General features: G+C 48.0%; 1 protein-coding gene across 1 annotated transcript; it reads right to left on the reverse strand.

Annotated features, from left to right (window-relative positions):
- Window positions 1-11,338: 11,338 nt before the first annotated feature.
- fto (FTO alpha-ketoglutarate dependent dioxygenase) lies at window positions 11,339-116,611 on the reverse strand. The gene is made up of 10 exons (XM_037485853.2): window positions 116,294-116,611; window positions 97,510-97,587; window positions 96,392-97,349; window positions 94,060-94,185; window positions 90,824-90,903; window positions 90,415-90,558; window positions 85,122-85,241; window positions 67,726-67,856; window positions 13,103-13,243; window positions 11,339-12,776 (listed from the first exon to the last, which is right to left on the reverse strand). Exons 1-10 carry the CDS (start codon window positions 116,333-116,335, stop codon window positions 12,770-12,772), a joined length of 1,827 nt encoding a protein of 608 aa, XP_037341750.2. The 5' UTR covers window positions 116,336-116,611; the 3' UTR covers window positions 11,339-12,769.
- Window positions 116,612-144,179: the final 27,568 nt, after the last annotated feature.

A 144,179-nucleotide genomic window follows, 5' to 3' on the forward strand; every position in this document is an offset into this window, starting at 1 on the left:
TCTCCCCCCGACCCCTCTTCAATTCCGCTCTCTTATTCTCTCGTGTTTCTTTCTCTGTCTCTCGCTCCCTCTCCTTTTGAGATTCAATAACAGCCCTGGAGGCTGTAGAGAGAAAACAGGGGGGGGTGTAAAAACATCTATAGCTTTATTTACAAAGGGTCCAGGTATTGCCCGGCGTTAAATCCGGGGGAAATGATTTATTTTCCGCCCATGTGTGGCACTGATCCCCTAGGCGTATAACTCAGCAGTGGACCGGCATCGTGCTCGCAATTTACGGTGGCTGCAGTGGCTCATAAAGGAAGAATGGATTAATCTGGAACACGACATAAACAATATGAGCCTGACAGCCCTATTAAAACCAGTGCTACTCAGCATCAATTTTCCTTCTCGCTCCCTTTCCGTCCGTGGGTCTCCTCAGAAAGCCCACTGGTAGCTCTGGAGAACTGACCAGAGCTCACAGCCTTGTTATTGTGATTCCCAGAGTATCGGATTCAGAACTGGGGGTGTTGCGCATCTACATATAGCAACCGGACCTTTTAACTGTTTAGCCTTTGGACATCATCGGGGGTATCGGATGTACCCGGGTCCAGAGTGGAGGCTCCCACAGTGCTAGTGTAAGACCCGGGCCCGGGAAGGCTTCCTGTCCCAGCGCCTGTGGCCTCTCGTTTTCCATGAGCTGAGCTCCTTTTGGGAATGTGCTGCGCTCACTTCTGCTTTTGGATGTGCGCACAAGTTTTGTGGGGAAAACATGTGGTGCATGTGATACATGATACGGATCGGTAGGGGATGCACATGTGGTCACGTATACACATACGCACTCAGTTGTCAGCTGCTGCCTGCACCCCCCAACCCCCCCCCATGGGAAGAGGTCACTCAGCATCTTCAACGACCCCCCCCCCCCCCCCCCCCCCCAATGGCCGCTGAGACACAAACACGCGGACAGCTTGTGATTTCCTGAGCTCCATCTCTGTCAGGGACAGGTGTACGCTAAGCCACAAAGAGCATCCATCGAACCACAGAAGCTTTTAACACATTTAAAAACAGCATTTCCAAGATAGCAACCTGCCTCCGAGAGACAGGCGTAGCGAGCAATTGGGGGGGGGGGATGAGCAAAAGCAAAAAGTCCCCAAACAAGAGACAGAGTTACTAATTTATATCCAGAAATGGATGAAAGCTTCAGCGGCGTCAGGCGGGGGAGAAAACCGCCCTGAGATTGAAATCAATAAGTTCATTAGACTGCAAAGCCTGGTTGTGCTGCACCCTCCACTTCCCCTGCAGACAAACACAACAACACCCTGAAAAAAAGCTGGGGCGAAACAAGGCTTGACCTATGTCCACTAGCCAAGCATTCCATTTATTTAGCCCTTTATCGCAGGCCTGATCTGAAGAGGCAGCTACACACTGATAACGCCCCAGGATAATAGCAAGACCAGACAGCGTCTGACCAAAGAGAGACAGCCCAAAAAGGGAAAGCAGAATAAAGAAAAATGCATTTGGGATCTCCTTGACATTCTTTTTTTCTTTGTGTATACACACACACACACACACAATGTTGAAATATGAGGGGCTAAAAAGTTTTACAATGGTTGTTGTTCTTTTTTTTTTTTTTTTTTTTTTTTGCAGGCGCCTCTCTTGTTTGCGCCTGTAATTTAGTGGATCCCCCCCCCATCAATAAGTGAGAGAATAGCTTTGTGGATCCTTTTGGCCTGACGGCTAACAAGACCCATGCACTATCTGCAACGGACAGAAGAGCAAGCGCTGTTGTCCGCATGCGCACGTTGAACAAACCATGAATACAGCTCATTGGTCACGCGGCGCTACACTACTGTCGAGGAGCATATTGTACGGAAGCGATTGTGTGCGTGGCAAAGGCACGCTTTGGAAAAAGTTTTTAACCTTCTGAGTAATCTGAATAGTGTTTCTTCTGGTACATTGGTAATCTCCAGAGCCCTGCAGGGTAGTAAAGATCTGTGCTGCTGATGTCTTCTTCAAACTGAAACGGGGCCCATTATAAGCTCCAGTCCATATCAGCGAGGCCCCGGAGCCCAGGTCGCACCACTTCCTATTGCTGATTTATGGCTACAGGGCTCCCGGGTGTTAGCATACTGCATATTCTTACGGTGGCACACGCGCAAAAATCGACGTGGCACAAATTGTTCTTGACCTGAGCTCCACTTGCTGCACAAGAGGAAGCCAAACCTGTCTTCAAGGGTGCCTTTATCACACTCCGGTCCCCCCTTTTTCACCTGCAGATTAGCACCCAGGGCTAAATGGCCTGGCTAGACCAAGACCATATCTCCATTCACTCAAATGAAATACAAATGGACTTCTATGTATCTACAAAAGAAAATCTTCATTTCAATCCCTCTTATCCTAATACCTATGCAAGTCTGTATGGAATTTCTTTTCTTTTTTTTTTTCTTCTTCTTTCAATCAAAGAGAGAAAGTGTTCGCCCTCCATCCGGAGGCTGAGGGAGTCACAATCCCAGGGGGTTTCTGGGAACCCAAACACACTGCTACTGTTGGCAAGCCACTGCTCACTAAAGGGTTCAACAGAAGCCAAAACATTTGTTAGACTCATTTCATTTCCTGGTTGGAATGTCCAACACTGCAAGGCAAATGTGAGAACACGCATTTACATAGGAAAGCTCAAAGGAAACCAAGCGTCGAGCTTCTCCCTTAACAGAAACAAGAGCAGCTTTGGGGCTTTTGAGGAAAAGGTTTGGTGGGGGGGTAAATGGTCAGCTAACACTGTTGGAATGCAAAGCCCAGCATATGGCGACCCAGTTAACTGGTGGTTAGGCCCGAGTGGCGTCTAAATAAACTTCATTTCTCTTGACCATTTATTTATGAAGTCAAAGCTCCGTGGCAACACGCTAGCCACTCTGAAATGACTTAAAGCGCTTATACCTTGGCTGAATATTTCATCTTTGGATCTCAACTCCCTTTTTTTTGAGTCCCTTTCAAGGTAGGCAAGCGGGTTGAAGACACAGGGTGAGTAAGAGCATAGAAAGAAAGATACTGCAGGTGATGCAAGAGCCCTCTCTAACCCAGTCAAAGTAAACAGGTGGGGCTGGAAAAGCAAGCGGAGGAGGGAGGGGGAAGGAGAGTGGGGGGGGGGGGGGGGCTGCTTACAGGCCTCGTCAAGGTCAGAAGAAGGAGAAGCTTAGTATTCTCCCCCCTGTGTCTTGAGCTTGCACCGCCTCGTTCTCCTATCTACCTGCTTTCCCAACCATCTCAAAAACGGCAGAACCAGTCCCTTTTTTTATGTGCAGGGAAAAGGATGAAAAGGTGCTTTGGGGTGGGGAGGGGAGAAAGGGCCTTTTAGAAAAACAAAATGTTAGGCACAAATTTGACAACACCCAGGGATTCTTTTCTATCTATTGAAAGGACTCGATCTGTTGTGGAGCCAGGATACAGAGCAGAGACCCCCAGCTCTCTGAAAATGTAAATGCACACCAGGCAGGCAGAGAGGGAGCAGTCAACTACTCCTTTTCTTCTCATTCCTCCTCCTCCTCATCCTCTACCTTCACTTTGCTCTCTTTTCATTTTTGATCCGTCTTTCCATGGTCTGTGTGCGAGAGGAGAGGCGGATGGCAGGTGGCTGTGTGCAAAGGTTTTGAGGCCTATGAAATATTTACCAAAGCAATAATGACTCCCTGGACAGAGCGAGTGGAGGAGGAAGGTGTGGAGCGGGGGCAAAATAGGACAGGTGAAGAGTGCCTGTCTTTTTCTTTCTTTTTTTTTCTGTTAGCAGCCGGCATGAACAAAGATGAAAGAAGCAGACCTGAGAGCACCAAACTTAAGTTGTTCTGTGGATGGAGACTGAAGATTAGTAGTGTCACACAGAAGTGCTTTAATAGTGCAGAGAGCAGTGATAACTCTATATTTGTCCCTTCTTTGACAAAAAAAATACTCTAGCCAAATACTGTGATAATCATTGGTTCAGGCGTTGTGTTTTTAATAAGCTATCGTTGCTGTGATGTTTTTATACCAATAAAGGAATTTTCTAGTAAAGTTTGACTAGTTTTCTTCTGCTTACTGTCCAGATCTTCTCATGCGTCCTGGAGGGAACAAGCATGCAAATTCATCTCCTAGGATCTCATCCAGGAAACACCTGGACCTGAGAAAAAGTACTTCTGTAACTTTGGTTTATCATCTCCGGAATGAGTATTGGACAAAAAAATAATTTATATATATATATTTGTTCAAAAGCTGTTCTTCAAAAGGAAATTAGACGTTTGTGTGTGCTCCTCAGGGTGTGCTTCACAAACTCTTTTTGTAACATTACCCTCTCTAGGACTGCTGCAGAGTCAAACTTCTAGGACGAGTGGCCCCGTGGTGAGTCTTTAATGCATGGGCCTCCTCTTGTTTGCAGACAGGACTCAGCACCACACTGCGGGCCAGTTTGATCCGGACAGCCAGCAGAGCACTGCTTAAGATGAGACGGAGGAAGGAAACGCCACTGCGGTGCTGCTGTTTTCCCTTCATAGCACCACCAGGATGCAGTAGGGGGGGGGGGGGGGGGCGCGCAGTACAACAGTGAGCTCTCTAACCCAAGTCTTGGGGTTAAGGATGGAAGGACGGACTGCCTCGGTTGTGGCGGAGGCAGGGGGTCCGTTTGGACGTGTCTACAATGGGAGTGAGCCGCAGACTGAGAGCAAGGGTTGGGACAAACAAACATCAACCTTTTTGGAATTGTCCGACTCCGTAGAGGACAGCCTTTAGAAAGAAGAACACTTGAGTTGAGATTATCCGACAAGATCTAGTCATTAACTTGATAGAACACAAAAAAATACAACAAATAAGGTTGGATTTGTTTAATTCCGAGCATTTGACACCAATCAGTAGTTGTTACTGGCCTCCTCCCACCACTTTCCTGCAGCACACTGACACTGCATGGAAGACCTGAGCATGTGTCCAAAACATGACACTCCCTGTGTACTCCCCGAAGCGAGGGGCTACACTTCCTGATCAGCAAGCTTGACACACTGGACAGCTGACCTTCGACCACTCATTTCACCTGAGTTGCACAGCGACCCCCGCGGCCCATTCTTTGGCTCCTGCGGGGTCGCCGGGGGTCACGGTTGACACAGCAGTACTGTGTTATGCTGAGCTATGAGACACACGTCACCAACACCCCTTCACTCAGGAAATAAGTGTCAAACCATGTTTACTGTACAGCTGTGTGTGGAAATGGGACCAGGCTTCCTTTTCTTGTTCTTCTTCAAAGAATAATAACTATTCTAGTAATGTTAATGCATTTCTCTGATTCACCCTTGTATCAAACCTTTCTTGCTTTCGCCTTGACGACGATCCTTTTAATCCAAGCATTTGTTTTTCTTCCTCCTCGTCGCATCTTCATCGACGCAAACATTCATTTCTCCCCATGCAGATATTGCAGCACTGAGACGAGTGGTTGGAGGGGAGGTGGGTAGGAAAGATCGAGCGTTTCTTCGAACAAATGCGTCATGGGGGGGGGGCATTCCAAGCACCCGTCTGTCTGTATGATCCATAATTGATCAGCGGGACTCGTGGGCCACATCTGACAAACAACTAGAAACGACCTTAAGAGCTGACCTACGTACAACAAGAAGAAGCACGGGGGGGGGGGGGGGGAAATGAAAGTACAAGAAGGCCTAGGGGAAAAAAAATCCATGCAGCTGCAGTCAAACCGTATTTCGTCTGATGAGCGATGTTAAACAACAACTGGACCGGCGGGCAATTACCATGATTGGAGTGCTGCTTCGCCTCGTGAGAGCCATCGACACAGAGACGGAGTTAGTGGAGAGCCATGCACCACCTTCTGCCTCCTCCATTGGTCACAGAGCTCCAGTGCTCATTAGCATGCAAGCTTTTACAGGCTAAAGTAGTCAATGCTCTCCACTTTATTTATTAGTAAATAGAGACAGATGGCGATGAGGAGGTGGTATCGATTACCCATAGCCTTTAAACAAGAATCAATGGCAGGGGTGGAGCACCGAGATGGGGGGGGGGGGGGGGGGGCAATAATTCGCTAATATAGCCTTATGAAACGAGCTGGAGTCGTGTTGTGGCTTCTGAGGCTGGATTCTGCAGCTTTTATTTTTTTCCTAATGTCAGGGGAAAAGGATGACTTTACCGTTGACTTACAGGACCTGACAGCTGTCGCCATATTCGTAAGAGGATACAATGACATCAATCAGACGAGCAGTCGCGTTGCAGGTTTTTTTTTTTTTTTTTTTTTTTAAAGTGGCAGAAAAGCATTTGGACGAAGCAGGGCTTGGATCCCGGGTTTGGAGGCACGCATTCGATGTGACATGGGGAGAGGGCCTTGTAGCCGCCAGGCCCACCGATGCAGGAACTGTTGCCGTTTGTCCGGATACGGCGGAGCAGACGTACACTGCAGATGTCCACATTTACATTTACAGCATGTCCGGTTTAAATGAATCCCACCGGACGGTATTGATTGTGGGCGTGTGGCTGCAGTAAATGTAGCAGTGTTTTAAGGAACGGAGCGAGAAAGTGCAGTAAAAGGAATAATGGAGGGCTTGTAATGTTCGTGGGGGACAGAGACAAAGATGGAGACAGAGGTGTTGGGCTCATGTCCCATCTTTTTGAGATGCTCCCGAATAGCCTTATAGCTGATGTCAGAGGTCATCTCCATCATCTATATTAATAAGTCTTTATCATCTCCCAGCAATGTCTGCCAGCGCGCACACCGGCCCGCAATCCAACACGGTACAACTCACCCTCCCCAATAACCCCGCAGCCCCCCCCACCCCCCCCGTGCACGGGGACCGGCTGAGCTGCAGTGAGCCAGCGCCTCACACCACCCACCGCCGAAGCAATTAAGAGTTTAACCTGGATGCAGCCCGGGGACTCCAGAGAGAGAGAGAGCAGGGCTCTGCAGAAAGAGAGGCAGAGAAAAGTCAGGTGAGAGGGATGTGTGGAGAAGGGGGGGGGAAGGAGGATGATGCAGGAAGGGTATGAGCGGATGGGAAGTGACAGTAGAGCAGGGGAAAAAGAGGGCAGGAAACACGCCTGAGTACATAAATAGACGGAAGAAAGGCAGAGGCTGGTAGAGAGAGAGTGAATCTGAGCGCAGTGTACACAACCCTCTCCTCCATGAGAAGAAGGTCACCGGCTCTCTCTGAGGACTCCCTTTAAATAAAGTCCCCTAACCTGCACTTCTCTGGGCAAACAACCTCCTCTGCTCTTTATTAACTAAATATAAATGGACTTTGACCGGGGGACAAAAATTCAATATTTTTCCCCCCACCAAATATTTAAACCAAGCAAATAAACAGACAAATAAATAGATCTCCTCTGCCAGGGGAGAGCGGGGCCAGTCGGTCCCCAGGATGTAATTTGACGGCCCACTTACTTGGAGGGGCCAGAGCCCAGTGCTACTCAGACACTCATTTGAAGAGCTGTCAATCAAGGGGCAGCAGAGTTGGCGTTGGGGATATGTATATATATGTGTGTGTGTGTGTGTGTGTGTGTGTGTGTGTGTGTGTGTGTGTGTGTGTGTGTGTGTGTGTGTGTGTGTGTGTGTGTGTGTGTGTGTGTGTGTGTGTTTGGGAGGACTGGCCAGCAAATCATCCTGAAGGTTGGAGCAGATAAGGTGAGCGTCTCTTCTGATGAACACATCAGTCGTTCCTGCTCTCCATACTACTCATTTAAAGCTATCCCTCCGCGCTGCTCGCATCCATCCCTCACCGCATCAGATCGACTAATACTCACCATTTTGTCTTGTCTGTCTCCCGGTGATGCATTAAACATGGCGGCGGTCGGAGAGATGAAGCCGTTTTGCGTCCCGCTAATCCCGGGCAAACGGTTCAGATTAAAGCTGCTGATTGAGGGACTGTGAGCTAAATCTAATGTTTGAACCTGCTCCCTCTGTTTACCCCCTTTTAGAAATATATCCATTCTACTGTATTTTTTACCTTAAGTCATCTTGATCTTCAATCCTGTCATTGTTTGGACATTGAGCACTGTTCGATCTAGATTAGTCTTTGGTTGTAGTTTTTAGGTCAATCTTGTGTTACATGCAATGCATCATATTGAGTGAAGATATTAAAATGCACTTTGGTGCTACCAAACGAAATAAGCCGTCTTCTCTAACAGCTTAAAATGACTTATGTTACAGTCTGGCTAGATTAGGAACCAGTGGAATGTTCTTTGTGGTGCAGAATAAAATCCTGTACTGATCTTTTTTTCCCTTTGTTGCTACCGGTTAATCTTGTGCGCTGTTGTTCCACAAGTAACGAAACCGCTCATTGTGTTTGACTTCATCTTCTCCTGGGTCACTCTTTTCTAGAAATGATAGTGATGCTAGCCTAAGACAACCACTTCTGGGTTAAGAGTGGTGGTGGTTTCGGGGGGAGCAATATAAAGAAACCCTTTCATCCATTTTTGATGAGATGCAGATGACTCAATTATGCTCGGCTGGACATCAAGAGACCACTTGACGAACGAGCCGCTAACGCTGGAAAACGACCCATTTAATCCCACTGATGGGAACGGGCAGGAGCGCTAACAGGTCTCGCAACAGTGAGGGATCAAGGCAGGTGTGAGTGAAGATGCATCAGCGGCCCTCTGGAGACACAGCGCTCAGTGTACGTGAGGATAGGAGGTAAGAGAAGGACTGCAGTGTAGATAACTAGTGTCAATTAAAAAAACCTGTTTTAGACAAATTTGGCAGTTCAATGTTCGATCCGTTCAGAAATTTAGTACAAAAAGGAAAGGAAGCGTGGAACATTTGACTAGAAGTGAACCAAAAAACGGGTCAGCCACTTCAGATTGGAAATAAACGAGGAATGTCCTGCAGGGCCCCTGGTCACCGGAGCCAGGGCCACAGCGCCGACCCACAAACATGCTCTACATCTGATCAGACAGCTGCTTGATGTGCGAGGCCTCGCTCCCCTCGAGAGCTCCTCTCCTCCCGCAACCGCACACACCCCCGCCCCGAAAACCCTCTGCTCGGCCGCCGGGCTCCCTGACAGCATCACTCTTAACACGTGGTGAACAGGGGGGCCGTGAGCGGTGATCAGAGAGGGCCGTGGGTTCGCAGGAAAAAGAGACGCTTCGGGTTTTTAGAAAGCGCCCCACAAAAATGTGTATTTCAATGACGACACCTTTTTTCGTCAAAACACCGTCACCAATGACTCGTGGACAGTAGGATTTGAGAGGAGGAAAACGTGCCTTTTTTTTAAAGGAGGGGAAAAAATAAATCTAGCTTTTGAGTTGTTCCCAGCCGTGCTGCCTGTGTGACCTCACGTGTCAACGAAGTCACTCACTGCTGCCTTTTTTTTTTTTTTTTTTTATTTACACCGACACGAGCCCCCCCGCGGTCTGCCTTTTTTACGACCTTTGGCGCAATTAACGGTCGCAAAGCATCAGGGCTGGTGTTGCTTCACATGTAGTCAATCAAGCCGGCGTTTTGTGGGTGCCGAGTGCCGTTTGTCTGCGTCGGTGACAAATGAGCCGCGGCCCGTCCCACTGCTGACAGCCGGCCCGGAGCGCCGATGCTATCTTCAGCTCTTCAGCCTGCTTCTACAATTACTGCCGCCCCTCTGGCCCTCGGGGGCCGCCAACACTACACTGCACTTTGTAACCTGGGACAGACACACACGCTCACACCTGTATATTCATTTGTTACAAAATTAAAAAAAAAAAAAAAAAAAAAAAAAACATTCTCAGGAGTGCTTTTACACGTGTGTTCTTTCTAGTGGACACAAATCGTGTGGAGAGTGTATCGTACCAGGTCAGATTTCCTTCCCCCCAAACATAAAATAAGTCTTTTGTTGACATTGTTGGTCACCTTTCACCTGAATAACACAATAGATATGTTGTGTTTCCTGATCCTTCCATTTGAATTCAGATCCATTTCCTGATTTCATTTAAGTGCGCTACAATCAACTCAGGCCTTTAAAGCCACACACCGGAGCATTTGACTCGGATGTGACCCCCCCCCCCCCCAAACCGATACCTTTCCCCACCACGCACCTGGTTATTTTATCTCTCCCTGCACCCATTGTTGGCCTAATTTAGGGTGGCTTGGCTGGCGGCTGACCCCGGTCAGAACAATGCATACCTGTGGCTCTCACCAGCGCTGTGTAATTGTCTCTTCAAGTGGGGGCCTTTTTTTCCCCCCAGTGTGCCCCCCGAGGGGAGAGCGCTCCGCGCTCATCCATCACTCAGTCACTCAGCCACTACAGGAAGTGGTTAACATGGGTGACCTCTGGGACGGCGGTCCACTGTTGGAAAGGGGCGTGGAGCCACATACAGAACATTAGCCATCCCTTCAACACCGACAGTGACGTCAATCAATCAATCGATCGATCCATCCATCCATCCATCAACGCTGTTTGGTCTGCTGGTCAGTTTTCCTTTTGAAGTTGAGAGAAAACAGAAAGCCGGCAGCTAGCCGTAAAAAAAAACAATAAGGCGTCCATGTTTTGTATTGGACAGATGTGTCGTTATTTAACAAAGTCTTGTCTTTAATGTCCACATTTCAGGCAGCAGTGTTTTTTTACTTTGTTTGCATTTAAATGAGTGCTCAGCAATGCTTTTATGCCAACATACTCACAACAACATGTGAGTATTTATCCATTTACCAAAATAGATCCTTGATGTAATGAATGGGGCTGAATGGGACGGCCCTCTAGGAACTGTCACCTGTTTCGGGTGCCAACAGTCTTCTGGGAATTAGAGGTGGGCGTGGCTGAGGTTGATCAATTATCAGCACTGTCAACGTTCATCCTTTCTGGGACAAACTTGTGTACCAGATATTATAACAAGACTTTTTCTAGTTTTAGATGAAACCACAAATGTGAGTCGTGTTTTGGGGAAATTTAAATTTTTTAAAGAATATCGTAGTTATAAATCTAGAGAAACTTTGGCCTGGTTAATCCTCAGGGAACCATGCATGCTAAGATAAGAAGCCCCAGAAAATAAAAATAAAAACATGAATGCAATACATTTTAAGCGGTTTCAAATATGGATGGATGGATCTATGTATTTAAAAGTTCAGAACACATGTCTGCGATTGGCACTATGGGCACTCAAAACAACTTCATTCAAATGATGGGGATTATTTTTAGGCATTTCCTTTCATGAAATCTGCACGATTTGTCTTTATCTTGAGGGATACAGAGGAGTACAGGCTGGTAACTCAATAAAACAGCTGGGTTTGTCTAGGTTTAAGGTCGGTTCAAAAACATTAGAAAATAAAAACCCATCAACGTCCAAACTGAAACATGCACGTCAGAAGAAACTTTTGTACCTGTGTGTTATCCACGAGGAATTAAAATAATGACGGACAAAAGCACCGAATTAAAGGAGCGATGCGGGTTATTGGATAAAACATTTTCTCTTTATTTACTGCCATTCCTATTGCTTCAGACAGACAAGCCGTGGCACAGAGAGCACCGAGTCAACGCTGCTTCCCATCTACAAACACATCTCTGACAACAACAAGCCAGGGAGGCGCAGCAAAAGAACAAGCAAGAAGAACGCCGTTTGGCAACCATTAACGTCTTGGAAAACTTCAGAAGTAAAAAAAAAAAATGAGTGCGTTCTGCATTTTGAATAGTAAAAAGCGTCTTGAACTAGATAGAGGAAAGGAATCCGGTGGGGCTGCTGCGATGCTCTGACGTCAACCCCCCCCCGTTTTTCCGTCCCCCTTTTTAGCTGTTTTCAAAGTGGATTTTGTCAGAAGCGCCGGATCCTTCTCTCTTTCTCGGGTGGCCCCGCAGCATTACAGGGGAACGTGGTGCTCTACACACTTTTTAAGAGTAATTAAAAGCGACTGAACAGCTGTAATTATGAGAAACGGCGGTTGTGTTCCGGGGTCATTTTTTATCAGTGTTGCCTTTCATCAGAGCCGAGGAGCAGGGGGCCCCCGCTGCTAGCCTCGGTCTCCCCATGTGCATATCTTCCCAGAACAAACAACTGGCAGGCTGCCTGCAGGCTCTCTCTCACTCACACACACACACACACACACACACACACATACACACTATCGCATTCATACACTCGCGCCGTCGCGCATGTGGGAGAGGAAGCGTGCAACGGGCCAACCGCCGATCACACGGTCACATGGTCACCTGGCTAAATGCAAGAATACAATCACAACGTAACACATTCTTCTTCGGGTCCATGGGTGCATTTGTGATAGAACTTTCTTCGAATTGTCTTTCCTCGGTCACATCCCGTTTCTGAACACAACATGAGGGAGTTACACTACACACAGGTGAAGAACATATATGTGAGCCAAGTGAGTTTTTTTATAAACTATTCTATAACACTGTGTGACAAATCTAACGTATAATCTGCTTGTACTGCACTGTGAATACTGAAAATCTATGGCTAAAAAGCATTTCTTGGTTACATGAGATTAAGTAACAGAATACACTGAAATAATACATAGTTACACAATGTATGCTACCACTCAAACGCTGTTTGGTCTGACCGTGGCGACCCGATGGGCTAGTTGCTAAGCTTGCGTTGTTGGCACGTTACTGAAGCGCTATTGTGGTTCTATTGTGGTTGTCCTTTGTTTCCTTCCAGCCAGCTCCAGGCTGAGGTGGCCGACACATGCCGGGGTCAGTGGAGTGAGGGAAGGGGTGGATGTGGGGTGGTAGATGAACCAATCAAAACAAAATCAATCTTGGTGGGATCAACAACAAAAGTCATCTGTCCTCTCAGCTGATGTGTGTGTGTGTGTTGGGGGGGGGGGGGGGGCTTGTGGGTTCTTCCTTGTCTTCCTTCATCAATCCATCCTTCACATCCTGTTAAAAAAGACAAAAGAAACATGTTTCTTGTCTTTGCATTAGGGTGGTGGCAACAAGCGGTTGAAATGCCTAAACGGAGGTCTAGTGGGGCCTGGGGTTTTATGATTGATCAAATGTGAAGGCCAACATTGTTATTTCTTTAAGTGCAATGTATTGGCCACTGAACACGTCTTCCATTGGAGCGACATGACTTAAATAATATATAAATAGTTACACCATCATCCATGTGTCTGAACATCAATAAAAAAACAACATTAAATCAGCGTAATAAATAAAGGAGATGTATGTATACGACTCGGATTTCCACGCTTCTCGGGCCCCACCTCCAGAGCAGCGACTCCACTCTGTTGATGATGTCGGCCAGATCAAAGGGCAGCGGCATGTTGGGGTCATCGGCACCCCAGAAGGGCCAGTCCACTGGGGCCTCCTCGGCGGGCAACGTCTGCGCCAGACTCGAGTGGCACCTGAGGCGACAGGAAGCAAGCAGCAGCCGTTAACCTCCTCCCACCCATCAAAACCAACTGGCCGACGCTCATGGGTACAGCGCCACACGCCTCGCTCGACTTTCCACCGGAAAAACACTGTAACAAGTCAAATCCACACCAAGGTATTAAAGTATTCTCAAATCATGAAGAGTCAGGTTTCTTCATCGTTCTTTAATGGCGACTTGATTTACTCTAAAGGTCGCAGCATAAGTTGACAACGGGAGGGATTGTAGGAGGCGAAGATAAACGGGAATCTTTCTCCCTGGGTCTTCTGTATTGACTGATGGGGGTCTTTCAAGGGGTCAACCCCAGAAATGTCAAGTTGTTAAGTCAATGCAATGTGTGTGTGTGTGTGTTAACTCCTCCCTAAACACACAGTGGATAATGTGTGTTTGACCAGGAAGCAGTCAGCTCGTGTGTTTCCTCTTCTTTTTATGGCCGCTAATAATAACGGCCTTAATTAGAGCCCCCAGGATATGAGAGGGTAAGCGTGTCTGTGTGATTGGTCGGCACAAAGGACGCTGGAATTTCTTTGAATAAAAGCGTCTCTCACGTTTTTTTTTTTTTTTTGCTAATGATATTTAAACTATTGCTTTTTATGCAACGTGCCCCCTTTTTTTTTTTTTTTTTGGCATTTCCGTTTTTAAATCCGTCAAGCCGGCGCTTTAAATGGAGCTGAGCAACAGGGAGACACTGATGAAAGTGTTTCTAAAGCCATAAATCTCAGCATGAGTATCAAGCTGGACGAGAAATGTGGACATGAGTGTATTGTGACTAATGCCCACGCACACAGCAGGGCGCTTTGAGAGGGACGTGGCCGAGCTGTGAGGAATCCAAGGCCCTTTTCACATCGCTGCGCCATTTTCATACGATTAATAATTTGGGCGTAGTTGTCATTTCTACAGCGCTTGAAACCCCCACGGACTTCAGCCACATCTTTTGTCAGACCAGTGTAAATATTTACTGCGGCGACTCGCGGTGTTGCTCTCCGCTGTCATTGTAAATCTGCCCTCCCTCTGCCTCTTGACAGATGAGAGTGACCTCTGACCTGGAGGTGAAAGAGGGAGAGGAGGAGGATGGCATTTGTGCGTGTGTGTGTGTGTGTGTGTGCGCTGGCCTAAGATTTCCTTCTAGAGTCACGAGGCCTGATTTCTGCTCCCCACTCAGTCATGATACCAGGTTCTGTCATATCATATTCCACGCACAACGTCACACCCCCCCCCCCCTCAACCAACATCCCCACACACACACACACACACACAAGACCACCACCACCTTGTGGCCAGTGACTAAAGAAGGGGATAGGGAGGACACGGAGAGCCGGGGAGGATGCTATGATGGCCGGTTATGGATGGATGAGGGGGGGGGGTGGATGTTAAAGTTGTCAGGGGACAGCCGGGGGCTGCCGCAATTTGTGGTTATATATTTTCACCGGAGCCACTTAATGTTCGACTGGCTCTCGGCCTAAGTGCAGCATTTTGGTGCGGTTAGCCCTTTTAAAGAGCTGCCGCATTACAGTGGCGAGGAGCGGCATTAACATCCACTGTTCCAATATATCTTCTGCGCTCTGGATCAGGGCCTGATAATAGCATCTGTTAACATGCACTAAGTACCATTATGTAGCACATCACTTCATAAATAATACGATTAGGCGACCTTGGGGCTTTGCGACGAGCCGTGTGTTTAAATGTTCTCATAATTTATTTAGGGTGCGAATTAAAGGAAGCGCCACTTCAAAAGAGGAGGAGGAGGAGGAGGACATGGCTGGCATACATATCTACAGCGTGAAGGAGAGAGAGAGAGAGAAACTGACCCAGACAACACCCGGTCACACTCTGTGGTGCTGCTGACATCAGCTCGAGGACACCGCAGGCCTCGGGAAACCCGGACCTTTTTGATTTGGTCTGATTAAGTGTATTCATGCAGCGGAGCCATGAGAGGAACCACTCTCCTCTTTTCTGCTGCCCTGACTCGTTCCGAAAAGGCCACATGCCTTCGACTGATCTGCTGCAATTATCTGACAAGGGATCTCGCGACATTAACTAACTAGGAAATAGAAGGCTCCCGGGTTACCAAAGATATGAAAGATATCAAGACTGCAAGACTATCAAAGATAATATAGTGTAGGTAATTCAGCACACACACTTTTACATGGTTCACAGAGTGCCGTCCCTCGGCTGCTAAGATGGAACCAAACAAAAAGTCAATACCAAGCGAGGTGCCTTAAGCTCTCCGGGGCTCCCGCTAGAAATTCAGTGTAAAGCCACAGTGGCGTACAAACGAGACTTTTCCCATGGCAGAGCGGCCCGCCTTAAAGTTAAGGTCAAAGACAAAAGGTTTTTGGGAGGGAGGGAGGGGGGGGGGGGGTGTGTCGGGAGGCAGCGAACGTGTTTGTGAGTCCAGGCTGCTCCAATGGATTAACCCCAGACAGATACGGGCCTAACTATCCCATCTGGCGCTCGGTCAGGAGAGATTGGCAACACAATCACTCATTTCAATTCGCCCTGAAACCTTAGAGCCTGGACGCCCCCCCCCCGCTCAAATGGTATGCTAATGTGAAAGGTATCTGGGATTCTATCGCCTCTATTCCACAGAGGCCTTTCCCTCCACGCAGCGCAGTGCACTTGAACTGCGGCTGGGGCGGGAGCTCCGTGGCCCCCCCGCTGCAATAAGGTCCGGAGCGCCACCCCCCCCCCCCCCCGCTTTGCGCTCAAACTAACCACTTTAGCTAAAGTGAGTGTTAATTATGGACAGGCAAAGCAGTCAATAAAAGGTTAATGCAAAAGTCAAAGGATAAATTCCTTTAAGCATTGCATCATTCCACCATCTCCGCGACCAACACACTGCTCGCAGGTCTCCTAATCAATACGTTTTACTGTAATGCGCTCCCCATCGATTTCTGCCCCCACCCCCCCCCCAAGCCCCTCTCCTCCTTGACGGTCCGGGGCCCCATCACTTGGTTAAAGGAGAGGAGGAGGAAAGCGAGGGAGTGAATAAAATGATTAACCTCGGTTTCACTTTGTTGTTTCACTGTTCGTCTCTCTCTGAAAGGCTTGAACGAAGAGTGCAGGGTGGTCCAGTATCACCGTTGCCATCAGCGCCATGGCGACCCGTCACAATCGTCGGCATCATCAGCAGGGTCGGCTCCGCTCAATCTCGGCCCCGGTGTGTAATTGTGTAGCAGCTCACTCAAGCGGGGGCCATACATTAAAAGGCCCTCTGCTCTTAACAGGATGGAAATCCGCCTAATAGACAACATCAGTGCTTTCAACTCTCGCAATTACACTGATAAATGCACAACTGTGTCAAGCCAAGTCAAAAAGAACCCAGAGAACAGAGATAGGAGACAACGCTTATTGCATTATTGCTACAGGGGGTCATTTGTAACCACATGGGATTAGACGGCTTGGCCTGCTTGACTCTGGACCTCATTTTAGCGAAAGGGTGGAGTTCCGCCACGCTAATGGAAAGCTTTCGGAAAAGAACATGGAGGATCAGATATCCTTTCTAAACTTCATGTTTAATGCAAGAGCTATGAAAGTTTTGTATGGAATTTCGCAATAGTGCAGCAAGATAAAAACAGATACAAGATTAGTTAAACATGGCATTGCAACATGTGCCAAGCTAAACAGGACGCAATAATAAAGCCTGTGTAAAACGGCACAAAACACCAATCAATCATCCCTGTTTATGTGGAGCTAAAGTATCCGCCTGTGCTCACCAAGGAGAGCAGAAGACCTCAGGTCACCTGCTTCCCCATGCATGCGCTCCGTCTAACTCTGAAGCAAACCTGTGCAGGTGTGAAGTTTTATGGTCTTGGCAACCCGAGTGCCCGATAGCTCAGAATGCAATCAAACAAGTCATGAAAAAACAGGCATGTTTCTCATAAATCAGCCTTTCCCTGAAGGTAAGGCATGCAGTCATGTTGCAAGAGGAGAAAGGAAAGAACACTTATCCATGTACGTTTTTGTGTCTGTGCAGTGTTGAGTGAGAAGTGAGTGATTGAGCACATCTCTCTTTGTATATCATGCCGTTCTGTATGAGAAAGAGTGAGACAGGCAGATAGCATTTATCTACATACTTATCTTCCAACTGTCTTGTGCAAGATATTAGTGATGTCATGCAGAGGGCAATGTTACAGGGAGACATTGAGAACAAGCCCCAGCCTGTGACGCGTCGAGCTTCGGATCTCCACCTACACCGCCCATGACTCCAAAAAGGTCCTGTGAACTCTCAGGGTTCTCCTCATTAGAGCCTGAACAGAGCCTCAGATCCCCACCCACCATCCCAAACTCCCATTATCCCAATCGCTGCCATGCTCAGCGTTAAATGTAAAGTGGTGCAGAATGTGAGCGTGGGCAGCGTCGCGTCTTAACCGTTTCCTCAGGATCAATCAAATGCTATTGTGTCTGCAGACGGCTGCTGACTGTACACTCTGCGAGTGTGTGAGGTGGGCAACTGTGGAGAGAGAGAGAGAGAGAGAGAGAGAGAGAGAGGGAGAAACGGAGGGAAGGGTGGGGGCGTCATCAAATGCATGACATATGTTCCTTTCATTTTGATTCTCTCAAAGGAGCCTAATAAAACTAACATCTGATGCACTCCTTTTCCCTTTAATTAATGGTCTTGGAAACCACACGAATGCATTAGCAGGCCGAAGGGGGGGGGGGGGGGGGTGTTTCTGCAAAGAGGTGGGTGCCGCGGCGAGCTTCCAACACTCTGCACCACGTGCCCGCGACGGCCGCAGCGCTGATGGGAACAATAATTCTCCCGGGGAGCACGGGGTGCCTTTTGGGTGGGCCTGTGAGGAGAGTCCCTCTTGCCAGCTGCAGTCTAGGCTGCATATTAAACCACATGAAACAAATGAGCAGTTAATGGCATCTCCGGGACGATTGGAATGCGGGGCCTTGAGTTGGCATCAAAAGGGCATGTGACTTACAAAGCGCCGGTTGAGTCAACAACAGAAAGGTGCGTCGTACCTGCAAAGGCCCTCCCTGCTTCACACCGAGCGCGTTTGATGTGGCCCGGCTGGCTGTCTAGAGCAGGGTGAACCAGATGGAACAGCAAAACACACACAAAGCAAAGGTAGCCTCTAAATAGCCTTCATAATTGGAGGCAATAAAACACTATTGCAGTCTGGAAGTGCAAAGGAGGCAAGCCCTCGAACTCCAGCTACTGCTCTCAAAAACCAGGTGGACGTCCATTAGGTGCTTAACAGCGTAACAAATTACCAAACACCCCGATGGGCTGCTCCCTCCCCTCCTCAGGCGAGGGGATGGAATGTGGCCTAACGTCAACACGAGCGCTAAAATGTACAAGCAGACAACTATTGTTAAAATCCAATCAGGTTCTAATAAAAAAAATTAAAAAAACAAGAAAAGGAAAAAAAGGCAGGAAGAGGATAAACAGATAGGACCCTCCTGGCCGTTTACACTGCCGACAGCGCTGGAGAGACAGATCACCTCCCACAGCTGTGTGTGTGTGTTCAAGAGAAACCGTCACAGTGCATATGTATGCGTGTGCTCCAGGCCGATTGGGGAGGAACGAGGGTGGCTGCGGCTTTCGGCCTACCAGCCACCTGTGCCAGGCTAGAGGCTAGCTCAACAGAAGCAGCTGGCTTGAAGGAAAAGTGAGTTAAAAACAAACGTTTACTCTCGGCCCTGCGAGCACCACCCCAAAGACAACACTGAGCAGGGGCGGCCCCTCTCCGTCGTCGCCGCAAATGAGCCACACGTGGCCAAAAAAAACCCCCTATGATACATATGTATACACACAGGCCAAACTAATTAGGACGGGTTCTAAAGAGACACTGGCGTTTTTTCCCCGATGACGCCGTTTGTTTATAAAGCCCCCGGGAGAGAAATGGAGCGAACGACGAGGGTAAAGACGTTACGACCCCCCCCCAGTGATCGCACCTTTTTTTTTCCCGCAGCTCGGCTTTCGAAAGGCCCGTAAATCTTGTGTTGGGGAATCAGGAAGATGGTTACTGTGGCGTTGGGAGCACTAACTCAAGTTTTTTTTTTCCCGCCGCAATGACACACCGCCGCTGTGAAGGCTTGTTCTCGTAAAACGATCATTTTTTAACTCTCATCCAATCCCTCCAGGCCAAGCGTCAGTGGCCCGTGGGCATCATCCGAATGGTGCAATAAAGCGGGTGATGGATGAGGCTTGCCTCGGAAGCTATACAGCGGAGCCGTGGACGACACCTGACCCCAGTCACATGATAAGGTCGATTCATAATTCCCACCTGTCTTCAGGTGACGGTGGCGGGGTCAATTGGGTCCGGCTAATTATAGTCTTTTGTGACTTCAATTGCCTGGTTACAAGTCATCCTTCTATGGCTCCAGGGGATACGGTGTTAAGTTCTGAAGCCCTTTTGTAATGCGTAACTGTGAGATAGAAGTTCTGAACAGTTGCACAACAGATATTGGGTTGCAGAGACATGTGACTTCATTGAAAAAGAGACAGACACTGAATGTGTTCTTCCCCTTAAATGAAGCATCAAAACAAACAGATACCTCCTTTGAGAGTGTCATTCTTTGTATACATGAGTTGTGGTTCAAACTGCATCCATAAAGTTCCCTTATTGTTGACATCACTTGTCATAATCAGATCGCATGACAGGCAAAAGGCAGTGATGGTAGAAACGCCCTAGTGAAACTGCCATGAAGCCTCATGAACTGGGCAGGTACAGGCGTGGGCCCTATTGTGACAATAAAAACACACACACAAAGAAAACAATTGAAAAATGTTTTGTTAATTCAGTAATTAGGACCCATGCACATAACAAGGATTACATTACATGTCCTTTTAGGTTTTTGGCTTTTATCCAAAGCATTGCATGCACTGCACTGATGTTGCATTGTTAATTTATTTTTATTTCTTTTTTACATTGTTGCCCAGGGAGCAGCTAGCCTTTAGCTGTTGGGTGTCTTGCTCAGGGACACTTTGACATGGTGCATGGAGCAGTCCAGATTTGTCTTTTGACAGGTCACCAGTCGGGATGCCCCTGAGCTCAGTGTTGAAAGAAACTTTGCACCTTCAGACAAGGAATCAGAAATAAAAATAACATTTTCAAATGACTACAATTGGTTTTTTTTTGTCAGGAATTGGGAGTTTTAGGGACATTTCAGAGTTCTGAAAAAGGTCAGCCGAGATATATATATTAACTTATTAGCACCTTCCCTTTTTTCATTTTTTTTCTAGAAAAGAAACCGATAAAAAAAAAGTCCTAAACTCAGTGTAGCTTGTCACCCGAGCCTGAGAGATGGCTATTGTATTTGCAGCACAGCCATGTGTGTGTGTGTGTGTGTGTGTGTGTGCACTCATGCGTACACATGCACGCTACGCGCCCATGCCAGAGGAGTGCATTCCGCCAGGTGTTTGAACTTCTGCATCACCTGGTGCTCCCGCTGCGTGAACACGAGTTTTGTTTCACCCTATTAAGTAAATAGTGTAATTAAAGGGCCTCAGCATTTAAAACGCTGTGAACAGCCAGCAATTTGTTTGGACGAGCAGCCAGGCTCGGCCCTGAGGCGCTGCACCAAACAGGATGCGAAGAGTGCACACGGCGAGCCAAGGAACGCAGTATAATGGTGTGTGTGTGGGTGTGAGTACATAGGTACCTGCCTATGAAGATGAGTTTGTTTGTTTAGGCTTACGTGTGCAAATTATTCATTGAAAGTGGTTCGGGGTGTTGAAAGAGAAGCTGTTTGTGGTCTAACTGGTACTTTAAAAGTGTTCTGTTTGGAGTGACAATGTCAGGGCTTAAGGAAGTAACCGTACTACTGGCAGAACCTGGGGCTGTGTTGCGTTTTGTTCACAGTGGCACGGGGCGTTGTTCGTGTACTGATGGGAGTTAAAGAAGAAAAAAAAAAAAAAAACGTTGGAAGAAAAAGGTGACACGGGATTAGCTTGACTGCAACAAGGGACAAAATAAAACATCAATCACAAGCAGAGTTTGGCAAAACATGTCAGAGGGATTACAGGGGAAGTTGTAACAGAGATCAACTCTTCATTAGTTTCCTCTCTAAATGATTTTCCACTGTGCAAATGTTCTCTACTCTGCGGCGCCTAACCCAGCGCATTTGCTGCTGATCCAGGGTCAGCTGTGGGGAGTGAGAAAGGGATAACCTCTTCCTGAGCCCTCATAGATGCCCAGATGGCTATGTGGCAGCGCCGATCCCAAAACCTAGCTTACAACTCAATCGCTGTGGCCACATCTTCAAGTCCACAGTTTAACCCCCTTCGATGTCAGCCAAGGTCACAGATGCACACTTGAGAGGCAAAAAGAGCCAGGAGTGAAGTGCTGCCAGAGTCAAAGGAATTAGACCCAGGCTGAGTGGCCCTCATCTGGCTAAGCCGGGTAAGTAGCAAGACTAACAGGCTGAGGCAGGGTGGTTTTGGTTCGCAGACACACACACAAGCATGCACTCACAGCCACACAAACACAACCATGCTTGTAAGCCTGCACGCTAACGGACACACAAACACGCACGCACGCGGAAGGACTTCGAGGGCTACAGATGGTGTGCCTCGGGCGCGGTGACTGGGGCTCTGAATGAGCTCGTTTTTAGATCCAGCGTGGAAGCTGTCACGACGCACAGGGCTCAAGGGTTGGGGCGGAAGACAAAGAGCAGCGGAAGGGGTGGATGAGGGGAAGGAGGGGGGGGGGCGCTGACTCCTTTCACAGCATGGGGGCGTTTTTTGGTACAACATCAGCAAGAAACTTCCCATCGGTGCCCTCTTGCCCTCCTGCCCGTGTCCTGCCGCTGTGTCGCCCCACAGCGGCAGGACATCTAACCAAAAACTACACAAATACTTATCCACACACACACACACACACACTCTCTGGAAGCCAGCGGCCACCTCAGCCGTAATTCTGCCTGACTTCCGCTGTCTGAGTGGCAGGAGACAGGGAGGGTGAGGACAACAAGCTGTGAATACGGGAAGAGACAGAAAATCATTGAGAACCTTGCCTTTATGAATCTTTGATGAGTGAGAGTGGGGGCTGGCGGGGACTTTGCCTCTGGTTAAATCAGAGCGTGTGTGTGTGTGTGTGTGTGTGTGTGTGTTGACTGCCAACAGAGGTTGAGATAAACAGGGCTTGGACCAGGCCCAGACAACTGCACACCCCACAGTTGGGAACAGTTGTCCCTGCAATTAGTCCCTGTCCTCCCGCGTTCATGTTGCAGGTAAGTGGTATTGGTAGCTAGCAAAAACGGCTAAAGCCACAAATGCCTCGGAGCCCGGCGAGGGCTGGAAGGTTGAAATGTACCGATAGTCCTTAGTGTGCAGGATTAAGTCGTCCAACATATTCAATTATGCAGCTGCCAAAAACTCTCGTTCGCCAAACAGCTAGGAGATAAATTAAGCATTTCTCAAAAAGGAGTAACGTATGGTTGCGTGCCAAATCACAAAATGTGCCAGTATCCCTTAACTGCATGTGTCAATCATGTCCCTGTTGGTTAGTCATACCTTGACTGCTGTTCTTCTTTAATTATATCCTGTTCATCTGTGTTCCTTTGATGTATTAATTAATGTGTTGATGCACACCCACCGTGGGAAGAGGAAACCTGCGCCAATCAATCCAAAAAGCGTTTTGTTTCTCGTGTCTGACCTTACTCTCTTACGCTCCCTTTCTCATCCAGAGAACACCGGGTTAACACACACTAACCAGTGTGGAATAATAAATGACATGTGACCGCATGCAAGTAGAGAGAGAGAGACCATCGATGATATGACGAGTTGGCATTATGCTGTCCTGCACAAATTACCAATGATAAATCATGTTGCACTGTCGTGTAAGGACATATTTCCCTTCAACCGAAGCGTGGGAAGTTGTGCTCGCGGTGTTCCACTTTTGACTGTTCATTGTCCCACCATCACACCTGTTCTGCTGCCGAGCGCGTTAAGAAGCACACGGTGACTCAGATGAGTTTGTTTTAATCAATAATACAAGGCATGTTACAACAACCCTCCCACCGAATCTCGTAAAGGGCTTTCATTGGGTGCCAAGGCAGGTGCCAATTTTCGTGAGTTGAGTAATGTTATGGAACAAGCAGAGCAGCATAGTCGCTTTGACTCATCTGCCACCTGTGACAGCTCAGAATTCATGAGGCTGGGCTCATGTTAATGTGTCATCCGCGAGGCCTTTTGAAGACTCGATTCATCCACCTGTCAAGCGAGCACTGGCTGACTTCCGATCACATAAGAGCATGGCAATGAGACGAACTGTCTTAAGCTGATCAAGAGTTGCTTTGGCTTCCATCTACATCTGTCAGGTTCAAACTTTACACTCTGCTACACAGTTTGATCACATATGGCAAAATACAGGCGCAATTCAAGCTGCTGTGTGGACTAATCTACTTCAGGCTTGATCCAACATGGAATCTCCACTTCCTGGGATCCTGAGATGAAGGCAGCGGATTGATTGACACCTACTCTGAAGTGCCTTTTCTCACAGCTTGTAGACCTGCCAAAGCCGCAAACTCATGGCTTCCTACAGCCTCAGGAAGAGACAATGGAGACGCAATGCCGGGTTACGGTCGGGGCGTTTTTACAAGGGCAGGAGTCTAACACTGCCCCCCGATGGTTAGGTGAACATAATATACAGCGTGCGGCCTATAGGTAGCAAACGTAACGAGAAGGAAACAATCAAATGCGGCCTGTGCCCGCCCCTTTGTTTGCAGGCAGAGGGAGGTGAAAAGAGCAGTACTTAGCAGAGCAGCTAACCTGTGGTCATATCTGCTGAACAAATCAATAGAAGTGTCTGAGAGCAGAGCAGAGTGTGCTGGGGGGGAAGCTGCAGGGGCTACCCCTGGCCCACTGCCCCCTAGGCACCTCCTGGGGGGCTACCTGCCTGTCTCTTCTCTCTCCATCTCTTTTGCCTCAGTGCTCCCCTCCTGCGACTCCCTGCGCACACACACACACACACATACTCTGATACAGGCGTCCTATGTCCTCGTGTAGCACCATCTGTACTGTGAGGTCCACCAGGGGATCCGCATTGTCTGAAATGTTGCACTGCAAATGCAGACACATAAAAAAGGTATACAAGAGCATATACAAGCAAATTCAGACCCGTGCGAGTACGCGCACACACATTTGGAGACATGTGCACACACAGCTTGTCCCCTGATACCCTATAGTTCATAGACTACAATGTGGACAAGCTTCAAATGGCTTCCCATTGTAGTGGTCTTTCACACAAGAGGGCAGAAGAAGCCTCACCTAATGCACAACAGAACATCCCCCCCCCCACCCAACCCCCCCGCTGACCCTAAAGCCCCAGAGGACAGTCAGGCCCTGTAACAACCGTACTCCTCCAAAATACAGGAGTCCAAGTCTGTAAAAAACAACAACAACCCTGCCCCTCATCCCTCCCGCACTTGCTGCTGCCTACTTACTTTCAATCACAGTTAACATCACAGAACAAGAAGTGGAGGGAAGGGAGGAGGCGAAACACAAGCCTACTGCACCATGCTCTTGTCTGGCAGCTGCTTGCTCTGACATTTGAGGCCATGGGGACCTTGTTGAAAGAGCAGATGCTCACTGATGTACAGGCACATGAACATGGCAACTACACAAGTGGCTCAAGCTGAAGAAAAAAAAAAAAAAGGAGAGAAATCTGCACAAACATATGACACAACAAGGGGAAAAGGCTGAAGATGGCAGGCTCGAGCAGAGATGTGCGGAGTGAAGAAAAAAACACCAGTACCCTCGGGTGCCATGTCTAGAGTGGACGTGGCACCCTGACGTGCACGTCGATAGAAGATGACAACATGCAAATGGGGAAATTGATGAGTTACACTTACTATAACAAGCAAATCGGTATTTGCACACCGACGGAGCAGAAAAAGATTCATGCAAAGTATTTTCAATAAAGATGTAGAGGCAAATGCGCAGAATGACGCGTACCTACACTTATTTAAATATCAACTTTCATATTGACCTATATGACGTCACCTTGTAAGCACTACCGTGGGACACCTTGTTTTCGTGGAAATCTTGTTACATCTTCGGTGCCAACATGTACCTGGAAAACAATCGCTGGTATGAACCAACAAGAAAGGCGAGAATTTGATTGCGGGAGCTTGCCAAAAAAGAAATGAGCGCAGAGGGATAGCAACAAAAATAGAGTCTCAGCAAATAAAGTGCGCTGGAAAGATGAGACGGTGAGGAAAACAGATGGAGACAAAAGGGAGAAATGCAAGACGCAGAACGCCCGAGTGATATGGGGTACGGAGCAGGCAACATGGTGGGGCATCTCCGGCAGAGAGACGGAGGACCGCGGGCGGCGTTATGGAAATGGGTGGCTGGCAGCGTCTTTGGCTGACGGTAAACAGGATCTTGGTAAGGCATATAGCCTCCGGTGAGGCCCACGGAGCCTGGCATCGCCGCGGCGCTGCGTCGAGCCGCAGCCCTCCCACGGTCCCTCCTTCTATCTGCCTGGTTCCTCTGCTGCAACCTGCCCGAACTCCACTCGTGAGTAATTTATGAAGCCGGGTTTGGGGGGGGGGGGGTGGTTGCGGAAGCGGTACGCGCGCATCCTGACACCAAATACATGACATGTTCCACATGTCTTCCCACGAAACTACAAAGAGGGAGGGGGGGGGGCTTTTGTCTCTAAGAAGAAAAAAGTAGTTGAGGCGCTTGCATCACTTTGTGAACTGAGGTGAACCAGGCCGTTTACAGCCAGTTAGGATGCTGAACCAGGGTAGCGCTCTATTAATGGTTTGCTAAAGCACTAATCAACTGTTCTATCCAGGAAAAGGACCTTCCCTGGCAGCATTGTCCACTTGGTTATGCCAAGTGACTAAATGAAAACCAGGCCAAAACATAACCACACATAAAAACATAATCATAGCACTCAGACAATAGGAATCCAAGTGCAATGTGGTGCCTGCAAATTCATGTTTGTGCAAAAAAACCATCCCATCGGATTCAAGCATTACACGTTGTATGTGTAATACACGGGCGAGTGTCAGTGGGTCTACTCGTCCGCCTTTTTCTCTCCGCTCGCCCCGGCAGCTGTCGCTAGCACAATTACGGAAGCGTCCTCCATTATCTGTGCCGTGCTGCAACACAAAGTGCAGCGGCGTAATGCGAGGTCTTACACAAAGGCAAACAGCTTCATCTTGTGTCTTGAAATATGTGTCACTACGATTGTGCGAAGCTGCCCGTGGACACAGCTGTGTTGGGTTGAAGGAGCGTCTCCTAATTAATGAGAGAGAGAGAGAGAGAAACTCTCCACAGTTCTCCTTCAAACAAACTCTTCCTACGGGACCCCATTGTTTGGACTGAGGCATCATGGGTAGCCTTATTTACAGATTTTAATTGCTCTGGTGATCTGTGGGTAAAACACCCTGTCGTAATCACCCCACAATAGAATCGCTACTCTTTCTGACAACTGTAATAAAATGCTCTACAGCGTCCGGGGGGGGGGGGACACAGAAGGGCAGAGAGAGAGAGGGAGAGATGGTAAACGATGTAAAGAAAAAACAAGCGAGACGGAGGAAAAAATATTTTGGATGCAAATCTTCCCAGGCGAGAGGAACTAATCCGAGCGGGCGGGAAGCAGGGATGAGGACGGGACTGTTGTCCAAGGAAATGATTGCTCTCCCACCTCCAAGTGACAACCATGAGAGGCTCTCCGCTCCTGGACCGAAGCGGAACCGCGGAGGAGACATGCGCTGCAGCCATCTCACAACACACACTCGCAGATTGGGAATGAGGAGTCGGATCACCTATAGGAGCAGATTAGTGTCACCAGGCACAGGTATGAACATGGGACCGTCTACTGCAGCTGATCTGGAAGGAGGTGGCCAAACTAGCTCCAACGCACTTTCAAAGTGCTTTAAAAAAACGCCGGAAAAGAGATTCCATAATGTCCAATTGAACTGATAAAGCGCAAAGATAAAAATCTGTTTATGCCTGAAAAATAAACATGTGTGCAATGGAATAGAGCAGCCATGCAATAAACATCTATTCCTTTTAAAGGCTCAGTGTTTGCATGAGAATACCTTAGCAGTTCACTCAAGTCAATGGTGCGATCTGTGGCCGTACCTATCAGTGGTGTTAATAATCAAAAACAACTATTTGAATTATAATGTTGTGTAAGCATTGATGTGTTTCTATTCAGTCCGTGGCACCTCCATATGGAAAGAGTGGCCTTTTCTTCAGTTGTTTCATTAGCTCCGTAGAAGCGCTGCAGTCTGTTTGTTTCTGCCGAGACAAAGAGGAGCTGCTCCACTGTTTTGTGAAGAAGCCCGTTTTACTCAAGTGTGTCAAAGTCTATCCCATTATTATGCCTGCTGATAAAGGTAATGCAAACACCCCGTGCATCAAAAGGTCTATGAAAAATTTAACAGCCAATCAGCTGGCAATTATTCTCTTTAATCTCCTAGAGGCAGCCAATGGGGATGTGCCTCTGGTGGTGGCGGCCCGGAAGGGATTCACGCCTTCGGTTCTGCACAATCCAAACACTTACTTTGCATTGTGCTCAGCTCAGGTTAAAAGAGAGTACCAGCAAACTTTCTAAAGTTTTTTTTTCTTGTTCCCCCTCTTTTCCTAATTTGTGAGGATTCACCATCTCGTGTATTGATGTATTAAAGCGAGATAATTCAATTTGCTTCGGTTTCTGCAAGACTATTGATCTCTAAAAACAATTCAACTTGACTTGAAGACGCCCTGTTCATTTTCCAAAAGACCTGATCAATTGCTCATTCAAAGCAGCAAGATGTGTTGCCGTGGTGATGTTTATTGTATTGCCATCGGAGCTCACGTGCCGTTGATCTCCGGCTGTCAATGCCCGCCGTTGGATTGCATTACAAAGTATTGAATACTCAGTTATGGATTACAGTAGATTGCAGATCAGCAGCTACAAAAATCGGTTGTTGCAGCAACATTAAAACAGGAAATTGATGGTTTAAACTGCCGGGGGCTGCTACAATTTGGAAGGTCACAGGCGCCGCTTTTTTGAGAAATGCATGAGTCCCCACGACATGATCAGAAACAAAATCCCCATTAAGTCTGTGTGCCGTCCCGCGCTCCTGAGATGACCTCGAGAGGTGGCGCTGCGCTCGGCCCACCGCTTTGACTCCTGTCGCTGCTGTCCAGCGCGCGCCTCACAAACACTCACTCAGCCGCCGCCCGATCGATGGGCGCGTCGAGCCGCTCGATGCCAATGATTCTCCCCTGATCTTAATTAGAGAAACACATCAGATACAAACGACATCTCAAATCAATCGACAAGTACTGGGTGAGGGGACTCGGGTCACGTCCCGAGACAACTTTCAGTCTCTTTTCAACCAAGCGGGGGGGGATGAAGGAATCCTACAAACCCAAATCTTACAAATCAAGCGAACCACCGCGAGGCATCATATGAAATGCATGCAACTGCGATGGCAGGAGTCTTCCCCGCATCATAAATTAGCCGGAAACTCACCACGACGTAACCACCAAAAACTACTGGTGGATGTGACGATGAAATATAGATGGGAGAGGGATGCAATCCAGTCAATCTCTGACTGCTCCACCTTACGCAATCTCCTTTGCTCTTCGTCCCCATTTTCCACTCCATCTCCCCCCCACTCTGTCACGCTAGAAGGATGAGTGCTGGTGTAAGAGGCAGAAACGGGCTGACGGGCCCCTTAGCCGCATGGCTGAGTGTATAACCAGTCCAAATTAGTCAACACCTACACCAAAGTATCCCATCACAGGCGAGGCGTCTAGGGAGGCGCGCAAAAGGGGCGCGCTTGTCCACATATGCGCCCGTTGACATTGATGTCCTCAAATATGTAAGCGTGTGTGTTAACACACTGACTTCTTTCGAAAGGTACATACACACACACACACACACACACACACACGGGAGTCAATAGTGCTGATTCTCCTTGTCAGCTCCTCGGCAGGCACTGGTTTAAAGAGACATCAATCTGTGATGTCAGCACTTACCTAATGAACCCTCAGATCGATGGAAGCACTGGTCGGCTACACAGCCTCTGCCCCCCGCACTATGAACGCTTTGACTCTTTTTTTTTTAATGCTGGACCACAGCAGTGCCTGTTAACCCCCTGAGCAAAGGGTTGCACTGCGACTACATCGTCGGTCAACAGAAGCTGCCCGGTAACCCTGGATGCCGCTGGCCCCTCTTTCCCCCTCTAAAACGCCTTGGGTTTTCGCGGGCGGACTGGTGACGGCAAACGGCCCGGGGGTGCCGTGCAATCAGATTAGTTCCATTTCCTTTGATCGGGCCTCACCCCATCCCGTCGTGTGCATGTGACACTTCAAAATGCGGGAGCCCCTCCCCCCCCCCGTGCCACTTAATTGACCAGAATAAACATATTATATTGTGATAAGTGTCGCGATTGTAACAAATTGTACGGCGTGACTGACACAAATCACGGCATTAGCCTTGCCTCTCTTATCGGCGGCCCTCCTTGTGCCTTTTCAATAAACAATCCGGTAGACTGGGAGAAGAGCGGCAAAGGCAGAGCGCCGGGGAAAGGAGGGAGCGGGAGGGATTGATGGTGGGTGAGGCGGACGGGAGCGCTGCGCCCGCGGATCTAACGTTTACCCACTTAACCATTCAAAAAGTCATCTTCTTCCATCAGCGCCCCACTCGCGCGCTGCATGAGAAACATTATCTTTCCACAGGAGCTATCACTCACCGATTGCTTCCCCCTCCTCAGCAGCCTGCCACCGTGCATTTTCGACACTGGGTATTGTGCACGCGTGCGTGTTCCACGTGTTTATTCTGGCGGGTGTGTGTCTCCCGCATGGGCATGTGGATGCTGTTGGATGGGAGAACACAAGAAAACAAATCCTCGAGGAAGAGGATATGCGTATGGATTTTGTTGTTTTTGCAAAGGTTTGAAGGGAGAGAAGTGCTGCAGGCATAGGAGGAGGGTGTATGTGTGTGTGTGTGTGTGTGGCTGACGTGTTAATCAGTGAATCAGCGTCCATCCACTAATGTCTGCCAGTGTAAATAAGGCCCTCATCTCCTGCCGTCACATACGCTGGCTTTCCGGCCCATTAGGCCCGAGCTGGCTGGCTGGGGCGGCCCACCGCTCGCTGGAGACTCATTTACGTGTCTATAGGCATCTGTGGCTGGTGATAGGGAGCTCACGTGAAATTAATGGGACTATGGGTTCTGCCAGCCAGCCAACCAGCCAGCCAAGCAGCCTTTTCTCTGGTGCGCTCACACACACTCTTTGCCCACACCAATCACCAGCAGGTACGCTTGAATGCATGAGCTCATACACCTACATTTTTTTAATGCATGCTGGGTAAACTAACCTTTGCAGTAAATATTTAACACCTTTATTAGTTTAGGAAATGGCTGTAATTAAGGATAAGTCATAATGGTTGCTTCTCCCCTCTCTGTGGTATTAAAAGGGGGGGGGGCGGACTAATTTGGACTTCTCGCATTTCTGCACTACGGTAGTAAAATGGGTGGAGTGGGAGAAATAGGTAGCTATAAGGTTCAGATATACAGGCCAGCTGAGCGTCATTGCCTCGTGGCCTTTACACATCCTTCATCCTATTCAACGTGTTTTTTTTAAATATCTCAATAAAGCCAGGGCATTTCATCACCTATCAAAGAGACGGCACCATTTCCACAGTTATTTGAGTGTTCGTGGGCTTTGATGCACTGAGGACATGTCGTGTGTAATCACAGATGTACCGGTCGCCCGGATCCAAAACAATGAGCCGCTAATGTGTCAGTGCCAGGTGGCTGGGCAGCCAGGGCTCGTTCCCTAGGCTCCAGAGAAGAGGTGTGCGCCTGGGTTCACCCCCACCTCCTTTTCTCCCCCAACCCCCCCGGAGGTGAGGCACGAAACCAGAGGACAGGATCAATAAGTCCACAGATGCTGCCAGCTCCTTTCACTCATTACCACTGATGAATAATAGAGGACAGTCCCGACCTCCTCAAGATCCTGGTCCTCTCTGCATGTGCACACGCGGAGAGAAAGACAAAAGAAGAAAAAAACCACAATGATTCAGGAATACGAGGAGAGGGATCCCGTCGGATTGAGCAGGGCGGAGGGAAGTTGTGGAGCATTTTGTACAACGTGCCGGACTCGAAACAACAAGCAGCCGAGCCCCTCGAAGGCAGAGAATCAGAAGGCGCCTCAGTTTTGGTTTTACAAAATCTTCTAGAGTACACCCTTCACCTTAGTTAGTGCGGAAGCAGCAGTGCGTCACGGACCCATCAATCCTTGGATGAAACAACAACAAAAAAAACAAAAAAACCCGCTGCTTAAAGCTACAACCGATCAATTATGGAGTAGCAACATGTCCAAAATGTGATTTCCACACTGTCCGCCTGCATCGTTCACGCCTTTATCGATTACCGTCGCTTGTAACGTTTTCTGTTAATTCTGTTCACAAAATCCATACGTGTGTATCTGGAAGCGGGCTGCCTCAGCTCCGCAGGCCAGACGATCACTGTCAATCTACCTAATGACCAAGTGTCTGCTGATGCACGCTAGTCAAGTGGGGAGAATTCCCCCGGTGCAACTTGAAGCAGAATGGAGATGCGTCCCCCTCCCAGCTTCTCAAAAGTGTTGAAAGGGCATAAACCCCCCTGGTGGAGCTCTCCCAATGCTTTGCACTTTCCTCTGTAACTTTAGTTAGATCAAAGAGAATGGGGGAGGGGGCGCCTTAAGTAGAAGTAGTACAGATCATCTCGGGTCGGGGGCGAGTCGCACAAGGACGCAGAGGGGAAGGCGAATGATAGAGTATTCTGTCAGAGTGCGGCTCCTTGGCTTAACGCTAGTGTTGTTAACAATGTATGGCCCGGGAAGAATCCTCACTGAAGGTTTAGGTTCAGTGAGGGGGGGGGAAGAAGAGGATGAGTGGGGAGCCGGAAGTTGCGAGAGACACAAGGGGGGGGGGGGGCGGCCCTGATGTTCCTGCTGTAAAAACCCTGCCCCCTCTTTTAAAAGCCGCCTGGCTCTGTCCGGTACATCCGGCCTAAGGATGTAGGAGATTGAATCAGACCCGCCGGTTCGCCGGGCCGATTCCGCAGCAAAATAAATGACACGGCAACTGCTGGGGGGGGAGAGGGAGCGGGGGGCAGCCCAAAGGTGCGACCCCACTGATGAGATGAGAGGCAGACCAGACCTGCCAGACGCACTATTAGAGCCTGAGACAGAGATGGGAGATGGTGGTTGGGGGGGGGGGGGATGAGATAGTGGGGGCCCCGGTGTCACTTTATCAAATTCCTTCCTGGCACATGGTAACAGAGGTCAGTGGGGAGTGGGGGGAGCACGGGATCAGAGTGTAAAGCTGAGTGAAAACACAATGCCGCTCTAATACCTTTCATAAAGAGAAAAGCCTCCTCATCCACCAGCCGTGATTAAATATAACCTGAGTGCCGGAGAAACTAACCCCCGCTGCCCCCCCACCCCCCATCCGAGGCCTAACTTTGTGTGTGCATGCGAGTGAGTGTGTACACTACCGGGGGTTAGGAGTGGGGGGGGGGGTGTAAAAGCAATTTGTGGAGAACTTGTCGGGTGAGCGGAGGGGGTTTTCGTGGCACCTGAGAGGGCGCGTGGGGGGCGAGAGCATCTGACACCGGCCGGGCCCGACAGTTAATGCGTTGGACTGGTCGCGTCAAATGAATGCTGTCATCAGCAGCTGGTAGAAGACGGAGTCTGCTCCTTACCAAGACTTGGTCGGATCTCCTCACCACGCCGGCTGCGATTTTGCGGCGTGATATATATATATATAACGTCCCTGTGCTCACAGGTGAAACAGAGGGACACACAGGCATCAGGGATGATCAGTGACGATCAAATGTAAAGCTTTCGTTTCCTAACGATAGCTAGCATTGGCCCCCATGAGCTGCTGGTCATGCGAGTCGGTCTGTAGGAACATTGTGGCCTTTCCTCTTTCATTTTACAGCCTATAAGCTTTCAATAGTGGACGTGGGGCTGCGGTACACAGTGCTTGTTTATTGACTTGATTTATTATCCACGAAGCAAAGATGTATACATCCATCCGGACCTCACTTGCCCCCGAGTTGCCCCCTCATGTCATCTGACCACACCGAGAAAATATATACGTTTGCGCATGAATAATTAGGATGTCTTTTGCTCCTTGTATGCGACGCAGGGAGGACCACACCATTGACACTCTGATGTGAAGAGCCAATATAAGCAATAACCTTATTTTATATATGCCTATGTGGTCCTCAGAGATAGAGGGGAAATTGGGCCATCAGTGTCACTCAGAGCCCCAGTGTGGAGGCTTGTTTTCTTGATCTAATAGAAGGTAATGATCCAGAGAGCAGGGCTCGGCTTCCTCTACCACGGAGCAGGCCTCCGGGGGCCACTCCACCCCTGACGGCGGCAGTGGTCGTGGCAGTGCAGTAAGAATAAACACATGCAGGCGGGGAGTCTATTTGGCTGAGAGTGATGGCTAGCTTGTTGCTTATCCCGGCCCAATAAATCTCCATACGGGGCAGAGAGATGAGCGGCGCTTATCTCATCAGCCGCGCGACTGATGCCTCTGACCGAGCGCCGCCGCTCAGACCCCCCGATTTATCACGAACGAGGGGAGAGGGAAAATAGGAAGGGAGGGAGGCAGGGAGGGAGAAAATGAAATATAAAAAAAAGGGGGGGGGGGGAGAGAAATTGACATATTGAAAAGCAGAGGGCAAAGTCAAATAATGCAGAAATATAGAGAGCAAACAGAACAGGTTTTCAAGGGGAAACATAGAGGCTTTGGCGTTGGGCGGCGCAATAAACTAAAAATAAAATACCCCAAACCTGGGGGAGGAGGGTGTGGGGGTAAATGTCACCATCTCCATGTCAGGGGGTTGCGGTAAGGGGAATTGCACTTGACGGCTAGATTCTGTGGGATTCAGCAGTATTTTCAAGGCTGGGAAAAAGATAAACAGGGACACCGAGCTGATATATGTGAAGTGAACCAAATGCACTGTGTCTTATAAGAAAACATGCCTTTTTTTGAGTAATGCAAGTAGTACAAATACTCTAATGAGGACTGCTCATTATATATATATATATATATTTATCTATAAAAGAATTCTACAAAATCAACATTTTCATGCCGCATGAAGTAAAGTTTGTTTTGGATTCATGGCACCTTGCAACGACACACAGATGGAGTCTGAACATCGAAGCCTCCTTAATATCCTCGCGACCATGAGTCGGGAGTAGAACAGAACTTCCACGCTGACGGAAGCTCTCCCCCGTTGCGTTTGAATAGTTTTGGCCCCGGTAACACACCGGCAGATTAACCCGCTAACAGGCTTCTAGCGGCGTGGGGAGAGCCGAGGGCCACGGGATGAGGAGGAGGAGGAGAGGGGGGGGGGGGGGGGGGCGCGCGTCTGTCGGCGGTGGCGGAGGTGTGGGTCGAGGGTGGGAGGGGACAACAAGGAGGAGAGAGAAGGAGGGAGATTAACGTCGTCGTGATTGTCAATCACGGGTGGCGGCCAGAAGGCGAAAGTCAAAAGGCGGCCAACCAGAGGGGCATCGCTCGCTCGCTCGCTGCCTCTCTCCCCATCTCGTGGCCAAGGAGAATTAGTGGGGAGAGAGTGGAGGAGGCGGGAGGGAGAAGGATGAGGAGTGACGGGAAACAGACGGGTATAATATTCTCATCACTCTTCAGTCGCCGGCGAGGAGCGTGGCCCAGGGCACTCGGCGGCCCAGCCAGCCGCCCCGCAAATATTCCTAAACCTCAATTTTTCATATTTCCCTGTATGCATAAGGAGATGAAAAATCATCCGATCATTTGTATTGTCTGACTGAGGTTATACACAAATATTAGTTTATCTACCGCACCTAAGATTGCCTCCCTAAGCAAGACGGATTGGTCTTTTGGAGAGGGCAATATTCCCCGGGAACATATTCAGTCCATCTTTTATGTGCTGCAATTCACAGAGCAGCAGGTATGAGTTCCATCTCCAGACAGGCTCGATAAAGCTAAACACCCAGAAGAGACACTGTTTATTATACACAAGATGCTTTAATTGCTCGACATTCTGCAGCCGGCTAAAAATGTATAAGTTTTCCAAACTGATCAGGCGAAGAGGCATGACACCCAATATTTATATTCATTCCCTGCACATTTACCTAAAATGATTATTAAAGCGAAACAAGCAAAATAATCAATTTGACTTGAGCGAGGGGTGAAAAGAGGAAGAAAAAAAAAAAAAACCCTCTTCAAATCACAGTCTCAATTGATTTCCGTTACCTCTTCTGTGAAGTACCGGGTGTCTGGTCCTTTGCACGCTGAGTGAAAAAGGGGGGGAAAAGCGAGCAAAAAAAATGAGAGGAGGAGGAGGGGGGGGGGGGGGGGGGGTGTGCAGAGGAGCTGTGGGTCAGATACCCCAGGGTGATTATTCACCACTCAGCCATGTGTAAAACTCATTAGACAATGCGTAATGCCTCTCACCGGATCAATGGCACAAGCAACTCCGAACTGATAGCTCCCATCAAAACTTCCATAAAGCACGGCGAATTTCTCATTTACTTATAAAAATAAGTGAAGACAGGGGGAATTATCCCCCCCCCCCCCAAATGGCCCTAATTGTTCTCTGTCTTCCGATCAATACTATGGTGGGTAAATAAATAAATAAACTTAAGAGAAAAGTTGAAGTGGGAAAACATTGTGGAGAGAGTGAGACACAAAGCTTTCGGTTTCATGATCGATTTCAGTGAGAGAGGTAAAAGCTGCCACCTTCAAATCAATTAGCAGTACGGAGAAAAAACAACGACTATAGTCGTATCTGAACAAGGGGAAATTAAACAAGGGGGGGGGGGGGGGGGAAGACAATACTCCTCCTGTGAAACTGTACGCTGAAGACCGGCAAGGCGGCAACACTCTTCTCACCTTCCCTCTTTTGCTGCTGTTATCCAGCGCGCTTTGAGGTGGTGACAGACTAGGAAGCGGTTTGGTGCAGGGGTGTTGTGGGTAATTAGGCGGGCTGGAGGTACAGATGTTGAGCTGTGGAGGACCCTTACCGGGACACTGAGAAGCACCGGAGCATAAATAACCCCGCATCTGCCTCCCTCTGCCAGCTCTAAGTACCTTTCTTTGTTAGGGGGTATGGGTCTTCATTTTTTACTGCTGACAGGCAATGTTATTTCAGTTATTTGGTGGCATCTGGTTAGGGCGAGCATGAGCGGGAAGGGAGGAAGAAGAGGGAGGAGAAAAAAAAAAGCTAACACACACACACACAGGACGCACTTTAATTAATTGCAGGGAGATTACATGGTCTTCCAACCGTGTAGTTTGTCATCAGAGCCCATTACACACTTCTATTAGATGTTTCTTCACAGTGTCAAGTGTAATTTGAAGGAGAGTCTTGGTGGAGGATCTCTGAGTACAGTGAAAGGCCTCATCGCCGGGGCAACTACGGTTCATCTTTGACTGAGGCAAAAATAACAAACTTCGCCACACCTCCAATTAGCAGGAAGCAATTTGTAAACAAATAAGTCTATTGGAGCAGCGCCCATTTCATGGCGTGTCAATCACTCATGCTGGCGATCAAGGGGGTGGGGAGGGGAGGGGGGGCGCGCCGTGGTTGTCTCCGGGACCGGTCGCCGGCCCGCCTTCCGTTGCCCCGGCGCCATTGCTCTTCATTCCAGCGGGAGGAGCTTTATTTTCATTGCCAAGCGATGAAGTGTCTTTGTAGCGACTGCGGAGCACACCGCAATCAATCTTGCAGCGGCGGAGTTAACAGGACAGAAAGCAATGCGGCCCGTTACCCGGCACAGAACATTACCAGTGTATGGACTCATTATTCATCAGAGGCTCCATTAGACACCGCTCACTACGCCCGCCGCGCTGGATATGAGGCCGACAGGCGGCGAGTCAATGCGGTGTCACACACACACACACACACACACACTTCCCACAGGCGGATCGGTGTACACGCGTGAAAACTCACCAGTCAGGTGTTGACTCAACAACCCAATTTTTTTTTTTTTTTGAAAAACGCAAAAGCCAATTTAAAAGTAATATTGAAGTTCTTGCAATTTTCTTTTTTAATGAGATGGCCACCACACAATGTGGTTCCCGGGTTTACTCTACTAAAATCTTTGCAGGCACATTCCTGTGTCCCACACGTCGTCCCCACCAGGGACATGTGTAGGACAGACCGTGTGCCTTCCTGTGCCGCCACCACAGTTGGTAAAGTAGCTAATGACACGGCAGTTAATGGTCAAAATTACGGAAGAAGAAATAATAGACCATAATCCATACATCAGTCCTCGTAACCCCAGCTCTAATTGGCCACACACACATTGTGTAAACCGTGAGGAACGCACATGACTCCAGTCGCAGCGTCTCCTACGGGGTTTTACAACATCAGACGGCGGTTAAAGGGGGGGGAAAGAGAGCGCTGTCTGCCGGGCAGAACCAAGGTGGCAGCAGACAACGGCACGAAGAGTCCCTCATAAGCCTGTTTGCTTCTTCCTCCACCTCGCTGTCACCGCAGCAAACCGTAACCATCAGTGCCAGGCCAGGGCCCGGGACAGCTGCTCGCCAGAACCACTCCGACACACACACACACACACGAGCTACAACCACAAGCAGGCACCGAGAGCCGTGGGTAATTGGGCTTTCTCACTCCAGCAGCCGACAACAAGCAATGGCACATTCCTGTCTTGCCACAATGGCAGTAAAAAAAAAAAAAGAAAGAAGAAGAAATGGCTTCACGAAAGACGGCACAAACAAACATCCCGGAGGAGTCCCGGCTGCAGCATTCATGACGGTCGCAAACCAGGGCGCCATGAACACCCCGCTCGGGACCAGAACGTGGCCGGGTAAACAGGAAGCACTCCGGCACACAGGAAGTGACACGGGCCGCTTACGTCAGGGGCCTCCAGCTCAATAATGTGTAAAAAGGAGAGGAAGAAAGAAAAAAAACAACTAATGAGAACAGCAAAGACAGCAGAGGTATGGCTGTTTACAAGTGCCTGCCTTCAATTTGAGAGGGAACTGAAATGGAAATTTAGGACAAACAATCAATGCCTCATTATAATCTCACTTCATGTACGCACAGTTGTTTTTATACCCCTGTCAGTTTATTGCGAAAGACTAATTTTGGCTTGTGTTTGTTATTCTACCGCTAATACGGGCTGATGTGTCCTCATTCTTAATTTCTGTCCCAGTTACTCCTTTTTTTTTTGCTTTCTTGTTTATATTCTGCTCAAATGATTTCCCTCGTCGTACTTTCAATTTACTTTGCATCTTCGGCGGGATCCACGTGAGTCACCCGACAGCGAAGTAGACGAGTGGACGCCGCTCTCCGTGAAACAGTATCTTTGTATTCTCCTTTCCCACCCCAAGGCGGGGGGGGTGGGGGGGGGCGGCGGCTTGTTGATGTCTCCTAAGTCAACACCTATTGTGTGAAACCCGCAATTACTGCAGTGTTACCACCCTTTAACATTGCTTAACAAGAAAAATATGCCATTATGCAAATCACCCCGAGGAATGTCTAACTGAAGTGGAGACACAAAGAGGACGCCACTCCCTCAACAGCAGAGCACTTATAACGTGTTACATTTTTAGAGACATTTGTGTTACCGTTCCACCTGTTCTGTTGTCCCAGGGGCCTCTCTCTGGCCTCGGGGTTGAGCTCTTATCTGATTGGCGCGTCATGTCATGAGATTCGTCACAAAGCTTTGACAAACACTTTGGTCTTTCCGAAGAACTGTCCGTTCCGGTGACATCACCCATATTGCTCCACGTCCAAGTGTGTCTATTGATATGTGCATATTTTTTATTTGGCAATCTGGTTACGTATTTTACGAACCCAAATAGTATGCGTAACTAAGTATTCATTCACATGTTCAAATCCTCTTCAGAAGAAGTTCAAACACAATCACTGGTTTGAACGAGAGATTCTTTTGTCGTGCTGAAATGCAGATTTGAATTTGTGGATGAAAAGTATTTTACGCGTCTCACTTTGTGATGAAATGTTCAACATTTTTGCATCACGTCGTATCTCCGTTGCGTGTTTCCTGCTTCTCTGATGGACACAACGTCACTTCATGGACCGTCACTTTGTCCTGGAACATTTTTCAATTAAATACAGGATTGTCGAGTTACCGGCGAAACCAGCTCCCGCCACACTTCCTTTAAATCCACATTTGGGGAGTTGCCTTTTTTTTTTAATTTTAATTTTTTTTTAACAACCAGGAGCATCCGGAAGGGAGGGCAGGACCGGGGGCCCAGAACAGGCCTCCATACCTGGCTCAGTGTCCCGCCCGAGGCCGCTGTCAGAGCGTGACGGATCAGACACACCTGATAGCTCTGTCTGTAACAAGAATCTCTGAATCCTCATCAGAGCACTTTACTGAATGTGATTAATTCCCTCCAACGCTTGCTGACAGACTACTAGGTGCTTCATCTGTCGCTGTTCACTAATGGAGTTTAGCTGCTGGTAAAACAAACAATATTGAGAGCGGCGTACTGTAAAGGGGGGAGGGGGGGGGGGGAGAACAAAGGGAGCGAGTGATCTATTGGCAAACCTTTCATTTATACAAAGGGAGTTCTGCGAGACCAGTGGAAGAGAGGCGGAAGATGCAGCGCACGGCAGAAAGAAAGAAAGAAAGAAAGAAAGAAAGAAAGAGAAGGAACGGCGAAGAAGAATGACAAGTACGGAGCAGGAGGCAAAATAAAGAAAATGCCAAGCAAACAACAAAGGGATCACTGGAGGGACATGACGGGGAGATGTTCGTCACGCGGCAAGGGAGGCTGACCAAGACGATCAGCTGCCGACACCTTTTTACACTTTAATTGCCAAAATGAGAAATTAGTGCGGGCTCTTTTGCGTTCCCTCTTGAGATGAACGAGCAGTCACAGGCTACAAAACACGCATGTGACTGGGGGTCGAAGTGGAGGCCTCTATCTCAAGTTAAAGGTCTATATTATATATATATATATATATACATTTATAAATATACATGTTGTCAGAGAGCCCCCCCGGTTGTAAACTTCTGCAGTCCGCCAGCGGCCATGAAAGCAAACCCAGTGCTCCTCTGAATTTAATATTGTGCGTTTAGTTTTTTTTCTCGAAAAAGACGCCACGAAATGACCGGGCCAACACTTTGCCGAGTGGCATCCATAACGGGTTAGTGCTTACTAATTGTTTCCGGGTAGTGACGTGCGCGTCGAGTTCGATTGGGACGGAGGGATGTCGGGAGCATCCGCTGCTGTCGGCGGCGGCTCGGTCTCCAAGGCTGAAATGGAGTAAAGCCGAATCAATGCTAGCTGCTTTACCGCTGTCATCACTGATATCATAAGAAAGTGCTAATTAACTTACTGCAACCCCTGGAACAGCTCTGACCAGAGGGCTAATGTAGCCTAATCGCGTGTGGGGGCCCCGCGCTTACCTCCCCGGGACTTTCTCTCTTCCCAGTCAGAGTTAATCGATTGTAAACTGCAGCTGGGGTCACAGCGGCTCACAACTTCCCCTTGCTGACCCTTCCACACCCCCCGGGCGGGACCTTAATGGAGCCGTGCTCCCCAGAAATCAATACTCAAACTAGGCATGGATCACTAAATGAGCCCTCTTCTGATGGGATCTGACAATGCGGCTGAGCCTTGAATGTCTAATACGAGAAGCGGTTGCTAGAATATCGTGGGCCGACGCCCTGAAATCGTTTCCGCCGCCAAACCGACTTTGCGAAGCCCTTCAAGAAGAGGATGAATGGAGGCTGCAGGAAACGTGAACAGCTCTTTCTTTCCAACCCGGGAGCTTCCCCCGAGCCCCCCCCCCACCCACCTCCCCTTTTTCGGCGCGGCGAGGAACACATGTCAGCTGCGGCCCGATGCGGTCTATCGAGAGGCCTAAGCCTGTGTGCTAAGTGGGGAATGACCTAAAAGACAACAGCAGCAATAACCAATGAGGAGAGCGCCGTTAATTCCTCCTCACCTTGGGAGGACCTGTTTGAGTTGCTGCGTCCCCCGTTAAGATTAATTCCCGCCTAATACTAATTGGTCCTTCGGCTCAGGCCCTCCCCTACCCCGCCCCGCCCCCGGGGGAACGGCTCCCTTTGGTCCACTCTCGCTGGGGCTTGCTACCATCTGAGGGGTGCTGATGAGCTGGCGTTTTTATCAGCCGCAGCATTCCGCCAGAGCTCCCCCGGGGCGCCGCACAAGCTATAATTAAGTCTCACACAATCCATAATTGCTGTGTTTACAATTACTGTAGAAGAGGAACACAGAGGCTAGAAGAAGATAGGAAAGAGTGCACAAGGAAATAGAATGAGAGAAAGACAAAAAAAAAAAGAGAGAGAAGAACGACCCTGGTTCTGCATTAAAAGGTGCAAAATTCATATTAAAATCTCTTTCCCTGCCGCCCCGTCTCCCTTCACTTTGCCTTAATGAGCTCTCAGGACTATTTGGCAGTGGTAAAACCCCATCACTTATTTATTTTTCCCGGATAGCCCTATTAATTTACCCCAGGCCCGGGAGTGCTCCGGCAGACAGAGATGTGGACTGGATCTGCCGTCCCCCGGGTGCTCCTCGAGGAAGAGCCGTAAATGACCCAAATAAAGGGTACTTTTGAAGGCTGCGGAGAGGCGCCGGCACCATTAAAAATAAATGAAGTGTTTATTAGCCATGCCGACAGCACTCTAAACACTGCCAGATCAAGGGCAGTTACAGTTAATGTGTCCCTCCAAAGCCTTTCGCTGTTTGTTTAGCCTCGCCAATGGGCCTGGAAGAACCAAAAGGACACACTTTTTTTCATGCTATTTTTCATGCATTTCTCTCACACCTGATCTCCCCTCGTTCTCTTTTTCGAGCTCTTACTTTCCTCCCATCGGCCCACCACAAAGCTCCCCTTCCTGTCTTTTCCGGCGGGACGAGGCCCGTTTTTTTTTTTGTGGTTTCCTCTCGGATCCCGAAAGCCACACAGCGAGATTAATGTAAAGGGAGGTGTGACAGCGGCAAAGCGCCCCCCCCCACAGAAGGTAGAATAAGAACAGTCGGGCGCTGTGTACTGTCTGTGGCCGGGCAGCAGACTCTCTGATGGGGGGGGGACCAAAAAGCGGCCTTTAAGGCTCTTGATTGCTCGGCACTCTGAAATTCCCTTTTGAAAGTTTCCCTCCCCTCTAATTACATTCTTCGTTTCATTTCGGCTTTTAGACAAACTGCCAGGGAAGCTTTTGGAGTACCCGAAAAAATAGAAGCTGGGCTTGATTTCCCTTTATTTTTTATAAGGGCTGAGTTCGTAATGAAAAAAATGTGGTAAAATTGGATAAAATGGGGAATAAACTGTCCATTTATCTTCTTTATATTTTCCATCTAATAGGCAGAGTTATTACGCGCACGCCATCAAACAGACATTTACATTTACAAAAACACTTTTCATAGCAAACACAATCCCCGAAATGGCTCTGTGGCAGGTTTGATGACGCCCAAAAATCAGCTGCTGAGTGTTATTTTTCTCATTAACTCATATTTAACCTCATAATGTGATATTTTATTCCAAGCGCCCGTATATATTTTCCTCCACAATAATACCACGTATGAGTGAGAATAATGACACTCATTTAGAGCTGAATTAAAAGTTCAAACAATGAAAGCCATGAACTTTCATATGATACTTCAAAACACATCTTTTTTTTTTTTCCTCCTTCCATTCAGATCTCTAATTATTTTTTATAACCTCAAGCTGTGTACAGTAATATCACGGCTTCCTGTTCTAACCTGCCTGTCTCCACCCGGCACCATTGAAAGCACCCCTCCACCCTTTGTGCCCCCCCCCCCCCCACTTCTCCTACTCGACACTTCACTTCTTAAAAATGAGCTTTAGTTGGGAGGCTCCGATGAAGTTCTTCGCTAAATTGCTGTGGTTTTTTCCCGATGAAGATTGATGTTGGACACAGTGCACTCCTGAAGTCAGAGGCTGAAATTACGATCCGGAGTGATTATCCGTGCCCATTAATAGCAGCAGATAGCATGTCACAATCAGGGATGTGCATAATTAATCAGTGGTTACTCTTTGCCTCTCTCTCTTTCCTCTTAAACCTTTTCCTCTGGGCTATTTCCAATGTAAAACAGGGTTATGGACAATTCCCAGCAGTGTAACTAAATGCACCGCCCAAAGCTTACAAGACGATGTGATTCCCCGCAATTGACAAAACATCACTGACTAGTAATGAACACAGTGACTGCCCTCACTAGTTCCCGATTCTTCCATTTGTCGTTGCAGCACGTAATCACACACCCGTCACGTGAGACCCGGCAAACATTAGAGAAACACGCGCCTCCAATTGAACACAACCTTCAAAAAGGCCCTATTTATGTTCTCCCTCCTTTGTTGTGTGGTGCCCTTTTTTAATGAGAACCGCCTGATTTTGTAATCCAGCATTATTTTTCTCATATTCTTTTTGATATCAAAATAAAGCCCTTCAGGCGAGGCAATAGAGACAGGAGGGAAATTCACAAAAATCCAGCTGCCTTTTATATATTTCTTTCATATCATCACCTGTCCTGGTCTAACACACTGTTTGTAGATCGCTATCAAAGCGCTCCTCTCACTATATTTGACCTTCTTCCCGAGGAAAAAAAAAAAAACGCACGCCGGTTTCCCTTCGCAAAACAAAACAGTGCTCTCAAGCCGACTTCTCCTCGGCATACACAGGGCTCCTCTGCTCACCGGGCCTCTGGAGAACCAGGCCTTCCATCAATGCCGAGGATAGAAAAAACCGCAGCGCTCCACCTCAGTCACCGTGATTTATATAAGTTATTATGGCCCATTACAGAACAAAAAAAAAAAAAAGACCCCGCTTCACAGCAGAACCGGGGCCAAAAAACGGGCGCGCAGCGGGGCGAAGTCCAGCACATGACCGAGCCGCCACTCGCCACACATTGTCTTTAATCTAATTCTACACATGGTCTCGTTTCAATCCGAATCAAAAGCCCTCGTGTTAACAAACCGTAACAGATCTCCCTTAATCCGCCTGGCGACAAAAGATGGATGCCAGAGACACCCCGCCTCTCCGTCCATGAAATCACACCTCATTTGCATACAAAACACTCGCTGGAGGTAAGGGCATAATATTAAAGCCATTATTTTTGCGTCGTTCTCACTGAAGGAGAGAAAAAGTTTGCATAATTGCGTAAAGCACTATGTGGGATGGAGCCTCATCTATCCGAGAGCGACGCAGCAAATCCTTCCTGTTGCTGCTGGCCATCCGTACCCGTGCGTTCTCTTGATAATGCAGCGGCAGACAAATGGGGACGTGTCTCCCTCGCAATAACCACATTGCTTCAAAGGCTCGCGTGCTGCAACGCATCTACGCATGACCTTCTCGGGGTGTGCGTCTCCCATCAAATTAGCATAGCGGCGGCTATGAAAAAACAACAACTGTAGAATACTTTGTGCAACATCGTCTCGAAATGGAGCGTAGAAGGGACGAAAAGCAACGTGGCTGAAGCTGAAATGACTGAAACCAACACGGCCATCAAATGTGCCCCTCCGCAGACATTTGACAGGATGTCCGCTGTTGAGCACTTACTCCTTTTCTACTCTGCATGTATGACATCGTGTTAACGTTTCCAAAAAGTTCAAACGGGCCTCTTGAAGAACAAAAGGCACGTGCCCACTTCTTTCCGCCTGCCAAGAGCGGATGTCAGTCCCGTGATTGACAAAGCCGCGAGGCCACGTGCCCAGCTGAGGCCTCTTCTGAAAAAGACTATAAAACAAGTGAGGAGGAGGAGGAGGAGGAGGGGGGGGGAATTCTTTAAGACTTTACTCTTACAATCAAAGTGTGACAGAAGGCCTCAAGAACGCGCGCCGTTCCCAAAAAACCCACAGCCAAGGGAATTAGTCAGCGCTAATGTGGCCACTTTGCCGAATCAAACGATTTGAGAGGGTAGTCAGGGTATCTGGATGAGGAGCATCCGCTCATCGGCGTGTCGGCGCAGGGAGGTCTGACTCGCACAGTCCTCCTCCTGCTCCGACGCAAACAGTAATGATGAGAACCTGACGGTTACATCTGTTCGTGACAGCCACCTCGGGCGAAATCAAAACATACTTCATTATGTGGATGTGATGCTTTAAAAAAAAAAAAATGTTTTAAACCCCTGGCTCTCCCCCTTCCGCGCGCACACCTCTTTTTCCAGGTGATATAACGTTTGCGTTGTCCTCCATCAGTGGGAATCGCGGTAACTCATCCAGCCTGACTTGCTGGGCCCTGTTCTGTAACCCGGGGGCCCTTCGGGCGGGGGGGGGGGGTTTACCGCACACCCGTGTGTTCCGACAGGACCGAGCGGCGGTTTTCAGGAGGAGCCGCAGCACTGCGCATCGATAGAAAGAAGAAGAAAAAAAACCTGTGAGCCTTCAAACACAAACATGAAGGCCTCAGTGGCTGCTTTTATCATGTTGCACATTAGCCATGGCCCGTTCATACATGTGAGTGCATTCCCTCAAAGGTGTGCTCATATCACACGTGTGCAGCCCTGTCATCTGCATAAAAGCGTGCTTACGCACATACACACACACACACACACATTAGCATGTTGTCATGGGTGTGTGAGCGGCAGCCGGGTGTAAATTGCACACGGGTGTAGCGTAATGAGGACTGATGGCTTATGCCTGCTGTATATTCCAGGAGGGTGTCTTCTGACAGCTTTGGGAGCCGATAAAGTAATAACTAATAATGTGCAGATAGCGCAGTCACAGTGTGACAACTATGCTAACATTGAAAGAGCGCGAGGTTGTGTATGAGGGGGGAGAGAGGGAAAGGGGGGCCTGTGCTACGGGGGGGGGGGGCTTCCTTTCAAGTTTCAAACACAACCTCCGGTGATGGTTTCAAACCTAATTCACCACCTCCGAAAAACACACACAGGCAGAAAGAGAATACATAAACTGTTTAACAATCGCTCACTTGCGAGGGTATCCAATCCGTCATTGCTTTTTTATAATCCGTCAAAACTATAAACAGAAATTGAAATAAGAAAAGCTAAGATATGTGTGTAAAGGGAAGCAACCAGGGACAGAGGAGACTGCTCTCCCTCCCTCATCCAGTCGAAGCATGTGACCCCCTCTCGGGTCCTTAAAACACAGTGTCCCCCCCCCCTTCCATCGATCATAGTCCCCCCCGCTGCCAGAAGACTGAAGACAGGACTCGAAGCCACCATCTCACTGACGGGGCCCTGCGACTCGGTAGCGTAGAAAACATGCACCCTCCACAGAGCGAGAGTTCTGTGAACACCGGGGGGGGGGGGGGGGAGTAGTGGTGGGTGGAGGATGGGGGGGCACGGCAGCACAAAATATGCATCTGGTTTGCAAGCAAAGTCATATGAGGTGTAATTTGTAAAGTCCATGTGTTTAGGTGGTGATTAATGGTTGTTTGAAGTTAACGATGTTTCATTTAGCAAAGAATGGGCAATTATTCCAGAACTATATGACACCACTCTGTGACTGTAACCAACTAAAGGGTCCCGGCGAGGCTCGGACTGGGACACAGATTCTGTGCAGAGGGACAAAAAAAAGTCTCACACAGTTAGTTCATTTTACAAGGCGAGTGCAAACTGACCCCCCCCCCCCCCCCCCCAATAGAGCCCAATGGCACAAGTAGTAGATTCCTTATTATAAAAGGTGACTGTCGTTCAATTTTATTTTCTCATACAGTTGCTAAGGCACCGGATACATCCTTAGTACCTCCGTGCTTTGATATGCAAGTTGTACGCTGTACATACTCCCTGCGGCTGGAGGAAGTGAAATGAGTTCACCAATAGGAGACGAAAGTAAGTCCTCTAGTAGCACGCAGCGCACGTGAGCCGTCTGCCCACATTTACAGATCTGAGTTGAACGCTGCAGCTGCACAATCAACCCGGATCGGATTCGGCTGCAGGGGAGGGGGGAAACGGAGAGAGCGAGGGAGTGTGGTCGCGTTTCAAGAGGTAAACCACAGGTTGGGTCTGGTGCAGCACGACTGATCTGTCTTTTCCCTCTGTGTGATTTGGGTCTCTCATTAGGAGCCAGCCCCCCCCCACCCCCCCCCCCCCCCCCCCCCCCCCGAAACCGGAGCCCGGCCTAATGCCTCGCCGTGTTTAGAGAAGCGCACAAACCATTTGGCTATAATAGCAACCTTTTAGAGAAACAAACTTCTGAAATGAAAGGCGACCAGACTTGCAAAAGGCCGACAGCCGATTATTTTTGAAAAAGAGTCAGGGGGAGACATGGCCGTGAAAAATCGTAAAATGCAATTTGAAAATAAAGCCTCCCCCCCCCCCCCCCGCGCGCCTCTCTTTTCTTTTTCCACAGCTGTTCATCTGTGCGTCTTCTCTGTGTGTTCCACTCACCTCTACCCTCACCAAGAGATGTGTCAAAGGGTTTACTCACACACACCAGGCCTTCATTCCACCCTGATGCTGTCACACGATAAGCTGCTCTCTCTGTCTCTTATCAGTAATTTACTGCTACTTCTCCCCCCCCCCCCCCCGTTTGACTCAGCTCTCTCACACAAAAATTAGCTTGTTTCGCCCGAAGCCATTCGACGGCACGCATCTCCTCCTCTCTGATTCTGACACAGAGGTTTACCGACGTCAACAAAACGCTACCTTCGGAATTTTCCATACGGACGCAGTAATTGATGAGTATTCCAAAGCGCTGGTGCCTTCGTGCCTCGACCTGCAGCCCAAAAAGGAGCACGGAGCTGTATAGCTCGTGTCTCCATGTTAAATCAACCAGGGATTCATTCCTATGGTGGACTTGCCTGTTCCCATGTCAAAGGGGGGTAACAGAGTTTGGGGGTCAGGGGTCCTGGGCGCGGACGCATCCCGCGCTCCGGGGGACAGGCCATCAGAGGCCACCCTGTTTAGAGGAGCAGCCCGGGGGCCTCAGGGGCCCCACCAGTGACAGCTCCCATGTCACAGCCAGCCCTGTGGAACACAGGTAATGTACCCCGGGGGCCTTGCTGAGAGAAGAAGGGAAAAAAAACAAACATCGCACCGGGACACCTGCGTCCGAAGCTGTAATTTGTCTTCTCTCGTGTTCAAGGTGTTTTATGAGAGCAAAAGGGACAAGGTGTAAACAGCGAACAAAACAAGCAGCACCCCCCCCCCCTCGCACCCTTCCCCGGGAAACCCTCCCCCTCTCTGCGTTCCCGAGCGGTTTCTCCAGCGAGCTCTGGGCACAAAACGGAAGGATCTACGGGCCGAAGGCCTGTACTAGAGTACAGATCCGTCAGCTAGCAGGCGACATAAGTAAGAGTCAAAAAGTTCACTGAAAGTAGTTTTCTGTTGTTGTCGAAGTGTGTGTGTGTGTGTGTGTGTGTGTGTGTATGGCTGGCGGTGACTGGTGATCCCTGCCTCTTCCTGTATATCTCATGCCGGGGTATTAGAGAGGGTCCCTCCCAGAGGCAGTGACTACACGGGGCTCTTCTGAGAAGGCGCTCATCAACGCCCCTGCTTTCAAAGGCAGCTTTAGCCAGTGCCATTCAAAGCAATCAGCCCAGTCAGGGTCTGCCCATCCAGCCCAAATCCCTTCATGGCTATCAGAAGAACTCTGAGCTGGGCCTGCTGGGGGCAAGGCAGGGATGGGGGTGGGATTTGCTCATAAGGGATTGTGAAAAGGCTGTGACACGCGCTTATTCACGCCCCAATAACCCCCAACAATATATATATATATATATATACTTTTCATGAAATAAATAATTTAAAAAAAGATGGGAGTTAAAGGATACCCTGAATTTGTGCAAAGCGAGCAACTCATATACACACACACACGTGCATGCAGTCGAGCCGCTATCTGGCATGGGGGGACAGCTTAACCTCCTGCATTATTCACATGCCATAGGACATTGCTTTAGAGTTGGGGGGGGGGGGGGGGGGGCAGCGAGAGCATGGCACGGGATAAAGGGGCAAAGAAGTGACGCCTGAGAGGCCAGCAAAGAATATGCACGGGTTCAAAGTTGGCAAACGATGTGTACGGGACAGTACACGCCTTCAACTCTTTGCTCACTAGCGGTGGAGAATTGATTCATTTGTTTAGTTTCAGTCAGAATAACACTGGTTATAGCCATTGGTTTCAAAGAACTACCATATTAGATTATCCATGTGAGCTATGATCTAAATATGATCCCACCTGTGATCTTTTAACTGTATTTATTATACGATATCTGATGTGTGTGTGAAATGAAAATGCAACGCTTGGGATTCTGCTGTCGTGTGTGTGTTTGTGGAGGGGGGGGTTCACAAGGAATAACACCGGGCAGAATTAACCGTGATAAACAACAAAAGGTGCCTCAGAAGTATGTCAGAGTGCCCTCATATCTCTGCGGCGAGGGCAGAGAAGGTACGGAGTGCCGGGAAGGGTCAGCCAATTTGAGAGAGAGAGAGAGAGAGAGAGAGAGAGGGAGAGTCTTGTCTCTCTATTTGCATCTAAATCCAAGGGGCCGTCATTGGGAAGCTGCAGTGAAAACACATAACAAAAGCCCTCCTTGAGAAACAATGAGCCAATCAAAACAGGCATCAGCAGCCAGATGCAGTAAATATGAGCCAGTTATTTGAAGTCTGAGGTTTTGTCTCATTCCAAACAAGCTCATTTACGTTTCAAGGTTTATGACTATTTCCCTTTGAAAGAGGAGGAAAAAATAGCCGCACTAAACAACTGTTTTGGTTTTGGACCCAGATCGTGATTCATTTAAATTATGTATGAAACACAAAAAGCGACTTTCCAAGCATCAGGTTATGAAGAAAAAAAAGAGAGCCGAAGGGGTTTGACTGAGATGGTTTGTGAATACGAAAAACCACTACTGAAATGAAGCCATCTTTACACAATATGTTTGCAAATCTGTAATATCTTTCCTTTGTCACATCAAAAGTGTTTGATGACAAATATTAAGCGTGTTTGAGAAGAAAAGTAAAATCTATTGCAAAAAACATACAGTTTCTAAAATGATCAACTGTCACAGTCATAAGACCATTAAATTGGTTCAGATGGATATGTGGGTCAAACGGTTAACAATAACAATGTCCATCATTCAAGACACCAGGAGACCTTTGCTCGCACTCACAAAGCGGGCCCACGGTCTGAGAGATGGCTGTGACGATGCTCTGCACAATTAGCGGCAGCTTTCTCGCCTTGATCCACCGAGCACGGAACTAAGGCCCAGCCCTAATCCTGCATCTGGCAACCCACAACTCCCAGCATAATTACCCCGGCGACTGTGCTCCTCCTCTGAGCCTCCGCTAATCTGCCGAGGCCGTGGCCCCCTTCGTCGTCGGGCGCGGCGCCGTACCACGTGCACCCTCCGGCGCCATGAATCATTACGCATCAACAGAGAGAAAGCGCCGAGGACAACTTGACCTCAAGCAGGATGGGGGACAAGGGTAAGGGCGCGGAAAAAGAAGGAGGTTATCCGCCCAAACTTTGGAAAACAACTATCTACAGAGGAGTCTAAAGGAGGGCTGAAAATGCACCTCCTGGGAGCACCGGTGCTTTTCCAGCCAATAGACAGTGGGGATATCAGGGAGGTAAAGGGCCTATTGAGTGCCGAGCTATCTTGCCCTGGCACTTTATCAAAGGGATTAAAGCTTGGGAAGCGGAGCCCACAGGTTATCCTCCAGGAAGCATACCAAGTGGTTATCAAAAACACCAAAAGTTCAAAGGAGCTCAATTTCCCTGTATTAAAAGTATTTTGGTCAGAGAGCCTTGTGGCTTGTTTTTGTTTTTTTAGGTAAAAATCTGCGTTAGAAAGCTGCATGCGGGTTGCTCTCACTTCATCGAGGAGCCGAGTCCATTGGATCTAATCAGTCTCAGATCCAACCTCAGTCCCCATAAAACCTGATGCAAACTGTGTGTCTCACACGGACTGAATGGGGTGGGGCAGTCTTATTTGTTCCAACTCAACCTGAACAGAATGGTATATCACTACCAATCGGATTAGACCTTTGTATTTCAAACTAACCAACGAGGACTCTGTGAAGTACGACTAGTGCTGTGTTGTAGCGGCTCGGGGAGGAAAAGGATCGGACTGGAAGTAAGAAGACTGCTCTATAACAGCATAAATGATTGTGGCCAAACTGTTTACACACGTGCGTTGGGGAACATGCTTCGGGGGGGGAATCAGTGTGAGATTTTGAGATTTTCTTTGACATGTGTAATTGGACAAGCACAGGGTCAGTGGTTTGAAGCTTAATGTGAGGAGTTTAAAAGTGAAAGCATGTGACAAATCCCATGACTCCTCAAATGTTGTAAAGCACTGTGGCCTTAATAGTGGCCCAGTGCAGCTCAACCAGAATCAGGACTCCACGTCCCACAGAACACTAACCAACATTGTCAGGTTTAGTGGTCAGGGGCCCGGCTAGGATGAGAGCTTCTGTTGCTTTGGCATGTGTATTACTTTGTATGGCCACGTCTATTTTTTTTTTTTTTTAAATGTCCACGGATTAGTTTATTCTTCGAATACCTACGGACACAAGTCCTGTGTTTTTCCCGGACTATCGCCAAGACTAAAGCTTTACGGCTTAACTTTGTGAAAAATAATATTAACCGTTCTAGGCCAAAACCGGCCTTGTTGTGATGAAATCAGCCAGGTCACATATTTGGGAAGTTCATTATGGAAGCCTTCTAACCCTCCAGGATCCGGGTATGGCTCCGATAGACGGACCCCATCTGTCAGACGTTAGGACCATTGGAAACAGATGGGCCTTTAATTGTATTTTAGTCCAAATTGTAAAATAGCTACTTTGAAACGTAGCTAAAACAACATACAAACAACAAGCAACTATGATAACAACTGCGCCTGGAATGAAATTAGTACAGTAAGAGATCAAAAACATAAGGCGTACAAATTCGCCTGTGCTCTTTGAAAGACGACCCCCCCCCCCCCCCCCCCCCCAAACATTACTGACCCGGTATTGATTTACACTGCAATTTCGTTTTTCTCTCCCCAAGCCAGCTCCACAATCTCTGTCTAGCAGGAGGTCCAGCAAATAGCACTCATCAGATTTACCAAAAACATAAAAGATTGATACCTCGCCTCTCTTCAGACAAAAGAATAATTGAGGAAGGGTTGAAATTGGTATTTGGAGAAAAGGGCACATAAACCAAAAATAGATTGCCAGGCTCAAGAGTTAGTTTAATAAACCATAAATGGGAAATTGTTTCACTTGTGTGATGGAAAATCTGTTGCACGTAAAAAGATCCAGTTTTCCCTTTTAGATCCTTCAAATATAATAACACGGTTATGAGGATTGCAAAGGCATCTGGTTTGAACACTGAACAGCTATGAGAAAAAAAGGGGCAAAGAGCTAACAATGTGATGAAAACTCTTTCAATACTACTTGTTGAATCGTTTTCTCCCTGCTTCAGACACTGAAAACAAAAGAGGAGATTTCCTTTGGTCCAATCGTTGCCAGCCGTGCTGTGTATCGGAATAGCCATCCTTTCCTAAACCCTGCAATTTTCAGCCATAGACGAAAGGGAAAGAACAGATAAACAGTTTTTTCCTCCTTTTTTTATATATATATTTCAGTCCAAATCACATCAAGGTATAAACAGTGAGCCCTGAGCACATCTCCTATTCTTTTTCAAAGTAAGTCCCGCTGTTCCATTTCAAATACCTCAGGGTTATGGGTCATAATGCTGCTTTTCCAGCTTCTGAACACGTTTATTCAGGCATCCTACTGTAAATAGGGGGAGATTCAACATCAAATATCTCTATTCCCCATGCTGGCCCCTTTCGTCTGTTCTGAGTTGATGTGTGCTTTCGGCTAACAAAGTAATGGTTTCTCCTCTTCTCTTACCTGGCTGAATACAGAGTGGCAAAATAATTGGACCATGTGTTGAATACAATTCTCTTTGGTGTCACAACGTATTAGGCAAGACCCTGCATAAGTCTAGGTGCGAAATCAATCAACCTGGCAAAATAACCAAAAACCTAAAGATAACATAAAGCCAATATACGTCAGGAAATTAATTTAGTGGTAGCGTATGTTATGGCTCGCAGCTCCTCAGTCATTAAAGGGGGTAATAAATATGTTATAAAGCTCTTACAAGCCCCTAAGGCCATTGAGGCCTGAGCTGCAGAGCTGTTTACGAGATTGTTTATTACAGGCTAGGCTTATCGTCATTTACCACGCAGGGGTGGCGAAAAATAAACTCTATACATGGCAGACTCACTGGTGCTAAGCCAAGCTAAACAAGGATGCCATAACGGTAATATGTGAGTTGTGACAAATGCATCCAGTGGGCAGGTGAGCCAGAGGGAAAAGGTGACTAGCAGGTGGCTTCATAACGCCTCTCCACACCGCACGTATATATATATATATATATATATATATATATGTCCCGTCCACTGCTGGGCTGACAGGCCGGGACACAGTGTGTTGACCCGAGGGCAAGTGGATAAATATAGAGCAGCGGGGGGGAAAGCGCAGGTGTCTTAAACGGCGTAGCGCACGGTGCTCATCCTCTGCGGTGTGTGTGTGTGTGTGAGACCCCTCGGGCCCAGAAGCGGCTTGAGCAATCACGGCCGCTGCCGTTCTTCAGAGCAAACATCGACTGCATCTGTATCCGCGCGCTTCGACCAGCGGCCCTCTCTCCTCTTCCTGCAGTTGCACGCGCAACACAAACATAGACAGCCCGATGCCCTCGTTTGCATTTGCGGCGAATGGAGGCGATTGCAGCTGTGTGTGTGTGTGTGTGTGTGTGTGTGTGTGTGTGTGTGTGTGTGTGTGTGTGATTTGCATACGAGAAAACAGTTTCAAAAGGCTTGTCTATAATGCATAAGAGCCTTTTAGGCTGTCTTTACTGCAACACACTCTATTCCTACCCACCGACAACCCATGCACGGGTTTGCATCATTTTGTGAGACATGCCAGTTTTGAATTATTCAGTCACTCATCCCTGCACGCGGCGCCGCATTTAACAAACACACATATGAAAAGACGGAGCGGTCTACAAGGATACTACACCGGTACCTCAGCCAGTCCCTTTGGAGAGGCGGGAATCCTATTACGTAGCTGTCAAAACCTGTCGGACGTATTTTCCTCCACGCAAGGCCCCCTTTGTTGATGGGGGGGGGGGGAATACAATACACCGCCAGTCCATTTGGAGGGCTGTCTGCTTCCGTGTGCTTCAATGGGCCTCGGGTCCTGAGCGTCACCAGCAGAAGAAAACACAGTTCAATTTCCCACTCACAAGTGCATAAAACAAGCACCTCCACTGTACCAGCCCCATGCATAATTCACCGTCGGCGATGCGCGCCTTAAACGCTGCTGAAATATACATGCCGGCATATGCAAATTTGGCAGCGCTCTCGCATGCTGTACTTGCTAAACAGACAACAAGAGAGGAGCACGCCATGCAGACAGCCCCCTCCTGGACACACGGAGAGCTTGTGGTACAGTATGCAAACCCAACGCGTGCGTGTTGAGGGGCTGTTTGCTGTTCATAATTGGTTTGGAATGTGTGGAGAAACGTGTGTCCGCGCTGTACCTTTCAATGTCCTCCAAACCACGGGGCAGGGATTTACACACCGACTTCTAAAACACAGGAGTAGCATCGGTAAACTGGATATAGGTCGCTTGTTGCCAACTTCGCGTGTACTGCGGGCAGCAAAATCAAATCGATTTGTTGAAATTGCTACCAAATTTGGAATAAAACTCAAAACTAGGCAGTTAACACAAACATTTCGCTCTATTTTTAGGAAGACGTTGACCAATTTTGAAAGAAATCTTGTGGTTATGAGACAAAGCTTTATACTCTAGACTAGGCTTGGATTTCCACTGTTAACCAGCATGTGTGTGTGTGTGTGTGTGATCATTGAGAAGGGATGTTGATGAGGGAGGAGGAGAGGGCAGACTGGTGGTGTCAGATTTTTATAAATGAGGGCGTAAATGTCTTTATCCAAAGGTTTGGACACCCCCAACACGTTCCTTACCAATCCCTCCTGGTGTGTGTGTTTGTGTGTGTGTGTGCGTGCTTTGGACCAGGCGCTGGCTCAGTCCGATTCCCAGCAGTGTATCTCTAACAGGGCCTTCCCGCCGGGCTGCCAGCCTGTTTCCCCCCCTGATGGGACAACAGCCCAGCTGACGCCCCCACAGCCCTGCCAACACGACCCACACCTTCGACACACAATCTGCTGCCCCTGCTCCTGATGGAGGGAGGGTGGGGAGTGATTAAAAACAGAAGAGAGCAGAGACAATGAGGAAGAAAATACGGGAGAAACAAAAGCTGTCCCACCATCTCAAACAAAGCAGTTTAATTGTGCATTTTTGCCAAGATGTGCTAGAAGTGCCTAACTATGAATTCTGCTGGACTTATTTTTCTATTCATTATTATTTTGAAAGGGGGGGGAGAGAATTTCCACACAGCCACTATGCTGCCTAGGTGGAAAAATATATGGATATATTAAACTTTTTTTAATCAAAGAGTATAGCCATAGAAACTTCTCTGAAAATGACAGCTATACTAAGGCACTAAAAAAAAGTATCAAGTTTCATATATAAAATGAATAAAAGGTACTAACCAAATGTTTCATAACTTATAAAATAATGCAATATCTGACCAAACAAAGAGAGCCTGCAGTAGAGAGGGAAGTTGCAGTCATTCAACTTGAACTTGACATTCACTGAGCTGCTAATGTACCGCGGATATGCTTTGATTTGACATTTATATTGCACCGGCTAAAGATTTTAATACGGAATATTTTCCCTTGCATCTTTTTTACATTTTCTTAAAAGTTTATTAAACGACTCCTGCTCCAACCTTTCCATAAATTAAGACAATTATTACCATTTTAGTAACAGACATTGGATTTCTTATTGGAAATCCCACTGAGTCACCCTCCTCTCCCAGAACAAAAAAAAAACAAAAAAAAAAGAAGGCAGATGCGGCAGCACACGCACCTCCGAGGCTGCTTCGGCCAAATTCGGGGCTCCGCTGCCGTGCATAATGCATGCACGAACGGAAAGAAAAGTGCAGTGCATCCCTTGGTTTTGTGGCGTCACGCGCGCGCCGTGGCAAGCCCACCCCCCCCCCCCCGGTGTTACACACGTGCAGCCTGCCAGAGCTGTGGTGTGACTGGCGTTCACTGCTGTTGAGCGGTGTGTTAACAGGGTGTGTAATGCGGTGCGCCGGTCCTGTGCTGCAGCCGGGCCCGGGTGGTGGTGGTGGCGGCGGCAGCAGCAGCACTGTAGGCTACAGTAAGGGGGGGGCGGTTATCACGGAGCAGTTATGTAGCTGCTCTGCTGGGCCCGTCTAATTACAGGAGAACAGCGTGTGCACCAGTCTGGGCCTCCAAATGGCACCATATGTTTTCCCAGACTAACCGGCTGAATAAATGCCATTTACCCATTCAGGATGCACCGTGCTCTGTGTCTGGGAATCAGTCACTCGCAGTCACATAAAACCATTCACACCCTCATCCCCCCCCCCACCCCCAAAACACCCTACCGCCTACCCCTCCCACATAAAAGTCAGCTGTCTGTGATTTACCCTGCTCACCCCACCGTGTATCCTAACACAGCTTCCTGTTGGGTTTAACCATTTACAACATCTCATTGTGAGCTGCTCCGCGTCCCTCCGGCTGCACACGGACTCGCATAATAATGCGGGTCCCCCCCCCCCCCCCCCCCCGGTTAAGTTAGACGACGGGGGTTTGGTTAATCAGAAACCGTGCTTCCACAAAGCCAAAGGGTGCGGCCGGGTCCATCAGTCTTTTCCCTCGTGCGACATGTTGTGAGCGACCCGCGCGGCGGACACGATCAGGTGACTTGATAAGAGGTCACGGCTGGTAAACGGTGGTCGACGGGTCAGTGACCCAAGAGGAAGGGGAAACAAAAAAGGAGTGGAGAAATAATCAATCGCGGGGGCCGTTTTGCCTCGGCGGACTTTCGAAAGTGACGTTTGGTTGCATCCGCCGCATGGGCACGGTCTACCAATGTTAGCTGCCGGTGCTAACGATGTTGGGGTTGAGAGCCAACACAAGTGCTGTGCCCGTAGTAACAGCAATCAAGCGGTTTTGGCTAATGCACATACACCAAATCAAGCAAAAGGAACTTCGCGTGAACTACAAGCGAGGTGTGAAATATCCTCATGGAAGAGGACAATTAAGAAAAAAAATGAAAGCCGTTTTGCTTCCTCCGTAAATCATGCCACAGCCCCCACCCAAGTTAGAAGGCAGTGACTGATTACGGGGCAATAACAGCATTTAATAAGATGGTGATACTAGTTTGCGTTAATGCCTTTTTCATTTCGGCTTTGATTCCAACGTGGAGTATTTCCCCGCCAACAATTGCAATCAGTGTCATTGATAACAAGAGCATAATTCTTTGTGGCTGGGGGAAAAAAAGCTGACAACGTTTGTCTCATGACCTCCTTTTTTGGGGGGGTAAAGCTCCCTGTATCATCACTAGATAGACCTATCACACATCATCCGTCTGTTAATGAGAGGAGCCTCGGCCGAGGCGCTCGCAGATGCCTATCGGGGGCAGAAAACAAAAAGAGAATGTAAGTAAATATGGACTGTAATTAGTATGACAAGGTTGAAAAAACAGATAACACACCGCAGCAGCCCAAAGGCCTATTCTATTTTTTTTTTTTCCCCATACGAGCGCATGCACGTGTGCGCACACATGCACAGGACACACACAGGTCCTTCACTGTACGCCATGGCGTACACACACACACACACACACACACACGCAGGCTGACTGGGAACAAATCAAATGTTTTAATCAGCTTGCTACAGCACATAATGAGGATCCACTAAGCCCCAGCTATCGGCCGCCATCGGCCACTTACTTGTGCCTTCAAAGAGCTGATTTTTCACTTCTTCTACAACCAGCTTAACGGGGGTAGCTATCGAGACTCGACACAGTCTGCGTGTGTGCAATAAAACCTGAAAAGTGCAAGCGATGTTTCAGCCAGTGATCTGTGATCGGCGGCACGGGGAAGGAAGCAGTGATGTGCGAGTGCAGCCTACGGGCTCATGGACCTAACCGTACACAGCATGACCACGCATAACGCTACTCACCTCCCAAACTGACAAGGAACCGTGTCAGATCTACCTCTCGCCTTGAGTGCTCTCTCTCTCACACACACACACACACCTGGCCACCTGGCAACACCTGCGCAGCGCAAGGCAATCACATGAATCAGTCAAGTCGGTTTCAGCCAAACTAGTTTCCACAGAGCTCGTGGCGTGTCAGAATTCCTACTCAACCATCCAGGTGTGGGTGGGTGTGTTTGTGTGTGTGTGTGTGAGAGGTGGAGATGTGGCGATGCACAGAATGTGCGCCGTCCGTGGCCTCCCGGCACCGCTCTGACCTCTGCGGGGGGGGGGGGGGGGGCTTACAGCTCCGGCCCCCCAGCTGGAGAAGTGATGACCCCGAGAACTGAGACGCGTCTTTTTGTCCTTGTCTCTTTGCTGCCCGCCTGCAGCCTTGTGTCCTGACTGGGGGACATGCAGAGGTGGGACATCAAGCTGGATGACTCTTTGTTCTCTGCCGCCTGAAACTTAATGTCTCAGCCAACCAATTTAATTATTTCCCCAGCTCTTTTTTCTCTTTACATTTTTGCGGATATAACTTGCATGATTATTGTGATTCTCACAAGTTCACAAATTCAAACCAACAGTGGAGACGATGAACTTCTTATTTCTAAACCCGCGGCCACAGTAGGAACCTCCAACTGTTGAAATTTAGAGCGAAGCTGCCCCGTTTGTCCCCGGGGCTTCTTCACATGTCGAGCCTACAGCGAGCTAACTCGGGCCGCTGTAGCGACACTCCGCCGCGGCCTGCTGTAAAATAAACGACGTTGTTAGCCGCGGTCTCGCAGGTGGAATGTGCTGCTGCTGCTGCTGCTGCTGCTGCTGCTACAATTATTCTAATGCCAGCGTGCCAGAATGCCAGTGCTACCAAATGCTGCTGTCAGCCCAGGGGTTTAATTAGTTTGGCACGTGTGCCACTTATAATCACCTGCCATTACCAGTCCTGGCTGCATCTGCTTACACGTCTGTCAGTGGCGGGCACGCCGCATGTGTGTGTGTGTGTATCGTACCCAAAGGTTGGCGAGTGTCTGTTTGGCAACAGGACCAAGACATCATCTAATGGGAAATCTAGACTGGCAAAGTTCTCTACAACAGCGTGGGTTAATATTCACATGCACGTATTCATGAAGACGGGTATCAATTAAACACTGGTGCCCCTTTTTTTGAGTCGATTACAGCCGGGACCCCTGCGCGACGTTAGCGACCTGTCAGCGGTGCACTGTGGAAGCAGAGGGGAGCAGGGCTTCCCGGTGTCAAACTACACTGTGAATAGAGCTACACCTCAGGCTGAATACATCACATTGTGATTTCATGAGAGCTGGAGGAGGAAAAGAAAAGAAAAAATAAACTTCAGGGCGGCGAGTGAATCTCGACCCCAAAAACATGAGAAATGGAAGTTGAAAGTGAATCGTTCACTCCCCCTGGCGTAGCAGTGGCTACCTCTGGGGCTGTGATAGGTAGAGGAAGAGGAGGAGGAGGAGGAGAGGAGCCCTCTGGCTCTCACAGTCTTGTGACAACTGAGCTCAATAGCTGAAGGATGGACCTAAGGCTGTGTGTTTAGCTATCGGGTTATGAGCTAATGTGAGTGCGTACATGTGACTCCATACATCTGTGCCTGCGTGTGCAGGAGAAGACTCACCTATGAGTCTGCCTCCCGCAGTACAATAGCTCTAACCGCCCCTATTCTTTGAAGAAAGTTCCCATTTAGCATTAAAACAAGGCTCCAATATTGTGCCGCCTCAAAAACATCTGTTGGGGACTTGTGTGGCTACACTAATTACAAATATCTGCGGTAATCCGGCGCCGATAAGAGAGTCATTACTCCACCAGACATTTATCACTATGGGATTGATGACCCATTTCAGAGGCTGCCTTTGTACAACGGAAGTGAAATCGCTGATATCCCTTTTATCCTACATCGCTGCTGAAGCCATCCATTCGTCAGGAGGCAAGCTAGTTAGAATTGTAATTAACAGCCATGGACTTTGGCCCTAATAGAATTTTTGCAGGAAACTGCAGATTGACGTAGAAGCGAGAAGAAGGGAGCACTGTTCTTACTAATTGCCACCGGGAGTGGGTGCCTGTAGAGAGGAGCCGCGGCAGCACTCCCGCTTCCCCCCCCCCGCCCCCCCCGATGGCAGAATTTCGAGCACATTTGTAAACATGTAATCATCGTCACCGAGAGACGTGCCCGCACACGTGCCGGTTTGCTCCCATGCAGCAGAAGCCGTCCCGGAGACGCGAACGCACACTCGCACAAGGCCAAGCTACTGAAAGGAGCAACTCGCCGCTCGGACGCTCGACTTGCGACTTGCGAGGCTCCTCCGGGCCCTCTTTCTTTCGAGCGCGCGGGGCAGATGATCACAGCGGGTAAGGACTCGAAAGGTCTGCCCGCCTGCCGGCCACGTCCCGTCTCTCTGGCGGTAATGAACAGAGACAGCTTGGGGACCGCCCTGCGAGCTTGTCCCCCTCCTCCCCTCCTCCGGCACCACCTCCAGTCTCCCAGCTTCGGGGGCAGAGCCGGGGGGGCCCCGGGGTGACAGCGACGCCAGAGATGTTCCACGCGCTGACAGCCGGGTCTTACCTGGCAGACCCCGTGTGTGTGTGTGTGTGTGTGTGTGTGTGCGCGTGCGCGCCCGGCCTTGCAAAAACACACACAGAGGGGGACCTGTGGTGTGCGCTGTGTAAGCGTGCGCGCTGTGTGACTGTTCACATGAGTTCACGCAGCTACGCGTGTGCACAAAACCGAAGAACGAACATACACACACACACACACGCTGACCCGGTGTAATTCCTCCAGCACACGGCTGGTGACAGGAGCAGCTGCGGCCGCTACGGCAGACAGATGAAATTTTCATAACTATCTCCTCCAACTTCCGTCCTCACCTTCAGGATAATTTATGACCTGCCTGCCAGCCTTGAAGAGACAATATGCCTTGATATGAAATGAAGTGTTCCAGCGGTGTAGGTTATAATTAACAGAGGAGGGGATGTGTATATAGAGAGCGGAAAGGGATGGAGGTGTGTGTGCGTGTGTGTGTGTGTGTGGGAGTGAAGCGGCCAGGTGTGGTGTGGTTGTAGTAGATGAGAAAAAGGGAAAGGACGGAGCGTGTATGTGCGATGTGCATTTGTGCATTTGTGTGTGTGTGTGTTCAGCATACACTCCTTCACGTTTTTCCGGGATAAAGAAATTAACGACCGGAACCCAACAAGGAAATGTCCAAAAATAACATAAGACCACAATGGCAAACTAAGAGCATCTGGTCGGCCCATTGTTTGTATGTTAACTGAAGCCTGTGCAGAACTTTGTGTCACAAACAATCATTCACATGCAACGTAAAAATCCTAATTTGGTAACATCGAATCCCTCTATCCCGCCGAGAATAAAAAGGTTTCACTTGAGATAAACACAATGTTTTTGGTGAGCACACCCTCAAAATGCTACGGTTCACATGCCTGCCACACGTCCTCACCCGATCATGCTCTATCAGCGCCCTGGGATTTGGGGTTTGACCAGAAAGAGTGTGACTACCAGTAAAACAGGCCCAAACCCATTCCCTCTCTCCTTACCACATTGTCTTTTCCAAACACAAATCTTGTTTCCATATTAAAAAAAGGCAGCATTTAATGGGCGATGTCTCAGCAACAAGTGTGTTTAAATGACTGTGGCACTTTTAACGACATTTTGTTTTACTCTCTCTTACTCCCTTTCTGTGCCACACAGCAATGCCAAACCTCTTAATGTGAAGAGCATAATTATAAAAATGACTGTTTCCATTAAAACCGGAGAGCAATTTTACTGCAGTTGTGACTCACTCACGGATAAACATAGAAAATCAACAAAAAGAGAGAGAGCATGACACTGAAGCCTTCCAGTCGCAACACATCCATTCCCACACCGCAAAACGAGAGAAAGCATGTACCTCAGTGGCCAACTACTGACTTGTTTGAGAACAAGTCAGACCTAAGTGCATATTTACATGGCTAGAACGTGTTTGTGCAGAAAGCAGAAGCTAAAAGAAGTCCTCATTCGAGGTGCCATCCTGCTATAGGATAAGACCTACTGTGCAGTATCCTGCAGCCTGGGAGCTATCTGCGAAAAGGGAGTGCAGCGGTTACGGAAACAGCAGCAGCTGCGGGGTTCTCCCAAGGTCGGGACATGTCACGTCTTACTGACTGGTGAATAAGCGGGGGGGGGGGCGGGTGCAGGAGCGAAGAATTTACAATCAAGTGTGCACACAAACACGCACACCTTTTTAAAAAACACACACGGGCCACGGGGGCCGATCCCCGCATGTGACCCGTCCAAGGGACCACACAGACATGTTTTAGATGGAGGCAGGCTTCTTAGGCTGAGACCGCAGCGCTGATTACAGGCTGGTCGGCGATGAAAGGGACAGATGACACGGACTTATTTGTTTTCTCCTCTAGCGCCGCCCCCCCCCTACCCCCCCGAACCAAGTAAACACAGCAACGCCAGCGACGGCCAAAGAAGGTGGTGGAACGTGCTCGTTCAATGGGAGTTACACACACACACACACACACAGGTGTGCGGCCGAATCCCCCCCCAGAGGAGCCGTCTCCTCGGGGGGGGTTGTTGAGCTTTGGTTTCGTAAACGCCACCCTTGCTAATGAAACCTACCTATTGGCAGCGTGACGCCGGCTTCTCTTAACCTTAGCGCACAAAGCCAATCACACTGTCCTCGAACCGGTCCTGAACAGATGACAGCCGTGCTAGAGGTCCGTGGGAGCTTGAGTTCATAAAGAGAGAGAGAGAGAGAGTTGTAAATGGCATGTGAGTAATCCCGTGCACTGTGGCGTCTCCATTTCTAGGGGGCCTTAAAAGAGCTCATTGGCCACATTAGACAAGGCTTTGGATCTGTCCGTCTTTATTGTGGACACAACATTGACAATCTTTTCCAACTCCCATCTGGGACTTGGGACCTCCATTGTCTGCTAACTCCCTGTCCCAGCCCAGTGCAGGGTTCTGGGCGTGGGGGGTCTGTCAGGGACAACACAAAGGAAATGTCACCACCCCTAGAATGAAACGCCGTGCCAACGATAGTCCCCTCTCCCTCTTTTTCTCGGGCCTCTGTGCGTGTCCACAGGGGTGCAACTGGTAGATGACATCACCGGCGGGGTCATCCCCGGCCGGGCACAGCTTCAACGTCGGGTCCCTGGCCTCTGCTGGCCCCCGGTGACCCCTTGGTTTTGATGACAGACTGGGCTGACTCTTTGTGAAGCATCGCCCTGTCCAGGTGAGGACAAGAGAGGAAGACAATGGCAGGAAACATAAAGCCGATGAAGGGTGTGAGACGGCCCTCGAGGTCATGGGTCAGGCCGGACAGCTGAGTGATGAGCGCAGCTGTGGACACGTGGACCTCCTTCTCTGTTCTGCGGCCCTGCCTGCCATGTCAGCTGATGTTGCCTTTGTGGGAGGATAAAGACCTCACTAACTCTCAACAAGTCGGAAAAAAAGTAATAAACACAGGCGACAGATGTACTATGCCACAGATTCAGAATGTACAGCCATTACAGTGACACCCTAACCTGTGTGGTGTGGGTCAAGTCCTTGCCTTTTCAAAGGGTGACAGAAATTGAATTCCATCATAAAAAAGGCATTAGCCTGTGATAAAAGAAAAAGAAAAGAAAAGGTTGCCATTTTAATTTGAACATTTCTGTTGCCAAAGCAACGCAAAATGATTGAAAAACACATGGAAATAGATTGAACTAGATGCTCTTGTGGATAGATACTTTAAACCGTTAGCACTTGTATCATTTAAAGAAACAAAATACAAGTATTGCATAAAAAGCCTTTACATAAGTTTACTTGTGTTGTTCAATATCACAGACTTTTACTATTAATATACTTCTTGTCACTTGGTGCAAACCTTAGAAGCACAAACAAATGAAACGGACTATTTTAAACCTTGAATTACATTTCCACCAAGGCCCATTAAACAAAGCACGCCTACATTTCTCCAAACTACAGCAACTCACTCATCCTGAGCTGTCCAACTGTTTCCGATGTCAAAGGTCAACGGCTGCCTACTCTCCTACCGGCCCACACTGAGAGATGGGAGGACAGGGTTTGCCAAGTCATGCACAAACCCCTGCTCCGGGTCATAAACACCTCCCCGGGCCCGTCTCCCCTCGTCTTTTCTCCTCCGCGGAGGTGAGTTGGCTTTGCGACTCTGTTAATGTGTCACTGCGGGCCCCGCTTGCTTCTGCACTGGCCCCGGCGGAAAGAGACCGAGGAGGCGAGTGAGAGAGGAGGGGGGGGGGGGGGGGGGGCAAAAGGACGAGAGTGGATAAAAGAGCAGGAAGAAAAAGCCATACAGAGGGCCAGATGGGCACCTTCACAGTCCATTTATCAAACCCAATGTGCCCCCCCCCCCCTCCCCGCTGCTCCCATGTCCTAAACCCCCGTGTAATTCTGTAATGATTTTCATTATCATATAATGACCTTACAAAGCCTACAGCAGTTTGCATGGTCAGTACAAAACCCGCAGCTGTTCCCTTCAGTGTTTGCTCGCCGGCTGTGACAAACCACTTTTACGTTTGTTTTTTTTTCCTCTCTTGGTCGGAGCGTTGACCTCAAGGCGCCGCGAGGTCAGCGCGAGGTTCGCCTCATACCGGAGCTTTCCATACTGTAAGCGCGCGGATTCAAGATAGCGTCCCAAAAACTAAATGTCGATGGATTTTCTGTGTAACGCATACCACGGCGTTTTCTTCTTGACCAGTATTCGCGCGGGTGATAAAGAAACAACTGGCAGTAAGTGTTTTGGATCTCTCTCTCCTTCTGGCGCCACTGGGATGTCGTCGTTTTCCTGTCTTTCAGGCGGTTTGCGCCTCGCTCGTCAAACCCCTGCACCTCTCTGAGTGGCGCACTGAACTGCTCTCCTACGGTACAGTCACCCGCCCACATAATAATCCATCTATTTCCAGGGCGCTCACGGGGCATTTACCAAAGGGACATGGAGGGCAGCATCTATCAAAGAATTCGCCGTGTGCATCGTGGGGGAAAACCCGGTTACCAGAAAAGCTCATAAGAATAAAAAAGCTCTCATAACTTCGTTGGCTCAGAGGGAATGAATGGACCGCTCCTGCTGGCGGGGCGAGCCGAGGCATCACTCACTCTGAGTGCCTATAAGTCACTCGCGAAGAACCACTGGTCACCAGGTCCAATTTCTCTTTCTCTGCTTCTCGGCAGTGCTAAAAATGCCCCGGAGGCAGAAAAAAACGGCAGCGAGCAGGAACCACGTTGCGGCGGGTGCTGCTTTAACTGGTGTTTAAGAAACAAAAGTCGGCGAGAACCTTAATCAATCAGCCGTGGTTGTTTATGTTTATGTGCCTCTGGCAAGAGTCATCAATCATCCGCTGTTGTTTTTTTGTTTTTTTTTCTTCTTCTTCTTCTTCTTCTTCTTTTTTCGTCCTTTTGGGAGAATTATGCACTGAATAAAAACTATGGAAACAAAAGGAAGTAATACGATAAAAGCACGCCTGTCGACTATTGTGTGCAAACTGAATTGTATAGTATGTATATAGAGAAAGCTGCAAAAATAATCAGCTAATTAATTTCAGAAGTCCTTATGTGGTGGTGAGCCCTTAGTGAAAATAAATGAAGATTTAAATAGATCTGATTCACTCACAACGACTTCTCTGCGAAGTAGCAGACCCAAAAAAAACCTTTTCTGGTTTTCAGCCTCTGAAATCTCAAATCGGTACCAGTGCGTCCCACTTAACATTGCGCACAGCCATGTGTTTAGTTTTGCGTAAATGAGATCTGTTGACAGCCACTTGACAGGATGGCCCCTGTTTTTTTTTTGTTTTTTTTTTGTAAGTGGGGGCAATGGGGGTTAGGGAGAGACATTTACTGTGTTCAAAGGGGAGAGGTGGTGTATCAGGAGCAGCTGGAGTTCAAACACATTGTGTGGGACGCTCGCCCTCCTCTGAAACTAATCTAATCAGTCTCTCACTGCTGATAGAGTAAACGTCTGTCTGCCCGCCGACAAGGACGGAGCATTTCCTGCCCTGGTTTGTGATACACGCTGTCAGGGTCTCAGGGTGGATGCGGCGGAGTCTCGGGGGGGGGGGGGGTCAGACGTGGTTAAGAGGTGGTAACGTTGCATTGTGGGTGGTGGTGGTGGTGGGGGGGAAGATAGAGACAGCGCTGATGTGAGGGGTGGGTGTGGTGACGTGGTTTCTAGCTTTCAGCACCTGCAGCTGGAATGCACTTTCGGAGCGGGGCCCTCCATCGCGAGTTGTGAGGCCGCGGGGGCGTCGACGCGGCGAAGCGAGGCGTGTGGAAACAGCCTGTTTACAAGGCTCATCTGGACGGGGGGGGGCAGAGCGAAGGGTCAACTGAGGGGGGACGACTCAAGACACACAAGCGGCAACACTGCAGGGAAATGGCTATCTTTCAAAAGGAATTTCCAGTCAGTGGATACTGCCCCAGGGCCTGTTCTGCTTTCTTTAGGCTCTGAATCATGTCTGGTCCAAAGGGTGTGTATATGCGTGTGTGTGTGTGTGTGTGTGTGTGTGTATGACACAGAGGTCAAAACCATTGATAGAGACAATAAGCAGTGAAACATATGTGGATGCACATCTAGTACATACACACATGTCATTGTTTGTGTGTGTCCTTTCTGAGGGGGAGAGTGACTGAGACAATGAACAGCTAAAATAACACTGTGTGTGTGTGTGTGTGTCAGAGAGAGAGAGAGAGAGAGAGAGGCCCCGCTTTATCTGAATGAATGACCACTGTTCTAATCCTTGAGCTCTCTGCCCTTATCTGGGAGGAAGGAAGCAAGCGACTGGGCTTATCCAAGACGCACGTGTCGTTGTGATTGCTGTTATGGCCCGCCACCGCGTCCACGGCTCGTGTTGCGTGACCGCTGCTGGTCGGGCCGTAAAGTTGTGTCCGAGTTTTTGGAGTCGCAAAATATTTGCCACCGTTGCTGGTTGGTAATGATACTCGTGTTTAAATCAAAGGTTTTGCATGAGTTATTTAGTGTTTGTGAGCCGTTTGTAGGGCAACAGTTTCAGTTAGTTTCATTAACTAGAATAATATTCCAATAGGTTTTAATTAGTGTCATGAACAACATGTTCTTGCTGCAGTTTTGGACTGTTTAATTGTAATAATTCTTTTTTTGCAATTTCTAGCACGCAACATTCGTTCTATGACCTTGTTTTGGGGGATACCAAAGCTAGAAAAGTAGAATCATGCAATTTCCCCAGCAGCCCACTGCCAAATGTATGAATACAACATTACATTTGAAATATTAAGCAGAAAGCTAATTCCCCAAATGAGTTTGGAGTCATTTTCTTTTTTGTTTGTGATGGCGTTCCCATTCCAAACATGAGCCAGTGCTCATACCTTACCTGTCTCACACATCTGTCACAGATGTATTTTTTTCGAGGACCCACGGAAAGAACAGAGTGGGCGGTACATTGTGTTACCTGTCTCTCCAGGTCTGTCTTTGCTGCTGTCTGTCCATCAAGGCAGACAGGAGGATTTCTGCCATGTCCCTCCTTCCCTCTGCTTCCTGATCCACCTCTTCTTCCTCCACTGTATCCAGGAAGAGCAAAGTCTGGGGGAGAAAAAAGTGCAATGATAGTATGACCTTTTAGAAAAAGTCGAAAAAAAACAACAAAAAAACTCTTTCCACACAGATAATTGTCAGCCCCTACAATGGCATTGTTTGTTTTACCATCCACTACATCCTTGAGTTAGACAATTATTTGGTACAACTTAAATTCCCCTAAATAATAAACTGCATGGAATTAAGTTGCTCCAGAAATGACACAGCTCCGAGCGAAAACTCCATTATAACGTCGCTGGGACGGCGACATGCAGTAAGTCTAGTACAAGTCAGTTTCACATCAGAGGACGGGCAAATTACACCCAATATTAGAGTGTGAGTCAATTAATCACGTCCTGCACAGCGCAGTGTAATGTGTGAGTATCCCCCTGTTGAACATGAATTACAGGCCGGCTTAAAGTGTGACGTGGCACATCATTGCTAATCTGAGACATCCCGGCAAACCTTCGTCTCCGAGTCCTCCGCAGCCTCTAAGCTGGTTCAGAGGGAGTCGACTGAAAAAGGATCTGGCAGCCCAAATTAAATGCAGCGCTGTCAGGCACACTCAAATCCTCCTTTCCTACCCTTCACAGACTCTCTCCGTCTCTGAATATCCTTAAATGTCTCCCCCCCCCCCCCTCCTCCTCCTCCCGCTCCCGGACCGAGAAGTGATGGATCTGTAACTCTGACTGACTCTGACGCCTTGTTAAGAACAGTCTCTTCCTGTCACATCCACCCCGGAAAGCACGTTCATTTCTTCCCATTAATAGTCACTCGCTTCCCCACTCATCCAAAACCCCTCTTTTCAAAAAGAGGCAAACCTTCATTTCCTCCACCTCTCCCTCCTTTTTAATCCATTTCTGACAATCTACCTGTCCGTCTTAATTCGCGTGAAGGTAGGTCTGATTGTCTGTGTGTGTATTTCCGAGGGAAAGGGAGTCTGATTCGCGCGCAGAGTAGTATGCTCACTTCCTCCACACCGCGCGGGACAGGCGTCAAAACATGTGGCGCCGTGTGACTGATTACGCCGGACCCGAAGGAGACACCAAAGAATACGGTGACCAGGAGGAAGCGGGGGGCCGGCTGCACTCCCCGTGGAAATTGTACTTTTCGGTTTGGATCAAACACCCTGTCTTCCTGGGATGAGTGTCAGGACGAGAAAGTGCCACAAAGCGCATTCAGACTGCATCAGCATCTCGGCTAGCGGAAATCACACTTCCAAGCTAGCGCTTTAGCGCAGCGCTGATGAGCGGGGCGAGTCGTAGCCGTAAACCTGCTCGGACAATTTCAAATACGGCCGGACAGAACTGAATATTTCTTAAACGTTTTAAAGGGTGCACAAATTTGAAACTTTGAGATGCAATATAGCAGCAAACATTTTTAAAAAGGACACAGCGGAAACAATGGCTACCAAAGGAGACGAGGAAGTCGCTCTCCTTCTCCGCTCACATAGTGGCGGCGGCCCGCGTGCATTTCAGGGCATGTGACCTCCACGTGACGGCGATCTGCACGGCAGTCATAGCGAGGCCGACGTTGACGACGGCGTGACCGCCCACGCCCCTCAGGTTAAACCTTTCTCTCTTTTAGGGGCTGTTAGCACCATTAGCTGCTAGCCGCCGGCTAGTCTCCCATGTTGAGCGTCGTTTGGAGCACCTGTAAACTATGAGTGCCTCATGTTTGCACATCATCACAGCCCGTGGCGGTCAAAAGTGTTCTGTGCCAACTGAGAGTGAGAAGTACCCCAAAAACAAAGCACAGCCCCAGCTACCCCTTCCATTAAACACGTTAAACAACTTCTGCTTTAAGAGCGCGTGTAGATTTGTGTTTGTGTTTGTTTTTGCGTGTGTCTGTTATACCGAGCCCCCTTCTAATGAAACGTGTGTGTGAGCTTGCGTGCCAGAGAGTGTGTGTGTGTCTGTGCGGCTGTGGTATTTTGTTTAGAAGACCCACTGCTGAGAGAGGACATCGGGTTTAGCCACAGGCTGATCCCGAGGCCATTTAAGACGCCCCGCTGGTTGTTTACTGGTCGAGCCCCTTCCTTCCAAAGGCCTTCATCTCCTGGCCCGGCGTTAGCACTAATCATCCCCCTCTTCCCTTCCATTTACCCCGTGATGACAGTAGCTATCCTCAGCCTCCATCTCCCTTCAGCGTGATGCTGACCACACATGTCCCACATCGCGAGGTGAACCAGAGGACAAAGAAGGATCCGGGTACCTCCGTCCCCTGGAGCCCCAGATCCCAAAACTCCACCCTGTCTATTGCCCCAACAGACAGGCGTAAACCTTCCCGGCCCGGTGCAGAAGCAGGGTAGGCAAACAAACACGCGGCCAGACTGAGGTTTTTCTGTGGTTGAAGGGAAGCCGGAGTGATGATAGTGCTCCAAGCGGAGGCTGGCTGGAGGGTAGCCTGGGGCGGCTCACTAACACCTCGAGCCAGGACTGTATCTTAACAGCAACAAGCATCTGTCCATTCCATCACGTAACAACGCGTCACTCATTCCCCACGCAATGACAGAATGGGAAGATTGTTTGTTGCTACACGTGTGCAATGAGGTCGGTTAAAAACTCACAATTGTAGGGCGCATAATGGGCAAAAAAAAAGCATGTCGAAGATATATGCTGCGTGAAAACAGAGCTTCTAGCTAAATAAAAAAAAAAAAATCACCCCATGAAATGTACAAGCTGACTTCAGACCAGGACTTCCAGAGGACCCGTAGCACACTGGCACGCTCTTATATAGGAAACGCGTTACATCGGCTGACCATAAACGCTTAAAAATCATAAAATTCACTTCCCATTTTAACAGACACGGGTGATTTGAACGCCAGACTAGAGCATGAGAATGATGGGAGGTCACCTAAAGAGGTAGGGGGTAAATATGTTATTGTGGCTGGTGTTATTTATATTTACTAGATATACCTTTATATGGGAACCATGGCGGCCGTCTCCCTGCCACTTCCCTGTGTAAGAAGTCCGGTAACAGGCCATTGGACCAGACTGTCTCTGCGTGTGAAGTCACCACATATATTACATATTAACTAACTCTCCAGCAGGGCGTCGGGCAGGTCATCTGCACAATGACAGAGCTAACACCCATGAACACTTATGTGTCTTCTGCTGTTATTCCTCAATGTTTGACCTTTTTTTTTTTTTTTTTTCCTCCAAATCCTCAGACTTCGGCCACCGCTTCAGCTTCAGCTGCTCTGACATCCGATTTCATAGGCCCATGGAGTGGGAGTTTGGCAGACTCCATTTCCCCCTCTCCCCTCTAATACATGAAACCAATATCACTTTGACCGCTGGTGGAAAAAGGCATCAGGCACCTTGCTCGGGGTAATGGATAGCTTCTGCTCACTGATATAAACAACTTGGGAGCCGTGATCCTGCCAGGACCAGTTCTGGTCTGGACAAGGGATCCGTGTGTTATTTGCCCGCATGCCTCTGTTGAGTTACTTTCCTCTTGGGGGGGACTCTCCACCGGTGGAAAAATTATATTAGCCCAGGAAGAAATAAGACCAGACCACATTCGCTTTTCTGTGACATCACACAAGAAGTCATAAAAAATAGCGTGTGTGTGTGTGTGTGTGTGTGTTTTTCTGCCGTCTGCCTGCGGTCACATGATTAGAGAAGGTTGAAAATTGAAGCATATCTGAAATAAAATTTGTTCAGTTTCCATCACGTGAGATCGGTTGATAAGACGTGTGTCTGTCTGCGTGTGAGTGTGTGTGTGTGGGGGGGGGGGGGGGGCATGGCGAAGGGCGTCTGCACTGCTGGTCAGGGTTGACTTCCACACTCGCAACCTTTGATTTTATCAAAGTAAAGAGTAAAGAAGATGAGCGAAGACAGTTCTATGAAAATGTTCACTCAGAGGATTCTTGTCTTTTCTTTGTATGAGCGTTATTTTTTTTTTTTCTCTTTTGATTTATCTGTGCAATTTTGAGCAGTTCTCCCAAGCAAAGCTTGCACAGCACTGACTTTCAAAGAGGTTTGTTGGACTGGTAACTTTGCACTTACTCCAAATAAATTGATTTTTTTTAAGGATTTCGACTTGTAAAGTCAACTGCAATTAATTATTCCTGTTCTCTAATAACGTCTACTAGGTGTAAATAAAACGAAAGCCCACACTGATGATGATGTTCAGGAATTTATTATAGGATTCAATGAATAATATATTTTAAAATTACCTGAGCAACAAAGATATATTGACGATTCCAAAAACGGAATGTAATAAACTTTGTTAAGATAGGGTTGTGCATTTGATTGTACAAGTTCACGAGAAAAGCGTAATGAGCATTGAAACTGACCCCTATCTAGATTTCTATAACGTCTCAAAAAAAGCTTTATTGAAAATCGATTTGGATGTTTCTCCTAAAAAAACAAAAACAAGATACTTCAAATTCATTAGAGGGACATAAAGAGTCCGCTAATTTCCCTCTGTGCATGTTAATGTGTTTTTGCAATCTCCGTGGTGATAGAAACCAAGACCCTTCTGCCGCATTCAACCCCGCGGGGTCGCGGCGCACCATCAATTATGTCAGCTAGTAAAATGGGCTTTGCTACACACAGCAGATTATATGGAGTGTAAAACATTAGAAAAATGTGTCTGAAACACCAGAGCAGCATGTTTGAAGTGACAATGGGTTGGGTTGCGGGGGGGGGGGGGTGAGTTAGAGACACTCCCAAAAAGGAACGACCCCTGACAAGTGATTTTCTTTGAAGGCATTGTAACACACTCAAGTGGGCAGGGACGCTTTCTATGGCCCCAACGGCACTCCATCTTCCTGGCCGAATACAGGCGGGACGGACGGACATATGCTTTCCACAGGGTCAAATGAAGCAGAACTCACTGGCTTTTTTGTGGTGCTCCCTTTCGGGGTGGCAAGAAAGAAAAGGCAAATCTGTTGTCGGGTCGTAGTCCAATGGGCCCACAAATATCGCATAAAAATTCACCGGCCTGTTCCTTGCGAGGCTTTTGTCTCCGCCTCATGATAAGGAGTGTGGCTCCAGTTGGCCTTAATGGCTAAACCACATAGTTCTTGGGTTTGAATAAGCTGTCCAGCAGCCTGGGACAGGACACACACACACACACACTTGTGCAAGCTCGTCACTGGCCTGGCAAGAATGCGTCATCCCATCCATCACAAGGAAGCTTTGAGCGGCGCTTTGACTAATTTGGGACAATGAAGACGGAGCTGGACAGAGATGTTTGCGACGAGCGTGACACTCGAGCACCTTCTGCTCGGTTAAAACCCTCTTTACTCTCTTTCACTATATGAAAGCCGAGTGTAGATTCTAGCTAGATAGCAGATTGGGATCGGCACCTCACTCTGCTGCCAGTAAAAAAGCTTTTTGCTGATGGGAGCCAAAGCCAGCCTTTTTTTTTTTTTAAAGTCCTGGAGTTACAGTGTAACACACACGCCACCATAATTCAGGTCTTGCTAAAATACTAAACCAATAAAAATGGTTTTCCGTCCATTCAGACTCGCATACAGGTTGTTTCGGGGGGGGGGGGGGGGGGTTTAACTAATGTTTGCAGGGGCTGAAATGCGCCACTAACAAAGTTTTGATTGCAGCGTAGTGATTGTTTAATGTTTGGGACAGAACTAACTAACTTATATGTCTAGTCTGGCATCAACTGTGAATTACATTGAAAAAGATTAGGATCTGTAGGTTGCCTCCCATGAATATACTTTAAGAACAGTATCAGCATAAACAGACCTTGATTTTACGGATACATTTGGATTTTCATTAAGGGACAGCTCACCCGACCATGTTGAGATTTTTCCTTTTTCTTTTAATTTGTTTAGTGCAATTGGTGCCATTTGGTTCCATAATATTCAACAGAAAGCAGATATCTCTGCTTTTTTTATGATATTTTGCTCCATTCCAAACTCATAGTAATTTAATTTGCATCATTGTACCCTAACTCCAGATACAGTATACTCCATATACTGTATCTGGAGTCCATATACTCCACATACAATAACTCAAAGCACTAACCTCTATGTGAGAAAAAACAGAAGTGTGTTTAATCAGCTCAGTTGTGTTTGGACTTGCAGCTTTGTTTGTCTTAAACAATTCTCTCCACACTTTGCGGCTATACAGTAATAGACAATGGCACACACCATGAAGCAGTTACATTTAACTGGATTATGGGCTCACATTCTCTATAAGACGCTGTCGTCTTCAATCTAGCTAAGAACTCACAGACACAGAAGCTTTTTTTGTTCCTTGCAACTATGCAGTTTATTGATGTAATTAGTTTAAAGAAATTAAAAGAGAATACATGACATCATGTAGCTAATTATTGCAATTAATCAAAAATCAATATTACTTTGTATCTTGGCACCGTTACGCTGTCTAGTTCACGCTATGTTCCATGACTTTTATGTCATCGTTTGTATTCCAGGTTTAATCTTTTGACAAAATAGACATTAATTATTATGCTGTTCAGCTGCCAGCTCTTGCTGTAAGTGTTGGGTGTTGAAACTCTTGATCAGTACTTGAACAAAGCCCCCAAGGACTTTTCGATCAATACGTACTTTGAAACGCATTACCATATTGAAAAAAAAAAAAAAATCAGGAAGTGAGTCACGAGGGAACCGCCACGACTGGCGGCAAGGAAGAATAGAAAATAATATTTAAAGCAAGCCCATCTCCCCGAAACTAGCAGCAGCAATGTTTAGTACAAACACAGAAGGGGGTCCTTTAAATTTAAAGAATGCTTTTTAAAACGTCATTGCATATGATGCCGATACGCGGCAGTGACGATATGCTGCTAATGAAGATGAACATAATAATCAAAAAAGGAAATATTAAAAGCAGGTTAATAATATACATGAACGTATTGTGTAAATGACCTAGGAACCTCTAAAATAATTACAGCTGTTTCACACACACCGCACTACTGCGGGGGGGGGCGCGGCTGATGAGAGCAGCTAAAAGGTGTTTATGGGACTCACAGGAGAAGATGCCGCCCTGCAGCTCCTGCCCAAATGAAAAGAGCCATTTATTACATCCAACGTGACCCTCTCATTACACACAAATAGGAATTAATGAGCGCTATATCGGGCGCTCCCAGCGGAGCGGGGCGGGGCCCGCTAAAGGACTGGCGTTAATTACGTTGTCCTACATCTCACCCATTTAACACCGCCCATCAGACCCCGCTCCATCTGAAGACACCAGCGCGGACGGGACGCAGTACCTGGAAGGGTGGCCCAGCTCCAACAATGAGCTACATGTTTGTGTCTGACCGGGTGAAAAGGTGTTTTCTCACAAACTTCACTGATTGGATGTAGAAATGCAGCGACGCCAATTGGCAAAGGCAGCATTGTGTGTGTGTGTGTGTGATCTGCCAGTGGAAACCGTTATTAAGCTAAGTTACTTCTCGAAGGATGCGTGGTAAAGGTCAATTAGCTCTAGCGAAATACCACGGCAGGGTGGTCCATCACCAGTGAAACAACGCAGAAATGATGACGCACTCTTTGGGAAGTGTTTAAAATCATTAACACGCCACGAGTGACATACTTTAAGGGATTCGCCAAAACGTCAACTTATCAATAGTGCTCTGTTGCGAAAGGTGTCGCTGGATCCAAGCAGAGAAACTGGCGAGTGGAAGAACATCTGATAGGATTGATGGTCGAAAACTACAAAAACAGACCTTGGGTTGTAGAAAAGAGAGGAGGAAAAAAAAAAAGATTTTCCTTTCATGCTTCACATGGGAGAAGCTGCTTCAAAAGAAAACACACATCTCAGGTTTGATCTCTGTTGGGTTACCCTCTTTATACTGTACATGCCATGTTTTGAAAGGTGACAGACAGAAAAGGGAAAAAAAAAGCATTAAACTTCCCAGAATGCTCCGAGGATTTGTACTTCCTCCTGTCTGTGCTCACATCCCCTTAAAGCATCTACAGCATCAGCTTTTTGTCTCCTTCTGGTACACTCTGATCCAAACTTAAGTCTTTTTCTCTCTCTCCCTCTCTCTCTCGCTCTCTCTCTCTATCAGCTGCAAACAGCACCGTCCATCCCTTCGTCTTCTCCCTGCTCCAAAATGATAGATTCGTCGTCAACAATGTTTTCCTGCATTTCTTTCGCGCAACTTGAGTGTAACATTTCCATTGGGATCCCTCTGCACTCACTTTTCACAGAAGGCTTCATGTACTGTGTGTGTGTGTGTGTGAGAGAGAATGAGCAAGGTGCTGCTGTAGACGCCACACTCAAACACAAAGCCGAGTAAGGATTATATTTCCATTGCTTTAAAAGGCCTTATACCTTACAGCTTGGTCAAAAAGATGAAAAATTAAGTTTGTTTTGATTTTTGGTGTGTAATGAAGGCAGGAACAGTGGAGACAGTCACTGTTATTAGGGGAGGTACAACAAAAAAATGCAAAATGCAAAATAATAAATAAATAATAAATGAGGGGACATGCTGGATTAACAATAGTACGTGTATTGACAGGACCGGATGAGGAACCAGATTCAGATTTGAAAGCTTTTAATAAAAATGTGCACACAGTGTTAGTAAAAAGTAAAAAGGCTCTTCTGTTCTCTCTGGCTTAAAGAGCTCCGCACCGCATCTAAACATGTGTGTGTGTGTGTGTGTGTGTGTTACTATCTCAGACTACGGTGGATCCATCCGAGCAATACGACAAGAGCTGACCATGGATTGAATAAGATCAATACTCCACTAAAACGGCATCAATTGAACAAGATTCAAAGTTATTTTCTGTCTGCCTTTGGTGACAAATCAGCGGGTTTTCTCGTGTCGGCGGTAATTTATTTCACTCCCCTCCTTTTGACACGATTGCCTGCGCGAGTAAACAATCGCACCTGGATCAAAGTACCGGGATGATCATGTATCAAGAGTCGGTTAGCGGTAATGTCTCTAGTCAGCTGTAAGTGGGGCGGGCTTCACTCCCCGAGATGCTCGGAGATCTCTCTTTCATCTCTTCTCGCACTTTCTCCATCCATCCGTCGGGTTACTTTTCAACACACAAACACACGCACACACACACACACACACACACACCCCCCCTTGCATCATCCGGTCGGTATGACACAGGGAAAAGCCGAGCCCCGCGGCCAGCCCCGCCGTCCACACTGAACGCGATTAAGCTGAGCAGTGATTAATCTGGGCTGCCCCATAATTCCTCTTTACCACTTTAATGGATGTTATCTCCCCTCCTCTGAAGGCTTATCTTGCTGATCGGGGGCCGAGGATGAAGAGGAAGAGGTGGGGGTGTGTGGGGGGGGGGAGCATTTGAACTAAATCCATACAGAGGTAAGTAAAATGAATAAGTAAGTAAATAAGTCAGTAAATAAATAAATGCGGGGATGGAGGAAGCGGCTAAGCGGATGAGGCAGATCAGGCGCTGTAAAGTGCTCATTTGTTTCCTAAGGAGACGAGACGAGCCGCCTCCGAAGCCCGCTGATGCGGTGAAAACACACACACACACACACACACACACACACACACACACACACACACACACACACACACACACACACACACACACGCGCGCCATTCGCAGGCGGAAGGGAATAAACGGTCCAAACGGCTGTCAGTAAAACATTCCCCCCACCCCCCATGGTTGTAAGGACGAGGTGAACTCCGCAGTGTTGCTGCTGACAGTCGATTGCGAAAAAGAAAATCCTCAAAAAACGTGGGCGTTTTTCGCCCGAGCCCCGCCTCCTTCCGCGAAGGCCCGGCGACGTGGAAGAAACAAAGGCATCCGTCACATTTGTATCTCACCCATCGCTGCGGCAGCACGAGGTCACGGGCGGTTTGAGTTTCTCCCCGTTACAAGTTTATTCAGCACAGCCCCCGAAACAACAAGTCGGCCCAGGTCTATTGTGGGAATGAAATGCATCCGACTCGCCCCACCTCAGCCCCCCGAGGCACAATCCGCTACATCGTGTCGTCGAGAAATAATTACACACAAACAAAGAGCAATTATTATCGGCACGTCTCTTTGTGCACATTTGAATAGGCCTCAAAGGTAAAAAAACAAAGCAATACTCTAATTTAAACTTCAATTAAACTCTCCTGCACGGACACAACTGTGCACGCTGCCACGCCAAGGCCAGTGAGGGTTTTCATTCCCGCCCTTCCCTGTCTGCGTCCCACCTACATTAATAAACGTAGCAGGCAGAGGAGCCGACGGGGGCTCGGATCGCCTCGCGGCCCTTGTTCCCCTCCGCTATGGGCTCACAGCGAGCGATGCGGCGGCGAGATTCTGTCACAGTCAAACCGCTGTGGGACGCCATTCACTGCGAGTGTGCACCTTTCCAGGTACAAAGCTGCCGCGAGCTGCATCGGCTCCGGGTAACATAAACGCTCCCTTCAAGCCACTGCGTATCTGCCCATGAAAATTCTCTAAAGGGGTTTAAGCATTTACGCAGAACACTATCAGGCGCTGCCGAAAATTCAGCTTACCCTGTTGAATGGGGACTTCAAAGAGAATTGCAAATACCTTTTGCACCGCTACATTTCCCCCCCCCCCCTCGCTCCGTCTCTTCCTGCTTCTTTTAATTTTATATTTCCAAACACACGCTGCCGTCTGATGTAAAATGTATTATCAGCCATATATTTCCTCTTTAAATGAATAATAACAATAATCTTTGAGTAATTTCTTTTTTTCACGCAGCTCCGTCTAAATAGGGCCAAGCAGGCGAGCTAATATTGAGCCGCGGGTAAACAAGGCTGTGCAATAATGAGCGTGTGGATTAGGCCTTTGGTCTATGTTGTGCGATAAGGAAAATACAGCTGCTCCTACCCAGGTAACGGCGCGTCTTGACTGCCAATGAAGGATGAACTACGGTGCCGCTTGCACACTGCTAAAAACATATGAAGACACAGACACAAAAATACCCGCATGCATAAAAACCCAAACTGGAGTATGATCAATGTATAAGCCTATTTGCAGAGTAGAGAGCTTTAAAATGCAAGACAATATGATGCACAGACACAGTGTGATTTAATGTAAGAGATAATCACCGGCTTCATAATGAGCAATATAAAGGCTCTTTAAACACTTTACAGCTTAGTTCACACTTGAGATGAATCTGGGTCCCATGTGTGCGTACAAAGTGGGCGTAGAAGTCGAGTGTAATGGCGAGCGAGAGAGGGAAGGAACCTATGGAAGTAAATCTGTGCCATCGGGGGTTGAAATAAAAAGTTGATTGAATTTCTAGCACTGAATATTTATGCATTGAAATTATGTACCTGAATGTTTTTCAACATTAAAACACCGCAAAAAAATTCAACCTAAAAAAAAAAAATGTTGAAATATTCGAAATGGAGGCTACAATATTCAACCGCAAAAAATTCAACCTTGGCACATCAACATGCGGAGGCTACAATATTCAACCCAAATAAATTCAACCTTGGCACACCAACATCCGGGACACTAAGGAACAGCAATCGATTCTAGATTCAAGATCAGGAGCGTGCGTCAAGCTAAAGGAGCGAGCACCCAAAACACCTTCGGCTTTGGATTGTAAACATGTCCAATAATAACGGGGCTTTAACTCTTCTTCATGTCATCAGTGTGGTTTGTGTCTGTAAGATTCCGTAATAGACAGCTGACATTTGTACATTAACAGACTGTGTTGGACATGAACTAAGCGGAAGTTAAACGAGAGCGTACAGCCGCTCACAATACGCCTCTTCTTCTAGTTTTGAATTAATTTAATAATACTGAGATCCTTGGACAAGCTGTTAGGAGTGATTGGCGGAGTTTTGAAAACCAGGAACGCGCTTGAAGAGGCAGATGAGCCGCTGTATCGTAGTGGGGGGGGGGCAGCGGCAGCGGCTTTAGCGGAGCGTGCAGACGCATAAACCCGACAGGACATGCAGGAATAACCGCAGTAGCGTCGGTGGAAGGATCCGTTTTCACAGCGGCACAAGCCGATCTCAGTTGGGTATTAAGCGACATTCAAAGTCCACGTAACGTTAAATGAGTCTTCATGACCATGGGTAAACTTTATTGAGGATCTGGCACAACACAGCGACCTGCAAGTAGCGCAGAGTCTTACATAAAGGGATGTACGTCTTAATGCGAGGCTTTAGAATTTATCTCAAAGGGATCCTGTATTTGCTCGTAAAGTCTGAAACGAGAACCCATTTTTCAGTGACGGTGTTACGTGCCTACTGGTTTTTGAACTACTGGTTTGGCTACGGGTGCGTGTTTGTTTTCCCCCGGTGTTACGTGCCTACTGGTTTTTGAACCTACTGGTTTGGCTACGGGTGCGTGTTTGTTTTGCCCCGGCAGGCAGGTGTTGTCTGCCTCCGTCACTTGAGTCGTCACACATTTGCAAACATATTGTTCTGAAAATGTTCAAAAATGCATCCCATATCCATTGCAGCGATTACGATTGTATAAGTGAGCACTACGTCACTGCCACGTATGAAGAAATACATAAAAGAACATTTATTAAAAGTCCGCCACAACCGGGATTCGAACCGTGTCGCGCAAAATAACGTAGTGCCACAGAGCAGCTGTGCTACCCACTCGGCCAACCGAGCTTAAGGGTTTACAGTTGATTTGTATATTTTAATAGAGTTGTATATCGTCAGTGGCAAGCAAACGTTTTGGTTTGGGGTGAACATTATATGTTCTTTTATGTATTTCTTCATACGTTGCCACACTGATGACATGAAGAAGAGTTAAAGCCCCGTTATTATTGGACATGTTTACAATCCAAAGCCGAAGGTGTTTTGGGTGCTCGCTCCTTTAGCTTGACGCACGCTCCTGATCTTGAATCTAGAATCGATTGCTGTTCCTTAGTGTCCCGGATGTTGGTGTGCCAAGGTTGAATTTATTTGGGTTGAATATTGTAGCTTCCGCATATTGGTGTGCCAAGGTTGAATTTTTTGCGGTTGAATATTGTAGCCTCCATTTCGAATATTTCAACATTTTTTTTTTTTAGGTTGAATTTTTTTGCGGTGTTTTAATGTTGAAAAACATTCAGGTACATAATTTCAATGCATAAATATTCAGTGCTAGAAATTCAATCAACTTTTTATTTCAACCCCCGATGGCACAGATTTACTTCCATAGGAACCGCTGGTAAACACCTGCAACACACGATTCAGCCGTGGCCTCTGGCTCGCCAAATGTGCTGCCTCCTTCCTTTGCTGCAGGACGGGCCCGGCCTGGCGAGCTCTCCAAATAATGCATTACAAAAAATTGCTCCCTGAAATTATTTACGGTGGAACGCACTACAGAAACCATAACATTTATAATGTTTTACAAAGCCATCAAATAAGTGGAGAGGGGATTAATTGCCCCGGCCCGACCTTAGAATAATTATTTTGAGCGGTGCAACTCTAAACTCCAATGAAATTGATACACTTTGATAATTAGATTCCTGGCACTGACCCGCTGAAGTCAATAAAGGTTATTAAGGCCAATTGCTGTCTAAACGCATTACGGGCGGGGGTAAACTGTCCATCGGAGGGCCCCTGCTACTCCAGCGCCAATATGATAATCCATTCTCCGTCCTGGGGGTTCCTTCCCCAGCGCCTGTGTCTCCACTCTGCCATACAAAACCAGATTGGATTCGCTTAACCTTTCCAGGACTTTGATCAAATGAGCTCACACAGCAATAACATTTACATTGACCCCCACCACACCCACCCCACCTCCCGACCACTCCTCGGCACCGACCCTCTCCGCGCCGCCAGGTCAATAACCTAATCAGCTATCGATGGCGTCCGGGGCCAGGCTTGCGTATCACTCGCGGTGCGAACCGCGCCCGGATTGTTTCCCGAGGCCCGGTTGTTAAGAGTGAGAGGGGGAGAAGATGATGCGGTCGCCAAGCGCATCCGTGCACATTCGCCCCCCCCCGCACAACGTGCATGCCGGCAAAAGTCGGCGTCCATTGCAAATCGGAGGAAGTACATTTTGTCACACAATGAGAAGGAAAAGGAGAGAAAGTGCGTACAGCAGGTGTATGTTTGTGTGTGTGAGCATGCGTGACCAAACAGGGAGTGACAGGCCGGGGTGAATGGCGTAGAGGTAGACGTGGCCCCGATACCACTTCCTGTTTTGTACATCTTGAAGTATACAAATGTATTCAGCTGAGTGGATCCCATTTATTATGAAAGTAGATTAATTTCCTTGATGTGCGTCGAAAAAGATTTCCATCTGCGCGGCTCGCTCTCCTGTCAAATGAGGGAGAAAGTGTGAGAAAGCGGCGAGATAGCGGGAGAGGGAAAAGAAAACAAGGGAAAGAAAGAACATAAAGAGAGAGAGAGAGGGAGGGAGAGAGGGAGGGAGACGGAGAGCACTGAAATCTCTTTGCTTCCGAGGTGGCTTTTGAAGTTGGGAGATGAGCAGCCACAGAAGTCAGGAAAGTGACAAATTAGGGAAAAAGCTGTACTGTGCGAGCGGAGCTGCTAAATCAATTAAAGTCATGCCAAGTGCATACATTAACATCAATGGCACACACACACACACACACACACACACACAAACACACACACACAGGACAGAGAGAAAAAAGGGGGGAGATGTGCTCATGGGCTCGTCGCTGTCGCTTCTCCCCCACAGTGAAAAGAGGAAAAGATTAAAAAAAAAAAAAAATGCCACACCGGTATTTAATATATTCTGCATGAAGCCAAGACTCTCTGTCTATTGTCAGTCAGACGGAAGCTATTCATTGTTGCTAGTTTTCGAAAATGTCACTATTGTGTGATAGTGGAGTCCTGAGGGGACGCAGGTCAAAACACACTTTAGCACCCTGCACCACAAGGGAGTGTAAAAAAACACAAACAACCGTTACCTTATATACACTGCCCCCCCCCCCCCCCGTGGCCCACACCTTCGCACACAAATAATACATTTGCTGTACATACACTTTCATCACAGTTCATCCGGCAGCACGTCTCTTTGTTTCTATCAGGAAACCACATGAATTCATGAGGTACCAAAAAAAAAAAAAAAAAAAAAAAAGAGACGAGCAAGAAAGTGGTCTTTCTTTTTTGGACGGTGGTGCTCTTTATTTATTTATGTATTTTATCAAAATGTCATTCAAATAGCAGGATAAGCATTTGCATGACAACGGGGCGCGGAGCAGAGAAGGAGCCCCGGGGAGAGACAGGATCCATAAACAGGAGCTGGTGCCCCCATATTGCAATATTCTTCATACAGACTAACACACGCACACGTAGCCCAGTGCATCCCACAACAACTGTGTGCTAAATATGACAATAAAGAGAGGGAGTTGGGCTGTTTGTATTGCTATTTTAGCAGGATAAAACAATAGGCTGATTTATTGCTGCAGCAGAGAGTATAAAACAACACGGTGTCAATTTATAAACCCTATTTAAAGAGACATATATTTGTTATTCTAAAATACCCATGGTGATATCGGATTTGACAAAAATAATGCTGTATTAAAAAAAAACTGCAGGCTAGAACAGAAAAACTCTAAATAAATAAACGGCAAACAGCATCTGCCTCCAGTCGGTCACTCGCATTCCGCTAAATTACACTCTACTGTCAATTTCCAGACTCCAAATGTGAAATATATGCAATAAAGGAATGTAGAGGGAACGCACATAATCTAAATAACTCAAAGTAATTTAGGGGAATGTGTTTTAATCTTAGTGCAGAGAAGCCACAGCTTTCAAAACCTCTAACAGGAAAATCTATAGAGTGCTTTTCATCAGCATATCAGAGGTCGATGCGTGTATGTAAATATTGCCTGCGAGAGCAATAATGTTGTCTTTCGTCACAATAGTGAGTGACTACATTCATGCATTCGGCAGTGGATTATTTTTGGCCAATGTGCAGAAGGTATACCTGCTTCTGTTTGATCTCACATAAGATAAAACTGTTCAAATCAGAGTAAATTGAGGTTTGAAAAAAATCCAAAAATCCAAAATATACAACTCGTCATTTAAAAATATACATCAACATTTTTTTTTTTTTAATATTTGTATGTGAAAAAATCCCCATGAGTGGCACAAAACGGGGAACACGAAGGAGGTGCTTTTCTCGCCCATTAAAGGGAGTCTGAGAGAGCGCGGGAGGGAGAGAGGTGATGCCCTTTTCTAACTACGGGTCCAAATCACACACTTCATCTGGGAAGGTGGAGCTCTAGATGAGTTTAGCCCCTGTCTCCTACACCCCCCCCCCCGCCCCCCCCCCTCCCCAGGCTGTTGGACTAAGTGAGAGAGGGGGAGCGCAGGAGAGAGACTACGGCTGGAGCCCAAACGGCGTCGGCGAGCACCGTCGGCTCTCCTCCAGCTCCTCGCCTTTTATCCCCGCCCGGGCATTAGATGTGATTACTGCTCAGCGCTCCACACTGACAGAGACCGAGAGCTCCACACAGACAGCAGGAGAGGGTCGAGAGGCATAAAGAGAAGGAGAAGGAGAGGGAGAGAGAGAGAGAGAGAGAGGGGAGAGATGGTGCAGAGAGGAGCGCCTGCTGCTGCTGCTGCTGCGGTGATACAAGAGTGCCCCCTGCTGCTTCTGCTGTCTGGGTATTGAACACGTGCAGGAACACACACGCTCTTTGAAATCGAGCTACGAGAGACCGACTGCAAAAGAACAAACAGGGGGGAGGAGGGTGGTGGGAGGGGAGGGGGGGGGGGTAGAGGAAGCAAAACTAAGCATGTATAGGTGTGATTTTGTGAGCTGCATATCTACACTGCTGTGTGTGTGTGTGTGTGTGTGTGTGTGTGTGTGTGTGTGTGTGTGTGTGTGTGTTTGTGCGTCACATTTGCATTGTACCGAGCTGTGACTAAGGTAACTTAATTACGGGTCTGACATTACTAAGTGATTCCTAACTAATAGCTGCGTGGCCCGCGTTCCTCTCTAGTAAAACTTGTGTGAAGCTGCAATTTAACACATGACACATCCTTAATAACGCAGCGTGGTGAGAAGTTAGACGATCCATCATGTCATTTTGAGCACACCCTCCCGTGTGAGGAGCATTATTGGACAACAGATCACTTATGTAGTTTGTATAAGGAGCACAAGCGCAGGCATGTTGAGCATTTACAGAGCCGAGAAGCCTTATTAGGAAATGACAGAGCGGTATCAAAAGTGGTTTAATTATATGTTCATTCTTTTCTACTTTGTGTTTAATTGTTGTCATTGATGTGTAATAGATGTACAAATTTGGTTTTGTATATCAAAAAAGCGCTTGTTTTTCCTCTCATTTATTTTCTTCTAAAGGAACAGTAAAGTAAGGTGAAAAAAGTTGAGTAAACCTCCGAAGTGGAGCCGGGCCTCAGAGCAGCCCTGTGTCCCAGCGGCCTTACCATGGTCTCCATGAGCTTCCAGTCCTTCTCCAGCTGCTCCATCGGTCCGGTCCACCAGCTGCAGAAGCGGGCGAAGCGCTGGCCCTGAAACCAGTACTGTCTCAGCCACTCAAACTCCACCTGCACAAACACACACACACACACACGCACAAAAGACATTCTGAGGTTTAATTAAACGACTAATGGCTATTGTCACTACTCCTCAATTAAAACATTTAGCATTTGTAATACATGACTGTATATTGTGAAATAATGATATGAAACAAACTTTCAACTGCTATTGTTTAAAATCACACAATAGGACAAAGAAATACAAAAGAAATACATTCGCAATTGCTTTAAAAACAAAATATATGCATTAATAAAATATTTCATTATATCTCTTTATACGTAAAATAACGTAGTAATAACAATAACGTAATAATACATTCTATTAAAATATGGGCGAATTAATATTATAGTATATATATTTCATATATTTTTGAAGAAATAAAAACAATTCCAGCATGAGGTAAATATATCGATTGTATCGGTCATCTCTGTGTGGAGAATAACTCGTGAACCCAAAACACCCGGACAAACAGACACGCTACGGACTATGTCTGTTCACCCACACCTTCCAGTCAGCACACCTGAAAACTCCGCCCTCCTCCTTCCCCCCCCCCCCCCCCCCCCTCCCCCACGACTCCCTCGCTCCGTCTGGAGATGACAGTCGCGGCTGCCGAGCCTCTCCTCCGCTGGGAGTGTTTTTGTTTCCTGCTCTTTTGAAGTGCTGATTTAATCCTCGGAAGGATGCACCACGTAGCCAGGTGTAGCCTCTATCTATCTCTAAAGTGTGTCCTTCCGCAGTGCATTTGTGTGTTTGTACCCGTATGCGCATCTACATCGGCCTCTGAGTGGCTTTCTTAATGTCTCTGCATACAATTGCAAATGTGAGTGTCAAAGATTGCCGCCCCCCCCGGAAGCGTCTTACAAAGCATCATCCACCCAAAACAATGCGCGCTGCGTTCCATTTTGACGCCGACAACTGTACAACACAAGAAGTCGTCGCACACAAAGAGGAGTCGCACATCAAATGGCACAGAGAGAGAGCTATTGTTGCATTCCTGAAAACTGTTTAGTGCATTGTTCTTCTAACAGCGCATTACCCAATGCGTACAACACATAATCAGGGGCAACAGGGTCTAGGCAGGGAAGTTCTACCCCCAAAAGGTATCCAATCAAATACCTCATTGTTAACCAGTAATCCACAAACTATGCTGCTATATAACTACTGCATTACAAGTTTGGTAGGGATGTAAAAAGATATGAGGAGTCAAAAAAAAAGAGGACGCATAGTCTTGGTAGAGGGAAGTTTAATCCCACAATGCAATTCAAATCTGTGTGTGGGCAAAATCTGTGGCAGGAGGATTTATACCTTCATTGTATTGGTGGAATAGCTTCGGGAACTTTGAATCTTTTAGAAGCGAGGTGGTAAAAATGATGAAATAAAAAAAAAAGAGGCAAGTAGACATTGAGTCACCTGCTGGCCTGCGGCGTTGCCCAATGCAAAGGGCGGGAACTGTTTGCACAAATAACCGCAGCGAGCTCTGCCGTCGGGTAGGAAACCGCGCTCACAGCCATCCTGCCTTTTGCTTCCAAAGGGCTCTGATCACAGCGGGGATGACATGCAAGGACCGGGGCATGTCAGGGAGAATACACAGCCAGTGGCGCTGCTCAGCAGCCTCTCACTCGCTCCATACAAGCCGCCCCTTCAAAGAAATGTCACCCTTTATGGTCCCCTCAACACTCTCCCAGAAAACCCCCCCCCCCCCCCCTTCGATCAGCGCAGCTCAGACAAAACAACAAAGCCGCGGCCAGCGCCGATATATCGGCCGCTTCCCCTCTGTCGGTCCCGCCTTGCGCCCCTCTGATTGTCTGCCCGTCCTTTCGAGTGAGGAGAAGCCAACCTGCGTCTTCACTTTGAGACCCGACGCAGGGGGGTAGGAGCTGGCCGTCTGAAGCTACCGAGGAGCGGCGGCTACGTGGCATTTGGGGCCCCGGACGCCCAGCTGAGAGTTACCTGAGAGGGGGGGGGGGGGGGGGACTCGGACTAAATGCCACCTATCCAGGCGGACAGATCGAAAGTGTGCTCCAAAGAGAGCGGTTGTTAGGGGCTGGACGGCGCGGGGGAGCGAGAGGGGGGGGGGGGGGGGGTTGTATAGTGGCTCCCCCGCGGCAGTGGCTGTCATCTCTCCAGGTGATGGACACACTAACTACACATTAGCCCCACATTAGTCGACTGGCCGCCCACCACGGCGAGTGTGGAGTTAAAGCAAGGCAGCCTCCTTCCAACACGCACACACACACACTTAATGAGGCGCGTTTTTATTTATTTTTTTCCAACACCTTCACGGTATTCCCAGAGCGGGTCCAATCAATTTCCATCGCCGGGGCCCCGAGGTGGGCGCTGATGAGAGTTGGTTCGATCCCACTCTGTCGTCCTCTGTTTACCTTTTTCAGCACCCCCCCCCCCCCACCTCACACATCCGTCAGGAGAACTGGCGCCTCCATCTCTCTGTGAGCCACCAGGCACGCAATTTACACTCATCACACACTTGCCGGTGGTCATATACGCGAGCTGGGGTCATACTGCACACGCACAGATTACCTTTCTACTTCTTTCTGTATCCATAGAACATTCAGTTCGATTTTTTTTTCGTGGTTTTCCTGTCTCAGCTGCGACTAGAGTAGAGACGTCTATTACGTCGCTAAATTACAGACAAGTGAACTACTATGACAAAAACAAAAAAAAAAAGGAAAAAAAGAATGTGAAATGCATTTACTCAGATATTTTCATTCTAAGGGCTTATATAGAATAATAACAAAGAGTAGTTAAAACATTAAAGGGTAATAAAATTGGTAGATAAAGCCGGACAAACAACTACAAATATAAACTGCCCAGATCTGCTGGCAGAAATGTGTTTTCAGAATATATATATATATATATGATTACAATGATATTGCCGTGGCATAAGGCCCCAAGGACAGGTGCAAAAGCCAAGCAAATATCTGAGAGCCTGGGGAGACATTGTGGCCTGAAAAAAGGACACTGGAAGGTCACGCACACCTGCTTCCGCAGTTTACTTTCTGCCGGAACATGTGGCAAAACCTTGTCCCTCCCTTCAATATTTACCGTGGGGGGACTGGCATCATTAGAGGGGGTCCCTCAGGGCACTCTGTCACACACCCACCTGGGAAGTGACACCGTGGCTTTAAATGAGACAAGACGTTTGCATCTGGGATTAGCATTTCAAAGGCAAACATGCACGCGGGGGCCGTGTGGCGACGCCATGTTTGACTACCCCCCCCCACCTCCTGCCACCTAAGACAGGAGGAAAGATTATAAAGAGACAGAGAGAGGGAACCGCGCTTTACAAACAGGTGGGAACTTGAGTTCTTCTTTATTTCCCTCTCTGTTTCCCATCACCCCCCTATTTGAACGTGCCTCGTCCCTGAGCCCCCCCCGCGCTCAGCTCGGCAGACGCTCTGCTTCATCACCGTCAGGCCCGCCCACTTCCTCCCAACAAACGTCGACCTCCACGCCTCACCACGTTAGCCCAGTACATCCGTTGGCGTGTCGGGGGCCGGGGGCCGGGCGCCAGCTCGCTTCTTCAGGAGAGCCCCCCCCCCCGCGAGGCCGCGCTCGGTGTCAGGCTGCCTGCGCGTCCCAGGCTTGTTCACTCCTCGGTCGTCCATGTCAAACACGAACCAGCGCAACGTGCGCCCCCGCCGAGCGCCGAAGTGGGCCGCCATCATAAATAACCCCGGCAACAATACATCATTTAAGTTGGTGTTCTGCACTCGTGGGCAACTCCGAACAAATGGCCACATCTATCATTGTGAGTGCCAGCAAGGGTAGGGTTGAGCCCCCGAGAACACCCCCCCCCCCCCCCACCCCCTCCCCCTCCTCTTACCGGAACATTCCCACGTACATACACACAAACACACACACACCTGCTCAGTTATAAATAGCATCTTGGGTTTCCTGAATAAACCTGCTCTGCCCTCCTGATTTGGGCCTACACTCGCTAATCCTGTGGCGCTATGCGGCAAACTAGCAGGTGTTGCTAGCTGAACTAGCGCAGCGCTCCTCCTGACACAGACAGGCCCCATTGTTTGGCAGGGCTGAATAATTAATACCGTCTACAACCTTTAAACAACCTTACGTCAGACTCATCTGTCATGGCGTCCCGCTGAGGAGCCTGGGTGCTAGCGTCGGCTAGGATGCGCGCTTTGAGCCCAGGGGTGTAAACGGGGGGGGGGGGGGGGGGGGGAGGGGGGGGTTGAAGTGGTATATTAACTGTTGGCCTGCGGCAAGCTAGCACAGGGCGTGAGAGGGGGGGGGGGGGGGTGCGGCTGGTGGCTCCGCAGGCGGCCCCTCGCGTTTCCCTTTTGACCTCGGTCTTACCCTTTATAACCCAAGTCACCGTCGCTGATGTGTGAGGAAAGAGGGCAGCGAAGGAGGGGAGCGGGCATGACTCCATCTTTAGGTAACATATGGAGAGGCTGTTGCCCGACGATCCATCACCGGCCCGGGACAAATGAGAACAACCTGGATTTCATATTAGAAGCTTTTCCCTGAGTAGACACAATCAAGGGAGGAGGCAGAAAGCCGGAGAACTCGCATTTTGCCGTTTACAGCGTTTTAACCTGCTGTCAGCGGCCGGTATGGTGTGTGTGTGTGTGTGTCCCATGATCTGGAAAGAACTATTCAATCCAGGATTAAGAGTGCCTGGATTTTGCCATACTACGTGTAGTTTGTCCAGTAGATTATTATACAAGAGCCCAAATGGATGTTTTTTCAAGTTTCACATGATCATTTTCTATTATCTTCTTTTCTTTCTTCCTTTTGATCCTGAAACTTGTTTGCAGATGGTTGCAAGTCATCTTTAACTTCCTTGGCGTGCCAAATGATCAGTTAGCATCACAGAGAAAATGTATTTGAACTATTAAAGACTGGCATGCTATTGTCCAAACTTTATTGGCACACGATGTGTTGTCCAATATGGTAAGCCTCACTCATCCGGGACTCCAAGCGGGCCAAACCCATTTCGGTGCTGTTTGATTCAGGCCCAGCAAAAAAAGTAGTAATAAGAGTAAGGACATCCATCCATCCACTTGCCTCCGCTTACTCGCGGTCGGTCGCAGTTAAAAAATAAACATCTATATACGAAGAAAAATGAACAGTTGAAAGCACGTGCAAAAACCGACACAAAGCGGGTGCGCACGTGAACACGCACCACGTCCCCACCTCATTGTGAATCTCCTCACAGTGCCGTAGCGTTGTCGGCAGCAGGGCCAGCAGGCTGTGGGAGCCCGTCTCCGGGTCCGTGTGCAGGTTGGACAGGGCCTCCTGACACCGCGACTGGATGTAGGTCAAGGTCCCAGTGGAACACTGGTAAGAGACGGACAAGCCCGGTGTTTTACAAATAACTCACATGCAGGGTTTAGCTAGGCCCTGTCAACTGAAATATAATCCAGAAGGTTAAGTTCAGTTTGTTAATTTATTGTAGTACTTAGCTTTTATCAATTTTTTACAATTATTTTCACACAATAGAGATTACGGAACTCTTCGATTACAGTAAAAACATGTTTTTCACTATGCACACTCCTTCTGCACTGTCGACTTGCTCTACAGCATTTCCACCACGCGTTCTCACCTCGGCCACCCTGTGTGTGGAGCTGAAGCGTGCGCTCTCTCCAGCCAGGACACAGTGCTGGTGGGTGCTGTTCAGGTCGTCTGGTGGGGAAAAAAAAAGAGGGAAATGAGAAATGTATCCGAAAAACGCAAAAGAAAAAACGCAAACCAAAAATCATCAGCGGAGCAGTGAGGGATAATAAAAAAGACCTGCGAATAGCATTCAGTAAAACATTGTGGAGCCAGAGTTGACATTTCTCATTTTGATCATGTGTTTTTAATTAATTCTAATGAAAAGGAAAAGCGGGGAGCGAAGGAACATGACGACTAAATCATCCCGTGCACCCCGGACAGATTGCGCTCGGTCCGGCGACGAATCAAATAAGAATGAGCAGCATTGTACTAAAATTTTAATTACCAAACAAAACCAGATCGTGCTCAATCTGTCAAGATGGAAGAGCCATACCAACAAACATTTGTCCAATATCACAGGAGCTTTAGGAAGAGGCCTTACTGCTGTTTCCTGTGTATCCCTCCATGTGTTTCTGTGTGTGCATAGAAGTTTCTCAGCTCTGCCATTATTTGCCTCATACCAATAATTAATTTAGCCATGACAGAGCTGTCATTCACAGCACATGTGCATATTTACACCCGCCTTGAGCAAGAGTACACTGGCTAATGCCTTTGATTTGAAAGTCAAACAGCCAAATGCTTTGGGGGGAAGATATTATTGTTTGGTGGGAGAAAAAAAAAAAAAAAAAGATGGCGACAAACAAAACAACTTGCCGGTGTTTTCTTCACCCTGATGAGATTGTGAGGGATTAGGTCTCTGGGCAGAATTACTCTGCGTCTTTAAAACTGTTTATATCCAATAACAAATTATCTCCATCAATCTGCTCTTTTCTTGGCGCGTCTGATGCGTCTGTGGGATCAGGAGGGAGTAGAGGCAAACTCGATAACTGTAATAAATATTTATCTTTCTTTCAACCCCTGCGCCTGCTGCCACTTGTCCTCCTTTTCCAGGAAGCAGGCTTTTAAATATATTGGGTCAACTCTTTCCTCCAGTCCCCCTGTGCATTGGGAGGCTGGAAATCTGATTATTGAACAGGCCCGGTGTCAAGACTTGCATTGTTCTTCTTTAACCACTGAAATTCCATTTGTGTGGAAATGATGCTGATTCAATTTGGCTCCAGCAGCTCAGACATTAGCGGCTCAAAGGGGCCACGCGGCGACGAATGGTGCTGAAAAGACATTATAGCGTCTGCGGTTATACAACGTTGTAGTTTTCCCTTTAATACCACTAACTATCCATCATATGGTGCATGTCGCTAACACACACGCGTGGTCTTAGCAGTGGCTGCTCCGTCTGAACACATGTGTGTGTGTGGGGGGGGGGTTATCCTCCCTCCGACGAGCAGACGACCGTGTGCGTTTTTTTGTGCAAATTTCTAAGTGCGTGCACATGTTCATGCATTGTGCCAAGTGTTTAATTCAGGTGGACCGACAAAGCGTCAGACAGCCAAGGACTCTTGTGCGTGCGTGTGTGTGTGTGTGCGGGAGCTGCTATCGTCGCGCAGCAGTTGGCCTCTCAAGGGCGTGCTCACCAAGTGGAGCATAAATCCCCACTGATCCGCGACAGTCAAGTCCCATTAGAATGGTCTGCACAACAGCCCATCACTCTATTATCATGGCTGGCCTGAAACTGACTGTTCTATTGTAAATCTTATCCAGCTAAAGGAGGTCGGCTTCAAGCCCTGTCAGGCTGAATATTAGGGCCCGGGCAGCAGACGCTGCTCTCGGGATGAAAACACAGCGGGCCTCGAAAAAAACTTCAGCTTCAGTAATCCATTTAAAAAACCTTCCGATTCCTTGATTCTGAGATGAATCAGATGGGCAAACACTTTAACACAATGTAGATGCAGTGGAGACAAGACAAGTTCAAGTGAAGCCGCTTCCTGTTATAAACATTTTTGGAGGGTGCACTTTTCTGAAAGAAAAAAAAGGAACCTGCGATCTGCGTGTTTTGGTTCTGGTTCTCACTTCGGACCGTAAATCACCTGCACAATTTCACATATCAAGCTCTACCTGGGGAGACGGCGAATTAACTTGTGGAGGCCAACACGAGGAATAAATAAACCATTGTGCTGTTTGATGAAATATGGGGTATGTATTAACAGGGCAGTTACAAATCTCAAATGTACGGTTTGTACTCTGGCTATATGTTTTGAATTTGTAGAATGGGTCTCCAGAGTGGGATTGCGGGCAAAAAAAAAAAAACTTGAATGAAATTCAAGAAAAACATCAAAGAAAAACCTAAAACGTCTCCAGAAATGCTTTTGATACAAACCTGTAGATCACCTCAGTCACGTACCCTTGACTCCATACTCTGCTCTTTGCTGAAAGCTGCTGTAAATCTAAGCAGCGTATTTATGATTTTGACATTTACGCAGAGTGCGCAGGTAGGGGATCAGTGTCTTCATAAAACAGCACATGTGATTCTACACTAGATGGATCAAAGCATCTTCCGATAACACTTAAAATCACCAGGTGGAATATTTATACTACCACAAACATAGAAAGTTGAATAATAAAGTGGAGGAACTATGAAAATGTATTTTAAATGTATTTTTTGTGTAATAATTGTACAGTAAAGTATGTCGATGACTGAGTGCCTGGAATTTCATAAGCCCCTATAAAAAATATAAAAACACGTTATCATCTTAGAGGAAAATGACGCCTGAAAGTCAATTTTCCAATATAATATGATCAAACTTAACTTCTTTTTCATCCAAACAAAAAAACGTCTGCTACTAGGTGGATACATTTCTTCACACTCACCAAATCTGAGAAGGCTCCGCAGGGCCCTGAGGGCCGGACAGAGGAGTGCGGAGGCGTCCGCTGCAGCCAGAACGCATTAAGCTGTGATTTACACCCGTGTGGCTCCCCGTCCGTCCTCCCATGGAGACGTAGCCAGCGCCGGCTCGCAGGACTTCAAATAAATAACGTTTGGTTTTCCTAACCTCTCTAATGCACACAATTTCATGGAACCTCAAAGCTGCGTGTACGGGGCCAAGTCGTCCCCCCACACACACACACACACACACACACACACACACGGCACAGCTCTTCTCCTCGTGGGCGGGAAGTGCATTCCTGCTAACGTGGGTCATTCGGGAGAATGTACATGCTCAAGTTCCTCCAAAACTGAGACATCCCGGCATGTGTGTGTGTGCGTCCGTGTGTGTTTGTTTTTAGTACCTCTCATGTAGTAGCAGTCTCCAGACTCCAGCGGCAGCGTCAGGCCAGGTGTGCGGATGTCCCAGGCTACCTTGAGCCCGATCCTCCAGCACGCCTTCTCCCCGCTGCCTCCCTCGCTGCTCTCACCTGTCAGTCACACACGGGCCCCGACTCACTGTAACGTTTGCATTTCACATTCACGTTTCTGGGTTTGACGGTTTCACCCGGCGTGACTTAGACTGAGAGGAAAAGTGCAACGCGCTTAAATTCCTCACATTTCTACGGGAAAAGCGTAGTGTGGTCAAACTCTTTTGTTACCCAGGAAAAAAATAGTGATATCTGTGCAGCGTGGTGGCGAGATGATTCAACAACAGCCTAAAACGTAGCCAAAATAAAAGAATAAAATGGCATGGTAAGGAGCGCGGTGATTAAATCTATACCACCAGAACAAGGGATGCGAGATGTAAGCCTTTTGTCTCTTAAAAAAAAAAAAGGTAAGAATCACTTAACAGCAAAGCGAAGACGATAGCTGTGATCATATTGGCTGTTAGCAACGGATCCTCATGCCGTCATTATGCTGCGCGTCGGGTAAAAGCCCTTTGATGTGGTCGAGTGAGTGCATGAGGCGGTGTTATTGGACAGCAGCTACCCCGTGACGTTCCCTTGTCTGAAGCAGTCCGCTGCATCCGCCTCCCCGGTTCTCTCTCTTTCGTCCTTACGAGGCATACAGAGCCAAACACAATTTGGCCTGGCTGCCCAACACCCTTCAGCAAAATCAATACTAAAGTCTTTCTGGGCCTCTCTGCCCCACAGCTGCCTTTTCCTTTGCTCAGCACGGATAAATAGTAACTTAATTTCCAGCCATTGTGCTCTCAGAGCCAGGCTAATGGCAGCACTCCCCAAGGCCTCTGGAATGGGGGGGGGCGCAGGGGGAGAGGGGGGGGGGGGGGGAAGAGATCTTCCTCTGTGCCGGAAAATGTTAAGCCGTGGCAGATTCCTTTGGATCAGCGCAGCTGGGGGAAAAAACAATCAGAACACTCCGCTGGCTGAGAAACAAGGTGAGGCTGCTTCAAGGAGAAGAAAAAGCCGATCAGGAGGAAGCAGGTGCCACGCGGCGCATCCAACGCCCCGCGTTTCTTTCTTCTCGGGGGCCATTTAAGAAACGTGGGACGCTCCCTACGGACGCAATTCCGTTAGCCCGGTTCTGGGAAGTCCTCACAGCTTTCCTCTCTGAAAGTCTGGTGCTGTCGGGTCATTCTCCCTCCCCCCCCCCCCCCCCCCCGCCCCGCCCGACCGCTGTGAGGTGTTGGGCGGTGACGTTTGAAGCTTGTGTTCGCGGGGTCAGAGGTGAAATGGCCCGGAACAAATTGCCGGAAAAAAAAAAACAGGCCGCGGCGGCAGGTGTTACTGTTTAAGAAAACCGCAAAGACGAGAGCCCAGCTGTGAAGTGGGTCGGGATGTCGGAGCGGATGCCATCTCACCCGTCTGATGGACTACGACGGCGCCTTTGCCTCCCTCCGCAACGGGGAAGCCGACTTTGCTGTGCGAGGAATCGTCAAAGGACTTTAAGATTGTTATTTTAAAATCCACTCATTTGGGTTTTGGGAGCGAAACACAGAGAGGAGCTTCAATTTAAAAAAAAAAAAAGTGTGTAGAGTGAGTGTTAATCTATTCTGTCATTTTCCTACACATCACAAAGACATTTTTTTATGGTGGTACAGCCTTCCATGGTCGCTTTGCATATGCTCTCGAAAGCGACGTTCCCGAGATTCTCTATCGACGCGATCAGCTCTCGAAAGAGTGCACATTCCATAATTAGGAGACATCGTATCACCCATACAGTAAGAGTCTGGGAACACTTATCAAAGCGGGGCTCATTATTCCATATCAGATAATTGCACATCGATCATTTCTCGGGGAAATGATTTAGATGAGATGCGGTGTGTGTGTGTGTGTGTGTGTGTGATAAGGCCCGTTTGTTAGACTGCGCCATTCAGTGGATGCTAAGAGCTCGGATCCACATGTCTGTGATCTCCCGACGCGCGCTCGGCGATAAGGCCGTCAGCAGCGAGCCGGCGATGACATTTGATAACGCCCTGACACTATCACGCAGATGGATCTGATGGCTGCCTCACCAGAGGCCGTGTCTACAGCTGCTGTAGGGCCATAATACACAAGGTTAGCTGTATCTGATCCACCATAAAGCGACGGAGATAACTTGATGGGATATTGAAGTGGGAAGGAAAAAAAAAAAAAAACAGACTCACATGACACACTTTGGGTTGAAGTGTTGGATCTCGACTATTGTTACCCAATTTGCACGATTTTAAGCTGTTTAACCCGTCGGCCTCACCTTTGTCGTTGCGACAGCTGTGGCTGTAGACAGCCACCGGGGAATGGCTGATGAGGTTCTCGTCGTGGTGCCACCCCACCGCCATTTTCCCCATGCCGTAGTACGGCTCCTCTTTGAGCTGGCTCATAGCGGCGGGGTCCATGTAGTTGAGCAAGGTGACGTTGAACTCCGCCGGACCGGCGCAGACCTGCCGGGGGCTCGGCTGGGAACACCCCTGTTCCTCCCGGTCCTCCAGGTGGTGATCCGACAAGCTGTGCTTGAGCTGGGCCACCGCTTTCTCCCGGGCCCTCGGCGCCGCGGGCCTAAGCGCCGCGCCGCCGAGGGCGGGGGGGGGGGTCTTCCTCTGGCGGGACTCTCCCTCGTCGCTGCTGGGTTTGGACTCCGTCTCCCATCCGCCTTCCGGCTTGGACCCGGAGCAGCCCTCCTCGCTGTGTTTCGACTCAACGTCCCACTCCTCGCTGTGCTTGGACTCCGCGTCCCCCTCCTCGGAGTCGCCTCCTTCGCTGTTTCTGGACTCGTCGCTGTGTTTGGACCCCGTGTCCCCCTCGCCGGCCCGCTTGGCCTCCGCCTCGCCCGTGGCGCTCTGCTGCCGCGTGAGCCGGTCCCCTTTCTCCAGCAGAGGCACGTCGGAGCAGAAGAAGCCGTTGAGCTCGCACAGCGCCTGGCACGCGGACCGGAATTCGGGGTCGCAGCAGCGCCGGCCTTTGACCTCGGCGTCCTCGCTGTGCCAGGGGATGGCAAAGAGCCGCGTGTCCAGGTAGCGGTAGGTGTGGCCCGGCTCGCCCAGCAGCGCGCGCGAGACGGCGGTGAACACGTCCCGCTCGCGGATGCGGACCAGGTCCCGCAGGAGGCAGCCCTTCTGCCGCAGCGTGAACAGAGCCGCCTGGACCCGACTGTGGAGGCCGGCGGGCAGCGAGGGGGACCGCCTCAGTGCCAGGCCCGAGTAGCTGGAGTCCCACTTTTGGGAACACAAAGACACTCTTATCAGGTGCGATCGTGACGTACAAAAAGAAAATTGACAATCTTATTTTTGGACAAGCATGCTTTTCACGCTGCGGGGGGACACAGGGCTGCTGCGGGTGTTGGCGTCGGTAGAATAATGTCACAGTGTGGCTCACCAGTTGCTGATAGCCCGGATCTGATGGTCCCAGAAAAGGGATCTTCTGGTCTCCCAGCTCCTGCAGTAGCTTCCGCCTCTTTGGAACACAACACAGTACAACACACGGATGAGTGGCAGCAGGAACCTTCCAGCATGCAGCTTCCACTTATATTGAGTTTTAGAGTAGCAGGAGCACATAATTGGATGACATCAATACCGATTTCCAACCAGCCTTCTTTGCCACACAATGAATATATGTAATATACAGTTTATCTATATGATAAATAAACCGTGTGAAATGTACAATAACTATGCAGACTAACAAAAATAAACCGTTGAAACTAAAATCAAATACAAACCGATTATCTGGGGATCAAATTCATGAAGTACTTTTAACAAATAATGCTCTGCAAACCGCCTGAGCGAGCAGTGGAGTCCCGTCATTTTCATTGACGTCTCACGTTTTTATGATTTTGTGAAGGCTGCCGTGGGGTCCCTCGCAACCTTATAAAAGATGCCCTGTGCCATACAGAGCCCGCCCAATAAAAACGTCAACCTGGCGGAGGGATCAAAGCACTTTTCACTGAGACGCATTCCATTCCGACCTGTAAATCCAATGGCAACTGGCATAAAAACTATATGCCCAAATAAATTTCCCAACTATTTCCCCTTCCTGCCTTCCCCATGTGCTTGTGGGAAGGTATGTGAATGCCTTGTATTAGTGTGGGTTCAGACATTTGTTCCCCACAGGTGCACACGCACACACGCGCACACACACACACACACACACCTGCATGGCGTCTCAGCAGTAGGGGAAGGAGAAATGTCAGCGACATGCCGCTGCCATTTTACTTCTTAAAGAGCTTTGCGCGAGCGGCCTGCGCATCAACGGTTGTGATGGTTTCATTTACGACAGGCGTCTCACATTTCAACCGCCCGTAATGATGCCACAGTCCTCAGGTGGCACACCAAGGGGGACATGGGGACCGTCCCCCCCCCCCCCCCTGAAATGTCCCTTAATGTCCTTTAATAGCATTAAAGTGTTGGTATGGTACTAGGTAGGCACTCAAAAGGTGTCTGGATCCAAAATGGGATCCAGCGGCGAAGCATGTGCCTTAAAGACAGGAGGGTGGAGGATCCAACCCCGATAACGGAGGCGAAAGAAACGGGAGGGCATCGGATCAGGGAGCGGTTTGGTGAATTTACCCCAGGCTCAACAACAAAACACCTGCTGAAAGTTTTCCTTAAAAAAGGATGCACATGAGCGTACAGGCCTTCCAAGTTATTCCGGAACAAACAAAAACAGGCTCGCAGACAGTTGGAATCTAAAACACAAAACAACATGCACTATTCATGGCCAGACTGCGTTCCAAAGGCTGCTGGAAGAAATTGACAACCTGACACACACACACACTCGTTGGTGTCAAATCCTAACTCATGACAGAAGCTCAACATATCAAGGTGAGGCTATGGGCGAGAGTTGTCTCTGTGTGTGTGTGTGTGTGTGTGTGTGCGCGTGTGCACAACAGTGTGTGTTTTTATCTGTGTGTGCTGCTGTGAGCCTGTGCGGATGCATTCCCCGGCATCCATCTGCTGTAAGTAAGATCCTCGCAGTCTGCTTTGGTCACACCACCACTGTGTGTCTAAGGCTTCAATAGGTATACACACTAACACACACACACACACACACACACACATACGGCCATCCCAACCAAAAACACACAGCCGGGGGTAGCGAGCATGATGCCGATTGCAGGGCGTCACACACACATGTCGGAAACATCAAGCTACTCAGAAATTCCACGAAAAAAAGAAGAAAAAAAAGAAAAGAAGAGAAAGACAAGAAGTTACCGGAGCCCTCCGAAGCAGACGGACTCTTTCAATATCAGAAGACCGCTGCGTCTGTCTTCTCGTCTCTACCTGAATCGGAAAGGAAAACCACGAGGCTAAAAAAAAAAAAAAAGGAAAAGTCTGCGTTCATACTCAGACCCACGAAATGAGATTACCAATCCCATAATAACACACAGGCTTCACGGTAGCCGTGCCGACCGTCTGCGCTGAGTGATATATCTGATGCTTTTTTTTCTATTTTTAATCTCTTGCTTGATGGGATTATTCCCTCAGCCGGACTGTTTATCACCGAAAAACATATTAGGTAGAATAGAACTCGATTGGTTTACTTTGATCTGGGCCTATAAGAGATAGCAAACCGTGTACCGTATATTTATTAATTTCACTTATTTCCCCATCTGTGACACTTTCTTCAAAGCGTTCCTCGCAGAGTAGATTAATGTCCAGCGCTTAGCATCAATAGCCCAAAAAAAAAAAAAAAGCCCATAACTCTGCCGCTGTGGGGATAAAAAAAGACTTCCAGGGTAACTCGTGTCTGCCCCGGAGGTTGGAACGTACTGTATGTGACGTGGCTGCTTAAAGGAGGACAAGTGAGTCCCACTGGTTTTTTTTTCATAAATAAACACAAATGTGTGATAGAGCGCCCGTATGGGGGAGGAAGAAAGAAAAAAAAAGAGCCACTGGTACTTCTGCAACACCCATTTCAGAACTGGTCCTCTTCTGCAGGAGCGATGGGGAATCAAACGGCTTTGACGAGTCGGCCTCGGAACGCCGGACCCCGACAGAGGGAGGCGTGCGTGTGCGCATCAGAGGGCGCTTCCGCCCCGCTCCATTTGGCGCCGGGTCGCCGAATGTCAGGAGCCGGTGTGAAGCGACACGGGGCGTAAAGGAGGGCGACCCCATCAGAACACAAGCAGTGTTTGCATGGGCGAAAGTCTGCAGGAGCTTTGAATGCATCTTTGATCTGAGAAGAGAACGCACACACACACACACGGAGCGAGCAGTTCAAGAAAAACACAACCGGCAGTGAAGTTTGTTCCATGAAGGTGTCTATAGTTCTGTGGCTGGTCTACCTCATCTTCGGGGTATGCCACTAACTCATAGTATGGTGAGATAACGCAGCACCTAGGTGCCACCACACCCGAATACCCACAGTCTCACACACACGGGTGTGAGTTGTATCCCTCGTAACAACTTTTCCTTTTTCCATATGATACGTTACCCCCCCAAAAAAAAGCAGCTACAGTATGGGTTAAAATGTCACAAATGACCTTTTATATCATAGTTCGAACATGCCAAGCTATTTGTGGCATTCATTTATTTTAAGAATAGCAGCAACAAGGTGGGTGACTCAGCTTGATGGCTAACTGGGAAGTCAAGTCAATGGCTGACTGGAATGTGTGGGAGTTGACCTCAGAGCCGGGGTGGCGGTAATGTGTAAACCCGTGTCTCCAAACGCTCGGGACCAGGCATGAATATGAATGAGGTCAATCAGGGGGTTTTTATGGGAAACATCAAAAAAAAAAAAGCTTTCTGCTACTTTCACGTTGATTGTTGTCAATTCTTTACTGGTTAATCTGTATTATCCCAAGATGTATTTACGGATCCAATTCGTAGCTCTATCCTCACAAATGACGTTTAGTACAAAGTCGTCCATCCGAGCTAATGCTGAATAACACGGATCAGATGTTTATGTCTCATATTAAGAACTTAATCCTCAGCATGTTCTCCATATTGACACATCTTGCAAAATGGGTCATAATAATTTAATCAAATTCAGAAACTTGTTTGGTTTTAGCTTTCTTCATGTCAAATAAGGAACAGAAACAGAAAAAAGGAAGTGCTGTGCCGTGAAACCCTCTTCTTTTTATTTAGAATTTTAAATCAAGACAGAACGTTGTGTAAGTCTCGACAGGCGACGAACGGCTGGCTCGTTTCGCCTTCGCAACAGGTCGGCGGGGGGACGTGATCATTAATATTAGAACATTTCCATCCATCTACCTGAGCAAGAGGCCAGTCATTTAAAGGGCTGGCGCTGGGCAGACCTTTCACGCCCTGTTTATATCACTGATCCAAGCACATTACCAGAGCTGTGGGGGACCACTGCCGGTCATTAATTACATTACAACACACTGCACGCACACGCACACACACAGGACCACAACCTTTATTGGCACCCGGTCACATTTGCAAAATGTCACACGGGCGCGATAAGGTACACTAGCACGCATCCGGTGTGCCATTTTAAGTAAACATCAAACGGGCCCGGTCGAAATTCCCTCTCTGTGAGCCGCGAGTGCACTTTTCTCACGCGCACACTTACTTAAAGCTACTCCTCCAGTTTATCCCAGGGCGCGCATACGTGTGTGTGAGAGAGAGGAAGAGGTGGGGGGGGGGGGAGGAAAAAAAAGTAACCGGACCTCATCTGTTTTTTTCATCCCTCTCGCTGCACCTGACGGACTCCGGGTCTCCAGATCAATCATTCAAAAGTATTTACAAATGCAGAAAGCCAGACACGGACAGGTTGGCACATGGCCACTCTGGTTAAGTGCTTTTCAATGTGTCTGTGGTGTCAACATCTATTTCACACTTATCTACACCTCAAAGGGGAGCAAAAGATGTTCCGGTGACCTTTGGAAAGTGTCAAATCTGAAGAGAAGGCGAGAGGAGACGAGGAGAAAGAGAGACGGGGCGATTTAAGAGATCTGTGGGTGTATGCCTTGCGTAACCTTTTTATTTATCCGGGGAAAGATCGACTGAGCATGCTCTTTTATTAGAAACATGCCAGAAGCTTCACACACTTGAACATCTAAAGCTTTCTGGCGGACAGTGAAAAAGAAGATCTTGTGGAGGATTCAAACTAGCACCTTTTTTTTTTGTGTGTCGCCATTTCGCCTCAATTGTTAGTTCGCCCGCCGGGCCATAATGTTTCCATTAAGATTATGTGAATCGTGAAAAGCTTTTTTTTTTTTTTAATAGTTTTTCACCTTCAAATTACAACATGCTCTCACGAGGTCAGCTCTCGGGAAAAAAAAAAACGAGGAAGGGAGAGAGAGAGAGAGAAGCAGAGGGAACGCAGCGTTGATTGAAGGACTGTGATTAAGCAGCTTCCAGCAGATCTTCCAACTGGGGGTTGTCGCGTCTCGAGGTGCAGTCAAGGAGAAGTCAGTGCTTTAGAAAGATCCCTCAAATTCTTCACCCTCCTCCATCCAACTCCCCCCCCCCGCCCCCCCAAACCTCGACCGCTCTCACCACCCACAGCCACACATTTCCTGTCCCTTCTAAGAGAAAAAAGAACAGGGAAAAAGAAAATCAATAGGGCTGTGTGTAAAGTGCAGGCTGGCCCGGGGGGGGGGGGGCGGCTGTCTGTATGGGGCTGGACGCTGAGCTTTTTCGGGGAGGACAAGAGGCGTCCTCCAGGCCTGTCCCACAGGCGGTGTCAAGGACAGAGGGCCGAGGCCGCCGGGTTGCCCCGTCCACACCTCGCCTCTCTCTCTCCCTCTCTGCTGGCTCAGCGGGGGCAGAAGAGATCGATAAGCAGGTGGAGCATTTTCTTTTTTTTTTTAAATCCCCGGCTTCCGGAAGGGGGCCAACGTTCTGCTTCTTATAGCTCGTGTGCGACGGAGCATCGCTCGGGGGGGGCGTGGGGGGGGGGCGGAGCCGCTGGACGGACGGACGGACGAGTGGACGGCAGCGCTGGTCGCACCGAGTCATTGAAAGGTTTTGTTGGATTTGCGACGATAAACAACTCAATAGCACTTAGACGTACACGGCCGTCTGGGAGGTGTGGAGCCCGACTCTTCACGCGCACACACACACACACACACACAGTGATTGTCTCAACAGATCCGGAGCATTCAGGGCGGCTGCGGACCGACCCACGGCCCCCGGTCTCCCAGCAGGTGCCTTCACCGCTTCAGCAAGAGGGGAAAGAAACGGCGCTGCACATCGTCAACAGCCGTGTTCCTCATTTCCATACAGTGGGCGGCACGTGACGTGGATGAAGCGCGTGGGGGGGGGATTTCGGTGTGTCTCAGGCGCGTGAGTGACTGATCACAGCGGAAGTGGCTCGTGCCTCTAATCCAGCACCGCCGTTACGCCGCGCAAAGACCCCGGCTCTGTGTACCGCGCCCCGGGTTGATCAAACCCGTCATGTGACAGGCAACCTCTTCGAGTGACGACGATTTCCCGGCTCTGCGTCCTTTCGGGCTCCATGTTAGATCATCTCCTGACACCGCCGAGTCTGGTACTTCATCTGGGATAAAGATGATTTGCAATCCGACCGGAGGGGCCGGGAGTCAAGGGTAAACCAGGGGCTGAGGCAGGGGTAGCGCGCCGGATCGGCTGACAGCTGTGACAATTATCACGCGCTATATTATAACCTTATGCTAAACACAAGATTTGATGGAGTGCGTTGCTCGACAAAACACTTCCGAGGGCATTTTACCAATCGACAGCTGTGTGCCGCGTTCACTCACCACACGCAGAAGGCGCACGGAGGAGGAGAGAAGGGTCTTGGCTGCCTCAATTTTTCATATATACCAATCATCGAAATGTCACTTGGTGTACTACTTTTCAACAATGTTGCCTAGACAGACGAGCCCTTGTTGTACCTATTGGTTGGAAGAGATTCCTGGCTTTTGGAATTACTAGCAAGCTGCTGCCACTAGAAGAACATATGGCAGCCAAACAGATGTGGACTGAACATCTAGGACGAGTCTAATTGTATCTCATGTAGTCTTTGACCCAGATAAACTGGCATTAGGAATGCGACCTCAGATTAATATTGAATTAAGGGCCGAATATCATCTTTGGCTGTTTACACGACCGCCAGCTTCCGTCGATTCTTCCTGGAATCCCGAAGCAGATAACTTTGCTATAATGGCATTAGCCAAATCCCAAAGTATAGCAGACGGCACTTGTCTTGCTTGAGAAACCACCTCATTTCTTTATTTATATATTTCCTTCACTCATTCGGAACAAAGGGGGAATATTCTACCAGGAATTGAATAGCTTAATCCTCTTTTCACTCTACCCAGTAGCTTGAATGGTGACAGATTAACATCCTGGAGGTTTACAAACCCAGCTATTTGAAAATGTAATTGCTGGTGCGACACTGCATGCATCTGTTTAAGGGTTTTTGAGGGTTGATATTAAAGCCCAAGATACAAACACATGCACAGGAGTCGCCAGTTTCGGGCCAGACCCGAGTCACTGGAGCCCCGACGGGGGACGGGACCGCTCCGTCACGTGCACGCATCTGGGAGTCGCAAGCCGCCCCCAAACCCTCGCCATGCGCCACAGTTACTGTTCACTTCTGCTAATTATTACAGCCAATCAGAGGGGTTAACGGGGCGGAGCCTGGCCAGACCATGTTCTGGGGCATTTAACAGCTGGCAGCAGCGGAGGTGAATGCATTACACACTGCCCTCATCCAATAAAAATAAAACACCCTGACATCTGAGGTGTACTTAGCACGGACGCAAGGGAGGAAGTGAGGCAGCCAAGAAAGGAGGGATGAAGAGTGGGAGGGGAAGAGGAGGGCTGGGCTGGGGGGAAGAGGAGGGCTCGGCTGGGGCGAAAGGGGGGGAGAGCATCTGATAACATGATGTCCAAGTGCCACCTAGTGACAGCTTCCCGGCTCTTCTGGTCCTCAAGGCTCCAGAGCATCACGGGTGGGCAGATGAAGCGACACACAACGCCGCGATTGTATATCGGTAAAAATATTTATTCTTCGAGACATGTCGGCGAGCACCAACCCTTCCAAGAGAATAAGTTTTACATCAAATTGTAACTTGCAGCGAAACGATGACATTCGGAAACGTCTTAATCGCTTTGCATCTCGTTTGCAAAACACAATCAAGCAACAAAAAAAACAGCAAAGTCCTGTGACACTGCACTGCTATGCTGGTGGATCTGGGCTCCTAGGTCCCCTCCCCTCATTAACCCGGGTATAAATCACACTCTGCCAGTGTCCAGAGGTGAGAGGGAGGAGAGTGGAGGTGAGCTTGAAATAATGCTTATGTCACGGCGGGTCAGCCCTCCATTATGGCCGTTTCAAAAACTATTAATCTTGCTTGTAGTCAGTGGCCTAGAAATAATTACTTCATCTAACCCATGTAATACAGCATGACCGGCAGTCGAGCCTGGTCAATTTGAGGCTCGGGAGGAAGGCCGGAGGGGGGCGGGGGCAGAGGGGGGGTTGTGTGGAAGTGACTGAGAAACAGGGGCGGGGGGGAGCCACAAATTACCAGGCCCTGTCTCCTGGTCCTGGGTGACTGATGTCCTGCTCACCACTAATGTGGCCTTTCACACTCCCAACACTGATTTAGATAGATACGTACACTGAGAGGGGGAGGAGGGGGGGTGGGGGGGATCATGTAGCCTACAAGCACGCGTATAGGTGCGCATATGAAGACACGATTAGAAAAGAATACACATTGAGGGACCAAAAATCACTTTGTTTTCAAACAAAGGGTTCGAAACCCTTTTTAAAATTGGATCTCAAAGACTCGAGAGTGGCAACTTAGTCAGGAGGGACAACTGACTGATCAAATTAAAACACAAAAAAGTCACTGAAACACCCTCGATATTAAGGTACATAGAACATTCGCCTTTCACTCGATGTTCAAGCAAAACATTGTTCCAACCCGCGAATATTTGCAAATGAAGCTAACGAAGAAAAAAAAAGCCCCCATACTTGTCAGCCCCGAAGCAGTTCTGAAAAGCCACGGTATCACACGGAAGCGTTTAAATGAGGCCCACGCCGCGCCGCGGCTAAACAGAGGAGCCGCCGCCAACTCAGCCCGCATGAGCGTCACGGGAAGTGTGCGTGCGAGTGACATAAATAAATGCAGCCCTCCAGTGGCTGTCGCAGCTGGCATTGCAGGTGCAAATTTAATTAGTCAAGGTGAAGTCTCTCTCTTGTGTGTGTGTGTGTGTACGTGGGGGGGGGGGGGGGGGGGGGGGGGGGGGGCAGGGCGGGGGGAGTGTAAACCATGCGCGGCTGTAAACACGTACTATATCCTAATCAGGTGTCACCGAAGCGTTTGATCAGCCCGTGAAAACTTGTCACGAATCCCCGGTAGAGGTGGGCCGAGGGGGGGAGGAGGGGGGGGGGGGACAAAGGAGAGGAGCTGTCATGGGAGAACAAGGTGGCGCCAGTGACAGTGGATGAAGACAGTTTGCCCATTAGCGTCCCCCTTAGCCGTCTGTCCTCCTCTCAGTCGTCCGCGGCTAGTCACAGCACGCGCCTCGTCGCGCCCCCCCCCCCATGCAACGCCATGTGACCATGCTTTTGTTTAACTCGCTCAGAGATACAAAGTGCGCTTGTTTTGTTCTTATCGGGCATCGTTCCCGAGCAGTGGGATGGAACTTGCTGGAAAGCCCGGAGGAGCTGGATGGCGCGCGCTCGCCGCTCTCCTCCCGCCCCCGGGCCCGCAAACCCGAGGCGGCGCGGGAACGCGCGCGTCATCCAACGCGTGTGTTTACCTTTCCGGTCTCGGGCGATATTGAATACATTAGCCGACTGAACCTCCTGAGAAACACAGGTGAGTGACAAGGCCCAATCGTCTTTGCGGCTACCATGGTAACTGAGATTACAGGCTAACAAAGAGCAGACAGGGGGAAAGAAATATTTAAAACCCGAATAGTGATACATAAATTAATTAAAGGACAAAAAAACAAGTGGAGAATTAAAGTTGGAACATCTGTCAACGACTTAGCTTCCCAACGTAATACCAGTGTTAGAACATTTATACCCTTGAAGTTAATGATCCCCTCTTTAATTGACAGTCAAGGAAAACCGGCTGTGGCAGCATCCAGCCGGGACACCGATAAGAGCCCCCCCCCCAAAAAAAAAACAGTTTAAAAGAACCTTGGCACTAATCCCTATTGTCATCCCAGCGCAGCAGAAGGACTTACAAACACAGATAACTGCGCTGAAGCTGTCTATTTCTCTGGAGTTATGGGGACAGCCAGAGCCGCTGCGCGCCTCGAATCAGTCACTCAGATTAGCCCAATCCCTCTGTGCTGTCAGTCAGCCGAGACAGTAGCCTGTCACCACATTTACATGAGTCCGTCCCATACGTGACAATGCCCCCCCCCTCCTCCCCTACACATGACAATGGCTGCGAGGAAGGGGTCCACTCGCTCGCGGGCTGTTTGTTGGATTAAAGCTCAGGGCGGCGCGCCGCGCTCGCGTCTCTCCGCTGACACTCCCGACAACACGTTTAAGGAGTCTTAACCATCGCTGTTTCCCCCCCCCCACAGTGGAGAGAATGTGGGAGATGTATGTCAGATGAACCACACACACACACACCTACGCTAATAAAACATGCACAAGGATAAACTTCGGCGAACTTGGAAGCACAGAAGCAACGTTAGCTTAACTAGGTAATGTCTTCCCCCCCGAAGTTGGCGTCATGCATGAGTTTAATCCACCTACTTTGCTTAACAATGAAAGCTCGCAGAATAAAAAAGGGAAAACAACATAAAATGAAGCACGCACTATATAAAACATCTGGATCAGTCTCCATCTTGAATACACACAAGCGTAATTAAAAAGCCGAACCCTAAAACAAATCTCCAGACTACGGGGTGTCGGATTGTTTTAGGGTTTAGCTCCCCGCCGAGTACCACATGGTATTTTGAAATCGAGAGCTTCTGGCTACCTGAGGGCTTGCGCGCTGCTTTTCGTGGCTTCTGTGGCCCACTCCGGACTTGCAACAGTCCTGCAACAAACGACAGTGGATGCCCTCTACATCACAGGGCCAGTGCAAGCATGACACAGGGGTTGACAACTGCACCCCCCCCCCCCAACTCCCTCCCCCGCCTCGCAAATATAGGCCTCCAAACGGCCCTGACACGAATGCTCGGAGGCCCCTCCTAACCCCTTTCTTCTTTCCTCTCTCCATCTCACTGGAGACAACATTCAATTTAGGACCGTTTCAGCCAGCCAAGTGGATGTGACCCGCTGCCCTCCAGTCAGGCTCATCTGAATAAACAACGTTAAGGAAACAGGCAGAGGAGCAGGGGGGGGGGGGAGAGAAAAAAATAAATCTGCCTACATCATGATATGAGGAGATGGGATTCGGCCACGGGGCTCTTTGTCTTTATGCCCGTTCGAGTGCTTGACAGCGCCGGGTGGACCGGATTACGGACCGCTGAACAAAAAAGAGTTCTAACGGCGCGGGGTCTGCGGCTCGAGTTTGGACAGCCGGCCTGACAGTGCCGGGCTCGTGACACGCCGCCCCCCCCCCCCCCCCCCCCGCGCCACACCGGCCGACGCATAACGAGCGCGAGCCGGGCCGGGCATTCCGCGAGTCCGTCACTCAGGGCCCCGGCCGAAAGGGAAGCGCCGTGAGAAGAGGTCAGACGTGGAGGGAGGAGGCGGGAGGAGGACGAGGAAGGAGAGGAATGAGGGAAGGCTGGTCAGGGGTTAAGTGTAAAGAAGACAGCGATGAAAGGCAACTGTCATGCACCAGTGCTCGCCCAGGAGCACCTGTCTCGAGGAGAACATGCAAAGTGTGCCGGTCACGTCCTGACAATACCCCCACTTGCCTGCACGCACGCACACACGCATACACACACACACACACATACGAGCTCCGCAGGAAAGGGGCTGATGCTCCAGCGTTGGAAAGGCATTGCCTGTCTGACAGCATGCCAGTCAAGCTGTCGTTGGCTCCTTGGCATATGCAAGGAAAAGTTAGGCAGATGAAGAGGAGGGGGGGGGGGGGGGGGGGAGAGACACAGTGGCTCAGTGAAAAGGAAAACCACTGAGACATGAACAGACCACCTGAAGTGAGGAGACACTTCTCGCAGGCTTGATTCTGAGTAAATGCTGGAACAAACGGCACGAAAAAAAGCTGCGTGAAGGACAGTCCGGGGGATAACCAGGAAACGCCAGTAGGGACTGGTTGGTTGGTGTGCTCTCTAAAGTCCTCGGGTGGAGGCAGTTATCTCAAAGCGTCAGATGTCACGGGAAAAAGTTTTATTAGACCTAATGTTTAACGACCAACGTTGTATTTTGAGTTCTTTCGGGTATGCTTCACGTGGTTCAAACGCCAACTTCTCTGTCAATCGAACAACAGACAAAACTGAAGCCTGACGCCTGATACGATGACCACAACACCCCTTAAAGCAACACAATACAACATTACAATAGCATTCACGTTTGTTTTACGAGTAGAAACTACCTGTGATATTACGTTGATGGAATTTTATAAGGGGAAGCCATGTGTACCTCCAGCTGGCTAAGCTAATTGCAATGCTAAATCCTGGCACTGGCTAAAAGGAGGTACCACGTACGGTCTGCCTCCAAAAGGCAATAAGCTAAACGCCAGGTATTTTAACACGCTTTTATTGCTCATGTTTATGGAAAAGAGCATATGATGTACAAATTAACAGTTCCCATTTCCAGCGCCTTGTGAAACTGGTCTCCTGCAGGTTTTGTGAATGAAGGGTTTTTGGACTTTCTATGAAAACCAGGTGTTGGGCAACACCTTGGCAGTAGGCCCTCTCACTTTATTAGAAAGGTGAGTCATTACAAAAGGAAATAAATTCACAAATAAACAGCAGGCGGACGTATGTGTCTCACGCCGGGCTGCTTTGCAGAGTGAAATAATTTTATCACTGTTAGCTGGAATTGGCTTCACAATAACCGGTTGCAACTAAGTTCACCAGCACGTTGTTTGGGTTCACCCAGAAAATTTCACCATGCCCTCTGGCCGGTACCAACGGGTACCATTAAAATGTTTTTTCTCCACATGAGGCCATTTCCACCGATGATGTCACCGCAATAAGAATTAAATATAACTACGTGTAACACAGCGGTTTTGAACTCGCGTGTTTCGATACAATCCGCTGAGGGCTCATGTTTGCTCGTGTGAATGTAGTAGCTGTAGTGTTTGGTCAGGCGACGGAGACACAACGACGGTGGGCGCTCTGACAGCCGTCGGCTGTTACCGATCGATGCGTGCAAGAGATTGTTTTTTTTTCAAAGAGTAGTGCTTCTCGGGATGAATCACTACTTTCGGAGCGAGGTAAAACATGCACCGCGGTATATTTCCAGTGAAGAGGGGAAAAAAAAGCAATCGATAGTTCCTTCTTTGAACCACCATGTTTAAAGGTTGCATGTTGCTCAAATGAGACACAGTTTCACGCGCACAGAGAGGTACACAGACACCGAGAAAAATATAATGGTTATTCGCATTTAGCGGATTTCTGGTTGTGGGTCATAGCCCTGTTTTTTTTTTTTTTGCTTTGGAGTCAAGAGACCAAATGAGTCTGAAACAACATCCCCCGGTAAATAGTTCCAAAGTAGTGCTAATCAAGCCTATTGAAGACTTGTATTACTTTAAGCATTCGCACAAACAGCAGCCTGAACACACACACACCCATAGAAACAAGTGTGCGTAGACCGACACACTCATACAACCAGGCGTTTAAAGACACACCCGTCAACCTAAACAAAGTCCTGCGCATGGTGCACGCACACACACACACACACACACACACACACACACACACACACACACACACACTAACGACTAGCGCGGGTCGAGTGGCTAATGAACCCCCTGGAGACTGCTGCCTCCTGTGTACGAGTTGAGAGGGTCATCCCCATGTTTATTCAGCACGTGTCCAACGAGCCACCACCAACTATTGATCGAACTGATTATTCTATGTCTCTCTCTTGTGACGGGACGCATGCATTGACAGGTGAACCCGACTTGAGCAGGTCGCATTTGATGTAATCTCATTGAATCTGACGTGTGATCTGGTCGCCCGGTTTGCATGGTCCACGCCGTCGCCTTGTTTGCGGATGCGCTGACGCCAGCGGCTAATGGCTCGACACTAATACGCGGTGCGCGGTGAGGGGCTGTCAAACACGTGAGCTGTCAAGGGCCGTTTGGCCAGTCCTAGCGACTGTTTCCGTAATATGACACACCACCCGAGTGGGGAACGATCAACATAGCGATCGAATAAGTATTGTTATCTAAGGGGTATTTTGATAATGTTCAATATTCGCGGTTCATTTTTTCTAGCTTTGGAGAGTGAAGGCTGCTCAAATCAAACAAATTAGGATTGCATGGGCGAAAGACGTTCATTTTTTCGTATAGTATCAAAAAGTAGCCAAACATTCAAAGGTAAGTGAAGGCGGTAAACCCCTTTCAGTCACTGTTCGACTCAGCGACATAATGCCAGGCGGAAGCCTCTCTCCATTTAAATCTTTCAGCGAGATCACAGGGCCTCGTGAGCACACATGGGAGCCCCAGACGAGCCCTCTCCGCCACGTACCCTGAGATAATGCAGGCGGGGCAGTAAAAGTTGATATCCTTCCAGATGCAAACCAAATGTAGACATCATGCACCTATAAAATCCCACGCATTAGACACAGAACCCCATAAAAAAGGTGGCAGGAGGTGAACGAAGGACATGCAAGGTTTTCCGTATTGATTATGAGAAGCTAACCCAACCCAATGCCGCTGATAACCAACGTGATTAAGAGACCCATCTCATGGGTGATGAACACTAACTTGGATCATCATTTTATTTCCAGGAACCGGCTTGCTCATGTCACAGGTTGTGGGGCATATTTATATGTATAGTGGATTTAATAATTACATCAAAGAAATATGAACTAAGACTCACCCTCAATCAATCACTCACTCTCAAGCATTAAGTTGTCGGATTGGTTCAATCGACGACTGTTAAATGAAAATATACAAAGACATTGCATGTCACATCTCCTGCCTCTCACTATAGCACAGGTTATTCAATTGCTCTACTATTGTAACCTATTGGCTGAATTAGTTCAAAGGGATGCTTGACTGGCCAAGTTGATCTGTAAACACGTCAGTCCAAACATATGAGCCAAAGATCAAACAGGCCAAACACGGTAAATACGTATGGAGGAAAAAACGCAGCGGCAGACTAATCAGCCTCCTCCAGCGCCCACATAGCGGATCGATGAAATACCCGGGGCCTCGGGCCTGCGCTATATTACACACCACAACTTCATATTTACACATTGATTTTACTTTTCAGAATAGTATATCATAGAACTCCAATGGGAGCGGAAAAAATAGAGGCCGGGGCTGAGGTCAACCCTCGCGTGGACAGATATTTGCACAATATTGATGGGGCAAGCAGAAAGAAATGACTAAATATCTGGATCAATAGCCGGTTTCCCTAGCCGCGACAGGTTGCTCCAGATGGAAATGTATAAGTACGTCTTTACGGCTACTGCAATGGCCCTAACAAACAGGGCTAAATGCCCCCCTTAAGGTAAACTCTTGGATTAGCCAGGGCCAGAGGTGACACGTGGCGTCTGCCGATGTTACCAGGCCACGCTTCCAATGGCCTGAGGGTGCTAATGCACACAGGGGCCCAGTAAAAGGGCCACGGATACGACGGGTCACAAGCCCTGGGCAGAGTGCTCTGTGCTACCTGACCCTCATATTCATTTATAACGAGGAGGACCATTTGACGTCATGTCCGAGCAATGCATGGAAAGGGATAACTTAGCAGATGTAATCTCATCTATAGTTTTCAAATAGAACCGCTTTTCTAATCGCAGTGTCCACTACAGGCCTAAAAAGAAAATCCAATTTGCAAGTGGAATTCTCCAATTTTCAGCCCCATAAAGCAAGAATGCAGAGTTAAATACTGCTGTTAGCACAAGAGCTGCCTGTTCTTATTTACAGCACAACACAATTACCGAGAACAACACCCAACCTCACAGCTTCCCCTGCTCCACATCGGTCAATGGGGCCATAAAGAGGGAGGAACCACATAATTGCCCGCTCTTTAATTAAATGAAAGCAATAAGGTTCATTTGACTCTTTTTTTTTTTTTTTTTGTCCACATTGAACAGGCCAGCCCACTGCTGAAGACCTCCCAGACGCCATCCCTGCTCGGCCCTAAATCACAACTGGATAAACTGCCCAGTGGGTCCCTGCTGGACACACAGTGGCCCCCCACCGGCAAGGCCAGGGCAGGGCACGCGGTGGATCGACACCTAGCCAGCAATAAGTAATTCTGTAGAGGATTAGCAGCGTGATGGCCTGATCAATACTGTGTGCTCAGGCCATTAGGAATGCAGCGAGGAAATGACCCCCTCCGGTAATAAAGCAGGGCATCTGGGTTCTCCTTCATTTGCCAGCTCCATTAGTGTAATGGTATCATTATCTGCCACAGTCGTATTTTTCGGAGCCCTGGCTTCTTCACAGTTCGGCCGGCGGGGGTCTGATGAAGCTGTGAGAGCCCCCATGCAGAGTGTTCCCCTTTCTACCATTCCATACAGAGCCAAGGCTTAAATCTAGCTCCGCTGGAGCCTTTGTGCTCCCCTGCCTTAGGTATCCAAACCCGTGTTTTATGTCAGCAACCGACACTATTTCTCCATTATTGGCTCATTAATAGAGCAAGCAGCATGTAGCTCGGGTTAAAAGGGGGGAGAAAAAAAAGATGGCCGGCAGAGTGCAAAGCTGCTGAATGTGCTGAATCTGACATCCAACCCCCACCCACTCCCACTCTTGCTAAAACACCAGGCCTGACATGACAGGACGTCGGCATTAGTCGCCATAAATCGTTTCCTTTACACTAATTCACCAGCAGACATTTTGTGCGGGGAGAATTGATTAACCATGTCTGGATGTGTGGCCACATAATCAGCTTTTACCTCGGTAGTTGTTAATTTAACAAAATTGCCAAGGGAAACACAAACCATTTTAATGAGTGTTCAGGAATTAAATACCCTAAACAGCTTGCACAAGGTGCCACAACCAGAGCAGAGCAATGAGGCTGATCTAAGCAATGGGCTGGGCTGAGCTGAGCCCGGGACCTCACAACATCTGGTGACCCTGTGTGATCATTACTTAGCCTGCCACACACACACACACACACGTGCATACACACTTCCTGTTTCGACACAGCACTTCATACTTGTCATCACTGTCCAAATGGCGAGCTCGCATCAAAGACGGCATGAAAGCGCCGGGCAGAGGGACAGGGTCAGTGCTATTTTCACACATGCCAAAGCACTCGGGTGAAATTTCCTCCTGCGATGACAACACTGATAAAACATAATCAGATGTTTTCAATCCATTAGGAGAAAGGTCAAGTTGAATGTTCCTGTCGGGAGGACCTTTTTGAAAATGTAGCTATTTGGGAACCTACAAGGGAGTTACAAATAATCTGTGATTTGAACAACAAAAGGATGTCTAACAATGTGATGGATCCATCCCGTCGTCAAAGTAAAAATGTTAGTTTTTCTGTGTATATATATATATATATATATATATTTATGTGCATGGTGTCTGAATAATTTCCCTGTGAAGACAGGCAAATGTCCTATTGCATTTTATCAAAGCATTTATATAGACTATGGCATCCCACCTGTCAGTGGTGGGATTTTCTAAGGAGATTGTGTATTCATTTGGCACTAATCTGATGGCGCTTGCATTCCCTAACTCAGAATGACAGTGGACCTACATATCGGATTTTTCACTTGGTGCAGCATTGCGAACATCGCACACCCTTACTGGATAAGACAACCATCATAACCAAGTTATTAAAAGACATACCATCTGTGTCCTTACGCAACCACTGCTATTGCTAAAAAAGAAGGGGCCCAAATGCGTGCAGCTCCTTCCTTGGCTTCTCTACAGTCATATAGTCATTTCACAATTAAATTCCTTTTGCTCATCCTCATATTATCTAAAAAGAAAGGAAGCTAAGCCAAGAGGTCTTTGCAGTTCTGCCTGACCGCCTGAGGGCCAGCTGGAATGAGTTCTCTCTCTCTCTCTCTCTCTGAGCCGCTCATCTGGCCGCCGCGGCTGCTTTCATAAACAGGAGGAACCACGTCTTACATAGTTTCACTGCTGTCAGACATGATCCAAACACATGTGCCACGGCAGACGGCATCCAGGAGATAAGAGGAAGACCAGACACAGAGACCGACAGAGGGACACCGTGACTATATGGACGCGAAACACCCGCGCATCCCCCGGGACGCCTGCACACCAGAGCCCTCTCCTCACTTTCCTTTGGTATCGCCAAAAAACCCGAAAAGTGGCGCTTTTTAAGCGTAGAAAGGCCGCGGGGGTCAGCGCGGGGGGGGGGGGGGGGCGACACTGCTCATACGCAGCAGCAGCACACGCAAGAAGGGTTAGTCAGCCAGAGGTCACATGGATGCTCGCCCCATCACTGTGTGTGCATGTGCTTCCTCTGGCAGGGTTTCTGCAGCTGGCACGTTTTCGCAGGGCGTTGTTCCAAGAGCAGCCATCATGTACCAACCCCAACCCATGATACAGCAGGGCACCCGTTGGTGTCCAGTGTCTCTGTGGTGAAACAGCTGCAGGCTGCTGGCCTGGCACATCGCCAGATCCACAATCATTTCACCTGTTCTTTTTTTGTTTATATCTGTTGCACGTGGCCGCACCGTTACCGCTCCGCCACTAAGAATTGATTTAATTCTACGCACCAGAAAGGCGTCACAAACTCGGCTGGAAATGCTGCTCTCTCTCTCTCTCTTGTGTGTGTGTGTTTTATGTGTTGATACGTTAATAACTACCACCTTTCGAATAGTTCTAAGTTGAACTATTCATTGGGGTTCTTACAAGTAACGTGGTCCAAACTGTTTGCTGTCGGGACGTTCCTCCCCGCCCCCTCCCGCGAGTTACAGCTTCTTCTCGGCGGTGTATTTACGGGAGCTACAAGCACCGTTTTAATTCACCTGTAATTATTCCCGGTGGAAGGACTGAGGCGGGAAATGGAAAAGCATCAATAAAGAAAACGGCGCAAGGTGAAGAATGCGCCGACGTTCTGCGGCTTTTTCCAGCCGTCCGAAGGCAGCCAGCGGCATCGCGTGCGCGGCGTTACATACTCAACGAGCGACCGGACTCGACAAATACGCCAGACCCAACGGAGAAAAACGCTACCAGTACCTTTCTTCTCTTCTCCCCCTCACTGTCACCCGATCTTTTCATGTTCCAGACTTCTGTTTACGCCGCCTCGTTTTCATTAGAGGCGACGTTGGTTGTTGTAGTGCACGAATAAACGGTGTTTCAATCTGTTCTCGTATTAAAGGCCACACGCAAGCGCACGTCCCCCGTTATGATATTTTGGAGACCAGTCGGCCATATTTTCGGTGTAATTTGTTTTTTTAGTGGGGTTAATGTTAAAGGACATTCTGAAAGCGTTGCGAGAGGAACTACAAGTCCCAGAGTGACCGCGTGCTCCTGGCGGAAGTAGCTGTCGGAAGGCTTTAAGGGGTGCACACTGCACGGATGCAGCTCTTACGGATCTACAAATAAGGGATCGAGTTTAAATCAGCGACTTAAATAAAAATAAAAATGAAAACGATATTTTAAACGACCCTACACATTTCAATAGTATTATTTTTGCTGTTATTATTAGTATGAAATAAGCGTTCACTATTACTGTCATAGCTATTATACAAATGAGTTCATCTGTTGGATCAGAAGTGGTGGTGGTAGTGCTGTACTTTATAACATTGACATTTCTTTTTTTTTTCTAAATATCCTCTTCGATAATATCCTGGTGTTCAACATGGATATCCCATATGCTGCCCCTTTTTTTGTAATGAAAAGCAGTTCCACTTTCATCTCAGACTATGTGTAAAAATAGCAATCATGCTTTGAACATGCTCCAGTTCAACTCCCGCCAAATTTCTTTCAACTCTGGCATGCATCTAAAATCCAATCTCTGCCGGTGTGGGCTTCATCCACGTCAGCCCTTTTTTGAACTCACTACTGATCTTGAAAGTGCACCGTAAAATGCTCAGCGTCCATGTGGCCGCCGCTATGCATCACCCACAGTGGAAGTGTGCGCTCCGAGAGTTCATCCCCATAACATGTTTGGAACAGTGTCGAAATGTGTTCCTTCCATTGTTCCTACCAAAGCACATGTGAAATAGTTTCACGGACGGAGCAGCGGCCGCGTTGGGAGGGTGGTGCAGGGGTCTGAAACACCTGCTACATATTACCAACACAGACTTTGATCAGTGTCTTCATTAGTTTCCTTTGTAATCTTATTTCTTTTGTGGTAGAGCTGACCCAAGTTAGCCGGGTACAATGATTTAACACACATGTTTCTTTCACCTGTCTTGTAAAATGCTCACAAGCTCTCCCACTTTCAAAGCCATCGGTGTCTCTGGCATCCCTTACTAATAAACGGACGGGGGTTCTTTTGATTCCTATTTATAACCTACATTTCCTTTCCTCTGTTCTGGTCCTCCAAAGGGATTTGATGTTTGAAACATATCCTTGGAGTCATTTTAGGGAAAACTAGATCCACATGCTTTCGTGTATATATAGATTTATTTTTTTTACATTAACATATGTCAGCCTGTAGATTTTTCGAGCTACTATAGCGAAATAAAAATTGTATAATGTCGTAAATCACTTCTATTTTTTTATCTTCCAATGTCAAAATCAGCCTCCATCACCCCTACCGATCATTACTCTATATGTTCCTTTTGTGCGTCAAATATTCCCGCTGTCAATCATCTTTATTGTAGAACACTTCAAGGAACAGCGGCTTCCCGCCTGACAGTTTTTGGCTGGGTCTGTCAGATCTGGGGCTCCTCCAGGGAACGTAATGTATGGGGCCTTTACTGGCAGACAAGCACTTACCTCGTCCCAAAAAACTTTTTTTTCAATTCCGTCGCTGGTGGCCCGCTGGAGCGATGGTGTGGAAGTCCTTACAACCCGCATGACTGAAGAATCACACGTGAACATTGAGCCCCTGTTAAATTTCCATTAAGTATATAAACCACTCAAATTATGGTAGTTTAGTTCTTATTAATAGGGGTTTGTGGAATCAATTCAAAACCAGGGTAGAGGGAATTGCTTTGATTATCATTAGGTGCATCAAAATGGAGTTTAATTCCATTTAGAATACCTTATAAAAACCCAACTGCATCAGAAAATCCCATCACTTCGAAGTAATGTGTAGACTATTTTTGGAAGAACATTGATTTGCTCTCCCTCAGAGAGTTAGATGAGGAGCCGTATACCATTCTCTGACATCAGAGCAGTATCAATCTCCCCTTCACGGTAACTCCCAAAAACACTTCCCTAAATGGCCTTCTATTCCTATTAGTATGGGGCCATTTTTAAATCCCCCACCACCCCTATCATTAATGTGTGTTACTTTTTGGTTGAACTATTCACGCTTACTCGCTGACAATCACCGTGATGGGAAACACGTTGAAAGAGGGGGAGGTTCTGTGCCCCCCGGGTTAGAAATGCGACTGTGAACAATCATAATGTACAAGCTCTTTACATGACGACAAGCCAATTACCTTCTTCGATAATGCCTGTCATTTGTCCGACAGTGAATCAGGCTCCTCGAACAGGCACCTCTCCTCTTATGTCCGACCCGTGGAGTTCAGCACGAGGCAAGGTCATCCCTGTAAACACTCTAATGTGGTACCGTATGTGATGGGGGGGGGGGGGGGAAGAATCCCTTTGAACTCTTTCTATCATCATATAGCTTCTTTTTTTTTTCTTCCTCTAGGTCTGGTCAATGTGTTTGCGCTCACCGTGGAGGTATGCTTTCTGTTATTGTGCATTGCATCAGCTTCGGGTGAACCTTTGACGCGGCTCCTTTTTTTTTTTCTTCGAGATATAACAAGCGTCCAAAAAAAAAACGCCCGGGAAAAAAAAAAAAAAAAAAAAGAATAGATGAGAAGTGCGCGGTGTCGGAATGTACAAAAGCACAGTTACGGAAGACAGAGGCTATTGTGTTGCGCCTGTATTAAAACCAGAGCCCACAGCCCCGAAATCATCTCCCCCCCCCACGGCCCTAACTATTGTATAAGAGACAGGATGCTTTCCAATGCAGACATTTTTTTTGGTTGGGCCACCTAGACTGTATTATTAGTTTATCAAGTTAAGCTGGGGGTTTCTGTGCAAAAGAGAGGACGTGCTGCCGAACACAGCCGAAGCTTTGTCCTGCACCGCACAGGAACTCGGGTGAAGGTACCGTTAAGAGCTGTAAACAACATTTTGTATTCGACCACAACGTTGGCCAGGGACGTTCCTCAGCATATTGTGGTGCCTCTTTGAATGCGCGTGCGCTTTCTAGATTTTTATTGATTTTGAATGAACACATGGAGCAAGTATGTGCTTGTCTAATCTTTAATGCTGAGCCCATAGGAAACTATTATTTGTCAGTGCTATAAAGCAGATTGCTGCCCAGTGGTTTTCCATTAACATCAAAGTGCATTTTCACAGGCAGTAACAGTTATTTCAAAACCTGAAATGCATTATTTAGGTTATGTGCCGGAGTCCTCCTAACGATTATGTCCTCGTTCAGATGAGGGTTTTCTTTCCTTGCTGACTTTTTTTTTTTCTCCATTGCATGTACGGCGCCGCCCTCGCCCCGTTCCTTTGAAGCATCACCACATCACTCCTGTACGGCCCCTTTGCAGCACCGGGGTACCTGTGTGGCTCCCACCCGGTGGCCTATTAGTCACAGCGCATAAAAATCGGCACTACAATTGTGATGCAGAAGATTAAAAGTCCTTTGTAGCTAAGTGGGTCTGATTTTGTCGAATTTTGTAATTGTCCCAGGTTTCTGCAATTTATTTCTGGTGCGAAAAGGTGGAACGTAGGAATTTTGAGTGAGAGGGAAAGTCGCCCTTTTCAAATCGTCTCTTTCATTGCGTGTTACCACATGCGAGTTGTGTTGCCTTGGTCTTTCTTTGCAGCTACAGGGTGGCTCACAGATGGCTCAAAATGTTCTGGTACTTTACATTTCGGGTTGCAATGAAGAGCGTATCTAGCTGAGGCGCTTTTGTCAGAAAGCATTCAGCAGCACGTCAGGTCAATAAATACCTACATGGTCAGAAATGGTTATGGATCCAAATCCAAAAGGGGTTCAGCACGGAACAGCTTTCTGCTGACGTTAGATACGTGGATTCTTTTAAACAGGTCAAAAGGGCCAACAGCAGTTTTATGTCATCCTTGCTATCCTAAAAAAAACACATTTATTTATTAAATATAGGTGAGAGAAGAAAATGTATTTATTTGAGTTAACATCCTTATATTCTCAATACCTCTTATGGGTTTAAGAAAAGAGCCTGGCTGACATTAATTCTAAAAGTTCTGTTTTTGTTTGACACCCCCCCCCCACACACACACACACACACACACACGGGCTTCTTCTGTATACAATGCAACACCTACAGTAACTAAATCTGCATGTCACAGCTTAGCAGTGGAACAGTAATCTTGGTTTTCATCATACTTTGGGTTCACTCCAATCGTTATGGAAGACATTTTCATTGTGTTCAGTCTCATGCTCAACAACGTTTAATAAATATATGTTATTTACAGCTTTGAATGCCGCTCCTTTCGGTCCTTACGGCTCAGAATGATTTTTGCCAGTATGATTGAGGTCCACGTGGGGTTAAAACGGGTCTTTTTGCTTTTGCATATCCTCGTAATCAGATCTCTGACTGTTTTCACTGATCTGGATTGTTTGTATATCAGACTCCAGTTGGCGGCCCTGCAAGGACAGAAATGCCAGACTGCTTTTCTTGAAATTCTCAGTGAAAAGACTTGTTTTATGCCACAATGAAAGCTCGATACGGACTGAAGTTATTTGATGCTCCTAACCCTTTGCTGGAATATCGTTAAAAACCTCGCAACCTCATGGTCGAAGCTTAAAGTGCACAGAAGGGTCCTTTTAAAGTGGCAAAAAAAAAGTACATCCACAATTGAATAGATGTTAATTAAGCCTCAATAAATGATTGTATAGCACCGCAGGAAAAAGCCCTTTGGTTAGCAAAAAGAAAGGTCTAAGATGTGGTGCACTTTCTCGCCTGGGATCACTTCCAGACACCGAAACGAGGAAGCGCTTTGCCTCTCGCTCTGATTCGAATACCACGATCATTGAGCACTTTTATAGGAAACCCATTAAAAGTGAGGTTTTGACATACAAAAGAGACCCCCTTTTTTTTTTTAAACCTCACGCACAATGTCAGGCTGAAAGACGCTATAAAACACGGGGGTGGGGGGCACACACACACACACACACACACAGGGTCCGATGTGTGTGTCCTCGCAGCCTCAGGAGCGAATGCTTTTTGTCGACTCAGGGAGAATCGCTCAGCACACCCCCCCCCCGGCTGCAGATTAGTCGCTCTCTTAAATCGCCATGATACAATCACCCAAGGACGGGACTTAACTTTCAACAGAGACGTCCGACTGAAGTGTGCGGGATTGGTCAAAATACCCCTCCGATGGGAGGAAATAAGTGGTTGCGAAAGGGGACCAGTCGAGGTGGACACAATGTGACCCCCCCCCCTACCCCCCCCCCCTGGCTCCACCTGCTCCTGACAAGAGTTTATAAAGTGCTCCTGTTACCCCAGAGTCACTGATCAAACGCAGCCCGAGTGAACAATGGCATTGATGGTATATGTAGGAGTCCACAAATATTGGGGGGGGGGAGGAGGGTTCACTTTTAATGGGGACTGTTTTACATTAGAGGCCTTTTTATTGGGGCTTCTCTGTTCTTTAATGCGCGTGTTTTCCCCCTTGAGTCAGTGTTACCACGTCAGGGTCCCGCCGTGTGACCTGTCGCTGGAATTAGTCGGAAGACGCACGCGCGGCGCACGGCGTGCACACCCCGGGGACACGCACACCCCGGGACACGCACGGGTCATGTTCTTTAGGAAAATAACTCTCAGAGAGCTTTTTGATGTGCAGAATTCCACCTGGGTTCACGCAAATCTGTTGCAAGTTGTTGCAAGTTGCGTTGATTCTGCTTCAGAATCCTTATGCCCTCAGTCAGTAATAAACGCTGAAAGTAGCCTATATGCCGAGGAAAGTCTGGCGAGTGATCAAGAATTCATCAGACGGAACCGTGCCCGAAACCCCGCAGTCCGACCACTTGACATGAACACTGATACGTGTTTATTTACCCGCGCACGTTTCTCCTTGTTTCCAAATGAGTTGACGTTACAGAGCGTGCCGACGGTGACAGGTACATTTAACACGGGCTGACAAGTTTAAATCTCACCCAACGTCCTGTAAACAGAGCTCTTGACCTTCTCGTGTAGGCCGCCTTCACATGTAATTACTGAACAGTCATTTGAATGGCAGGCTGGTTTATAGTGGGACATGGCCAGTTTACACTCCTCTCCCCCCGGGCCCACCCTCAAAGGTTAAACCCGGTACAGTATTTGGTAGAAAGTGTGTAACATAAATCCTGCCTTTCTTTCGGTTTGCTTTTCATTTGTTTTTTGTTTTAGCGCAAAAAGGCTATTTCTAGTCATCGTAGCAACATAGATTTCATTTAGTAATAAAAATGTTACAACTACAAAACCATAGTACGGTCAAGGCATTTCTCCCATGACTTTTCCATCCAGTGAACTGTCCCGACGGAGATGTCCCTCGTGAAGGGGGATGGGGGGCGGGTTCCTCGGATTAGATACAATGTAGCTTTAATCCTCCGAGTAGGATTGAATGTCTTCTGGACGCAGAGCCACATGTGTTTGCATGTCTGTTTGGTTTGGCCATGAACATGACATCAGCTCCTGGTTATCCAGAACCCATTAGAAGCTTTGATCCCAAATTCGCTGAAAATAGCGTTCCATAGTTGTGCTGCGGAAACGTGGACCGGACCCTTGTGATTTGTTTCTACGTGTCAAATATTATGTCCTGCGAGTCATTGTAAGACACCCAGGATTTCCATCATCAGCCACGTTCTTTTTCCCATTATCGCCAGCATCAATAACTGATTCCACTGCTGAAATATTATAAACAGCAATTAGCTGTTTTTGGGAACATCGGTCCCTCCGGGAGTTCCTGGGGAGTGTCGGATAATTGATAAAGCCTGTCAAATTGATCAACCATTGATGGGAACAGATTCACCCCGCAGTGTAATTGCTGATGTTTTGGTGATGTCACAGTGTCAGACTAACATCCTGCCCTCTGAAAATCAGTGTGTGCCATACATCACAGAAGTACCACACACCTGGAGGTCACGCAAAAAAAAAAAACGAAGCTTCGGGCCGAGGTTTGAAGCCATCGAACTACACTGCAAACTATTATGTTATTTCGTGGTGTGTGGTTGAAGCAGATTAATAGACGATGCGGATTGCCTTGCTATAGGCTGAGGACAAGTACCTGCCAATGCTGTGTATATATATATATATATATATATATATATATATATATATATATATATATATATATATATACATATACACACACACACATACGTAGATCATACATGTCACAGAGCCAAGCCCCCACATCACCAGCGTGTCAAAGGCCGCCTGTGGACCGCATCCCGAGCTCTTTGCTTGTTTTGTCTTTAGTGAAAGAGGACAACTATCGCGGCAGTGCCAAAGCACCCGGGGCTCTTTGACATGTGAAAAGCCTAACGGTGGGACGGCTCCCTGCTCAGCTGCTACGCAGATGTGTGCGTGTGTGTGTGTGTGTGTGTGTACGAGAGCGAGTGTGTAGGGAGAGCCCGCTGTCTGAACCGAACACAGATTAGTGACTGCGTTTTTTTTATTTTTTTTTATTCCTAATAAATAAACCCCAGTGCATGCTGGGTTATGTGTGAGGGGAAAATAACATGCCACTAGCCAATCAGAAGCAGGTGGTAGGGCTTGGTGGCTGCAGAGCCTGCAGCTCTTATCATAAAACAACTGCACTTTTAACTTTAATTGTACTTGTGGACAGATTTTGAGGGTTTTGGTTAGAAGTGTTTTATTACTTCGGACTGGAATCAAAGCCCCAGAAATGTAATTATGTTAAAAGCAGGCAACAATTTTGTTGTAATGGAAGGTGGCCAAGTGGGCTGAACTCACTGCTATGGGTACCGCCGCACACAAACAGTGGTGAGAGGTTTTCAGAAATAGAAAGGTACATTTACTCAAATACTGTACTTCGGTACAATTCTGTGCTTCTCTACTGTATTCGTGTGTTTCCATTGTGCTGATTTATACTTGAACTCACTGCTTATATACTACATATCTGTATAGTTACAATTTATATTGTAATTTTCAATTTTACATTCCAAACGTATGATCAGTCTATACAATCTGTTTCAGTCTTTTATGAACAACTCAGCAATATGTAGAGTTGGAAAAAGCCCCATTTCGACATCTTAATAGTCAAGTGTGTTCACATTAAAGTATCCAATTATGAATGCAATGGTTTCTTATCCAAAACTATGCTTTAATATTATCATCAATTATGATACCATGTAATTATTGATTTTGCCCTCAATACTGTTTCTTAAACACAAGTGTGAATGCAGGAGTTGTATTTGTAATTTGTGATAGTTTATACTTCTACTTAAGTACTTTACAGTGTAAGGCAAACATTTTTAAATGGTAGTATTTATTTCTGTGATATCTTACCACTAACCGTTATTTCCTTTAATGGAGAGACAACATTTTTCTAATTTCAATGTTTATAAAAATGTATAAAAATGTCTATAAAAATGTTTTAACTCCCATTTCAGTTGGACCTCACAATATAAATATGCACATTTGTTTGTGTTCATGGTACAGTTTTAAAATCCGCTTCACGAAAGGTTGTGAGAGAGTTCGTGGGTTCCTCTATCGAACGCGTCAGTCGTCGCACAAAACAACAGCTGCACGGCAGGAGCCAGCGAGAGCGGTCAGGAACACACACACACACACACACACATACACACACACGCCCTTCTACTGTACATAGACCTCCTTTACACTCCATGTTGAAGGCGGTGGCTGCTCACTCCTGATCTGTCTGTGTGGCTGAACCCTTGAAAAGGGGCCACAGGTAGATCTCTGTGTGATGGTTCGGGGCTGATGGCCTCCAGTGGGCTTTTTCTTCTGAACGTAGTGGTGGCGTGGGGGGGGAGGGGGATTATGATGAAAGGAGCAGAGAATGAGATGACACACCCTGTCTCCATAATTCGCTGCTCCATCGTGAACAGAGGCATTAAGCCCCCCCACTCTCTCTCTCTGTCTCTCTCGTACATGTCACACCGCACAGTGCCTCCGTATGAGTCAGTCACCCCAGGTGTTTCGCACGCACATCAGCGGCGGCGCGGCGTGTCTTCAGATTACTTCATCCACGGCGTCGGAGATCACAGAGGGGGGGGGAAAAGAAGAAAAAAAAAGAGAAGATACGATTGATAACGCCGAGGCTGTGATGCCTCACTTCGTGCTGCGGCTTCCCCTCGCCGCGGAGAGCGCGGGGTACTTCTGCGCCTTGAGGTTCTTCCAAGCGACAATTTCGTTTTAGAGATTTTCATGGAGAGTTTTGTTTTTTTTGGTTTGGGTGCTGAAACAGAAGCGTTCTTACCCAGGAATCAAACTCTTAGGGAAAAACCGATGTGTGCTTCACTCAGTGTCATTGCCACACTGTTCATTTACTCTAAAATGATGTCTAACAGTTAATAAAATATAATAAAGGTAAAGTCGTGCCTGTGGAGCTCAAACTCACACCCGAAACCATATGTTTTTAAACTGGTAGCGATTTCATCCTGAAGTTAACCTGTCATTCATTCATGTGATGGATTTAATTGCACGGCTGGCCCTGCCGAAGACACACGGCTTAATGGGGACGACTTTTGCTTCGCTAACCGGGCCTCAATTTCACAGTCTCGTAGAAATAGAAAAATAGAAAAGTTGAAAGAAAAAAAGTTGTCTCTGTTTTGACCTGATCTCCCATGTGACCCCAGTTTCACACACTGTGAATCGACACCCAATTAAAAGAAAAGCATGCAATCCAAATCCTGAACCACAAAAACATCAGACTGCCATTTTCGGGGCCTTTTTCCATAACCCCCTAGTTCTTGGTAATTAGTCAGCAATTGGAGATGAAGCGTGTGATTGGGAGTGAAAACAACGAGGGGATCCCAGACTGCGGTTTTAGAAGGGCAAATTCCTCCGGGAGACACGAGTCTGTCACGGAGGGAAACGCTTGATCTGAAAGGCGTCGTCGATTCAGCACACTTTTAATTGCAAACATTAAATTACAGACTGAGAAATTGTGGCATATTCTGGACAGTATGTATTTAGAGAGACGTGCAGCTGTTGCTTTGGTCCTGATGAGTGTCAGCATCATCAGGACATCTTCTGGCTCTAAATTGGTGCGTTTTATCCAAATCCAAATGTGTACAGACCGACTATTTCTGGGTGTATTCCACTTACAGCAAATAAAGCAATGTCCCCATTTATTTAAAGTGAGTCTTTTGCATATAAACTATCAGGTAAATAAGGAAGCTACATTCTACATTTAGCAGCTGTATTATCGTTAAACCATGACACCAAACCATTTAGGTTACTCCGTGTCTGGCACCCATTAGTTAGTGGTAACTCGTTGCACTGTTTGCATGCGGCATACAAGTGACTCACTTGTCCTTCCACCGCGCTGAATTTTTGTCACACATGTAGTTGTGATATCTGCTCCACCAAGATGTCTACATAGTGTTTTTCTGGTTTCCAGTGTGGTTGTACTAATCTCTGTGTGTCTATATTGGGCTCGCCAACGGCTACCGCTCGACTATGTTGATCACTTTGCGGAAGGAAGTGTGTTTATTTGTATGTGTGTGTGTGTGAAAAAGGCCCGTAGCATGTGTGTGTGTGTGTGTGTGTATTCTACATGTGTGCTCCTGCGTGCGCAGCGGCCTCGCACACGGGTGTGAATGACTTGGTTTTGATTGAATGCTTCTGGACGTGTGTGTGTGTGACAAGTGTGTTGTGGGAAGGGTTTGGGAGGTGGGGGGGAACTGTGTTTAAAGTCAACAAACAACAACAACAGCAGTAACGCCGGCTGCCACTGAGCCTCAGCTATGTCGTAATTAGAAGTGGATGAAAATGTGGGACAACTGTGCCTTCAACCATAACCAAACATTTCTCTCGGGCGGGAGGATTACAGACAGAAAACTGAACGGCGAGCTGCTCTCTTCCCCCCCCCCCAACCCCCTCAACCCCCCCCCCCCCCCCCCCTCCTCATGCGTGCCACATGTCGCCGCTCCTCTGGCCACTGATCCAGGGCTCCTCTCCTCCGCCACCGGCCATTCGGCTGTCTGCGCCCCAGATGTGTGATCTGGCCACCTTCTACCACGCAAAGGGACTCACACACACACACATACGCATGCGAGTGTGCGCATGCCGCAACACCCCCCCCCCCTCCCTCCCTCCCTCATCCTCCAGTCTGTGCTGCCTCCCACTGGTTGGGAATGAAACGGGACTCTTGCCTCTGCGGGCCTCTCTGGAAGGACGCGCGATGCAACGTCATCACGTGACCCGCCCGGATCGAGATGCCACGGAGCGGCAATAAATCCCTTCCACATACTCCGCATGCTAGGCCTCGACCACTTGGAACTCCCAAGTGTTTAAATAAATGCTAACAAGGGATGGAGGAGGGGGTGCAAATCCAATGTTGTCTCACATCTGTGTTCTCCACTATCAAAGGACTGAATGATTTTTCAGTGCTGCTTGGTTTAAAACAAGACCACCACATGCGCGAATGAGTTTCAGGCCCTTTTTTGCTCTACCACCATGTCCTGGCACGGGGGGGAGCACATCAGAGGAAACTTGTAAACAGTCAACCATAATCATATGTACCCCGAACGGAGACACGATTAATCTAATCCCCGCGTGGCTGGAAATGCCAGAAAACGTCTCTCTTCTGGAGAGTAATCAAGATGGGCTCGGCCCCACGGACTTACGTCGCTTGGCCCCGTGAAGAGATAGAGGCGAAAGAGTTTTATCCAATTTGCCGAGTGGATCGGGTTACGGCGAAAAGCTGCTGTGTGCGGCCCACTGAAGTGGGGATAATTGAGACCTGTTAACTGCTCCCCTTCTCTGTTTCCCCTTGCACATCTCGGGGTTGACCTCCGTGCATCCCCTCAAAGACAGATATTGAGTTTAATTGGCTGCAATAAAAACAGCACAAAGGACCGCTTTGTTTTCCCCGAACACTTCATCCAAACAAGAGAATTTGCTGCCAGCGTCCGCGGCCCGTCTTGGGGGGGGGGGGGGGGGGCCTGGATCCCAGCAGGCAAGCGGGGCTTCAAGTTCAACTTTGGGCCCTGACCTTCCACATTCCTGTTCCCCAAGTTCGCCCTCCTCAGCGGTCCAGTCAGGTGGGAGTAGGTCCCTCACAGCAGCAGCAGCAGCAGCAGCAGCTATAGGGAGGGAGGGGGGGGGTTGGATGCGGACAGAATAGTTTGCTCAGCAGCTTGTTGCTTCGGTTTGTTTGGAGCTGCGGTCCCTCGCTGGAATATGTTACCAAATTCCTTTCCCTGTCCCACAACCGTAGCTTGCTGCCAGCTTCCCTGGCAATGAGGCCCTGAATTAGGGCCAGTCCTCCTGCTCATCCCACAAAGCCTTTCATGTTCCCAAACCGCAGCCTGAGCGAGGCGCCTTGGTTTCAACAGCAGCAGACCAGCATATGTTTGCCTAATTCCTGAGACATGATGACAGTGGTCTCCCAGCCACGAGAAGACAGCTTCAAGACAAGTTTTTTTGTTTTTTTTCTCCATCACTGCACTTTAATTATTATTTTCTGTTGTTGGTGACTTCCAATAGTAACACATGTTTTCTCATTACACATGTCTTTTTCTCCCATGTCTGACCCCCCCCCCCCCCAAACCCACAGCCCAAAACCTTTCCTCCACCACGGTCACTCTTCTCTTCCCACAATGCAGTGGGGGAGGATTTTTCATTGCCCAGCAGGAGATGGAATCATGGTTGGTTTATTACCCACAAGTGCTAGGTGCAAGACAGGATCACAGAGCTGAGAGGTGGACACGGTCTTCCTGCCACGGGTCACAGGCGGATCAACCAGAACCGGGCCTGCTCTCGTAAAGACACCCAGCGGAGCCCTCTTGAACTCGCACCCACACTCGCTGCGGCTGGATGACACAGCCTTTTGTTTTTTTTGTTGTTGCCGTCTGGAGAAGATCGCTAATTTCAACATTTTTCCCCCAAATGTAAAAGTCAGAGTCCAATTAGGGATTGTGTGTTTTCACCACAGTGGTTTGAAGCAGCACCCAGCTGGAGCCGCTAGGTGTCTTTTGCCTGTCCTTTGGCGCGGGTCGGGCTCCCCGGTCTCGAGGCGTGAATGCCACGAAAAAAACGAGAAAAACAACACACCCAGGGGACGTGTCTCGCTCCCCTTTTTGACCCGTCAAAGCGCGCGGGGCGTTAGGGCTTTGGTCTTTGGTGTTCGAACGAGGCTTTGATGGCGAAGACGATCGCTTTAAAGGCTCATTGGCCCACGCGATCGTCAGGGCGACCTCCTCCAACGGAGCAGAGCTCCGTGCGGACCAAGAGAAACAAACACCAGAATCGCACTGAAAATAATCAGTGAGTTCAGTGGCGCAGAATGGTTTACTTTGAAAGGGGAAGGTATTCATATTTGGTGCTCTTTATTCCACTTATCAGTAGCCCTGCTCTCTCCCTCTCCGCCTCGGGCCGGTCTTTTGGGAGCTAAGACTTCTTGGCGCACACCGAGCGCCCGTGGCTGTCGTTGCATGTGTTTAGTTTCACCGCTGGTTTCCGACGGCTTACCGGGGCCCCGCTAGCCTCTCAGATGGCGTGTGACACACACTTATCCCGGGTGAAAATCTGCGCGTCCCCTCCTGCCAAGTCAAACAACGCTCTGCATACTGCTGACGTCTAAACCCAATATCTTTTTTTTCTTTTTTCTTCTGCTTTTTTCATGTACAAATCTGACCATAGTTTCAAATACTCAATCATTAAATTCTCAGCACTGCTTGCTGAAACATTCAAAGTTTATTTTATTCCTGCATGTACAGACAGCCGCAATACATTTTTAGCAGCCGCGGCAGGAGCCTTGTGTATTTTAACGCGCTGGCCATATGTGGCACCCTGACCTCTTTCATAAACATAACAGTCTGCAGTGCACCGTGGGTCTGCTTCACCAGTTTGGGAAAGGAAGGGGATGGAGGGAGGGAGGGGAGGGGAGGGGGGGGCTCTGGGAGGGGTTCCTCTGGGGTAGTTTGAAGGGAAGTCGTTTTGGAGCCGTCCCTCCCCCACCCCCCCTCTTTGAGGAACGATGGGCAGCACTTGAAACCCCCGTATCTCGGTCCAGCTCATTCTTACATTTGTAAAGCCAAATTACTTCATCCGTCTGTTTAGCAGAAGGTTTGACAGAATTGACTTGAAAAGGATTCCCTTCCCGTAGCTGTCAGGCAACATCCAATCCTTCAGGCGAGTCCAGGCATATTGGGCTATTTCAAATACTGCGTCCTTTGTGCTTTGTCGTACAGTCTTGGATGCAGAACAGTGGCTGGGTAGAACAATTAGCTTCCCATGAGTAAACAGCTCTTTCTCTCCAAAACAGATGATCGGTCTGTGTGTTTTGGGGTCTTTGATTGATGTGGGTGGTCAGAGTTGAATGCTTAGTTACTTTAAGCGGGCCCTCGGGCCTTGGGAGCCCTATCATTGCGAAGGCCCCCCTGCGGCGCTCTACCTGCGGGTATCAGGTGTTGTGAGAGAGCTTTGGTGAAGGGGGGGGGGTTTGGGTTGGGGCGGGGCAGGGCGGGGTGTAATTACACATGCATGCGAGGCAAAGGCCTCTGAGGGTAATGAGGTTTGGAGGGACGCGGCCCATATCTCAGCGGGTGGTCCCTCCCTCCGACTCCGACACCGATCCCCCTGCCTCTCTGTCTGCGGTTGCTCACGCGAGTCGCCCCCCCCCCCCCCCCCCCGGTCCCCTCCAATCGCCATGCTCGGACAATCGGACGGGCTTCAGTGGGTGGGGGGGAGACTGTGGAAAGGGGCGCCCGGCCCGGTTTCTCCAGCCAAGCACGGGCTCCCATAGCTTCTTCCAGGCATTTCATCGCATTACATCAGATCAAAAGCAATAAGCTAATTACAAACGACTCTGGGCATGCGAGCAGTAAATACAGAATCAACATAATTGATTTAATCCTTTCAACGCTAAGTGAAAAACGTATCGATGCCGGGGCCAAAAATTACAGCCCAACAGCAACAATTGGATGAATTAAAAGATTACATAAAGTTCATTCAAAGCAAAATAAACTCAAGTGACGACAGTGCAACTGATGCAGTAACGCTCAGCTAAGCGGAGAAGGAGAGAAACGTCATTTTTAGGCCTCGGAGCTGCGCCTAGTGCACATATAAACTTACTTGCATTGTTTGTTCATCCGTTTTCTTTTTGCCGTGAAGAGGCACAAGTTCCTTCCATCATTCATTGCGGCTGCAGTGACGGGAGGGTGGTGGGGGGGGATGTTTTATGCATGCCCCAAATATGCATCTTAAAAGCAAAAGCATTAGGAATGATAGTGAAAATGCAAAGGGTTTTCATCAACGTTTACTTATTCATGACGCTCTGAGAAAAGCAACGTATTTTAGAGCAAATCCATGTTATCATTGGAGACACCCCCCCCCCCCACAGAAGTCATTTTCCACCTGAGGACATGCGCTTTAATGACAGTTTGAGGTGGTGCCGCCGGAACAGAGATACAGACTCCATGTTGGCTACACAGGCAGAATCAAAGCGCAGAGGAGGAGGGGAGATCCCCACGAAAAGAAGATGTTGCTGCACGATAAGCTTGTGATTCCTCTCTTTCTTATCCTCTTTTTAATCGTCATTCTGGGGTTAACTTACAAAATTGATTTTGCTTTGGGGGAGGTATACTTTCCACCCAGCCACGGGTTGCTCCTCTACTTGTCCTATAGGGTTGTACATTTTTTTCACTTATTTAAAAGCCATTTAGAATAAAGAGAGGGAAAAATAATAACCAAAAAGGTTCAAAATCACTGATTTCCTTGACAAATAAAACAGCATATTCATTGTTCTGGAGTCCCACATTTAAATGGTTGCGGTGCTCCACACGCCCCCCCCCCCCCCCGCCCCCCGACAGATACACAAAGTGTACATGCCGTACAGAGTTGTGTCTGTGTGAGAGAGTGGGAGCAATAATGTGTGTCAAATTGGCTCGCCCCCCCCTTTCCTTGTCTTTTTTGGCTCCTGCTTTGCGGTGGCAGCCCTCAAACTGACCTCTGAAATGTCACACAGCGCTCCCATCCAGCATTGTTTTCCTGGAAGATGTCGACCACGGCCCCATCGTGAACTATGAGCCCCCAACCTCACCCACGTGCTCTGAGTTTTTAGCACAAGTAAGCCATCTAATGGACAACAATGGAAGCAATTTTCGGTGTCTACCCATACGTCTGTCTATTTATTCATCTCTATCTGGGATTCAAATGAGTTTATAGAGTTTTTTCGGGATATAAAGATCAGTTAATTGCAGCAAACAAATTTCCAAACGCTGCTGTCTGGGGCTTTGTTACTTTCTTATTGATCCTGCATTAAGAAAAACGCAAGTTATCCATAAAACATAATGTCTTAGAATTCTCCCCTCTTCATCTGGCTCTGATTAATGTTTTTACAGCACGGAATTAAACGTGCTGGAGACACGACCCGTGCATGTAGGGGGCCCCAGAGGAGGAGAGCTGTGACTCCTTAAGAGGTGGATAAGGGAAGAAAAAAAAAAAAAGAATCTCTTTGTTTTTCTGTAAAGGGACACGCTGCTCTTAACTGGTTCCACGTGGCCTCAGTCGGTGTGGATCTGAGGAGTGAGGTGGCAAAACAAAGGATAATAACGCAAATCAAAAACCTGCACGGCAGTTAAAGCGAACGCACCAGCTGTGTGTGGCGTCTGAAACCGCCGCTCGTCACTCAGCCGGCCCCGCGTGGGGTGGGGGGGGGGGGGGGGGGCGCGTGACGGCCCCCGGGGAAACGGGGACGGAGCTGGGTGCGATAGACCTAGCGAGTCTCCTTTTGACGGATGAGCGGCGCTTGTGTTTCGCTGCGTTCCCAAAGAGTCTCCGACTGGTGTCTACCAAGAACCGCAGAAGCAGGTGTCTAATGTGACCATTTCGGTTATTCAACACATGAGTCCATTATGGCCGCTGAGCCGTGAGAAGAATGGGGGGTGGGGGGGGGCTGCTCCTTTAAATGGAATCTTTAATTTCACAGGCCTCTTGATATCCCTCCGCAGTTGCGATTGTGTAACAGAAAAGGGGAATCAAGGCTTTTGAGAGCACATTAAGCAGAAAGCAATTAACCAACACACAGTAGTTCATTTTTTGTATTAATACTTCAACAGCTGGCGCAGATTGCTTCCTCGTTTTTATCTCCGCTCCAGCTGTTCTTCCACAGACAAGAACATTTAAAGAGGATTTGTCCGTAATAAAAGTGGCTCCGAACATATAGATATCTCGCTGAGAAGCGGAACCCGTAGGGAACGTGGATTTACATATAGAAAAAGTTGGGGAAACTGACATCCGTTCAATAGCCCACTGGTCTTCCTTTCAGCGAGCACGTCCAGTGGGGAGCCCCCCCACCCCCCCTCCCTCCCTTTCTGGTCTACCGAGTGTTGGCATTGGTGTACATTTCAAAGTCCTTTATTGACATCCTCTACAGATGTGCCGCTTGCAGGAACATTTGTTATATTGTAAATTGGGTACTGAAGGAAAGGCCCGAGAACATTTGATTAATGCTCATACATATGGTGTGCTGGGCTGAAGTGCCTTGTGGTTATTTCCACTCTATTCTACAGAAAAAGCCATAAGGCAGGGGAGGGAGGAGGGGGGGGGGGGGGGTACCATTTCTTTTTTTTCCTTTAAACAAATTAAATGACTTTTTTTTTTTTGCACGTTTCTCTGGGCAACAGCTTTCCACATTTGAAGGATTATGTGGCTTCCACTTCTGCCTCCGATAAGCAAATGCATTATTATGTTTTTGGAGAGGCCGGGGCGTAGAGGGGCCTTCCCCCCCCCCGCGGGGTCTCAACCCGACTGTCAAAAAACAAAAAAAAACGTACCCGGGAACCAGTTGAGGCGGGCCGCCACCGGTGCCGCATCCATCCCGCCTTAAAACCCGCAAGACGCGTTGGTAGGAGCCGCCACGCGTGTGCTTGATTGAGTGCGTGCTGGGTACGGCGGAGCGACAAGCCTTCGGGGCGGAGGAGGAGGAGGAGGAGGAGGAGGAGTAGTGACTCTCCTCTCGTCCCGCTCATTCTGCTCTCTTCTCGGGTTTTCCAGGTTTCCCGGGACACCAAAAGGGAAAAGCGCGGTCGGTGGGTTGTGACGGATCTCCTTCTTGAGAGGCCGCGTGCGTAGGAAAAAGGCTGGCTTTGCCGCGGGAAATTCTCTTTCCCAGCAGTGCGTTTACGTCAACGACGTGAACACAACGGGTGTAATGGTGGGGTTTGGGGGATTTATGTGTTGCACTGTAATTGAACGTAATTGAGAAAGTGTTTGACACTTGGATTTATTGTGCCACTTTCCCAGAGAAATGTTTTTCTGTTGGCTTGGTTTTCTGAACACGAGCCTCAAGTGAGATGCCTGATTTTAGTTATTTGGGTTTAAAGATGCACAACACAAATTAAAAAAAAACAAGTTATCATGGGTATCTGTGTCTCCAAGCGGTTGAATCACTTCATCTCTTCACAGAAAATGTAGGTTATGTTGGTTAGATCGTCAATCGTCAATGAGAGCGATGCGCGGGAAAGAAAAAGTGCACTCTTGCCACGCTTTGGCAGCAGAGAATTAGTGGCAAACATTATGAGAGTGCAAGCCGTTAAAGTAAGAAATAAGTCTTAATTTATAGCTCGAGTCTGTTTGTCATTTGGCTTGGCTACTGATTTGTTGCACAAGCATGTGCGGAGTAACTACGGACGCGGTGAGGTGAGATACATAAAGGGTCTGAGGACGAAGAGGACTGAGGAGGAGGAGGGGACAGCGTGGCCAGATGTGCGGACGGGGGGGCTGCAGCCCTGCGTGGTTCCCCTTTAAACGTAGTGGGAGAGGATCGTGGCCTGCGAAGCTGTTGCGCCAAGTCTAACGTTGCTTGCATGTGTGTGTGTGTGTGTGTGTGTGTGTCAGGGTACGACCTTTGTGATGAAAAAAACTTTCAATGTGTCATGTGCGTGTGTTTCATACAACGTGTTGGCTGGACTTTGCTTTCTGAGGCTAATCCTTTTCTTCTTTTTTTTTAAACCGCAACAGCCGGAGAGAGATGGGCTGTCTGTAAAGCACACGTTCATCCACAGCGATGTGTCAGTGAGGGGTTACCTGATTCCCCCCTCTAGCTCCAACACACACTTAAAACTTGTTCTTTTCACTCACTCACACAGACAAGCACCCATTTCCCCGAGTCTCACCTAAATGTTTAAATGTCACCGCTAAGTGCCTTATGCTTCAGATCACCCGCTCAGCTGTTGTTCTGATAGACCGACTGGTGCTGCCTGTGCCGTCCCTGCGGGGGCCTCAAAACGGGGCCTCGACGGGGCTCCGGGGAACCAGGTGTTACTTCCTCCAGCTCTTTGCCTTCTTCTCCAGGAGTTCAACTGGCGGCAGTACGGGCCAGAGAGTCGGAAAGAGTTCACGTCAACTCCTCGGTAGGAGAACTTAGAACTCGGTTCAAAAGCACAGCGGCTCATTTATCAGACGATGTCCTTCGTCAAAAAGGAGCCCCTTTGTCCAGCCTTGGTCGCCTGGATGCTACACTCTCCGGTTACATTGAATTTTTGACCTGTCACGAATGTGTTGGTCATCGTGGTCCTTAGAAGTCCATGCCGGGGATTAAGTTGTGGTGCATGGGTTGGTTAAACCAGCATAGTACCTTCACCTCGGAGACCGCCAAACATGAATAACGGTCTCAAGTTAATCAAGATGTTGACTTGTTCATGGACATCCTTTTTTTTAAAAGTCAGACCAGGAAGTAAGTCATTTTAGCTGCCTAAACGTAACCAAGTGATTCCGTTGATTTCTTTTTTTTACCACCTCAACCATGGGTTAGGAAGAAAATATATTATGAGGTAAATAGAGAGTTTTGTAATTTTTTAGGACACAGGAAGTCAGTTTCTTCTGAAATAGCTTGAAAGCATTAAAAGTGTTGTTTTGGTGAAAAGTTATGAACAAAGAACCAACGTACAGTTTGTCTGGAAGAAACAAAATTATATTGAGGCCCAAAATGCCCCCCCTCTCACTGTGTCACCTCTTGGCTGCTTTATTCTGGGTGCATGTTGGCTATCGACAGAACCGTGGCTTTTTTATTCCTGCGTTCCGGCTCTGAAGATCGTGCCTGAATGAATCCAATCAGTGTGGGTGCTTTCGCCACAGCTGTGGACAGCTGTCAGGACATGGCGGCCCTCCGCCTCCGACCGTGGCCCTCACAGCCCTCACAGCCTTTTTTTTCCATGGGTCCCGAGTGTTGTATTAAGGCTTTATTGCTCCGTATTCACATACATGTGAGCGTATGCTTCACACGCCAAAACGATCTGCCCTCTTTGTACTCTGTCAGCAGCTAAGTCTACACTTTTTCCTCGTCTCCCCGACTTTCCTGTGATCACCTGTTGGCCTCGGAACCACCATCTTGATGAAACGATGATCGCACACACCGCGCCTTGCCACGAGGTGACAGCGAGAAAGTTCACATTTTGTACTTAAAAGCTTTCCTTTGATTTTTACATTTCAAAGTCTGGTATAAAACAAATATGCCGGCCAGAGATTATGCCACCCCCCCCCCCCCGTTTTGTACATGCTGCTCTCATCACTGAGAATGGACTGTACCCGTAATAACTTGCACATGTCCCACTTTTGTCTTTTGCGGTTTTTCATTCGCCTATAAATTGAAGGTAGACACTTTTTTTTTTTTTTTTCTGCGCCTCTTTGGTTGACGTGCAAGACAGGTTTAAATGGCCGTGATTTCCCTTTGATGCAATCGTGTGACTCATTAAATGGTGCCAGTTCGCTTGTACGTTTGCAGCGAAAAGGGCCCTCAAGAGTCGCATGTGCTTCGGGTCCTCAGCTCGGAAAGAGGAAGAAAAAAAAAGAAGAGAGAAGACATCTGGCACCCATTCAGCGGAGGGGAGAAAGGCGAGTTCCAACACAAAAAAAAACATCAGGCGACGGAAAAAAAAAAAGCTCTCGAGCCCCACGTCCCGACCACGGAGCAGCATTCACACTTCATCCGGCGTGGATCTGCTGCCTCCTCTGACCCCCCAGCGCTCTGCGATCCTTCATTGAATCATGAAGCGAGCGTTGCACGGCCGTGTTTAGCCTCAAATCCTCTGTGGTCGGCGTGGAGGGGATCGGTTTAATTAGACGGGAGAGGATTCGACGAGTGGCGTGGTGTCACTACTCCCCAAAATTACCCCCCCTCCCCCCCCCCCCCCCCCCAAACCTCAGTGTTCAAATTGGTGCATCCCATCGCAGCCACATACTCTAGAATTACAAAACTTGTTTTGATAAAGCAGAAAAATTCCGATCGACTAACCAGCAGCAGACCTTCTTCCAATTCCTAGCTATCGATCACTTTTTATAACAGTGTGGATTTTTCCAAAGGTTACACCAGCCCCGTTCTTCCAAGGATTGTTTGTGGTTTGGAATTTTTCAACAGAAGTGAATATTGTTTTCATAAAATCCTATAAAATTTTATAGCGTTTGAAATGAAGTATTAAAAAACTTTATTATGTGTCTAAACGCCTTAACTGAGAGGCATTTATCATCCTTTGTTGCATTTCATCCAACTTTGGGACAAGGAGTGTTTAATTAAGAAAAAAAATGGCCCGTGTCCATTTTTCCTGCATCGGCAGCCTCTTTTTTTGGCGGCGTCGAACTTGATCAACGCCTCCTGCTGAGCGATTTCATAAGAACAAAAGTTTGTGGCATTTGAATTGATATGCTCGCTGGAATCCCTTCACTCAGCAGATTTATAGAACATTATATTTGGCCCATGATGGCCTGGAAAAGGAGCCATGCTGCTTCTTAGTTATTTTGGAAAACGTGTGATAAAATACGCTTTGATGCCTTGAAGTGATAAGTTGTAAATCAGTGGGAACATGTGATCTATTATGTTGGGACGGTCGAGGCAATACTGTCCTCTATTGAAGACGAGCGTTACCATCCAAAATGGACCAAATACTATAACCCGCTGCATTCCCATGTGATCTTTTGCAATCCTTTCTTTCCCAGGGACAAAGATGGCATCTTAAGAATGAACCCGTGACTCTTATTGGAAAGCTTTGGACGGGTTGATTCTCACCTGACCTCGGAGATTTCGTTTCTTTTTCGTGAACACATGAAGCTGGGAGCGCTGGCATCTGGCAGTCAGAGGGCGACACCGGTACATCATTGCTGATAAACATCTGCATCATAAAATAAAAAGCGTGGCCTCGCTTGCGTCTCGGTAACGCTACAGCGATTATCAGTTATGCGAGCATTTTTTTTTTTCCACCATCTGCATCTCATTGGAATATTGGGCACATATTGAGTGAGCTCTGTCATGGTTTCCACATTTTAGATGTCATAATTACTAAATCAACAGAATAATTCATTATAGTATTTCTCTCTTACCCGGTTCTGCAAACACTGCTACTATTATGAATTAGCAATACACTCAGGTTTAATGATATACATTTCTTCCGAAACATCTGAGCAGGATTTTCTCCCACAAAACCAAAATAAGTAAGTGAGTGATCATGAAGCTGATCAGCATATGTTCTTAGTCAGCACAGACTGCGGAGGATATTGTTAAAAAGTTTGGATGAGGTGAGGCAGCCCGTAAAGTTTGAGAAAAATTGTCCTGGGATTCAACTAAAAATGATAAAGAAGTGCAGCATTTTAAAGAATTGGGCGTTAAAGAGGCGAGTATAACTTGCAAAGTACAAAGAATTCTCCATTGCGTTTGACGTAAAAGTACAAAGATAGATTTCCCGGCCAAATGAATGTGGCTTGGAGCATTAAAGGGAGCAACGGGGGGATTTCTTTTCAAATCAATCCTGGCTCCAAGTTAACTTAGATTAACTGCATCGGCGGAAGTCAATAAGATCACTTAAACGCTGCTTGCTCGACAACAACTGAGCTGCAGAGACATGAACTTAATCTTAAGTTGTCCCTCTCTGTGCCAATGTCTGTTCGGTTAAGTGGAAAACATCATTAAAAAAAAAAAAACTCTGCAAGCCCAGTCAAAATCAATAGCTCTCTCTCTCTCCTGTTTAATCACAGCGAAATTTTTAATTTGTTTGTTTTCGTTGCTCAGAAACACCGTTTTTGCATCGTTAGCCGTCCTAGAGGAATGCTCTAATTTTAAAGCTTTAATTCAGGGGGGCCCTCTTCAGCTGGCTGGTAACAAAGCTTTCTCCAAAGCCATTGTTTTACAAGTGGAAACCCCAACGACAATTTTGCCTCTATTGCGAAAGCCTCCTTTTCCGTGCTTCCTTTTCCTACAAAAACAAACAGGGAGACAAAGAAAGCAACGGTTGAACAAACCAGAGGGGATAACAACGTCGAAAAAAGGCACAGCGACACGGCTGAGGGTTCACACAGCCGTCACTCCAGCGCCTTCGGGAGACCCGATAATGCGCATAAATGGAGGATTAGTGGTCAACCTTGGAAACACATGTGCTGAAAGCCTAAGAAAGTGGAGCAGGGAAGGAAGTTTGGCCACGTGCGGCAGCTGTGTGCTTTGCAGACGCACCGTGAGGGGGTCCTTTGATCCTCTGTGCTCAGGTGTGACCGGGCAGGCTCTGGCAGGCAGCGGGCCTGGTGCAGGCTGAGGACCGGGCCCGGACGGGCCCACGTGGTCTCGGCGAGAGCGTGAGAACAGGGCACCTGCTCTGGAGCAACGGACCACTCAACCAAAAAAAAACTTCCGGAGGCGGTATGAGATCATCGAACTCCTCGGCGCTCCAGACGGACTGGATTGATAACACTGGACGGCCCCCGGAGCCCGGGTTCAGGGAAACGTAGAACTTGGCGTGAGGATTGATGCAGCAACTGCCGCTAATTCTCCTCAGGCGGCGAGCTGGTCGAAGGTGATTGCATTCACAATGATCCTTTTTGCACAGTCTGTTAGGATTGCTGTGTACATCTTTTATAAACCGGTACCACTATAAAGGATGATTACCCCGGCATTAATGGACCCTGGGATGATTGCATCTCATAGACTAACTGTCATTGTGTTGACCCTTTCATCGGCAGTGATCAGCTAAGCTCCAAAGGAGCCAAATAGGCTACGGTATAAATAAAAAAAATAAAAAAACACCATCAACTCAGCAAATTCACAGTTTGTCTGGTAACCCATCTTAAGGTCTTTTAATAAATCAGTCCAAGAGGTCACAGGCTTAATTTAATTTTATATTTAGCAGTAAATCCTCTAATTGTTTTTCAAAGTGCCTTTACAGTTGTACAATAATACCACAAGAACACCAGCTTGCATATTTTGATACATAAAAGGGAACAAAATATAATTTTATGTTCTGTCTGCTGGACACGCCTCTCATTAATAAAATGTTGCATTTGAATTTTGCCCTGTCTGCAGAATAGGAAATTATCCTGTTACCCCAAAGCTTAATGAGTTGCATGTTTTGTAGAAATCCAAGTTATTGCTATTCTTTCATGATTTGGCAGGCTGTGTTTCAGTCCTTGGCCCTATTATTTCTTATGGGCTAATTAAGACATTAGCCATTATAGAAATTCCATCCCTACTCTTTATGGAGTCAAACCGCCGTCTTTTCGACTTGTTCCAACGTCCCCCGGTGACCCCGGGTAGAGCTCGGGCCTGAGGTTTTTTTCTTCTCCCTGTGCAGCTGTGATTTCTGGTGGTGCAGAGACACGCTGACCTTTGTGACCCTGTCAGCGACCGTCCAACTACCGGAACAATCAGACGGATAAAACGCCGAGTTCTTTCAATGTATCTGGAGCAGCAAGGCCCCTCTCCCTCTTGTTTCCCGGCTCCCACTGCGCCCCGACTGGAGTTTGTTAACTCTGTCATTTGCAGGGAGACTTTGCAAAGGTCACTGTCTGTGTATTTTTCATTAACAACCCAGCGCTCCCCACTCCTCAGCTGGATAATGAGAACCATCGCCTCGGCAGATCTGGAGACACATTTTTGGTGTCAGCAAATGTCGCAGCTTGATGCCATATAAATGTAATTTATCAGCGTGTTTATGTTGCCGATTTAGTAGGACATTTTTATGCCCCACTAGAGCAGGGATGCTGTGTCAGTGCATAATGACAATGTCACTTGCAATAACAGGCAGATCTGATATTTGTGGGGGGGGGGGGGGATCTCACAAAGCAGCTCTGCACAGTCTGTGAACTGTGGCAACTTCATGATGGTGTTTATACTCTCTTTAGGATAACTTTTAAATACGAACCCTCTCATATGGAAGCAATGCACAACAATCCTAGTTTTTTTACAGTTACCAACGTGGAATGTGTTGGACCAAAATCTGCAGCAGGCCATCGGCTCATATGCACAACTTCTATATGCCAATAAAGATACTGTAATCTTCAGACAATATGACGGGTTGAACCTCTCCAGCTCGCGCATCATGTCTGCGTGGGGAAGGGACACTTTAATGGCGGCACTAAAAGAAATCTGGCTGAACTTCTACGTTTGATCTTCCCACGGAGTAGAAAAAAAAAAGAGTATGTCTTTAATCAGTTCAATACCTTGAGTTTCTTACATGGCGCTGTCACAAAGATATTGTCAGACTAATTCTCTCTTTTAACCCGTGTTCCCATGCAGATGCAGAATTTTCCAAAGCCTTATTTTCACGGTGTTTTGAAGGCACGTCCCAACAGTCGGCTGCCAAAACGGTCCTGTCAATGATAAACACAAAGACTGAGGGAAACAAAAGGAAGGAGTAGGCTCCTTAATAACTTGTAAACAAGTTGCAAGATGGAAAAGAATAGTGTGAACTTCAGTTGACGCCGCTGTAGTATTGGTTAATGCCGATCAAAGGGTATTTTTTTTTCTTTTTTTTCGCTGTTGGATACCAGCCGAGCCAGCAGTGGAGCCATTGGCACGCCACCATGGAGGACCTCGATAGCAGAGCTCATTTGAATGTAGCCCATTTGCTGCAGATGTTTCGCAGGGCAAGCGCATTCCCCCGTTGCCGCGTGTCATTGCTGGTGAGGTGAACTCTGCGGATATCTCGCAGCCACTCTATCAGAACCAGACCAGTCCAACAATTGTCACTTCCTCAGATTGATGCTTTCTTTCAACTCACTGGCACTAAATTAAAAAATGAAAGAAGAAGAGGAAAAACTGGACAATAAAGAAAGAGATAGAAATACATGAACCCAGATGCAGATAGTGTGCAATGGCACAAAGGATGATCATAAATCCTTTTTTTGGGGTTGGAGTCTCATCAACAAGTGTTTTTTTCATTTCGATTTTGTTGCCAGATTTGATTGACGGGTCAGCTATTTTTCACGGGGCATTACAGCTCCAGTAAATATGTGCACGAACAAGCTGCCTCACTGAAATGAGAAAAAGAAACAGAGTTTATTTTTGTTGTCAATCTTGTAAACCACAACATTTTTTTCTGTGTCGTCCAGTAATGACAATGTCAGACGAAACGAGCCCTCAGAGGGCTTTCTGGGCTTGAGGTTCTGAGGGCCCACGAGCTGACGGATACATGCAGGAGTACGAGGCAGAGAGGAAGCCTCGTGATGGCTTTGTGTAACCACCAGCCGTGCCCCTCGTAGCCGAGACTTCTTCAGTGCCCGGGATAGCACAACCTCCAGCGGGATGACTTATTTGGGGTGGCGGACGCTCACAGGAGAACAATGTTTTTGCTCAATGGCGTAACTAGTGTTTTTTTGTTTTTTTTTGTTAACGCATGCAATTCCACAGTGACTCCAAGCTATCAAACTCTAAATCTGCTGTAACTCTATGCTGATGAAGAATGGCTGAATACATAAACATGTGTGAATTGGATTGCAGGATTACTATTGATTGAGCACATACGCGTATGGGCCATCGCGGTCGATCTTCAGTTCTGTCTTGGAAAAGGAAAGCATTGGCGCCTGATAATGTGGTTATTGGGTTTTCATCAACTCTAACTTATTATTCTTAATTACAGTTGCAGGCTGTTTAAAGGGCAGGGGGCAAAAGAATATACAATAAAAGGGGACCAGCTGGATGTAGTGAGACACAAGCAAGTAGAAGGTTTTCTAGCGTGTCGGGCAATGCATCACGTTCCTTCCTTTTAAGGGCACCCATTAGGGCGCTGCATTTGCTTTTCTCCACTAAAAGGGTACCCAGGAGGGCATTTATTTTATCTATTGTCTCATTTACAACTTTGTCATGGTTGCTTCACGTAAAGGCAACAAAGATAGCAATGTGTCATGTTTTCTCTTTTAGAAAGGCACCCTGGAGGGCCCTTCGCCATGGGTTATCTACCTCAGGGCCATCCAACAGGGTACTTATTTAAACGTTGGGGGCGGCACTGTTGGCGATCGCGGATTTGGCACGACCTAATACCTGTGAAACAAATTACATTTCCATCAGCTCAAACCAATGTTTGCACGCTAACATGCTAAACTAAAACAGTGAACATGATTCACATTATTTATTGTTTGTCGCTGAACATGAACATTCTCATGCGACTTCAAGCAAGGTGCAATGTTGATATTAGCATTCATTCATCTTGCATTGACCAATTTGAAACACGTGTTTTTTCACATATCAAGAGGTGAAACTTTGATTATGGTGGGAGGCTAGGTGGCTCAGTGGTTAGTGCTGTTGCATCACAGCATCATGAGCATGAACTAATAACTGAATGACATGTCTGCAGCAACAGGGCAATCAAGTGGAAAGAAAGAGATTAAGAATAGAGCTCAGCCAGCAGCAACTTCCTCACTTCATCGAATGTTGTGATGCCATACTGGTGGAAAAGAATGTGGAATTCCTCCGCAGAAGACAATCAATTGGGGAAAGCTGTGAGTCCATCTGTTAAATAAGCTCACAGTCTGAAGTACAGATGGAC

This window comes from Pungitius pungitius, chromosome 4 (assembly GCF_949316345.1).
Source record: "Pungitius pungitius chromosome 4, fPunPun2.1, whole genome shotgun sequence".
NCBI lineage: Eukaryota > Metazoa > Chordata > Actinopteri > Perciformes > Gasterosteidae > Pungitius > Pungitius pungitius.

Excerpts from the sequence above, each read along its gene's own strand:
- fto (XM_037485853.2), bottom strand. The coding sequence starts at position 116,335 with ATGAAAAGATCGGGTGACAGTGAGGGGGAGAAGAGAAGAAAG. Across the intron at positions 94,186-96,391 it reads CAGCTGTCGCAACGACAAAG|GTGAGAGCAGCGAGGGAGGC; the intron begins GTGAGGCCGACG and ends TGTGACTGACAG. Across the intron at positions 67,857-85,121 it reads GGAAGCTCATGGAGACCATG|ACTTTGCTCTTCCTGGATAC; the intron begins GTAAGGCCGCTG and ends TTTCTCCCCCAG.